Below are 144,179 nucleotides of genomic sequence, written 5' to 3' on the forward strand. Positions count from 1 at the left end.
CACCAACAACATAGTGCAACATTGCTTGTCGCAGTTTAATTGTACGCAGAATACCTTGCGCTTTTGCTCGCACTTGCCTTTCTTTGGTGGGGAGTCCTTAACATGGTGGCGTTTTAGCTCCTGCGTGGTGGCCGCTTGCTCGACGCCCTTGAAGGCCAGTTATTCTGGTGAACCATCTTCATCTCGGATCGGACATCTCTGCCGGGTCGATGTCTCCAATGCTCTCCATTTCTTGAGGGGGCGAATATCCTCGAGCTGATGCGTCGACGAAGCCGGCGGCAGAGGCGTCGTAGCGGCGATGACTGGCGAGGCTTAGCTCACCCGTCGGTGTGGCGCAGTCTTCTCGTGGCAATAAATGACATTTCGATGGCCTAAAACGTTCCCTGCTAATGTCCAGTGAGTCCTTGCACCTTGCCCGTTCACCGAGAACACTCATTACTGTTTGAAAAACGATGTTCCTTCATTTAAAACGTAGAAACACGGAGCGGATGAAAAACGCGTCCCCGTCGTTCGGCTCCCTAACGGCTTTTTCTGCCCCCAGGAAAAAACTAGTCGGTCTCCTTCCAAACACGTCTTTGCATGAATTCTCGGCGCCCAGGCGCGTGCCGTTGTTCGGCTGTATGCCGTTTGCCGAAAAAACGACGTATAACCAGATACCTTACGTAGGACGGTCTCCTCTTGAACACCGGTTGCCATATATTCGGTGGCCATTCGCTTGCCGTAATTCGACCGAGGACAGCTAACCGAATGAAAAACGTATATTGTGGGGCCGTACGTCGGCCGGTATCCTTCATAACACTGGTTGCCCGAAGAAAACGAATATTCTACCGCCGGACGCGCGGTTCACCGTTGAAACAACGAATGCACGGCAGCCGCGCTCCGGCCGGTGTCCTTTCGAACACCAACTGCCGCAAGAATACGCATATTCTGTGGCCGGTCGCTAGCCGTGCTTCGGCCTGTTACCGCTTCCCGAAAAAAAAAACGGATGCCCTAGGGCCGTACTTCGGCCGTTCTCTTTCTCAACATCGGCAGCCGTAAGAGAACTGAATATCTGGCAGCCGGTTAGGTGCCGTTGTGCGTCCGGACACGGGCGGACGGAAAAATACCGAAGCGCTGGTTGCCGAATGTTGGCCGTTCAACGCATGATCAGTGGCTGCCAGAACCTGGATGCTGGCCGGACATGCCAGAAAGCGGCCATAGACGGGCCGGTCTTGGGGCACACTTTCTGTGCCTCCTGGGTCGGTCAAACCGTTGGTGTGGGCAACGTACGCCATTGTGCGGTGGTGATGCGTATATGTTAACGTAAAGAGTTCTTCAGTAAGCGAGGATGTGAACGCGCTTCACTTGTCGGGGATCATTACAGCTGGGGCACTATGTCGAAGAATGTTACTGTGCAGGAAAAAATCCGCAATTTATTCTGGTGTTCCTCGTGGTAGTGGTTCTGCCTCGTAGTATCGCGCGAGGTAGACAACACAGGAAATGCGTGGAGTAAAGTGATCCTGATCTTGCTGAAACGGCCGCTTTGGTGGCTGTATGGGCTGCAAGAAGCCCGCTGGCCTAGCAGGTGGTGTTTTACGGCGCTGGCAATTACGGCACGTTGTAAAGTAGTTCCTGACATGCGGGACTACCTTTCCCCAGTAATATTTTTGGCTAACTCGTGCCGTATGTGCGAATGAAGATGAGTTTTCCTGATGAGGCCGCGTCGTGCAAGCACATGAAATGTCGTCGCAGAGGCACTTTGGCACCACCGCGCTGCTGAGCACGAGGTTGCGGGTTCGATTCCCGGCCGCGCCGGCTGCTTTTCTGATGGAGGCGAAAAGCAAAAACGCTCGTGTGTACGAGATTTCGGCGCACGATAAAGATCCCCAGGTGGTCAAAATTAATCCGGATCCCTCCACTACGGCGCGCCTCATCGCCTGCGTTGCGTCGGCGCGTTAAACCCTACAATCAATCAAACTTTGGCACCACCAAAAGGTGTGCAGCTCCTGCAGAGTCAAACCAGTTTTTGTACCGCACCCCGAACTAGAAAAAGAATGACGGAAGGGAACGCCAGAGAGTCTAGGAAGAGGCGAGTTACGTCCCTCGACACACTTGATGAGTGGCTGAAGCTCGGAGTCGTCTCGCTGTTTCTGAGCAAAGTCTGAGTCTTCCATGGCACCGAGGAACGCACTGTCCTCTTCGCAGTCACCAAGAGTCCTGTCGAGAGGAGCACGCGACAAACAGTGGGCGTAGCTGTGCCGATTCCCGCATTTCTACATGATGGTAACGTCGACCTTCTCCAGCATCAGGTTCTACCATGCAACGCGGCCGGGAGGGCCTTCAAGACTTCCAAGCCAGCAAAAGCAGTGGTGCTCACTTACAACATGAGATTTCCGACCATACAAGGAGGTTATGAACTTTGTGACCGCCAAGCACCCCTTTTCTGTCGTCGGTAGTGTCTCTGACCCTTACAAAGTGCGACTTGCGTAGGCAGTCACCCGCTCGGCTCCATCTTGCCACTCTACCAGTACGGCTCCAAGGCCCAAAGTTGCTGGCATCTGTCTGTAGCTCCATCTGGGAATCTTCGTCAATGTGCCCGAGTACTGGGGTCATTTGCAAGCGCATCTTCGGCTCCTCAAAAGACGTGCGCGGCTCCTCTTTACCAACAAAATGTACGTCGTCTTTCGTCAGACGAGTTAACAGCTCGGCGATTTAAAAAAAAATTGTCACAAACCGTCGATAATAGGCCCAAAGACACAAGAAGCGACTGATGGCACGTTTTTTCGTATGCGCAGGGAAAGACTTCACTGCGCCAGTCTTCTCAGGGTAAATTTCCACCATTTTCACGATTTTGGGGTCACTTTCTATCAGAAGACACTTTCCATTATTCGTTGAAATCTGGGTCGCGCAGAGAAAAGGCCAAACGGGAGCACTTTAAACTCATCAGATGCCGTCGGGAGTAATAAAGGCAGTTTGCGGTCGCTCCTGTTCCTAAAGTTGGATTTGCCAGTATCCGACTACGTAAGTCAATGGAAGAGAAAAAAGCTGGCATGGCGTAGTAGGTCGAGGGAGTCGGCCATGCGAAATAGGTGTTAAAGATCCTTTTTCGTAGTTTTGTTTAGCCTTGGGTATCTACGCAATAGCGGAGGGTACCGTTTTTCTGATTTGTAGTGTATTAGCCCTCAGAATTTCTGACTTGGCGGCGAATACCCTCTGGGTATTTCAAGGAGACCCTATAGGGTCGTTGACGAATGGGTTGCTCTCTTTCTTCAGTGAAAATACAATGTTTCGTGAGGCCCGTTCATTTCACCTTGGGCGAGATGGCAAATTAGTCAATGTAATAGTTGATGACGTACTGTAGTACTTGTTTTTGCCAACATAATTAATTGGGACTGATTTATACCTAAACGGTCAGTTCGGGAGTGGCTGTGGCAGTAGAAACGTCCACAGCTTCCTGCCGATTGCACGTACGGGTTCCAGCTGATGCACGATATACGGCATTTACTTCGACGTCGACTATTTTGTCAAGATAAGCCACAGCCGTTTTAGGTACTAGCCGGTGGGGCACGTAACTGAACCTCGTTAGGAGAATGTCAGTCCGATTCTTCTGGATTTCGACAGCACCATAGACGCCGGCGATTGGCCGTTCAAATCACAGTGGCATGTTACCCTCGGATATTCCGCTTGGGATGTCAGTGTCGCATTTTACCGAAACAAAGATATTTGCGTGTGGTGACAGCGTCCCGTGACCATCGAAAGGCGTAGCGTCATCGTGGATGGTTCGGTTTCGCCTTAGACAGCTCGTTTGGACAAGGAAGTAGCTAGCTTGTCGCTGAGATCAATGATAGCCCCATACTCATAAAGCAAGTGGCATTTAAAAGAGTCGCTTGGAGCACCCTGGCAGGACGAGAAAACAAGCCGGGAAATACGTGTCTCAGATCGTAACTCTGGCCGTCTACACACCGATCGGTGTCAGAAGATGACCCCTGCCGAGTAAATATGTGGGTCATGCCATGACGTTATTACCTTGCGCAATTCGCTAGCAAGCTGCCTGCTCACGACATAAAAATTCGCACCTGTGTCCACCAGAGCTGTGTGGGAACAGTCATCGAGAGAAATCAGAATTTCAGGAGAAACTATACCAGGATTTTTATGAATCGTCCAACCTGGCGTTAAATCATAGGTTCAAGTCCTCAAATAAAAATCGTCTCCATGGTCAGGTCGCTAATCGGTAGGGCCGTGTTGCCATAGCATACACGTGTCATCATAGGGTACATGTCATAGGGTAAGCCCCTAAAAGGTGATGTCGAATGATTATAACTTCTAAAAAAATGAAACAAGGTCACCCTTGTAGCTACAATGCTGGGGTAATTGTCATCGCAGAAGCGAGGGAGAAGCAAATCGGCTGCAGTCACGCACTTAAACCTTCGTCATGGTATTGAAGGTTCTCCACAGCTTCGCTACGTTCAAGTCGTGCACATTAGGGTGAGCTTCACTTATTTTTATAATTCAATACCTTGCGGGTCTATGTTTTTTTATTTCTTTGTCTGCTCGCAGAAGCATTAGTAATCATTCTTCACTCGGTAGAATGAGGTTGAATATTACTACTAATAAATACAATCAGCGCCGCACCGCAAAAAAAGAGGACTACAGTGACTTTTGTACTGCACAGAGTTTCATAACGCGCGATGGTTCAAGGCCCTGTATATTTGCGTATCATCCGCAGATTTATACATCACGAAATTCATAGTTTCTGTGTTCAAAAGGACTGGTGTCGCTCTGTCATAATTTTAAGCGGTCGGGAAGTTTTATGCTTGCAACCGTACCGTCTCTATCCTCAGGCAACACAACGAGGGGAGTTGATTATAATCATCGAGCGGATTCTTCTTGTATGATGTGATTCATTTCGATATGGTTGTTTATGAAGATCGAAGCCAAATCCAGACGACACTCTTTATCTTAGGTGACGCTTGAGACCACAACCTAACAGGAACTTTTTTGCGCAGTGGAAATAAATCTTGCACACAAAGATATTGAAAAATTGCTGTTACCGTGTTGCAGAACGACAGCCTTGAAACATACTGCTCATACCCTACAAGCCTCCAGAAAATTGTCTGCCTTTCAGTGATGCATACGTAATGCTCGTGCTTTGTACGACCGTACTAACTCGCTCAAATTCAGCTTATTCCGCGCATGGTCCAACTTTGGATGAATTAACATGATCATATACCTTATTTGCCTTTGAATCGATTCTTCTTAGCCATGAATACCCTTTGAAGGTTTTCGTTTCTTTTGTTTTGGATTTTGTCATATTTCCTTTGTTTTATTCCTTTCCGACCATGTCCTTTGGTTTTACTCATTGTATAATTTATCGCTGACGTATTTTACATGACATCATATTAGCATAAGTGTGTACTATCCTCTCCCCACTCTTGCCATTGTACTGAATTCCGCTGCAGTGTGTAGAAGTAAATGGAGAAATATACATGTACACAATACGTACGATTTTTCAAAGACAGGTTTAATATCATTTAGAGCCTTTTGTTTGTGGCGTTATTTCAAAAGCACGTTATTTAGTGGACGCAAGCAAGACACAGCAGGGGCTAAAACAATGGGACTGCCTAGAGCACGTTGTTGCGTGTTGAATGTTGATTGTGGCCTTATACGGTGCACGTGTGAAAAAGCGGGATCTATACAAAGCCAGGTGTTGCGTTCGTGTTTCCAAGGGTACCTTTCACCACGTGAATAAACGCGCTTGCCAAGGCCTTCAACAGACAGGAGACGGAAAGCCCGTTACCTGATGTCATGGACGAACAGCAGCACATAATAAACTGTGGGTTGAGTGTTATTGCGTGCAGGGTCGCTTTCACACGTGCTTGCCACGATTAGCTGTTGTGAATCCCCGCATCTAATTGAGCTATTGCGCGTATGAACGGTTTTTGCTTGTTCCCTCAGGTGCATGCGCGTCAGCGCGAGGAAACCGTATGCTTCACCGATTAGGCCGGCATTCATCAGGAAACACATCCGTAAACTGCTAAAATTGGCTAAAATGAACGTTGAACGTAACCAATTGAAATAAATCAAACGTTTTTTTCATTTACCCACGAACAATACGCCACTGCCAATGAATGTAACTGTGCTTATACACCTCTTACTTCAGGTGTCTCGCAGGGATGAGTTTTGGGTACCTTTCTTTTTTAACATATATCATTACCAACCTGGTAACATACCCTTTTACTTAGGTTTATTGCCGTTGATTGCGTAATTTACTGCGTGAATTGATGCTCTAATGACAGTGGTGTCCTGCCAACTATCCCGGAAAATATTTTTTTGTGGTGCACTACCTTGTCTAATAGCACTTAGCGTAACCAGTTTTGCATCGATGAGCATCACTTGTAATCCATGAAAAGCTAACCTGCACGTACCGACTTAACAACTCCCATCTAAAGAACGTTTCTTCCTAAGCGCAACGGGGGTTTGCGATCTCTAACAACCTTTTGTGGAGAGTTAACGTTAATTACATAACTTGCAGCGCTAACCGCAACGTGGCTATTTAGGTCAGTTTTTTCCCGTGCAGCAATAAACCGGAAACTTCTCCACAGATAATTATTGCGCTAAGACTTTTGTGCGTAATCTATGGGACATAATTTACCTAATACGCCATTCAGAATAGCTCCGCACGTTTTATGGTGTTTAAATTGTTTTAAACTGCCAGTTTCACGTCAAATAAGAAACATATAGTCCTGTGCATTCTTTCATTACGACGCAAATGTTCACATCTGTTACTTGCACACGATCTGCATTACTATACTCGTTCACCATACTCATTGCTATACTAGACTACTATACTATACTATACTCGTTGCAATACTGTACTCGTTCATGTCTGTCACTCCATACGATCTGCAATACTATAGTATACTATCCGACCTACACACGCGTTGTTTGGACCGTAAACATTATTATAATCACGCAGTCATAACGAATGCCATGTTGGTATTCCTTTTGAACCACACGAACCGATATTGAAACTTCTCCGTTTCACCAGACACGGCTGCTTAGACGCTAAGGCGTTGTTCTGCAGAGCCCAAGGACGCAGGTTTGACTGCCGGCCGCTCCTGAGCTTTTCTTAAGAAATAAAAAAAATACTTGCGGTGATGGGAACCACCTTCCCGCATCCGTCGCTTCGATCACGGACGACGACTTCATAACGTTCACTTGTAAGCCTGAATTGTAATGTACGGTAACGCTGTGCTTTTACTGTACGTTTTTTTGTTAATCTATTCGTCTCAGTGCTACACAGTCCTGTGTAAGTAAATAAATGAAATAAAATAAAGAAACGAGCTCGTTGATTCTATTGTGGTATATGGCTTCTGATGTTAATTGTGGGACTATTTTCTATGCTTTTTTGTCAGCAAATGAAACTATCTATTACTGTTACAACCGTTTGTTGTATATTGCAATTCATAACGAAACTTCCAAAAAACTGCAATAAAGTGCAGATTTTTTGAGTTCCCCACATTTTGTGGCGTGGTATAAAAAAATTCACGTTACTGTCGCTGGTCCAGGTAATTAAAAACTACATAATTCATTAAAAAAACTCGACATCGTCGATCACCATTTATCTTAATAAACCCATGAGAGAAACAGACAATTTTTCTAATCAACAAAAGGGTCAGATGAATTTAGGGGAAATATTTCCCTGTTGCCTTACTTCTAGTCAGTTTGCCAATTTTGTTCATGGCCTTGCTGCGTACCCAAAAATTAGGTGAGAAAGATTCCCATATAAGAGTTATTGCATGCAGAAATATCAACTGAAGTTTATTTACAGCGCCTATATGAACCAATCCTACTACAGAGCCCCTTCACGTGAAAGGCACAAAAAAAGAATGTTTCGTTTTCCTACTGAGATGATGTTGCTTCTCTAGCAAAATGTTTTTGAAAATCTCAGTAAAGAACGTGCTCAGCCTGTAGGTTTGCTCAAAAATAGCCGCTTAAGATTGCGTACGGTAATATTATTTGATATTTATTCGGGAGCAACGTATGTGTACTAGGATGTAAAAATGATCAAAAAGTTTATTTACAGGTTAGCGGAATCGAACCATTTAGGCGGCATCTGTTATCGTAAATATTATTGGCCTCAGAGAAATTTTCAGCTGTGATCCTTCTTACCATACATCTGAAAGAGTGAGTATATGAGAAGGCATACTCATGCTGAAATAATCACAAACATATGAAGAACCATTATCAACTTTTTTTTTTCAGAGCAAGAATCTTCCCAACGTAGTCGTAATTACACTTGAATGCAACATAAACAGTTTTACAGGATCCGGTGACAGGTAACCTAGGTAACATTTCGTGTGAATTTAATAGTTTTCCTGTTTACAAGCGGCCACAAGCTTCAGATTTTTTATACCCAGGTAAAATGTTAAGGCTAACCATTTTGCACCTTGATAAATTTCCTCTACTACATACTTACAGTGGCTAAGAAAAAAAGCGGTGAGTAGCACACAGCACAGCTCGCTGAATAGGTTGGTTGAATGCATAAATAACCGTCGGTGATTTTTCAGAGACTAATAACCAAATAAACGAAGGCTCATGCCGCATCAGAAACACACTGCGAGAGAGCAAACTTTATTTGATGATGTAGATGATTGTCGGTGAAGGGAAAGAAAAAATATTTCAGCGCACTTCCACTCTGTGAAAAAGCTTGACCACACATCTGGGGTGCGTTTCACCAACTTGAGCGACAACATGTTGGGAATGGGTCATAGTCGAAGGGTTGCGCGAAGTAACGCGTGTTTGTTTGCAATTTGCGAGTGAGAATCGTTCCTGGTTATAAACCTGAATAAAACTCCGACGAACAAGGGCTTTGTTCCAGTATACAGACATGGGGCTGTCCTTTTTCCTCCCGTAGATGACATCGTATTGACGGCAAATGGAATGCCACAATATTATCAACTTCCCCGCGAACTATAAAAACTTGAAAAGAAAATAAAACTCCTCCCAATGTCATATTCCTGTTAGAGGCTGATTTTTATATAATTTGTTTCCGGACAGTGCAATAAAACAAGAGTTACGGCCACTTTCTGGCTTTCTCCATGCATACTCCCTCCGGGGATGGCCGGCTTCACTCTGCCACACTGAATTTGGATAGCCGTCTTACCAACCTAAAGCTTACAATGATCCCCTTAAAGGGACACTGAAGTGAATTTGTCAAGCTCCCGTTTTTGCTTGCACTGCGTAGACTGGCTCAAATTAGCACACTTTTCATCGTTTATCCGGTTGACAAATCGGTAATTATTTTACAAAGCGCGAAAGAAGAAAAACTACCATGCGCGGTTTGCGGCGGCCGCACCAACTAAGGCTGTGACGTTGAGAGGAGGGGCGCCGTGATTGGACGATGCCCAAGGTTAGCAATCACACAAGTTTCGGTTTCGGTTCTGTAAAACATAACCAATGGCGTTGTTGGATGGGCATTCTCAATATCTCAGTAATCATCGTACCGCGCTTCTGCCATGTTGTCGGCTGTAAAATGCACAAGATAAGCCTCCCAGGATGGCTTGTAGTCGTAGCATTCACTAGCCGAGACCTACGCAGTGCATGAACGCCCTCCGCGTACCCGCAGACGCCCAAATGTCATGCGCTTTTCCCCCATATTTGGAGCTTGCCTCCCTCATGCCTGTATCGTAAAAAGCGTGTTCGCACCAGGCCAAGGGTCTGTTCATTCTGGACTGTGCCCACTGCCTGCAAGCAGTCGGTGCTTATGGCAACAGCACGCCAACGAGAACTCGCTAGCGCGCCAGTGCCAGCCTGCGCGCGTTTTGTGAACTAGTTCGTGTAGCCATGAACTTTGCGGCCCAAAAAAAGGTGAACTCAATATGGAAAACATCGGTGGAAAACAAAAAAAGGTAACTTACAAAAAAAAAAAAGCACGTAACCGCGGGGATTCGAACTCGTGACTTGCAAAACATTCGCGGTGACATACCTAGCGCCCCTAACCACTGAGCCACGGAGCGAGACGCGAAAGCCTTCCTAATATAGGGTATATATTGTACAACCGGTTTACACTTTTATTTAGTTTTGGCATTTCAAGCAGCTTAGGTGACTATTTGTTGTACTGCGATCGTGCAGTAAGCGTCGCCCGAGTTTCCACAGTAGCTCACGTCTAGCAATTGCATTTCGTAGACGGAAAAGCGTTCGCAGATGCGTAGTCGTGCTGCTGACCGCTGTGCTTCTTCGCCCAGCGCAAAAAAGTTCTTCCCGCGCCCTAGTTTTACGCTGTACGGTAAAAATATCAGTTGATTTTATTTCCTTAGTACCTATATTGACTTCGCTGACTCTTCACCCGCCTTCAAGAGGCCTTATATTTTCCTACTGGCGTACCAGTCAGCGAAGCGTCGCATGTGCGCTTGTGCAGCGCTTGTGTGAAGCGACCTTGACTTGGAGCTAGATACAGTGTACAAACAAACCAAGTAAAGAAAGGCACATTCTTCCATTCACAAACGTGTCCTGGCTTCGCTTCAACTAAGCGAACGAATTGCGACCAAGCAATTTTTTTTAACCTCCTTGATTGCGACGACCCGCCGGCAGCCGGCGGACGAAACGCTGGGCCGACTGACTCTGTCGGCCGGGGAGCCGTGCAGTAGCGCAGCCGTGGCTCATCCCCTCCTGACGTCACACGAAAACGCCACAGAAAATGGGCGAGCGTAAAGAGAGGAGGACAGCATTTTCGAATTAGTTTTTCTACTAAATAAAATCGCGTAAACGCGCCTAGAGTGGTCGAAACATGGCCTGGGGACTCCGGATTACAATTTGCGCTAGTAATCCCGCAATGTTTACATATCACTTCAGTGTCCCTTTAAAGTCGGCTTTACCTCTAAACACAAATACATTTCTTGGAGGCATATATTTAGGGAAGTATAAGCCACCCTATAATAAAATATGAAGACCCTAAGCTTCTTTATTTAATTTTTTAACACTTTTTATCCACTGAAGTAGTGGCACCCACAGTTGTACGATCGTGGCCTCCGCGATCGGCTGAAGCAGCGCGCCGTCGCTCCGGCCGTCATTGCGCCGCTCCTGCCAGGCGCAGAGGTGTGATTTTGTCAACTCCTGTTCACGCCGCGAGGTGGCGGCCTTAGTCTAAGGATGAAGAGACGCATGTCTGGACGACGCTGCTTGCGCTTTCACTTGTAAATCAGCCTTCGTTGTCACGTTTTCATGTCAGAAAAGCTCTCAATATGTGGTCAGTGTGCTTTACCTTGATCCCGCAATGTGCGCTTGTACAAAGTTGTCTAACGTACGTTGTTTAACAGCCACGATTGCCTTTGCGGCAGCTTTAGTGGTCGTTTATTTGAAAGCAGAATGTCATAGCTCAGGGTTCTGTCCCATTTTGGTCAGACTGAATGCCAGCGTGCTGAATTCTTTTTTTCGCTGCTAAAGCATTTTCGCGCAGCCAAAATACGTATTTTTGCCTTTAAAATTCTCTCGAAAACTCTGTTTATTTATTGTGCGTGTGTGCGTGTGCGCGTACATGTGTGGGTGTGTTTGTTCGTGCGTGTGTGTGTGAGAGCGTGTGTACGTGTGTGTGTGTGTCTGTGCGTGTGTGTGTGTGTGTGTGTGTGCGTGCGTGCACAAAAACACTGTATTACCGATAGCTCTCCTGTATTGTTTATAGGCAGGCGACTACAATTGTCAAAGGTCTACGTTAGGCTTCCAGGGGTACAAATCAATCATTTCTTGTGTGTTTTTTAATATGCTTAGGGGTCTCAAGTGCTACTGCAATCTCGCTACGTAATTATTTGCTGTGAGTAAAAATGTCGCGGTTTTCGCCATGCGTTTCACACCGCTATCGGCTGTACACGTGTTTTTTTTTTCAGACGAATGTTTCTGAATTTATACATTTGCTGGGGTAATATTCTGCACATAATTTGCTGGAATGGCTTTCTTATATGTTTCAGTGAGCAGTTTACATCATGTTTATCTTTAATATCTATGCACAACAGCAGCCGTGAGTTGTTTGGAGTATTAGTAATAAACACATGAAGTAGAGAACTACCAGTCGTAACTTGTATAAAGATATCTATTACATTACTTATACCACGTCTATTTATGGTAGACTGGAAGTATGTTTGTGTGTTGGTATCTGCAAGCATACATGTCAAGAAACGGCAGCACCACGTTTACCGTGCTAATGCGGGAAAAATACTGATAGCCGTTTGGCCATCCCCACTTGTCCCCACTTCTGATGCTGAATTATACCACGTCTCTGTAAATAGTATCGCGGTAAAAGTTGTGCCAAACGTTTCAAGTAGTGTTACCATGTCGTATACCTTATTCGTCAAAGACCGCACGTTTAATTGATAAAAAAAGAAAACGACATAGGTGGAGTTTTTGTGTTTACGAACAGTTGGATTTCCGTCGGATCAATTTCCATAACGTGATTCTTGCTCTGAATGCACGGAATATGCGTTCCGTGCGCTCCAAATAACGTGTACCGGATTTTCAGAAATAAAACCAGCGAACATCTTGTGTTTAAAAACCATGCGTGACTACAAAAAAGAATAGTGCTGTGCAACGAATTCCGTTATGCTTCACCCCGGGCATAGTCTATGTCAAAATTTAAAACGCACCAGTAACTACCATAATGGCACCCATAACTACTTCTACCTTTCTTCTGCATTGGTGTGTGTAATTTTTTTAATTATTTAACGTCGCGCACAGGCTGCGACACCCGAGTTTTCGTCCTCTACACCCGTCCTCGACAGGGAAAGCGACCTTGGGCTGCGCCACGGTGCGGCGAAAGGCTTGGCCACGCCCTCTTTTCAACTTACGCTCTCTCTGGGCGATTGGGACGGCCGGAGCAACGGCGCGCCGCCAGCAGCCGATCGCGGAGGCCATGGTACGATAACCCGGATTTGAGTGGGCGCCGCAGCGTGGCGGTACGGTCATGTGCGATTCCTGCCTACACCACTTTGTATTTGGAGAGAATCCACTGCATCCTAGCCATAGACAGCTTTGCAGTAAAAAAACGCTTCCAATTATCGGAATGAAGCCTGGGTTTTACTTGTTATAAAGCCTAAGTCTATCCGACTGCGCCATTTCGAGACGGTCGAAGCAGTTTGCATCTGGACACTGGGGCATAAACGTGAAAATTAGAGAACTCCAGTCCCCTTCGTCTAATGACGACGGTAGTTGAAAATAATTTTCATCTGAAATAGAATGGTGAATAGTCAAAGCCCAAGCTGCTGCTGTCAAAGGTGTAAACTGCGGGCGACCAGAGCCAAAGCTCAGCGACTAAAAGCTCAAAGTGTGTGCGAGTGAAAGTAGGAGCTGAGGTGACATTTGATGAGTTTCCAACGACGAACCTTCCCGTACAACCATTGCCATCGTTACACCGAGCAGTGCATAATTTTTAGAATGCATTTTTGAAATGCAGCACTTAACATCAAAGGTACAGAAGTATCATAAAAAGCTTTTCTGAAAAGATTTTCTTTTGTTTCAATAGCAGCATGCTAGTTCTTTCGATACTGTTAACTGTAACATTTTTTGTAGTTTGGTCATTTTAATAATTTCTTCCAGAATTTTAGCCGAACCATTCATCCCAAGTTTGAACCCTTTCGTCAATGCAAAAAAGACATTTTAACCTAAAATGGACTGCATACTCATATGTTTTGAGTTCAGCGGTTCTTTTACTAGTCACAACACTGTGCTACCAATGCCGACTTGTGTAAACATAAGCGGATACTCCATTGAGTGAAAAATGCTCTAGCTTATGCAGAGGTGCGAACTTGTTTAGGTTTTAAAAAGAAACAATTTTTAATGTGTTAAAAAGCCCGTCCAAGTAGCGTTGTTTTCATATTTGGCTTTTCTGTCTCACCTTCCTACATTTATATTTGGTAGTTACGAACGCTGTCACTTAAAAAAAGTAACTGTTATAATATTTCGGGATGCTCCATACTGTGAGCTTGTCAGTCTGCATCAATTTTCACTTTGTTTGAATGCCTGAGATATGTTCGCCTATACGCACATATTGGGGAACGAATACCATGCAAGTGACGCTCACAGATTCCTATCTCCGAATATACAAACAAAAAACTGGCAGACAGGTTGCGGTAATAGATTTCCTAGTGCCGTGATCAAAAGGGGTCAATGACAACAGGAAGTTACGATCCCCCTTCCGAACGACCCTGACGAGGTCGACGCATCTGCCTTCGGCACACTTTCCTTTTTGTCCCGGAAGACGCGGCGATGCAGAACGGTGTCGACTGAAGGTCGGCTCGCTGAAACCATCTCACCCTTGAACGAGAGGCGTATCGAGTGGCTTTTAGACCGAGGCACAGAGCTACGCGCTTGAAAAACGTGTGAATGTCCATTCGCGCACCATCGCGGGTGTGTAAGCTACGGTCTTTAGCGCTCGGCGAATGCCCTGTAGATTATAAGCTGTAACTGGTTGGATGGTATTGCTGCATCATACCAAAAAATTCCCATAGTTTTATGTCCCTAAAAGAAGATCGTGTCCTTCTTTCGTTTGCCGATTCCTAAGTGTGAACCGTAAGAGTGAGATACCCAGCCGGCATACCAGAAAAAAATTTGGCACGCTACATTGAAGAAAGCAAAGAGTGTCGTTATACCTCTTAAATTAAATCACCTGAAGAAAGCTTGTTGCTCCGCATCGCTTCCAAAAGTATAGTAATATGCGCCTGCAGAGTATGTAGTTTTGAACGGTAATTTTGAGAACACCTTTGTTCACGCATAACCGCGCCTGTTGGTCTACACGGTAACGTTATCAACGTGAACGAATTTTGAACAAGGACTATTGTTGGCCAATACAAACCGTCAAGGAGAGTCAGCGTCTGCCATAATGGTGGCAATTGGGCAATGGCTACCAAGATTTGTGTTGAGCAGCTTTGGCTTGGCGCTCAACTTAACCTCAAGGCTCATCCCGAGAAGTGACAGAACTCCAGCTGGATGTCCAACAATTGTGAGTTTCCCGTTTATTTTGTTTTCATTTGGATTTGAATTTGCTTCATCCAAAGATGATTAAATTTAGGCACTTATTAGTGGTTTTGCTCAGGTCAAATGGAAAAGAAGCCCTGTTTAAAGATGTGTTCGTTTTAATTGGAAACAGAAAAGTGGAAATATTGCACCTCGCTTGTACGAGAACACATAATGGTTAATTTGGCCATGTGGGACTATATTTACCCGAAACTAGTTGGGGTGTTCTCCATAAAGGCATTCTGAAGTGACGCCACACATACAACACGCCTTTTTGGGAGTAGCTATACGCTCTACGCTTGGTCTACTACCTTGCTGGTGCCTTTGACCTACATAGCAGTGGATGTGGTTTTTAGTACAAACAAGTTGTCAGCAAACAATTTCCAATGTTTTATGTCAGCAAACACCAACCCGTGTTTCCGCAACCTTAGCGTGTCAGTTATACTATGCCTCTGTGTTGCCTCGATCGGCCGCATTTCGCATGTGGTTGATTATTGAATTGCACGCGCCGAAGCTACGCATGGGCAATGGGGCGCGGCGCAGTGGAGGGCTCCGGATGAATTTTGACCAAGTGGGCGGATTTAACATGCCGCGAAATATGGACACACGATATGTTTTGCTTCGCAAGAAAAGTGGCTGTCACGGCTGGGTACTGAACCTGAGTCTCCGGGTCCTATCACGACAGCGCCTTAGCCACTGAGCCAGCGCGCCGGGTGCATTGCGGAGGTAATGACAGGTACAAATTTTTTAGGGTCTTCAACAACAGCTGTAGAGCCATATGAACGACGTTTGCTGCTCATCTGTGTTAAAGTAATTTTTTTATTTTCACTAGCAGTCCCAGCTAGCAATGTCCCCCCACGCCAACCCCTATTCTTTAAATAATATTTGCACCGCAAACTTTTGGCGCATTGCTAAATTATGGGCAGTGAGCGCCGCGGCCGCCGCAATTACCATGTCATTGCAGCTATTGGGATGCTACTCCCATTAGGCACGAAGTTACACGATCAACTGCTTGTAAAATGACATTGCCAGTTGTGCGCATTTCTCGAATTAACGAACTATTTCGGGGTTCCCGGTGACTTCGTTACATAAAGCTACAACTCTAGTTCACAAGATGCAATTAATGCCAAGTTTTATACGCTCTGGTGAGATGTAATAAGCGATAGTTATTAGGAATATGAAACGTAATGGGAGATGGCGAATAAATAACAGCCTGCGAAATATGACCTATGGAAATTCCTGGTGAATATTAAAAACAATTAAGAAACGACAACAGGCTGCAACTAAACTATAATGACTTATTCGCCGAACTTTCACCTGAGAGCAGTGTGAATACACACGTAGACTACACAAAGAAATAATTATCTGGTCGTACATTCGGTGTTTTTCCGACTTTGTTGAGAAAACAAACATACAAAAACTACCAAGAAAAAATGTGATGGAAAGCGGACAAACCCGAATTGACGCCTCTGAGTCAAATGAAGCTTTTTAGAGAAATCTCGAGGTTTAAATCAAGCTTATATAGTTATCGAGATTGAAGTGCCAGACAAATAATTGGCCGCACTACTGAGAGCCAGCCAATCGAATAGGGTGACGTAAAGTAAACCAGTATTCCTGGCCCATCTCGAGAGCTTCCAGAAAGACTTCATTGTTTTTCAATCATGCTCGGCTAGGTTCAATTAGCAAAGCGCACTTCCAAACCCGATACAGTATTGATAAAAAAGGCGAATCGCAGGGCGTGCCATAGCGCTAGTGGGAATATGTGGACAGGTAGACGCTCGTGCACGTAAAAAATATTCGATATGGCGCATGATATTCAGAAGTGAGAGGGTTGCAATAGCAATGAAGCATAAACCAGCGACTACAAGACTTATATCATGGGAAAACTTCGTGAGCAAATTCTCTCGCCAGAGCACCAGTAAATTATAACAAGAAATACTAATATACAGATAGTGTTATACTTTTGCTTGCGATCTTAAGTTTTAATGCGATGATTTGCTGCATGTCGCTTGAGGGACAGGTGTGATTACATGGAAACCCTAGAAAAATGGTTGAGTGAAGCATATTTTTCTATTGCAACAAATAAAACCGGCAAATGTCTAGATATTAGGGTGCATACAGGGTTTGCCTATACGAACATACATCCTATACATATTCTTCAGTGCCCCGCAAGATACCCTGAGTAACTTGCGTGTTTATCCTCTGTAAAACAAATTCAGTAGAACTTGCCTGTAAGTTTAAGAAGAAACTCTTTGAAAGAAATGACGTGTTTGTGATAATTGCAGCGGATTTAAACATTCGTTTACATATTATGACCATAAATGTGGCTGAATATTACGTTAAAAGCCAACCATCCAGCATTTGTTTCTGCATCCCAGGTTCACGTGCCTAAAATATTGGTCGTTGGCTTGCTTGGGGCGCCTTTTTTCGTAGTTTGTAACAAAAACTTTTATACGCACTATCTCGCAAATAAAAACCTGGGTTTGTTACTGCTACAAGCACATCGTTGCAGCTTTTTTTTCAAAGACTGACCCTCCCCTCATTGAGCTAAGTCCAAAATCCCGAATTGCCATTTCCCAATACGGGCTTCAAATAGTTACCGAAGTGTGCAGATGCTTTCCGAGTAGATGCAGTGTGCTCAAGGGGCATGGACATAAATGTCAAATTTCTAATCTTTAAACTTGTCTTTACTACGTTGAAGTAATGAAAACTATTCGGCCAAGCCGGCATGATAACATGAATTACAGAAAGTATGCCTAACACTCACTGTCGAAAAAGTTTGAATTGGCTGGCTTTTCTGTCGATGAAAATAAATGGTTAGGTTTGAACTGAAATGTATAAGTTACAGCTATAGGCTAAAGATTTTTACAGAATGAAGAGAATTAAAGTAGGAAACGTTTTGTTAAAATCGTCGTTATGTTATAGAAAATTAAATTTGTGAAGAAATAAAAAAATCTGGCTTGGGCGGCTGCGCACGCATTTTATTGCATATTGCGGCGTTCTTTTTTTTTCGGAGGTTTCTTTTCGGAATTATTCTGTCTAATATTTTTCTATAAAGACGTAAAAAAAGTTATAGAGACGTAAAAAAAGACATAAAAAATGCCCGCAATGTTACCTTTATTTAGGTTCATAAATAAAAATGAAAAAAAAATAAAGCGTTTGTTGTGACACACCAGTGTAAACCATAAGAGAGAATTGGCTTGGAAACAGTTGCTCACTGTGTTTTCCCTGTAAAAACAGTTGCACGCCTTCCCCCGAGAATTTTTATATCGTTACTGAGACCATAGTATAACCCGTACACAACATTAAGATATAAGATATTGAGTACACGGGTTGTATACGTTCAAAAGTCCATCACTAATTCACACTTTCTCGTATATATACTGCTACAGTCTCTGAAATTTTATTTCAAATATACGGCTTAAAAATTGTGGTAATGTGGTTGAATGTAGGGCAACGATAGTATACATGCTAAGAGGGTCAATTAGTTTAGTGAGTTGGTATGGTGACATCCTAGAAACGATGCAAAAATGACGAGCTTAATGGAGTGTACAAAATAGGCGGCATTGACGTTAAAACTAGTTTTTCGCTAGACAGAAGCTCTGTTGTTTGTATATTCTAATGTTATGTTCAACACCAATCTGATAAACATCAGATGATTCAGTGTGGAGCAGGCGCTTCTCTTAATTACCAAGCCACCATTGAAATTTCTCAGCCGGCGGAAGACATTTTTACAAAGCGACAGTTAGCGAAGTGACACCTAAAACATTCAACTGCATACGGCCTTTCGCTAAATTACCTTTGGGTATAGCTGCATACAGCGTTCCAGAGTGCTCCAGAATTTGAACAGCCCAGATTAAAACTTTTTCTTACACTCCTACATTGCTAACCAATAAAATTTGGCCAGCTTTAGCGACAAAGCTATTTACCAAAACATTTTGAGCATACACTTTGTACAATTTGTGATTTGCCTTATTAGAAATGCATTACAATATAAACGTTTTGGCGTGTAATTATTGTTGTACTGTTTAGAGAAAACCAACGTTCAGCTGCGCCAATATGTAACTTTGAATACGCTGTGGGGCACTAAAACTTACAAAATATTTATTGCAGTCTCAAAAAGTTATAGATAAGCTAGGACCTAAGATTTCCAAATCCAAACAAAAATAACTGGCCTTTTTTTTGTAAAAATTTAGTTTCCCAAGGTTTAACAGTTACATAGATATTCTACACGAATACGTAAATATGTTCAGTGTCTGTCTGTTACGGTGATCTCCATTTGATGTGACTATGAGAACTCGTTGGGCCTGTTCAATTTAAGACATTTACGTGGTCCTTGCGTACATAAACATTTCCTTGGTCTAAAGATAAAAATATTGAGAAGAATTTAAACTCCCGAGTAATTTTAATGTATGTGTAAAGCTGGGACAGAACACGTGTGGGTTGAGGCATGTAGGACACCCGTAACGAACATTGTTTATGACCCACATGAATGCCTAACAAGATCAAAAACTTATTACTGTTTATTTTCCCGATATGTGCAGGAATCTCTGATCCGAGAAAAGGGCTACCCATTCGAGACCCACGAAGTGACAACAGAGGATGGTTACCTGATTGACGTTCATCGAATACCGTACGGAAGGAACAAAGCCTGCGGTTATGGGAATGAATCCGGAATGGTAGAATGCGGCAGTCTTGGCCCTATATTTGTCATGACGGGCCTTCTGGCGGACTCAGCGTCTCTTGTCCTTGACTTCCCGGGCCAGTCACTAGGTAAGAAGTTTAGTGTTTGAAAATTGCAATGGACCATTATAGAAGTACAGCACCTAAACCAATCAGGTTGCTTTGTTGTAATGTGGTCTAAGTTATTTGGGTTGTGAGAGCGGAAGCTCTGTGAATGCACCTTTTGGTTAATAATAAAACTCCAGGTGTCAATGTTCGCCCTAAAGTATGTACACACTTCTCTTTAAACTTTGGCATAATGGTTGAATTCTTAATTTGGGCTGTCCGATGGGCGATGGTGAGCTCACTGACAATGCTGGTATCATTCTCCAAAAAAAAGAAAAAGAAAAGTTTGGGCTACAGTTTTCTGTATGTTGGCGTATGCAGCGTATAGCCAAGGTACTGCAAGCAAAAACAGTACTTTATTGTTTGAGATTTTCACTCTACACTGAATAATTGTTTACGACAGAACAGTGACCTGAAACTGAGCATTGCGTCTCCTGGCCTGTGTAAACAAAACCGGAACTGGTAGACCCATTACGCTAGGTGAGGCACCTATGTATTCACAGTATTAGAATGCACTATCTTCACGGTAACTATGCACGTTTACAAAAAAAATAATTTTAGCCCTACACTGTCCCTTATTTGTCCCTAAGGCGAGTTTACCCGTTGCCTTCATCCTTGGACCAGTTGCAAAAATTAAGGGCAGAGATGGTGTAGCAGATTTTTTGAGATTAAGAGCGGGATAAGTTACAATTTGCGTTGATTGATACGATAAAACTCCATTTTAGTTATCGTATTCAGTTGCCACACAAATTATTCTAATGCGGTTTGTTCAAAGATAGTAATATTATAGCAGAACTTGCCTCAGTCTTCTCATCCCAAGCTTTCTAAGTCAAAAGTTCATATTCACACTTGAAACATTTACAAGAACGCAGTATTTAGTCAGGATCAGGCAGTCGAATTGGACATGAGTGCTGTTAAGATAATTTACGTAAGTCTAAATAGATTTTGCGTTACTCGCTGTCAAAAGGTACCGCCCATACATTTATCAGCGATAGTGTCCTCGGCTATGAAACGCGACTGATTTAGGCGAAAAACTTAAAACTCGGAACAATCCAAACTTTTGACCTCTGTATTACTAGTGCCAACATTCTTTAAAGCACCCTAAATAACTCTAGAGTAATTACTTCTGAAAAATTGCAATGAGCCGGAAAGCTCCTTCTGTCGAAACAAAAATTACGTATGCACTGAATGATCACAATAATGTATATGATTTTACATTATTCCGCAGAAAAGGGTGCGTATATTACAACAAATCTTCAGAACTGTGAAAAAGTTTAATTATCCTTTCATGTTACTTCACTTTTATGTGGTGTAGAAGCAGGTTCTTGCGATCCCTTATGGTGCCATTTTGGACTTTGAGGTTTATGCAGTGTCATTGCCTTTCAGTAGCAATGAAAACCTCAAGCCTCATTATGATCTAATCCATAGTTCACCCAAAACCCACTGCAGAAAGCAAACCTTCTCTGAGGATGGTGACAATCGGGATGAAGTAAAGAAACAAGTAAACCGCTTCGCGTGAACGCAATCGGACCTTGGTTTATCCCGTTCTGAAGGCGATGCCTATGCCATTACAAAATTGTGCCGCCATCGAAACAGTTTTAATGAACCTCTACCTCTATGTATACGCCGTGATGGCACGAAATACACGTGCGTGACGGCGGCGCCCATTTGAGGCCGCGATATAGTCGGATGATTGGAAAAATCTGCGTCCACTCGAACGGATGGAGGATCAGAAAAGCAACCATTTTCCATTACCTGGCGCTGTCGCTGGTCGCCAAGATTTAGGGGGGATGGGTCGGGCAAACGAGGATTTTCTAGGCATCTGTATCCTCGACAACACCGCCGCGTACTCTGCGGTAAACCGGCGACCGGTAATATACATTATCGGATAATAGCAACACTGTGCGCAGTTTCTGATGGTTGGTGCGGTTGTGACGCGTACCACGAATACATTGAGGACGACACCAGAGAAAACCTATACGACGGCGCTAACTCGCCAAGGTTTCCCCTGCGTACAGCACAAATATATACTCAGAACGAACATTGAGACATTTGCCTGACTGGCCATTATAAACGTTATCACATGGGAATGTCAATCAGTAGTCTATTCCCGTGTAGCACGGGACAAATGGAGAAGTATGGTTAACATTACAAAGACTTCTGTCTATACAAGTTCTTTTCTACCAACGTACAAAGCTTGCCAAGCTTAATCAGAGCAGAAAAAGTATTCTAATCTTTTTACGTCCGGCAACATTGTTCAAGCCATGCAATTTTTTTCTGCTCTGAATAAGCTTGGCCATATTTTTTATTAGGCGTAAGGGAAGTTCTCTCGACAGAAGTCTTTGTAATGGTAATCATGCTTCTCCACTTGTCCCGTGGAACACGTGAATTGTGCACTCAGCGCCATTGTCATCTGGTAACATTTATATTGGTCAGTCAAGCAAGTGCATCCATATTCCACTCATCGAACACCGGAGGTCAATACAGAATAATCCTCATGTGCACATACCTCGTAATACGCGACCGCAGAGACAAGAGCAGAGTGCAATGTTATCAATGTTCGAGAACACCTCCTCGTTGTGGCGGCACAGTCACGAATTGAAAAAAAAGGATATATACGCATTTTACAGAAGAAATAATGATGAAAAGTGTCGCAGCCACGCGTCCGTGGCATGCATGAAAACAAACTTATTTTCCTATCAAATGCAGTAACTCAGGTGTTTTTTGGTTTGATTGTTGTATGTGAACATTGTAATGCCGTGTTTAGCAAATCGTAATACTGTAACCATTGTAATCTTGTGTTTTTCTCAACGCACTATCGAGAGGTGGAGCTGGAAACGTGTTCATTTGGACTATATATTTGTGTTTTTGCGTAATAAAAACACTTGTGAGTTAACGCCTTAGCGTCTGTTTCTCAGGTTTTGTCGTGTTTCGAGCCAGTCTTAACAATATATCAACACTAAATAGCCCAAATGGCGACTTTATTACATCAAGAATGTTTTGAGGGCGTTTTTGTGTGGGCTGTATACCCATATAGCCTGATTCGGTTTTCTTTTCGAGGTCCGTCTACGCAAACAGCTGAATCAGGTGGCAGGTACACTACCTGAACGCTTGTCTCGTTATCTGTTTTTCGTGCTCGAATTGTAGTACTGTTCTATTTGGCCGGCAATTTCTGAGCCGGCTCACACTAAACTAGTTCAGCGCAGGTGCGGCCTGTGCAGAACTGGTCCTGCACTCTTTGTGTATGCTTCTGCTCCTCTTTCCTTGCGAGTGCAGGGAAGGTCGTGAACTCATCCGGCAGTCCCTCTACCGTCACCAAACCGAACCGAAAAGTGTAGTGGCCGGGTGCTCAGCTCAAATATCAAGGAGTTCAGTGCTGCACTGCCTGAACAAGTTTAGCGAGTGCAGGCAAACCGAAGACACTATTTAAAGCAAAGCTTTCTACCTGTACGAGCCAACAGTCCTTTCCCGGCATGCGGGACAAGAAACTCACGAAGCGGCTGCGGAGGGAAGGGCCGCTTAACTCACAGAGACAGTGTAGATGGCATGGTGAATTTACCCAGCGTTCCCCGCGCGCTCACGCTGACGGGCGCATCTGCGCGACCTGGCTTCGTGGTCTGCTTCAACGACGCCTATTTTGGGCCTGTTTAGGCACAGTTTCACGTCCATTGCGTGCTTCGTTCACACTGCTCGATTAAGTTGTTCGACAGCACCCCCTGGGTAACACGGGTACGACGGAATTAAGTGGTCGTACGGGGAAAGATACGTTAAAGTTTGGTTTTTCAGGGCACCAAAACAAACTGTAGAGAACCGCATACATATTTCTGGCCGCTAAACAAGCACTACCGTTGGCGCACTGCTTGCCACGAATGGGACTCCGTTTCATAAATTGGTGAATACCGAGTCGGTTGTGCTTTAAGAGGTATTAAAACACGAAAGGAGCAACAGGTTCTGAAAAATATTGATTTTATGAGTTCACTCAGCTTTCTAGAAATTCTCAAACAAAACTAACTAGTTTAAATCAGTATAAATGAGAATCAATACGCTCAAGTGCGCAAATATTTCGATGTCCCCGCTTGTGTCGCGCGGTAATGGGGTTTATATCACGAGAAAATAAAGTTTTCTGAACCACCCATCGAAGAAACTGGTTGCCCCTGCTTTTTGAACAGCTGTTCTCAATGGGGGTCCAGGACGACAGGGGGTCCGGAAAACCATTTCTGGGGTACGCAAAGCCCTGTTTGAAATTTTTGCCCCCTCCCCTTCAGCGCTTTTTCTCCTTTTTGTCAAACCTCACTGCAATGCGACAAGGAGGCTTCGCTGCATGACATGTACGTAAGTGTTTTCGCGTAGCACAAGTTTTACGTTGCCTTTTTTAGGTGCGGAGCACCTTAAGATTGCACAATATTCGTCCGCGTCCGTGCGCGTAGCATTTACAATCGCAAAAATAACACATGCACTGGCGGGATTCGAGCGGGTGTCTGGTAGACAAGACAGTGTCAGTCGTCTTACCAATTCGGCTACGACCGTGAGTTAGCACCGTAGAGTCAAATGGCTTACTCCCTAATCTGTAACGATGCGGAGTACCTTAGGACCTCCCAATGTCCGGACGCGTCCATCCGTGCGCAAACAACCACCAAGCAAAAATCAAGCAAAATTAGATGTGAGCAGTGACTTGCAGTTTCATTGAGGGAATAATCAAGGTGCAACTGACAGCTAAAATTAAATGACGGTTGGCCGACAAATCGGATGTCGCTCGGGGCGCAACTTCTATGTCATTTCGAGTCCCCATACTCCGCACCCTCGCCATCATCCTCGGATTGAAGAGGCTGCCTCGTATTGAACCTCCTCGGATTGAAGAGGCTGCCAGTTTTCATCCACAACACCAGAGGAATGGGGAAAAGGCAGACGCACAAAATGCAGCATGTGGGCGTTTCGGTGACTTTATGCTGTAAGAGTTAATTATTTAATAATTCCGCACACATCCACATAAAATTCAGACATGAATGGGGGTCATTGATAAGCATGTAGGGGAATTTAGCTGCATGTGCAAACTATTTGACTTTATGACACAGAGAAACATAGTTCATCGTGGGGTACCGCATAGCTTTTGCAAGGCCAAAAGGGGCACTGAACTCACTCATGCTTGGGAACCACTGACTTAGATAACGGAAGCATGCTACCACCAGGACAACAAGTTTGTTAGCAAAGGACAAGTCAATTTCTAGAGCAAATACATGACAGATATACTAGACGGGCGAGTTTTGGTGTGGAATTCTTATAATCGCCACAATAATGTTCTCATAGAAATTTGTTGAGTGCACTTTTAATTTGAACACGTAACGAGTTAGACGAAATATTTATGTGGCCATACACACTGGTCCTCTCCTAATTATCCCTTCTTATGTCACGGCTAAATTAGTTGTAGTACTAAGCATAGGGTCTTCAGCGAACTGTTGACAGGTATGCCTAATATTAACAGGTAACAGAAATGTTGTATAAAAATTTCTGTCTTTGTTTTTAGGTTTTGTTTTAGCAGACAGTGGATACGACGTGTGGCTCGGAAATACCCGTGGAAACACATTCGGCAGGAAGCACCAAACACTAAGTGTTGGTTCAAGGCAGTTCTGGAACTTTTCGTAAGTATCAAATTTCACTGCTAATATTATTAACAAATTTTATGAAGAACCGTTGCAGCGCGTACGTAAAGAATTACTTTCATGTATGTTTAAACCATCCTAATTATTTCAGAGCTTCCATGGGTGTAATTATGCAAGCGCGTAGTACGTATATGTGTAGCAAGTTTGGTGTGCGTATGCATGGGTATATCTGTATCGGTAAGAAACTGGCCGATATAACTTCCCCTTCGGTATTAATTTAAATGCGGAAAATTATTAGCGCGGTGAACTTTCGTCAAAGGCTTTCCTAAGGAGTGTGCACAAACGGGGCACTTTATGTATATATATATATATATATATATATATTGTTACAGCGCAGTTTCTACGAAGGACATTGTCTTTGGGGTTTCTAATGGAAAGGGATTGGCCAAGCCCCGTGTGGTTTTGGGTAGAAGAGGAGGTTGAGGTGGTGACTGTGCCGGCCGCTTCCCGATCTGTTCGCTTGGCCCTTCCCGGTCCACACAACTGTAAATAAACCCATTCCATCTATCAAGACCGTGTCACGTGGTAGAGGTGCGGGGTAGCAACGTCCTGGACCCTGCGGACTCAGCGGAATCCTGCGTTCTCCGTCGGAGTAGGCGAATCGCCGGCTTGCCCGTGGACCCGGCTGACATGGCGCCGCCCCGGAATGGTGAAAACTCTTCCCCAGTTGTGGTCAACGGTTGGCACCACAAGGAACCACGCTCGTTCTCTGGGAACGATGACGATGAGGTCGAGGATTGGCTCAAACACTACGAAAGGGTGAGCAAATACAATCGCTGGGACACAGCCGCGCAACTAGCCTATGTAGTGGTGTATCTCGTCGAAACAGCTTTGACCTGGTTTGAAAACAATGAAGCAAAGCTCACGACATGGGCGAGCTTCGTCGAGGAGCTGAGGAAATCTTTTGGCGACCCCATTTCCCGCCGCAAAAAGGCCGAGCAGACGCTGGCACAGCGAGCACAGGTACTGGGCGAGACTGGTACGGCATACATGCAAGAGGTCCTTAAACTCTGCTCTCTTGTAAACCCGAACATGACTGAGGAGGACAAGGTGGGCCATTTGCTAAAAGGTATAGCGGAAGACGTATACCACTTCTTGATTGCAAAGGAAAACCTAGCCTCTGCAGCAGACGTGGCCAGCTACTGCCGCACATTTGAAGCTCTCAAGCTTCGGCGGATTTGCCCCAAATTTGGCCGTCTTCCAAACGTTCCCACTGTCGCTAGCGTGGACACTGGTCCATCTGAGGATATCGCATCCTTGGTTCGCCGTATTATACGGGAAGAACTAGGGTATCAAGTTCAAGCGTACACCGCCAGTCCGCCTGCCTATTCGGGGCCTCCTGCAAATTGCGTGTTCCACCAGTGCGCCGTTCACGAGCCTTGCCTTCAAGTACCGGCACCCAGACCACAACTCCGCTACACAGAGCCCTGCGGTACGTTTCCACAAGATGGCGTCAATGTTCAGAGCTTCCGAGCGCCATCCCGGCGACTGGGCTACGAGAACGAATCCCGTAGAGTAGTCGCTGGCTACCCACGACAACAAGTCGAACCAGCCCGCTACCGGCAACAAGGCGACCAAGACCGCTATCGGGAACCACCTGTTTGCTATTTCTGTGGCGTCAGTGGGCGTCGCTTCTGTCGCCGTCGTCAGCAGCAAGCTCCGCGGCTCTTTGCCCCTTCTTCACCCAACCGACGGGATGGCGCAATCCACCAGGATCCCGTTTTCCACTACCCGACTCCGCTCACCAACCGCAATGCGTCTCCCGCCGTCTCTGACCGTAGCATCACACCACCGCTTCGCCAGGGCCGGTCGCCGTCGCCTCGCCGCCGGTCCGTGCCCCCGCCGCTGGGAAACTAGCTGGTGCGGCCGACAGGGGTGAGGTCGCGGAACGGTCGGTTTTACCAAATCCCCTGTCAGTAGTGATGGTAGAGAACAAGGTGTGTATTTGTGTCGACGGTGTGAACGCAACTGCTTTGGTGGATACTGGTGCTAGTGTGTCAGTGATGAGCTCGTCATTTAAAGATCGCCTTGGACATAAAGTTATGTTTGAGTGGGATGGAACTAGACATTTCCGTGGGGTTGGTGGTGAGCCTTTGCGGGTAGTTGGAATTATCTCGGCGGACGTTGTGCTTGGCGGAAACACCTTCAGAACTGAGTTTACCGTATTGGAGTACGCAACGCACGATGTCATTCTCGGTATCGACTTTTTGAAGGAATGCGGGGCAAAGTTAGATTGCGGTGCTGGAGAGATTTCATTGCGGAGTGTATTGCCTGTCTGTATCGAGCAAGCCACCGAACCCGGCCGAGGAGTGTTCGCTGTTGCCGATGATACGCTATTGCCTTCTATGGCAGCCATGTTCGTTCCCGTGAAGTGCAGCCAAATGAGCAAGGGTAGCCCCTGTGTGGCGTTAGTTGAGCCCGAACTGAACACAGCGCTGAAGAAAAATGTGTTCGTACCTCGGGCTTTGGTTCATGCGGAGGGTGGCTTTACTCACCTGTGGACAGTGAACGCAAGCTCAGAATCCGTACTTCTTCCTCAGGGCCTCACGCTCGCCAGTTATGCCAATCATTCAGATACTTCACTGGACGCTATTTCTATGGCTTGCGCTGCGACTAATGTGGAACCGAACTATACAGCCAATTTCGTCAAAATGGTTAACAAATCGTTGCCGTCTGAGCAACGACACGCATTGCAAAAATTGCTGGCTCGGCACGCTTCAGTGTTTCATTTTGCGCAGGGTAAATACCCTCCTGCGCCGCCAGAGTCTCGGACGCAACATCGAATTTACACCGGCGATGCACCACCCATCCGGCAGAAACCTTACCGCGTGTCTCCTGCTGAGCGCAGCGCTATAAATGAGCAGACTGAGGAAATGCTCCGGAACGGTGTAATTCAGGAATCTACCAGCCCATGGGCCGCTCCTGTAATACTGTCAGAAAGAAGGACAACACGTGGCGATTTTGCGTTGACTACCGTAGACTTAATAATGTGACGAAGAAGGACGTCTACCCACTTCCGCGAATTGACGACGCCATTGATTGTCTGCATTCTGCCTCCTACTTTTCGTCGGTCGATCTTCGATCGGGCTACTGGCAGATTCCTATGCACCCGGACGACAAGGAAAAGACAGCATTCGTCACACCAGATGGCTTGTTCGAATTTAATGTTATGCCATTCGGCCTGTGCAACGCGCCCGCAACATTCGAAAGATTCATGGACTTTGTCCTTCGGGGCCTGAAGTGGGAAGTCTGCATGTGTTATCTCGATGGCGTCATAATTTTCGGCCGGACGTTCAACGAGCATAACTAGCGGCTTGATGTTGTTCTCCAGCGCATCGCGCAGGCTGGCCTGGTCCTGAACTCGAAGAAGTGCCATTTCGGAGAGCGCCAGGCGCTTGTGCTCGGCTTCCTTGTTGACAACGATGGTATCAGGCCTGACCCACAAAAGATTGCTGCGGTTCGTGACATTCAAAAACCCCGATCACTTAAGGACCTGCGGAGCTTCCTTGGACTGTGCTCCTACTTTCGTCGATTTATCAAAGACTTCGCCAAGATCGCCTGTCCCCTCACAGCTCTTCTTCGTAAAGACACCCCCTTTGTGTGGACTCCCGAATGTGATTCGTCTTTCACGGAGTTGAAGCGTTTGTTGACATCTGGTCCTGTGTTGCGCCACTTCGACCCCTCGGCCCCCATTGAGATCCACTCAGACGCCAGCGCCATTGGTGTTGGGGCTGTGCTGGTCCAACCGCATGGAGGTGCGCATAGCGCTGTCGCCTACGCAAGTCGTACCCTCTCGAAAGCAGAGCGCAACTACACGGTGACAGAACTAGAATGCCTTGCGATGATTTTCGCCATTCAGAAGTTCAGACCCTACATTTATGGACGTCATTTCACCATCGTAACCGACCATCACTCCCTGTGCTGGCTTGTCGGACTACGTGACCCCTCGGGTCGACTTGCTCGCTGGTCTTTACGGCTTCAGGAATTCGATTTCGCTGTTGTCTACAAGAGCGGGCGCCGCCACACCGACGCTGACTGTTTGTCACGCCTGCCTCAACAAGCGCAGCTATTTGAGGAAGAACACAATGCCGATTCCTTAGCTTCCATCTCGACCACGCTCCCCGATGCACTCGTGTTTCAGGAAGAGCAACAAAAAGATAGCAGCTTGCAGCCATTTTTTGTATCCGCACAGGCGTCTCAAGCGTCGACTTCACCGTTCGTCGTCCGAGATGGCTTGCTCTGGAGACGGAATTATTCGTCCGATGGTGCTCGCTTTCTGCTTGTCGTGCCTGAGAGCCTCCGGCCTGTCGTCCTGCATGCTATGCACGACGACGTCACCTCAGGACATCTTGGTTTTGCCCGCACGCTTTACCGACTCCGTTAACGTTTCTACTGGCCTCGCCTCCGAAAGACGACGAAGCAGTACGTCGCCGGATGTCAGGTGTGCCAGCGCTACAAGCATCCCACAGTTCCTCCTTCCGGGCCTTTGCATCCGGTGCGTCCACCAACGTCAGCTTTTGAAAAAGTAGGAATTGACTTGCTCGGCCCGTTTCCCAAGTCAGTGGCAGGGAATCGATGGATACTTGTCTGTGTCGATTACCTGACAAGATATGTGGAAACGACTGCTCTGCCATCCGCTACAGCTTCCGAAGTCGCACACTTTTTTCTGCACTTCATCATACTGCGGCATGGTGCCCCCCGGGTGGTTATAAGTGATCGCGGACGACAATTCACAGCGGATATCGTCGAAGAGCTCCTTCGTGTTTGTGGGTCACAGTACAGACACAGCACGCCATATCACCCACAAACTAATGGCCTTACTGAGCGCACAAATCGTACACTGACAAACCTGTTGGCCATGTACGTATCCTCAGATCACAAAAACTGGGACGATGTGTTACCCTTTATCACATACGCTTACAATACCGCTAAGCACGAGGTCACGGGATACGCACCTTTCTTTCTTTTATACATGCGACTGCCAAGTAGTTTCCTCGACACTATCCCGCCCTTTTCTTACCATGAAGATGTTTCTATAGCGCAGACTCTCTGTCGTGCTGAAGAGGCGCGCCGCCTTGCCCGACTACGGACTTTGACGTCCAAGGCGAAGACTAAGGCGCGATATGACCGACGACACGCACCAGCTTCGTACTTTACTGGTGACCTTGTCTGGCTCTGGACGCCGCTACGCAAACGTGGTTTGTGTCAGAAGTTTTTATCAAGCTATACCGGCCCGTTTGTAGTTGTGCGAAAATTAAGCGACCTGAATTATGAAATCGCTAAAGTGATGTCCCAAGATTGTCGGTCCCGCAAAACTCAAGTTGTTCACGTCGCCCGCCTGAAGCCTTGCCAACCCCGACAACTTCAACTCGCTGAGTGAGCTTCGTCTCGCCCCGGGGAAGTGTTACAGCGCAGTTTCTACGAAGGACATTGTCTTTGGGGTTTCTAATGGAAAGGGATTGACCAAGCCCCGTGTGGTTTTGGGTAGAAGAGGAGGTTGAGGTGGTGGGTGGTGACTGTGCCGGCCGCTTCCCGATCTGTTCGCTTGGCCCTTCCCGGTCCACACAACTGTAAATAAACCCATTCCATCTATCAAGACCGTGTCAATATATATATATATATATATATATATATATATATATATATATATATATATATATATATATATATATATATATATATATATATATATATATATATATATATAGTCTACAAACCTAAAGAAGGCATAGGGGAACGGTTAGACTAAGCGTCACTAACAATAACAAAAAGTCTAACCGTTCCCCTATGCCATCTTTGGGTTTGTAGACTGCCAGCATTTCTTTCTGTATTTCCTAACGAGCCCCTAATTTCCAAACCCTATTATCGTGCGAAAGCTTAGCGAGGGTCTCGGTTCTGGCAGCCCTGATGCCAAGGTAGCATAAGCGGGTTTCCCGCCAGTTACCAGCTTATGACAGGCTGTAGACGTTCGTGTCAGGCCCCGAAGTTTGAAAAGAAGGTCCCCTTCTCCCCGTGTAGTCTAAGTGGCGCTGGCTACCACCCTCAAGCGTCAGATACAGTTGTAGTAACTATAAATACCCCAGAAAGTGAATGAGAAAACAGTCGCCCAGATAGCCGAACTGGTAAGGTATTCGAGATTTATCGGAAGACGTGGATTGGGTCCCCACTCTGGGAACGTGTTTTTCTTTGTTTCTTTCTCACGTAATAATTAAAAAATAATGTAACGTCACTAACGGTGAGAAATAGTCTAACCGTTCCCCTATGCCTTCTTTGGGGTTGTAGACTGCCGGCATTTCTTTCTGTATTTCCTAACGAGCCCCTTATTTCCAAACCCTATTATCGTGCGAAAGCTTAGCGAGGACCTTGGTTCTGGCAGCCTTGATGCCAAGGTACCATAAGAGGGTTTCCCTCCAGTTACCCGCTTATGAGAGGCTGTAGACGTTCGCGTCACGCCCCCGGGGTTGAAAAGAAGGTCCCCTTCCCCCGTGTAGTCTAAGTGACGCTGGCTACCTCCCTCAAGCGTCAGATACAGTTGTAGTAACTATAAATACCCCAGAAAGTGAAGGACAACACAGTCGCCCAGATAGCCGAATTGGTAAGGCATTCGAGATCTTATCGAAAGACGTGGGTTCGGTCCGCACTCTGGGCGCGTGTTTTTCTTTCTTTCTTTCTCATGTAATAATTAAAAAAAATATTGTAACATCACTAATGGTAAAAAATAGTCTAACCGTCCCCCTATGCCTTCTTTGGCGTTGTAGACTGCCGGTGTGTCTTTCTGTATTTCCTAACGAGCCCTCATTTCCAAACCCTATTATCGTGCGAAAGCTTAGCGAAGGCATCACTTCTGGCAGCCTTGATGCCAAGGTAGCACAAGAGGGTTTCCCGCAAGTTACCCGCTTATGAGAGGCTGTATACGTTCGCGTCACGCCGGGGGTGGGGGTTGAAAAGAAGGTCCCCTTCTCCCCATGTAGTCTAATTGGCGTTGGCTACCACCCTGAAGCGTCAGATAGAGTTGTAGTAACTATAAATACCCCAGAAAGTGAAAGAGAACACAGTCGCCCAGATAACCGAATTCGTAAGTTATTCGAGATCTTATCGAAGGACGTGGGTTCGGTCCCCACTCTGGGTGCGTGTTTTTCTTTCTTTCTATCTCACGTAATAATTAAAAAAAATATTGTAACGTCACTAACTGTAAAAAATAGTCTAACCGTTCCCCTATGCCTTCTTTGGCGTTGTAGACAGCCGGCATTTCTTTCTGTTTTTCCTAACGAGCCCCTCATTTCCAAACCCTATATATATATATATATATATATATATATATATATATATATATATATCCGGCTCCCGGACAAACGGCGGATTTATTCTCGACTTATATTTTCGCCTACTCATCCGTGTATCAAAGAAACATGACAAACACACGTTATTCGGCACTATTAAATATTTCAGAAACAGCCGAATAGCACTGGCAATGACGACTGCAACCTTATTAAATATATATATATATATATATATAAATATATATATATATATATCTATATATATATATATATATATATATATATATATATATAGAAATACGCGTTGGCAGCCAAGAAAACCTCGGAAAGGAAAGAGGAGGTTGTGGTAGGTCATTGAAACAGATAAAGAATTTGGAAAGAAATAAAGAAAAGCGGAGAAAGAATGCCCGCCAGGTGGGATCCGATCCCACCACCTCAAGAATACCGGTCTGGTGTGATAGCCACTACGCTACCGCCGGGGCGATTTTCCTCCCCGCTTTCTGGGGTATTTATGTCAATCTAATTTTTTCCTGTGCTTGGGGGTAAAAAATTACATTGACATAAATACCCCAGAAAGCGGGGGGGAAAATCGCCCCGCCGGTAGCGTAGTGGTTATCGCACCAGACCGGTATTCTGGAGGTCGTGGGTTCGGATCCCACCTGGCGGGAATTTTTTCTCCGCTTTCTTTCTTTCTGTCCAAATTCTTTATCTGTTTCAATGACCTACGACAACGTCCCGTTTGGTTTCCGACGTTTTCTTGGCTGCTAACGCTTATTTCAGTGTTACTTCTACGAGCCCCTCATTTCCTATTCTGATTCGTATATATATATATATATATATATATATAAATATATATATATATATAAATATAAGAGGTATAATTGAGAAAATGGTTGGCTCAAGATGAAAAAAAACAGTGGTTTACTGATCTGAGATGACGACTGGTTACTCAGATAAAGACTGATCCTCCCGTCCAAACGTCAGTAAACCACTGTTTTTGTAATATTTTCGCAATTATTGCTTCTGGCTCCTCAATAAGTTTTTCTACTATATATATAGAAACGATTTCAAAGATTTAAACTCTTTAAAAAGAGGAGTTTAAAGAATTGTCGATGCGTTCAAAGACGACGCCACCAAATGAATGCTTCTTACTTAGTTTCTCGCATGATTGGTTGCATTTTGCCTAATTATACGTTTAGTCAATTTCAATCACCGTGCTTACAAATCAACCTAGCAATGCAAAATACTTGTCAATGGGTAACCTTCAAGTGAATAGTGTTGTGCATTTAGCGTTGAACTCTCTCCTGCTTGGGCCATATTTTCGGCCTGCAGTATTGTCAAATAAATAAATAAATAAATAAATAAATAAATAAATATATAAATACATAAATAAAAAATAAATAAATAAATAAAAATATTAAATAAAGAATTATAATAATTAATTGAAAACAAAAAAATAAAAAGCCCCAATGAAAAAGTTGTAGACCAGTTTTCAAAACTTCACAATAAACAGTTTCTTTCTATCCATAAAAATTACTGTTTTTCAGCCTATTGAGGATGCCCAGGCAATACAACAATGGCCACGTGACATGCTGGCTTGCGCGCCTTGATTGCGGTGCTCCCAAACGTTTCCCGCATCAATTGCCACACGCGCCCGTCTGCTGCTGAGGTGAAAGGGGAGAAACGTAGGCGTTGGCTGTGCGATTTGAGCCAGCGATGTGCTTCTCTAGCGTCTAATCGCCAATAGCGATAAGCAGACGCAGCGTTTATCGCTTGTCCTGCCGGAATCAACTGGTTCTTCATCTGCCCTGGCACGTTTTAGGCGGAAGCACGCCTATACCAGTTTGCGCCCCTAACGTTTGGGAGCACTGCAATCAAGACGCGCGAGGCCGAACGTCATGTGTTATTTGTTGTATTTCGCTGGCATCTTATATACACTGAAAACCCTCTTACGTAACGGATAGAAATACAGAAAATGTTTATTCTGAGGCTTTGAATACAACTCTGCAAGTTTTTATTGGTATTTTGGACTAGCGTCATTGCTTGTAAAGTTGGCTAATTAAAATTGACTAATTATCTAGTTAAGGATCGTACAAAAAAATAGCGTGAGAAACAACACCGAAAATTTAGCAGTACGCTTCTTGTTGCGTCGTGTTAGGGTGCATCAAAATATTTTAAAACTCTGGCTTAAGTTACGTAAAACACCACATATATATATATATATATATATATATATATATATATATATATATATATATATATATATATATATGTATATATATATATATATATATATATATATATATATATATATATATATATATATATATATATATATATATATATATATACAGAAAGACAGAAAGATAGGTCAGCAGTCTACGACGCGAAAGGAGGCATAGGGGTGTGGTTAGGCTCTTTTCTTTTTTACTACGGTTAATGAAGTGAACATGTTTTTTAAATATACAGAAGAAAGAAAAAAAAACACGCGCCCAGAGTGGGGACCGAACCCACGCCTTTCGATAACTTTCGATATATATATATATATATATATATAAACATATATATATATATATATATATATATATATATATATATATATATATATATATATATATATATATATATATATATATATCGAATCAGAATAGGAAATGAGGGGCTCGTTGAAAATAAGACAGAAGTAAGAATTGGCAGTCAAGACAACCTCGGAAAGCAAAGGGGAGGATGTAGTACATCAATATAAAGAATTTGGAAAATAAGAAAGTGGAGAAAAATTGCCCGCCAGGTGGGATAGCAGCACCAGTACTGCTATAGGTTTTCTTGAATGACAACACATATTTGTGTCTGATTTCAACGAGCCCCTTATGTCCTATTGCGATTCGCTACGTATATAGCGGGGGCCTCTGTTCTGGCAGTCTTGGTGCCATAGGGAGCTTAAAGGGAAGGTGAAGCGGTTTGAGAATTAAAAGAAAAGTTGACTAGCAGCAAGTACACATTGAATATTTCATGTGTACGAAATATTTTCGCAATACATGCAATAGAAGCGGCGCAATGAGCAAACAAAAGTGGCCCGATGCCCCGCCCCCATCTCGCCGCGCGATGCCGGAAGACCGAAGAGCGCGGGCGAAAACCGGCTGAAAAACGTCATACCTGGACTTCCGGCCGGATCGGCCGCCTCGGCCATGCTCTTTTCGCCGTGGTTCTTTGTGAATGATACTTGTTGTTGTGGTTGATAGCACTCATTTGTACAATTTTCGTGTTCAAAAAGTATGCACGAACGCCAAACGAGGCATACGTTATCATGCCGTATTCCTAAGTAGAATAATGCCACGCCGGGATGCTTGATAACTTACGGAAGCGACAGCCGAGGTGGCTGTGCTTGATGACAGAGAATATACTACATTACATTAATTACTTTGTAAACCGCTTCAATGCGTTTTTTTTTTTTTTTGAGGCGACGGACGTGAATGTTCACATTAGATTCAGGAAGGATGGGGAATACTGCTGTACTTTGGCCGGGGATGTTTCATTCCGTTCCAGAAACCAAGTCACATTTGTTCAGGAAATACTTGTTTCGTTAAAGGCGTCGGTGTTCTTTCCCTATGGGCTCAGGACAGTGTTAAAAAAAAAACAATTTTTTTGCGAAACTAAAACAAGGGGCCAATCCTGATAGAAGTTCTCTCCCGGCTAAGAGGTGAACAGTATTCCTACAAAGTAAAAGAACCAAGACAACCAGATTACTTATTTTGCAAGTATACATGTCACGATAAGGTGATGTTTGTCTGGAATTAAAAAAAAAATGCCACTCCGAACCACCACCGTGCCATAATTTGTGTTGACTGCGGGGGCCTAATTTTTTGCCCAAGATTCCGTGTGGCTGCATATTATAACCTGGCAAGCACTTGTTGTCACTGAACCTCAAGTGTGCTCCAGTGATAGTCGGTGATATATATTATGATGATACTAAAAAAAATGGGAGCGAAGAGTAAATACACGGCCTCTGTCCGACTAGCGCGGTAAATGCTTAAATCTAGAAATGCTGAAACAGGACAACGATTCATTATCACAAACGTTTGGTGATTGTTACCTAAAGTAACGTAACTACAACGTAACTGCCTTGTCCGACTGGTCTGTTAATTATAACGAGGTGGCCGTAATATTGTAGCAGAATGCGCAACGCACAAGCGAATATCAAGCCCTACTACAGCCAATAATGCTGAGCAGGCACTAGTATGCTGCAGTGCTTTCAGACTAAATGCATGTGAAGCCGTAAGACGCCACTCATCGAAGTGCAGCTAGCAATCGCGGAGGCGCCGTAGCGCCGCTGCCGAAATGGCGCGCGCGTGTGGGTCTGTGTACGGGGATGAGTAACGGGGCTGGGGTGGGCGACAACGAACAAAGGAAATGCGGAAGCAGAGTCTGCTTGTTGGTTTATGCGTGTACCGGCAAGATTTGTCTCGCATATACGTTTACAGCGCATGAACGCTATTTTTTCGCGCAGTGCACGTACGTGCTTTTCGCTGGTAGATTGTTTATATAAAACGCCCATTAATCTTCGGCATAAATGGTTTTGTGTATAATAAGAAACAGTTAAGGCAGTACCTAACATTAACATAAGGTATGAAATCCCCCTATGCTGGTTGCCTAATTCAAAAATATTTTGATGGAACCCACTAGTCGACGTCACAGTCACTGCTTTGTGGTTCTCTGTCGTGTAAAGCAAATTTAAGCTCCAAGATAATTGAACCAACTGCACGGGAAATTATAAAACAAACTTCCAGTCATGTGCGAAAATTAAACTGCAAGCTAAATTGCCGCAAAGGCAACCGTGCGATCGTTCGCAATGCTTCCGACAACCCGCGCAGCCGAAGGGTGTCCTCCTTTGACGTCATGACGGGCGCAACCAATCAGGGGCGTCAAAAGACGAAAAGCGCGCGTCTTTCAAACGGGACCGCGCTTTTTGCAAGATAAATGCCACTTGGACTCACGTACGATAAATTTCAATGTGATATTCGGAATCAGCGCGCAAGAAACTATATAACTGTTAATCTAACTCAATTTTTTTGGAAAGCGCTTCAGCTTCCCTTTAAGAGGGTTCAACGCTGGTCGTCCACTTTTGTCATGTCGTAGACACTCTAGTCACGCCCGAGGACTAAAACGGAGGCCCCCTTCACTCCGAGTATTCCGAGTTGCGCTAGCTACCACCCCCAAGCGCCGGAAACAACAACGCCTTAAGATAAATACCCCAGAAAGTGGAGGGGAAAATAGCCCTGACGGTGGCGTAGTGGTCATCACACCCGACACGTACTTTGGAGGTCGTGGGTTTGGATCCCACCCTGGTGGCACTTTTTTCTCCGTTTGATTTCTGTCTTTTCAAATATGTTATCTGTTTCAATGACCTACCCCATTCTACCGTTTGCTTTCTGAGGTTTCCTTGAGTCGCATCACGCATCTATATATAAATATAAAGATATATATATATATGTATATATATATATGTATACATATATATATGTATATATATATATGTATATATATATATAAATATATAAATATATAAATATATAAATACATATATATAAATATATATATAAATATATATATATAAATATATATATATATATATATATATATATATATATATATATATATATATATATATATATATATATATATATATATATATATATATAGATAGATACATAGATTTATATATATACATATTGTCAAGAAGACAGCCGACACGCTGGTAGCCGGTTGAAGTTGTTTAATTGAAGGAGTGAATCCGATGGATAACGCAGGTCTGAGCGTTGCGATCACCAAGCGCGTTTCTGGCGCATGCACGTCCTGGGGTTCATCGTCTTCCCTGACACTTCTTTGGAGCATATCCCCGTGTGGGGATTTGGCATAATCCTATATGGGCTCTGCTGCTGAGGCACATACCCCGATGTCTGGATGGCATGTTGCATCTATAGCATTTGTTGATTACCCTCGTTACAATCGCCCCCGGTGAAAAGGAGCCAACCTGGCGACTTAGGGTGATGTCGACACGAGCGGGTCGTAATAAGGCTTGAGCATATCAACGTGGACTGTTTCACGGCCACGGCGGCGAAGATCCCAGGACGGAGTAACGGGCTCAACAAGGTAGTTCACTGGCGAAGTGCGGGCAATGACCTTGTATGGACCGTGATATTTGGCTACCAATTTTTGGGAGAGACCGGGTGTTGGGCAGCGCACCCAAAGCCACACATGCGAACCAGTATCAAACGTCTTAGGACCGGTAGAGTCGTCACGACGATGCTTCTGGCGCTGTTGAACAGCAGTTGTAAAAGAACAGGCTAGTTGACGACATTCTTCGGCGTGCTGCGCCATTTGTGATACCGGTGTGTATTCTGTGGCATCGTGGTTGTAAGGGAGTATGGTATACAGGGCGCATGTCGGCTCACGTCCGTAAAGCAAGAAAAACGGGGAAAATCCCGTCGTCGCCAGTGTGGCCGTGTTGTAGGCGTACGTTATAAATGGGAGCACGAGGTCCCTATTGGAGTGGTCAGATGACAAATACATTGAAAGTATATCGCCCAGAGTGCGGTTGAATCGCTCCGTGAGCCCATTCGTCTGTGGATGGTATGATGAGCTTGTCCGATGAATCACGTGACATTCGACGAGTAGGGCTTTCATGACTTCCGATAAGAAGACCCTTCCTCGATCGCTCAGCAGCTCCCGAGGCGCCCCGTGCCGAAGTATAAAATGATGTAGTAGAAAAGTGGCGACGTCACTAGCCGTGGATGCTTGCAGTGCAGCTGTTTCAGCATACCTTGTCAGGTGGTCAACGGCAACAATTATGCATCTGTTACCGGAAGCTGTAGGAGGCAGTGGCCCGTATAAATCGATCCCAACGCAGTCAAAGGGTTTTTCCGGGCAGGGTAGTGGTTGCAGTGGCGTAGTCGAGCGAGCAGGTGGCGACTTGCGGCGTTGGCATGTCGGGCACGAGCGAAAGTACTTCTGTACAAAGTTGTACATTCCACGCGAATAATAACGGAGGCGGAGTCGCTCGTATGTCTTGCTGATGCCAGCATGGGCGCAGCTCGGGTCGTCATGAAAGGAAACGCATATATCTGCGGGCAAATGGCGTGGAATAACCAGATGCCACTTGCGACCATCCGAGAAATAATTTCGGCGGTAAAGCCACTCGTCGCGCAGTTGAAAGTGAGGAGCTTGCCGTCGCAGGACCCTTGATACACGGGCAGTTGACGCACCGGAGATGAAGCTGATCATGGAAGCTATCCATGGGGCCTTCCGCTGCTCAGCGCACATGTCAGTAGCACTGAGAGACGACAAGCTGCAGTCGGTAGTGGCGAGGTGAGACACGTCAGCCGGCAGCGAGGAGCGCGAGAGGGCATCCGCGTCTGAGTGCTTCCTGCCTGAAGGGTAGACGACGTAATATCGTACTCTTGGAGCCGAAGAGCCCATCGACCAAGATGACCACAAGGATCTCTGAGGGAGGCCAGCCAGCACAGTGCGTGGTGGTCGGTGACGACATCAAATCGGCGGCCATACCAGTATGGACGAAACTTTCCCAATGCCCAATATTATGGCCAAACACTCCTTTTCAGTGACTGAGTAGTTGGACTCCGCCTTTTTCAGCGTCCGGCTGGCGCATGCAACGACGTGCTCCGCAAAGTCAGATTTTCGCTGCGCGAGCACGGCACCAAGACCACTACCACTAGCATCTGTATGGACTTCTGTTGGAGCAGACGGGTCAAAATGTCGAAGTATGGGCGGCGATGTGAGCAGACGACGGAGTGTCGCAAACAGGACGCTGACCAATCCAAAATGCCGTTGTCGCTGCTGAGAAGCTTTGTTAGTGGTGAAATGATGGACGCAAAGTTGCGAATAAACCGCCGAAAATACGAACACAGCCTAATAAAGCTCCTAAGTGCCTTTAGGGTGGTCGGTTTCGGGAACTCCGCGACGGCACGAAGCTTGATCTCGTCCGGACGAACGCCCTCCTTGCAAACAACATGACCCAGGATAGTCAATTTGCGCGCGGCAAAGTGACACTTCTTCAGATTGAGCTGCAGTCCAGCCGCGGCGATGCACGTCAAAACTTGATCTAGGCGAACCAGGTGCGTCTCAAAATCTGGAGCTAAAACGACTACATCGTCCAAGTAACAAAGGCACGTCCTCCATTTTAGGCTGCGCACAAGACTGTCCATCATTCTTTCGAACGTGGCTGGGGCATTGCATAGCCCGAATGGCATAACGTTAAATTCGTAGAGGCCATCAGGGGTGACAAATGCCGTCTTTGGGCGATCAGCCTCCGCCATTGGGACCTGCCAGTACCCGGATCGTCAGTCGAGGGATGAGAAAAATTCGGCTCCCTGCAAACAATCAAGCGCATCATCGATGCGAGGGAGGGGGTAGACGTCTTTGCATGTAATGGTGTTCAAGCGTCAATAATATACGCAGAACCAAATGGAGCCGTCTTTCTTCCGAACAAGTACCACAGGCGAAGCCCATGGACTCTTGGAAGGGCGAATGACACCTCGCTTAAGCATATCCGTCACGTTGTCTTCAATGGCTTGGCGCTCAGTCGGTGACACACGATATGGGCGCTCTCGAAGCGGGGCGTGCGAACCAGTATGAATGAAGTGCGTGACAACGGACGTGCGACCCAGCGAGCTTTGCGCGTGATCAAACGACGAACAGAACTTCCGAAGCAATGCAGCAAGTCGTGCTCGTTGAGTTGCGTCTAGGTCTGCGTCCACGCACTGGTGGAAAGCAGCAGATGGCAATTGTTCTGGTACGCCGGAACTAACGCTCAGTCCGTCAATCTGAAGATGGTGCAAATGGTCAGGTACGTCGACGACTAGCCGGGCATCAACAATCTCGATAAACCCAAGTGTTTCTCCGCTAAAAAAGGGAACATGGAGTCACCGACGGATTCGTGAATAACATAGTGCTTGCGCCATCACGAGTTGTTAAAATGGCACAGGGCAAAGGGAGACATTTCCGACGTAGGAAAATGGCTGAGGGCGTAAAGAGAACAGTTGCGTCTGGCACAGTGGTGCAACACAATGGAACGACGACCGAGGAGCCTGGCGGAGTGTCAGTGTCTTCAGAAATTAGTAGCTTGGTAGTAGGGGCATCATCGGAATCCTCTAAGACATCAGTAGAAAATTCAACTTCAGCCCGAGCACAGTCAATAATAGCGTCGTGGCGGGAAAGAAAATCCCAACCCAGGAGGACGTCATGGGAGCAGGATGGCAGGACGATGAACTCAATGATGTACGAGATATTCTTGATGACGACCCGGGCAGTGCAGGCAGCAAGCGGCTGAATGGGTTGCGAATTGGCGGCTCGTAATGAAAGTCCAGAAAAGGGCGTCATCACTTTTCGTAGAGAGCGGCAGAGACGGGCATGGATAACAAAAACAGCGGCTCCTGTATCGATTAGCGCAACGGTAGGGGCACCTTCTACAAGTACGTCAATAACATTTTTTGGTGAAAATTGAGGGCTTGTACAGTTCCACGGTGACGCAGCTCTTGCCTAAGGAACTGCGGCTGTTAGTTTTCCTCCCCGTCACTGGTCGGGCGGCGACGCATGGGAGAAACTGAGTGGCGACGTAGGGAAGACGATCGGCGGCTGGTGAACGGCGGCTGTTCAGAAGTCTCGGTGGGCAAATTCTGTGGAGTTTGCGGCGGAACATAAGACGGAATGTGGGGGCTAGCGTAAAAAGGTGCTTGAAAAATGTTGGCGGCCGGCACCACACGACGACGACAGTAGCGGGCGACATGTCCGGGTGTCCGACACACGAAACAGATGGGTCGATTGTCCGGTGTGCGCCACGCATTTGCATCGTAAGGAATGGTGATAGGGCTTGGAAGTGGTCGTGATGGTACGTGAGTCGGCGTAATGCGCACCGCAGGCTGGAACGACACGGCTGGTTGCGGCGCTGGTGACTGGAAGAATGGAGCAGGCGGTGGTGGCGGCCTGGCTGTCGCTCCAGCGTAGCTGAGAGGGGCATAGGTGAGAGGGGAGAGGGGAGTAGGGGCAGCTACTGGTGCGGTGTGTTCGGCTGGTGGCAATGCGTTAGCTACCTGGTCCCGTATTATATTCCGGAGTGTAGGCGCCAGTGGAGAAGGCGGCTCTGCGGTGCAGGGGAGCAGGGAAACTTGGCGGGCCACCTCTTCTCGGATAAAATCTTTGATGCGGAAAAACAGAGCGGAATCCTCGTCATACGTAGCCGCCACGCTCGCCACGGACTCCCCGCGAGCACAGGCTTGTCGAGTCAGAGCTCGATGCTTGCGTAGGTCGTCAAAACTCTGACACAAGCGGACGACATCCGCAACAGTTTTGGGGTCTCTAGCCAAGAGCATCTGGAAAGCATCGTCGTCAACGCCTTTTAAGATGTTCTGGACCTTATCAGCTTCCATCATGGAGGGGTAGACGCGTTTGCATAGGTCAATGACGTCTTCGATATAGCTGGTGAACGTCTCGCCAGCCTTCTGTCCGCGTGCACGTAAGCACTGTTCGGCACGAAGTTTTCGTACAGCAGGGCGGCTGCAAATTCTAATAAATTCACTACAGAAATGAGACCAAGGCCGGAGATCGGATTCATTATTGTTGTACCATGTTTCCGCGACTTTCGTTAGAGAGAACGCGACGTTGCTAAGCTTGGCATTGTCGTCCCACTTATTATACGCACTCACGCGTTCGAAGGAAGCAAGCCAGTACTCCGCGTCGCTGTCGTCTGTGCCGCTGAACTTGGCCGGATCCCGCTCGCGCAAGGAGCCGCGACAGCCCACAGGCTGACTGGTTTCTCTGGACATTGGGGGTGGCAGCGTCCGGGAACGAAGCTCCAGGGCGTGATCGAAACTCCTGACCTCCACCACTTGTCAAGAAGACAGCCGACACGCCGGTAGCCGGTTGAGGTTGTTTAATTGCAGGAGAGAAGCCGACGGATAACGCAGATCTGAGCGTTGCGATCACCAAACGCATTTCTGGCGCATGCACGTCCTGGGGTTCATCGTCTTCCCTGACACCTCTTTGGAGCATATCCCCGTGTGGGGATTTGGCATAATCCTATATGGGCTCTGCTGGTGAGGCACATACCCCGATGTCTGGATGGCATGTTGCGTCTATTGCCTTTGTTCATTACCCTCGTTACAATATTTATATATATATATATATATATATATATATAGTTGCAAGAAACAGTGTCTTGGGCACCGATCAAATTTATGAAAAAAAGGGGACACACGTCGAAAAAAGGAATGGTGTAACTCTTGGGCCGGAGGGCCGGCCTTCGTCCGAATAACAGTGATGGCTGTTGTCAAATTGCATATAAGGGTGTTCACTGAAGCACCACATGAGGGCGGAAATGAAAACATCCACATAACACAATGCAAATACAATGTATCAGGGCTTTGTGCGACAATCTGTTTGCTGAAGTACAACATGAATAAAAGTGCGACGCGTGCAATATTGGAAGTCATGGAAATGCAAATATTGGAAATTTTTATTTCCATGACTGCAATTATTGGAAATGCAATATTTGCAGCCATGCAAAGATTGGAAATATTTGCATTGTGTTACTTGGATGTTGATTTTCCCGCTCTCATGTGATGCTTCATTGAACACCCTTATATGCTATTTGACAACAGCCACCGTTGTTATTCTGACGAAGGGCGGTCCTCCGGCCGAAAGGTTAAAAACCATTCCATTTTCGACGTCTGTCCCCTTTTCACACACACACACACACACACACACACACACACACACACACACACACACACGCACACACACACATACACACACACACACACACACACACACACACACACACACACACACCCACACACATATATATATATATATAGAAAATGAGGGGCTCGTTGAAAATAAGACAGAAATAAGAATTGGCAGTCAAGAAGACCTCGGAAAGCAAAGGGGAGGATGTAGGGGCTCAAGATAAAGAATTTGGAAAATAAGAAAGTGGAGAAAAAATGCCCGCCAGGTGGGATCCCAACCCACGACCTCCAGAATACCGGTCTGGTGCGATAATTTTAAATTCTTTATTTTGAGCCACTACATCCTCCCCTTTGCTTTCCGAGGTCTTCTAGACTGCCAATTCTTATTTCTGTCTTATATATATATATAAATAAATAAATATATATATATATATATATATATCATTATATATATATATATATATATATATATATATATATATATATATATATATATATATATATATATATATATATATTGGCCGCCAATGCAATCGGCCAGAGGCCGCCAATGGAGTATGAACCTGGCAACGTTTAACACGCAAACCTTATCTAGCGAAGCAAGTCTCGAGGTGTTGTTCGAGGAATTAGAGGGCATAAATGGGATGTAATAGTGCTTAGCGAGGTTAGGAGGGCAGGCGAAGCCTTTATGCTGCTGAAAAATGGACACGTCCTATGTTACCGTGGTCTAGAGGACAGAAGAGAACTGGGAGTGGGATTTCTAGTCAATAAAAGCATAGCTGGCAACATAGACGAATACTATAGCATTAACGAAAGGGCAGCAGGTCTTGTAATTAGGCTCAATAAGAGGTACAAGCTCAAGGTGGTGCAGGGCTACGCTTCCACATCCAGCCACGACGACCAAGTAGTGGAACGCTTCTATCAAGATGTGGAATCGGCAATGGCTAAAGTAAAAACACAGTATACCCTAGTTATGGGAGACGTCAATGGTAAAGTAGGCAAGAATCAGGCTGGAGACAAGGCAGTTGGGAACTATAGTCTGAGCTGTAGGAATAGCAGGGGGACCTACTAGTTGAGTTTGCAGAACGGAATAAGCTACGCATAATGAATACCTTCTTCTGTAAACGGGAGAGTCGGAAGTGGACCTGGAGGAGCCCGAATGGGGAGCACAAAAATGAAATAGACTTCGTATTATGCGATAACCCAGGCGTCGTGCAGGATGTGGAAGTGCTCGGAAGGGTAAGGTGTAGTGACCGCCGTATGGTAAGATCTCGAATTAGGCAAGATTTGAGGAGGGACAGCAACAAGCTAGTACGAAAGAAGCCGTCAAATGAGCTAACAGTAAGACGTCAAGTAGAACAATTCAGGATCGTGCTGCAGAACCAATATTTCGCTCTTAACGAGGAAGCAAAGCTTACGACACAGGAAGCCAGTGACAACCTTACACGCATTATCACGGAGTGTGCAGTAGAAGTCGGGGGCACTATGGCTAGACAGGATACTGGTAAACTTTCACAGGAGACGAAAGATCTAATCAGAAAACGGCAAACTATGACAATCTCTACCGAAGCTGACAATATAGAACTAGCGGAGCTTTCGAAGTTAATCAATAGGCGTAAGACAGCTGACATACGGAAGTATAATATGGAGAGGATCGAATACGCTGTAAAGAACGGAGGTAGCCTGAAAGCAGTGAAGAGACGTCTTGGCGTTGGGTAAAATTAGATGTATGCACTTAAGGATAAGCAAGGCAATGTCATCACAAATAGGGATAAAATAGTCACAGTGGCCGAGGAGTTCTATAGGGGTCTGTACAGTAGCCGGGACATCCAGGATAATGCCGAACGAGAGAGTAGTTCAGAGGAGATAGACATCCCACCAGTAATGACAGAAGTAAGGAAGGCTTTGAAAGAAATGAAAGGGGGCAAAGCACCTGGTGAGGATCAGATAACAGCAGACGTCTTGAAGGATGGCAGAGAAATTGTACTTGAAAAAGTGGCAAACCTGTATACGCAATGCCTAATGACCGCAATGGTACCGGAATATTGGAAGAACGCGAACACCATCCTAATCCATAATAAAGGCCACATGAAGGACTTGAAAAATTACAGGCCGATCAGCTTACAGTCAGTCGTGTACAAGGTATTTACCAAGGTAATTGCTAACCGAATTTCTGCAACCTTAGATTTCAGTCAACCTAAAGAACAAGCAGGGTTCCGTAAAGGTTATTCAACAATGGACCATATTCACACGATCAATCAGGTGATAGAAAAGTGCGCTGAGTATACTGAACCCCTATATATAGCCTTCATAGATTATGAGAAAGCATTTGACTCGGTCGAAACCCTAGCAGTCATTCAGGCATTACGGAACCACGGGGTAGATGAGCATGGTGTAAGAATACTAGAGGATATCTACAATGGGTGTACAGCTACCATCATCATCTATAGGGAGAGCAGTAAAATACCTATAAGGAAGGGTGTCAGACAAGGAGACACAATCTCTCCAATGTTATTCACAGCATGTTTACAAGAAGTATTCAGAACATTGGATTGGGAACAGGTGGGAGCAAGGGTTAATGGAGAATACTACAGTAACCTCAGATTTGCTGATGACGTTGCCTTGCTAAGTAACTCGGGGGACGAATTGCAAAGCATGCTTTCCGCACTGGGCGAACCGAGTAGAACCGTGGGCCTGAAATATAATATGCAGAAAACTAAAGTAATGATCAATAACCTCGGGACAGCACAGCGGTTTGAGATAGGTGGCGACGAAGTGGAAGTGGTAAGCGCATATATCTACTGAGGCCAAGTTGTGACCCCAGATCCGAACCATGAGGCAGATATAATTAGAGGGATCAGAATTGGGTGGGGTGCATATGGCAGGCATTCTCAGATAATGAATAGCAGACTAGCATTGTCGCTGAAGAAGAAAGTGTACGACAGGTGCATCTTACCAGTACTCACCTACGGGGGGGAGAAACTTGGAGGCTCACTAAGAGGGTACAACTAAAATTGAGAACGACTCAGCGGGCAATGGAGCGGAAAAGGATAGGTGTAACATTAAGGGACAAGAAGAGAGCGGAGTGGGTCAGGGAGTGTTAAAGACATATTAGTAGAAATTAATAAGAAGAAATTAACGTGGGCAGGGCATGTAATGCGAAGGCAGGATAACCGCTGCTCATTAAGGGTAACAGAGTGCGAGGATTAATATCAGAGCGCCTTAAGCCCACCGAGCGCTGAGGACGGCGCTCGGAAAGAAAGAAAGTGAAGAAAAAATGCCCCCCAGGTGAGATCCGAACCCACGACCTCCAGAATACCGGTCTGGTGCGATAACCACTATGCTGCCGGCGGGGCGATTTTCCCCTTCCCTTTCTGGGGTATTTATGTTTAGGTGTTTTTGTTTCCTGTGCTTGGGGGTGGTAGCCAGCGCCACTGGACTACTCGGGGTGAACGGGACCTTCTTTTTAACCCCCGGGCCGTGACTTCAATGTCTACGACATGCTGAGAGTGGTCGACCAGCGTTGAACCTTCTTATGCTTCCTATTGCACCAAGACTGCCAGAACAGAGGCCCTCGCTATGTGGCGCTGGCTACCACCCCTAAGCACAGGAAGCAAAAATACCTAAACATAAATACCCCAGAAAGTGGAGGGGAAAATCGCCGCACCGGTAGCGCAGTGGTTATCACACGAGACCGGTATTTTGGAGGTAGTGGGTTCGGATCCATCCTGGCGGGCACTTTTTCTCCACTTTCTTTCTTTCTTTCTTTCCAAATTCTTTATCTGTTTCAATGACCTACCACATCCTCCCCTTTGCTTACCGAGGTTTTCTTGACTGCCAACCGTTATTTCTGTGTTATATATATATATACATATATATATATATTGCAGCAAGTATGTATGTAGCGGACATGGAAGAGTAACTGTGACCAGCATCGATCATAACGGGCAAATCTCCATATGTGGGTACGCGCCAGATGCCGATGAAGCGGAGGGCGCTCTTGTTCAAGCTCAGCCTCGCGATAAGCTGGTCGTCTCGGCTCGCCGCTGCTGCGCTGACGCCTCGTTCACGAATAAAGGGGCACATCCTTCTACAGGAACGTCGAGTATGTCCTTTACATATATATATATATATATATATATATATATATATATATATATATATATATATATATATATATATATATATATATAGATATATATATATATAGGGTTTGGAAATGAGGGGCTCGTTAGAAAATACAGAAAGAAATGCCGGCAGTCTACAACGCCAAAGAAGGCATAGGGGATGGTTAGACTATTTTTTACCGTTAGTGACGTTACATTATTTTTTTATTAATAATTACGTGAGAAAGAAAGAAAGAAAAACACGCGCCCAGAGTGGGGACCGAACCCACGCCTTTCGGCGTTGTAGACTGCCGGCATTTCTTTCTGTATATATATATATATATATATATATATATATATATATATATATATATATATATATGTATGTAACAGTAGCCTTTGACGCAAGTCTCAAAAAACCAAAACGCGAAGGTTTACCAACATTTCCACTGGAGGCGCAGTCTTCAACGTAGTAACTATTTCGATGAAGACTGTTCATAATTTATTTATTTATTTATTTATTTATTTACAGAATACTGCAGGCCCATTTAAGGGCCCCAGCAGGAGGGGCTAGAATATAACACTGCACACAACTGTAATTATGATCTAATATCTGTTTGCAAAAAGCAAAAGTTTGAAGTTTAGTTTTGCTGTCAGAATAAACGATTTATAGTTGTTCACGGGGTGGTTATATTGCAGCATTCCTAAATTTCAGTTCACCATTTTCTAAAAAGATAGATCACGCCTATAATACCTTCCAATAATAGCTATCAGGATTTTTCACTGTTGCTCTCCGGCCTGTTTCCCGGCTTTTTCACAGATTTACTTCTGCATCAATGTTCAATAGCATGCATAAGTTTTTTGCATGCGAGCATAAACGCTCCACGGTTTTGTAGTGGAGTTTTACTAGGTGTTTTTTTGTATTTTGTTCGCCCTTTGCTTTATGCAATTTGTTATTGTTATCGGAGTTTTGGGTGTTTTAAAAAAACAGGTGATTTATGTTTCCAGATTTGAGGAACATGCCTTCTATGACCTGCCAGCACAGATCGACTATATACTGAACGAAACCGCAAACCGAGACCTTTTCTTCATCGGTATTTCCCAAGGCACCCTGTCACCCGTTTCCTTAATTTAGGGTGCACTGTCAGAAGATATGGGGAGTCGACTCCAGAGAGCCAACAAACCCCACCGAATCTACAGGGCACAGGTGACAAAGGGGGTGGCCGTCTGATGTGCGGCTTTCGCCGACTAGAGCGGCAAGAATGAACAAGAGCCTTGAACGAAAAAAACAACACAGACTTATATTTACACAGGCAAATCACAAATACAAGCACAAGGTAACGGATCGATAATTTCTGACAACTTAGATGGAATTCGAATACAAGAAACAGTCCAATTAGACAAGATGATACAAACAGGAGCGTACGTTAACAAATGAATATTACGAATCGGAGCAGTTAACTAAAAGAAAATGAACAGTTCGATGCATATGAGAGACAGAGTCCCAGCATATTCACCGACCGGGCCGGACGATGCACCGCTGTCGGAGGCGAGTCGGCTACCTGGGAAGCGTGGCTTCGCTGTAGGCCAGGCCGTCCGAGGCGATCACGGTCATTCGAGGCCCGGGAGCACGTTGGAGTCCTCCAGGGTGCGGGTCACCGATGGTGTGATGTACAAACTGGCAGGTGCAGTTGTCAATCACGACGTCCAAACGTAGCTCGTTTGCTTAGGCGCGGCTTCTCTTTTTATAGGCGCGCCGGTGCGGAGAGGGAGAGCACAACACACAACGCGCCCGCCGCCGTGAGCGCATAACTTCCCTCTTCTCCATTCTAGAATGATCGACGCTCTTTAGAACTGGCAAGGCCACCCGTGCCTCCTCGAAAGTACTGGAAGCTTCGACGAAACCCGAGCGGCGGAGGTTTTATTTTTGTTGTTTTCTTGCCGGCGAGCCGGCGGGTGATCATGTTACCGTCTCTTCGTTCGAGAAACTTCCAGCCTTGTCTCGGGCGAATAGAACCGAATGGAATGAATCGAACGACTGAAGAAGAGTTAGGCGCTGTACAATAAAATGAAAAATTTATAAGGTACTTTTAGACGTCGTACGCTCGAGTTTGTGACACAGCCCCCCAGTTTCAGAATATTATGCAATAATATTCTCAAAACTCACAAAGTCGTGCGTTCGCGTCGTTCACACTTAGTGAACAAAAAAGGCTGTGCCTACTAACACAAAATCAAGTACAGCCCAATTTTCTTCATAAGAATAATGACAGGTACAGAATTCGCGTACAGAACAGCGGTTTGGCGCAGATTTCTCAACAAATACACATCCTAGGGACAACTCATAAGTTTAAGAACAATACAGTTCTAGCGTTCGAATTGAGCCAGTGCCCATAATAAATGTCTGGCCAGTAGTCATTACAAGTGCGAAACTCATGAAAATACATCGTGCGCTCCAGTGCGAAGGTCTCGTACAATGAGTGTACATAAGTACTCAGAAATACATACAATGTACTGGTACAATGAAACTGATAAGAAACATAACTAATATGTTGTTCACAAACAATAACATGCACCCGCAAAGTTCACGAATGTCACCACTAGTACCGCCAACAATACATGGCATGTGCACTGTATAATAGTGAAAGTAAAATTTACGCAGAACGCAACTAGTACGTGAATATACACTGTACAGCCAGAGTGACAAAATAAGTACAAGTTTCGCATACAGTACGACAGAGAAACAATGAATACAACGTTCGAGTATAGAGTACTCGACGGGAAAATACAACTTACACAATTCCACTCATATCCCACGTGCATACCTAAATTTGCATTCTTCATGTTTAGCCCGTGTCTATCGGGCGCTCGCGTAACTGCGCCTGCGGAAATTTTCTCTTCGGAGAAGTTACTTTCCAAATGTCGCACGGAGCGACAAACTCTTTCGTGACAGCCGTGATACCGGGCTCGCGAAAATGTTTCACTGCCTGGGTCTTCACCTGGTGAACGATCGAGTGGCTAATAACGGCTTGGCGCTTCTTCCCACCTGTCCGTCGGGACAAATGGCAGTAGAGATGTTCTCTCTTACTCTTGAGCCCAAACCTGCACTCTTTGTTTCGGCAGCTCAGCTGCTTGCCGAGTTTCTGAAGGCGTGCTTTCAAACGTTTTTTCTTTCGACGACCTTCGGCACTTATTTTCCTTCTGTGCGGCTCCGTCGCAGGGGGCGCAGACTTTGGGCGCCGGAAATGTGCCAGCTTCGCTTTTTCCGGTGCTCCAGTTGCGACAGGCACGGCTTCGCCTCGATCCGAGGTATCGAATCGGGGTTCTTCTTTCGAAACAGCGGGTGGTTTCTCTCCCACCGCTGAAGTCACAGGATCGTCGCCGACGCTTATGTACGGCGAGTTCCCTCGGCGGAGTGTGGCTCCGCTTCGCACGGGGGTTTCAAACTTGACCTTAGAGTCGGTCTCTTTGCTCCTCGAGCTGTCAGTTACGCACGCGGCGCTAGTCTTTCCAGAGAGTTCGCAGTCTCGAACTGGGTCTTCCTGCACAATGAGCGAGCAATTACCCGTGTCATTCGGAAAGACAATGGTTTCCTCGGGCACTCTCCCCGCAATATCGGGTACCCCTTCGTCTAGAGGGTTCGGCCCCGACGTCGTGATGGCATCCACAACCGGGATGTTATCTCCATCCTCAAGCTCCGCATCCCCTGTAGGATCATCGTCCTTCCAGGTCTGAAGTGATGCGCTTTCGCACAATTCTAGAGGCGTTTCTTTCTTGCTGATTGCCGATATTTCCTCCTTGCGGATCTCGGATGAATCCGCCTCTTCCCCTCCGGAGCTATCCTGGCATTCCTTTGCCTTCTCACGGTTAGTACTTTGGCCACTATTCTCATCTCTCGAATTTTCATCATTGAGTTCATCTTTCCGATGGAACTCATTTCGCACAATCTCTGTGCTCCTATCCATGTCTTGAGATGCGGCAGCCACAGCTGCCTCTCCAGCCGACTCATCGGGGTGTGGCTCCTCAATAAGTGGCTCTTCCACCTCCACGGGTGGCGGTTCTTCTGGGGCAGTTAAAGTTATCGGGTCGTCGGGATCCCTGACTCCGTCGATGTTGCCGAGGATGAGGTCATACATGGACCTCTCCATGCAAAGGGCGGTTACGCTTCCCGTATAGTAGGGAGTCTCCACCTCGATCTGAGCTACCGGCAACTCTCGCATTGAGCCATCCATAAAGAACACTGGGTTTGTTTCCCCAGAGAACTCCTGCTCTCGGACTAAGTCCGTTCGCACAATAACTGTGCTGGTGCCGGTGGAGCGCAAAACGGTAATGGTTTTGCCTGACAATTTTCCCTCAGCCACCGGCACTGTCTTCGACCCGAATGCCGTAATGGCACCGACGACGTGAATTTTCGTGCCCCTTTTACGCTCCTCAGAGCCATCAGTAACATCGTACTGTCTGGATGCCTTGGGAGGTGCGCATTTGCGCAAATCTTGGCGCCTTTCATCGTTGCTGCTCCTGCATGTCGCAGCCTGATGTCCAGCCCGCCCGCACTTAAAACATCTGGAAGCACTACTTCTCTTAAAGCTGCTCCAGCAGTCCTTGGCAATGTGCCCAAACTTGTTACAAGAGTAACATTTCAGCGGGGGTTTTTGGCTGGTCCTACTTCGGTCCGCTAGCGCGTTTCCGAAATTTACCTTAACCTTTTCAAGGTTGGTACTGAGACACAGGCGCCTATTCTCTCCTCTTATGCTCCGATCTGCTGATGAGCAGTCGAGCTTCAAACGTTGAGCATCCTCATGTGCTCCTGTTCTCTCTAGCTCCTCTTTGCTTGCTTTCTCCTCTCGCTCCAACTGAAGTTGTCTCCGAAATTCTTTCTCTCTTTTCCTCTGAGCTTCTGTTCGTGCTGCCTGTCTTGCTCTCTTAACTTTCTCGTTTTCTTCTTTTCCTTTCTGAGCTACCCACTTCCGCAGTTCGGCCCCTGAGAGGCCCAGCTTGCAGCCCAACGCTACGATTTTCTCTAAATCCATGATTGCAAATGTATCGCAATCTAGCCACAATACTCTAGCCTCTAGCTAGGTATATCTACGCAGAGAAAGTTTACAAGAGCACCAACTTATAAAGATAGTAGCAACCTATGCCAAAAAAAGTTCCAGGCTCTCTCTCCTCCCTACCGCTCACATCAGACGTCCTGTCGCGGACGCCAGAAATTGTCACCCGTTTCCTTAATTTAGGGTGCACTGTCAGAAGATATGGGGAGTCGACTCCAGAGAGCCAACAAACCCCACCGAATCTACAGGGCACAGGTGACAAAGGGGGTGGCCGTCTGATGTGCGGCTTTCGCCGACTAGAGCGGCAAGAATGAACAAGAGCCTTGAACGAAAAAAACAACACAGACTTATATTTACACAGGCAAATCACAAATACAAGCACAAGGTAACGGATCGATAATTTCTGACAACTTAGATGGAATTCGAATACAAGAAACAGTCCAATTAGACAAGATGATACAAACAGGAGCGTACGTTAACAAATGAATATTACGAATCGGAGCAGTTAACTAAAAGAAAATGAACAGTTCGATGCATATGAGAGACAGAGTCCCAGCATATTCACCGACCGGGCCGGACGATGCACCGCTGTCGGAGGCGAGTCGGCTACCTGGGAAGCGTGGCTTCGCTGTAGGCCAGGCCGTCCGAGGCGATCACGGTCATTCGAGGCCCGGGAGCACGTTGGAGTCCTCCAGGGTGCGGGTCACCGATGGTGTGATGTACAAACTGGCAGGTGCAGTTGTCAATCACGACGTCCAAACGTAGCTCGTTTGCTTAGGCGCGGCTTCTCTTTTTATAGGCGCGCCGGTGCGGAGAGGGAGAGCACAACACACAACGCGCCCGCCGCCGTGAGCGCATAACTTCCCTCTTCTCCATTCTAGAATGATCGACGCTCTTTAGAACTGGCAAGGCCACCCGTGCCTCCTCGAAAGTACTGGAAGCTTCGACGAAACCCGAGCGGCGGAGGTTTTATTTTTGTTGTTTTCTTGCCGGCGAGCCGGCGGGTGATCATGTTACCGTCTCTTCGTTCGAGAAACTTCCAGCCTTGTCTCGGGCGAATAGAACCGAATGGAATGAATCGAACGACTGAAGAAGAGTTAGGCGCTGTACAATAAAATGAAAAATTTATAAGGTACTTTTAGACGTCGTACGCTCGAGTTTGTGACACACCCTTACCTTCTTTGCCATGGTGTCTGAGAAGCCTGAATACAATGCCAAGGTATTATTGAAGTATTCAACCTTTCGATCCCGTGATGAACAGAGCAGTGAACAGTGGTGTGGTTATCTCAATCGACCTACATATTCGAAAAATGGATACTTTTAGTAATATGTTGTTAGGAAAACTTTCGTATTAATAGGCTGAATGAGACACGGAATGGTTTGCGACCTTTTTGAAAGAGCAAAAATGGAGGTGTTTTTTTCACCAGTAAAACCTAATGTATTTACCTAAGAAGTAAAGAATGGAATATTCTCAACTTCACTGTAACTACGTATTGATGAAAAGTAGATTGCTTTTGGCGTATTATTACAGTCACCTGAGCAGCTGATTTTTATAATACGTATTTCGGCATAGTTTAAAAAAAAGGTTACATCTGATTTCTGTTATTATTTTAACAAGCATTGCGGACGGGATTTATGTTGCCACTGCAGCCATGCGAACTGTAAATAACAAGTATTATAACTCACAGTAATATTAGATTCGCCTTATTCACTACTTTCGGTACATCATTTTTGTGAGAGCTCTAGTACATAGGATTCTTTTCAATCGGTTTATTTCCCAGAAATACCTCTGGAGGGGTCCATGAGGTAAAAGCAGACCTAACAGCTTGACTGGGCTTATAAACTTATACCCGACAGTCGCAGTATGGCGCAGAAGCATTTTGTACAAACTCCAACATTTCAAATGAAACATATGGATAGAAAACTGCCTTTTACACAATGTAAAACATTGGACGTAACAGTTTCAGTACATAATTTCGCAAAAATGGAATTTCACAGGTACAAACAAGGTGCAAATATAACACGTCAGAATGCTCTCAAGTATAAAAACTTTAAAATGTGTAAAATGTATAAGTATATAGAAATGTATTAAGAGTATCTATACATTTTAATGAGAACGAAATGTATAAAAGAAGAAATAACTAAAGAATTAGGGTAGCAGCAAAACTATTTTCGCGGCAAGGAGTATTGTTTACGTTTAGCAATCAACAAATGGTGTTTTCCAGTTAACTCTTTGGTGGCTAAAAACAATTTATCTGTAATAAAAAAATTAGCCGCAAACTCGTATCTACTCCGAATTACTGGCTAGTTGTGCTCTTGAGATTTCAACTTGTAGTTATTGCGTAATTTCCGCAGGTGCCAATTGTTTGTGATACGGGTATTTATAGAGTGAGTTCGGGCCTGGAGTCATTCCGAATGTATGAGAAAGTTTTTTTATTGGTATCGAGGAAAAGTAGAAGGCGCGCGGAATTCGGAAGACCTGCATGTAATTTGCCTTGAATATGTTGTAACGTGGGAAGGAAGTGCAAGTGGAAAAAGAATAATCAAGGTTTCGATATTGCGAACGAATTTCCTTTGTAAGGTGAGTAGTTTATTGATGTTTTGTTTAGTTTTGTTAGTTCAAACTAAGCTGCAGTAATTTATATAAGAGTTAAATAAAGCATTGTAGATGTTCAGTTTTACTTTCCAGCGAAGAACCGTCGCGGGCGCCGTATCCCGCCGGCTACAGAAAAGAGTTTATTACAGGTGTTATCTTTATGTTCTCACCAAAGCTGGGATTGGAACGTAACACCGAGGATCTTGTAATCATTTACTAATTCTACATCATGTTTGGCATATTTGAGCTGATATCTCAGTTCAACTCATCTGTTATTAGCTCAAAATATGTCTTTTGTTTTCGTCAGATTGACCTAAATTCGGTTTCAACTTGATCAATGTAATAATTTATCCAAATCCACGTTACGTCTGAGCATTATGCTATTTTTTATCAGGACCAGAAAGAAGTATAGTGCGGCCGTCGGCATATACTTCAAATGTTGCTTTTAGGCCAATGTTCGCAATATAATTTATATATAAATTACAAAGCAGGGGACCTAGCACGCTGCCATTAGGAACACCATTTAAAATCTGTAGAAAAATAGACTGTTCACTAGAAATATGCGCTGACTGCCCACTGTTTTCTAAATATGATTTCATAAGTCTTAGGTACTTCACAAACTGCTGATTGCGTTACCTTTTCAGCTAAAATAATATGGTTTAGACAGTGGAAGGGTTTACTAAAATCAATAGGAAATGCTGAAGTAAACTTATTGTTTTCTATAATTGTGAATATGTGCTCTTTAATAGCAAGGCTGTTTCTGTGGACCTTACTTTCTGAAAACCGAATTCTGCGTCCGTAATGATATTTTTTTTCTTTCAAGATAATTAAACCTATGCGAAAAGATTACTTTTTCTACATATTTCGAGAAGACTGGTATGACAGATATAGGGCTGTGATTTTTAGGATCATTTTTATCTCCGTCCTTAGAAACTACCGTTACTCTCTTCATTTTGACCAGAAACGCAGCATTCTGAAGAGTTAAATTGCAAATATTAGTTAATATGCGGGTAATAAATTCCAGGACAAACCTAACATGTTTAACGTAAATGTTGTCTATGTGTAATGCTTTGTTATTATTTATGCTCCTGAAAGTTCTGTATACTTCGAAATCATCAGTAGACACCAAAAAGCGCTTCCAGCAGGACCACTATTACGTATTTGGAGAGCAGTAGTTTCCTCTGTTCGTACTTCAATATTTGTAAAGTACCTTGAGAGCCATCTATTGATTTCCAGACAACGTCTGGTTGTTTTGAACAAACGTCTTAAAACAACTGCTGGTGATATGTTGCATTAGCTAGTCTTAGCAGATTATTTATTTTGTTTCGTGCTTTCTTGAAAGCTTTCAGTGTCTACATATTGCATCTTAAGAAAGAGATGATTTTTGCTGTTTTTTTTTCATTTTCTTATTTTTAAAAATTTATTTCTTTTATTTGTTCACAGTAATTTATGGTTTCCTTGTTTTCTTATTACGCGAGAAAGGCTTAAAAGGGCTGCATACATTTTAACGAATGCTGCAAGAAAACTGAAATAAGAAAGATTCTGATCTGTTATTCGAAGAGGGGAGTCCAGTTATAAGGGATAACATCTAAGTTAAAGGATTCGAGCCTTTTGGGCGATATATGTTGTACAAGGAATGGTTTACGTTTAAAGTTTCTGGTTTGATTTTTACTATGATTGAACATAAATATTAGAGAATGATCACTATATCTGATGTATTCACTCCGTGGTCGCTCAGAAGCGTATCGGCATTGGTTATTAAGAGATCAAGGCAACTTGAAGTGGCCTGAGTAATGAACGTTGGGGTATTAATCAAATTTACGAAACCAGTGGGTTGTAACGTCATCAGTAAAATACCACCCATGACACTGTCATCCAGTACATTTACGTTCTATTACGTTCACCGATTAGAAAAAAGTCGTTTTTACTAACATAATCCAAGAAGTTCTCAATAAACTGCAGAAAATATGGTATGTTCCAATTTATCGGGCTGTATCTTGCCCATATAATTGCTTTATACATTTTAATGTCAGCATTTTGTAAGCCTTACTTGTAAAACTCGGAAAATAATTCGGAAGATCTGGAACAGTGTACGTAGATAGCAACACCGCCTCCTGGTATACTATTATATTCATAATAGTATATTCGTGATTTTAGTAGGAATTATGAATCGAACATAATGCCCCAGCAAACAAAGGGAAGCGTTTTTACTGAAAACTTATTATGGCGGTAATAGCAGCATCTTTTTGACGATTTATACACACGCCGATTTACACGCCTTTTACTAGGAAAGACTTTTGGAAAAGCATACGGCGCACTTACTTAAGGAGGAAGATAAATATTTAATAAAACTAAAGGAAAGCACATTTGAAGTGGTAAACAATATCACTTGCAATACAAAGTCCCTTATCATGTTCATGTAAGACAAATGATTGTGTTTTCCATGTTCAATAGGTTGTGATTTTTGTAGCAAGCGCATATTTTGTCCAACTCGACTTTGGAAATACGAAGTAAGTGCTGCCAGTGCTGCGGGGAAAATTCATTCAAATCACACTTTTTCTGAAATGAATGCAGATTGAGTTAGGTTATGGTGTTCAAATTATTTTACTTTAATTTCAATCAATTTCAATTCCCTATCGGCTTTTGCTGCCCAAGACCAAAGTCGCGACCTTCCATCTCCCCTGTTTTTGTTTCATTTTTTCTTGAACAGTGGCAAGTTGCACTTTGTCCAGCCGTCTCGTCGTCCTATTTGTGTTACTATACCCAGCGCGATTCAATATAATGCAGTTCAAACTAGTTTCATTCTACATATGTTTCAACATTAGTTCGAATAAAATGGCGTTTAAAAATTGTGCACGATGTGATGCCGTTATCAATAGCGAAGGTATTATGAAAAGTACAATTTGATGCAGTAAAACCTAGCCGTGGTAACAAAATCCCACGCGAAAGAAGATGTTTTCACAAACTGGAGTATTCGGTTGTATACAAAATAGTCATAAAATAGTACACACCAAAAAGTCGAGAAAGTGCACAAAAGAAGTTTGTATACTCTAAAGATAAAACGCTTTCTTGTTCCTTCGTCCCCGAAACGCTTACTCCAAAGAATGATTTTTTTTTCGGTATGAAGTAAAAACCATTACATGTGCAGACAATTGCAGTGTATATATAGCATGGGTATCGCCCCAGTAAAATTGCGCTCCTTTTTACCTAGGTGAAGGCGTTTGCTGGGCTAGCACCATTCTACAAGTTGGCTAACATTGCAGTTCCACCTTTGGCAATATTTGGCCCGTACATGGAGAGACCATTGGTAGGTATACTTTTATATTATACATTTCGGTAGTTTCTTGCTATCTCCCCACATAAGCAGTAAACGCAAGCTGTTCTAGGCAGTTTGTTGGCATAAAACTTTTGCTATAATAAAGTATACTAGTGACAGGTATATTTAAAAAATGCATAAGTGAATACGTAAAATTTACCTGACGAGGAAGAATTACTGCTTGAGTAAGGTAGGAGTGCGGAAATGGTGATCGCAGAAACACTTGGAACATATACTGAACTGCATGAGAATATATTGATATTGTTAGAGAATATATCGGTTTGCCTTCTCGATTACCAAGACATTGTCAATGCCATGGAGTAGGAAGATGGAAAACAAAAACGTTTCTTCAGACAAGGTATTAACTCATAGTAGGGCATTTATTATCGGTACTACCATGAATGTGGCACCCATCACAAGTGAAGGGTTGTTTTAGGCCATATTTTTACCTTAACACAGCAACAACAAACAATCCTCATAATGTCTCGGTAGCACAGTACGTGTTTTCTGGTTATTTTTTTAGTGTGCTCTTTGCAACTGATTCGGAATGTTGTACACCGAAAATGTTTTTTTGCGTGTGCGCATAGGCTCCCCGTTTTATATCGTGCCTTTTCTTTTGTGCCTACTCCGAACTATAGCAACGTTTTGGTGAGCGCCGAGTTCGTATTGTTGGTTATCTTTGGATGCTGCCTTCTTTATTTACTAACCTAATTGTATTCGGTTCACTTTGTAATTCTTGTGCGCAAATTTTGTGTGTCCACTATACAATCGACTTTTCTTTCTTTCTTTTTATTGTCTTCCGACTTGAACTTTTATTGCAAACATCGGCGCTAGTAGTTGTTCTGCTATGTTTTGTAACACGTGAAATAATATTGTAAGATGTGTAACAGCTCCCTTTTTTACACCCCTTGCCTAATGCCCTGTAAAGGGCTTGTAAGCTATTTTAAACAAATAAATAAATAAATAAATAAATAAATAAATAAATAAATAAATAAATAAATAAATAAATAAACAAATAAATAAATAAATGAATGAATACAAAATAAATAAATAAATAAATAAATAAATAAACTTTTTAGGGAAAGGGCTGGCTCAGAGGCCTATAAGAATGGTAGGGAGGAAACGGAGGGGGTAAAATTAAGTCAGGCTCAGAATGTCAGCCTCGCGTGCGAAATCCCAGAGGGAACGCAGGACTCGGGCTGCGTGCGTGTGCTGTGCTGGCGAGATCCAGTATTCGTACTTGGTAACTTGGTGGCGACGGCACGCGCGAATAGCCTCAAGTTCAGGACACTCCCATACAAGATGCCGCATAGTGGGGCGGACCCCCAGGTCGCATGTTCGACAGGTGACGTCGGGATGGGAGGGCTGAACGTCCTCAGGTTGCTGGCGTACAGGACGAGGGATATAGGCTCGCCATTTAGCAATGACCTCATCGGTGAGTGCCGCTCCAGCTCGAGCCTTATGGATAAAAACCTCATCAGCACGCGGCAGTCCGCTCGGCAATGGATGGGTGTCAAGAGGTTCCGATGCGAGGAGCACTTGCCGTCCGCGTTGCTTTAGGAAGTCACGCTGGTCGTCGGGTTAGTGGAGTAAACTGGTGGTAGTGAACCCGTGTTCCAGCGACGGCGAGCGAGAGTTCAGAAGCGCGCTCCCCAAAGCGTGAGCGGCCTCATTTCCGAAGCCGCCCACGTGTCCGGGAACCTAGGTCACATGTACGTCCACATTGCTTTGTACGGAAAGTGCAGGGCAACTGCTCTTAATTTGATGAGTTATGCAGCCGTGCTGTGGAATGTGCTGTAGTTTTTTGATGGCCTGAAGGGAATCTGTGTAAATGGTAAGGCGCTTCCCTGCGGGAAAGGCGCCTTGAGACTCTTGTTGCGATAACAAGTCCAGGGCCATGTGAATAGCGCGCAACTTCAGTTCACAAGACGTGGGGCGCTCCTGATCATTGTACTGGAGCACCAGGTCACGGCGCACATCACATTGAGGGTGGTAGAAAGCAATGCCTGCGCGGTGGGTAGTAGAATCCCAGGAGGCGTCTGTGAAAACGGCTGCAGGATCGGCATCAGCACGGGCAGCCTGAGCGGATCGCTGGAAAGCATGGGACGCTTTGGTAATCTTTCGGGTAGTAGGATTGAGCCGGCAGACATTTTGATCCTCCCATGGTGGAATCATTGGAGGAATGTTTTGCAAGTCGGTATGGTGCACGGGGGAGTCCAGCAAAAGTAAACGTTGACCAGAAAGAGTCCAGTGCGACGCCTTGAGTGATTCCGCCTCCACTCTTTGATAGTCGCAGCTATTGCAGGAAGACGAGAGAAACGATGGAGCTCTTCTACTCGCGCGTGCCGAGGAAGGCCCGTGATAACACGCATGGATGCTCGGTGCAACACCTCTAGTTGTTTGGTTTGAGCCTGAGTGAGGTCAAAACACGAGGCTCCGTAGCAGACTGGGGGAAAAACGTAGACGCAGCCAAATCTTCAAATTCTGCACTGGTGATGCCTTCCTTAAGAAGTATTGTTTGCACGGGGTTTCCATGTTTGCGCTCACCGTTGATGGCTCGAAACGTTTGCCAGAGTTTTCGAAGGTCGGTTCTTTCTCCAAAGGAGGCGCAGTGGTCGAGCCGTCGTTCGCGAGGAAGTTGATTTGCGTAACGTCGAGCTTGCGCCGTCTTGTCTCGTACCTTGAGAAGGTCCACGTACCGCCTTCCACCGGTGAGGTAAGCATGGTGCAGCTGCTGCCTAGTATTCCACAGGTTCAGTAGATGTTGATCGCGCGTGGGCAGGTTCCCATTGACAGATATATGCCGGGTTGAGTCTTCCGCTACACGCAAAATTTTGACGTGGAATGGCATGTTCATTTCGTAACGCTTAAAGTTGGCGCAAAATTCGTCCCAATTGACAGAATTTGTGTGGCGCGTATGCTTTTTTGCGTTTGCAATATTAGGCTCCAACCAAATTGCATAATGGTCGCTACCCATGGTATCGAGCCCGCATCGCCACTCACGCACAAGACCAGGTCTGCTCCACGTTAAGTCAGGGGATGTGTCCTGCTGGCCCGCGTGAAGCCCATGTCGAGTTGGATAAGCGGTGTCGTTCGCCAGTACAAGGCCAGCAGCCTCAGTTTCGTCTCTAAGGCGCTTCGCACGAACGGAGTCCCGAGCATACCAGTCACGATTCTGGGCATTGAAGTCCCAATACATGAGTATGGCGTCACGCGGATATTGCGCACGAAGATCCTGCAGCCACGCGAAATTTGCTCGTCTGCGCACACTTGTGCCTGGACGTATGTACACCGATATTGCTAGCACTGTCTTGCGTGGTGTCAGTTTACATCTTACTGCTACCACCTCCTGGTAATCTGTACAAAATGCCGCTGTGTTCAGCGGCGCGTGAGGTACGTCATGACGAACAAACACTGCGGCTTGTGCCTGAACCAATCTTTCCGAACTGTCGTGTCTCGCGGTGTGCACAATAGCAGGTTGAAAGTAACCCTCGAAGCCTCTAATTCCCGGTTGAGTACCGCTTGTCTCTTGCAGTAGAAAGAGAGCGGGGTGCCCGATATGGCCAAACAGCAGGTTCAGTTCATTGGAGCATGTCCCCAGGCTGCGGCAGTTCCGATGGAGGGCGTCCGGACATCTTGAAATAGTGGTTGAATCCAGATCAGAGGTAGAGGTGTTGTTGAGGTCGATGTTTCGGCTCATTTAGACTACGGTTGAGTGGCTGAAGCGAGCTGTGGCAACCGATCAAGTATCTGCTGCATGAATTGCTGCATTGTGTGCTGTTGTTGCTCCATAGGCTGCTGTATTGTTAGTTGTTGTTGACTCTGCATGGCGGCGAGGAATTGCTCCAAGTGTATGGTGGAATGAAAACTTTCTTCTTTGGCGGTGCTGGATACCCTGTCCAGACGGTTTTGCTTTTTGGCAGAATTTTCAGCAAGGGGGAGGGGGGTGGTACTGTCAGGGGATCGTGGCTGAAGTTGGTCATGCGCCTCTATGTGGTCCAGCTCTTTCCGCAATTGTTCCTCTCTGCTTTGCCACACCAGGCGGTGCTCTTTACGTTCCTTGGCTTGGTTGGCAAACTGGGACTTCACAGTTTCAAGAGATTTTTGGAGTTCTGAAATTTGTTTTTGCAAGTGCCTGATCGCCGACGCACAGTCCCGCTCAGCTTGAGTTTCTTCTAGTGCCAATTCCTGCAATGCCTGGTCAATCTCACCTTGGCACGGCGTGATAGTGTTAGAAAGCATGTGTGAAATCGTTGCTTTGCGAGCGGCCGAGGCGTATGTCCCATCTTGTGAGACCTCAGTAGTTTCTTTTAACGACGCCGACCTGGCAAGTGAGGATGATGTGGCAAGAACTCTTGCCAGTCCTCTGGTGCGACTTTATTGCTGTGAGCCGCCATTCAGAGTGGCGGATACGGGACCTACCCTTGCTGGTGGCGTTTTCTTGCCGGTTAAAGGCTTCTCGTTTCGTGCACTTTGGGTCCGTGGAGAGGTGTCCTCCTTCATTGCAGTATGCGCAGAAGGGCTTTCCTTTGTTGGGACACTCATCTGGACTTTCAGGGTGAACAGTGCCACAGGTGGTACTGTTAATAAATAAATAAATAGATAGATAAATGAATAAATAAATAAGTAAATAAATAAATAAATATACATAAAGAATCAATAAATCATTCTGCTTACATTTATGAAGGTTATTCGACACCTATCAGGAACGTTTAGCGGCTACGTCGTTTCGCCATATTTGTTTACTTTTATTGTTTACTTGTTTACTTGTTTACTGTATCTTGCGAAATAAACAAACTGGGCCCAGAGAATAACTGTCTCCTTTCATAACCAAATGTTTCGAATAAAATGCGCGGTCAATTAACAACAAGCACGATGGTTAGGGTTTGTGGATATCTTGATATTTGCGTATAATAAAATATTGATATAAAAAAACGTGGTTGTATTCTGGTACTGGTTTTCTGCTTCCTTGATTACCTTCTTTTACTCTCAATATGAGTGTATGCCGAGGTGGCATTGTGTATATTGTCGTTAGCAATAAGTTTTAATTTGGCTGATTAGGAGAGTTTCGTTTAATAATGCCAATTTTGTAATCCGATTGGTAGTAAGAAGTACTAATGTGATTTCTGTGTTTTACACACCCATGTGGCTGATATACCTTCTATCTTGGAGTTCATGGAATCCTATTTTAGTTACATTACTAAGCACAAATATCAAGCCATCATAAGTGTTTACTTTAACATAGACATTATTGCGTTGTGCCCAAATTACTGCAGATTTTTATGTGTTATCGCAATGATTGGGTTTTCTTGTTATGACCAGGCGGCCCACTTTCATCACTTTGGCAAAAGAAACATTGATTGATTCATGTATTGCAACCATTGACTCCTTGCTAGTACAGTTGGGAATTACATGCTGCTATTTCACCGACCACCTAGGCCATTACCTTTCATGCAGTAAATCTATTTTTAAGCGTAAAGCAGTTCACGTGTACTCAACTGACTGTGTTACACAAGAAAGAGACTTGAGAACTTTCTCGCAGAACTTTACTACCAGTACAAGAGTAACGTGTACCCGGAATTGGACGTTAAGAAATTTTATGAAATATTTACGTCAAATTTCAGCAGCATGTTCTGGAAGCACTTTGTCAAAAAAACTTAGAAATCTGAATCATAGTCTGAAAATCATAATTTTTACGAGATTTAGGTAGCTGCATCAAGCCAAAAACCAGGCTATACCAAAAGTTCCCTAAATTAAGAAATCCAAATACCCTAATTCAAGAATCGATAAAGAAAGTAACGAACATCACAATGCACGACATCATTGTTTAAAAAACAATTTCAATCACATGGTCGACCTGATCACCTGGGGAGGAAGATTCGCTCGGTGAATGCGAATTTACTCATAAAATACTTGTGGAAAACAATTCATGCAGTGGGGCCGAGTACATTGCCTTTAAGCTTGCTGATTCTTTAAAAAACATTCTTCACTCCTGAGTCTAACCCCGGCACCGAACAGGGGAATTTTACCTTACAAAGGTTCTCTAACCATACATCTCTAGTAAGGTTTGCGAAAGCACATCAGGTCTTTGTTTTCAGATATTAATTATAGTTGCGGTTGTGATGCCCACAATATTTACGTTCGGCCTGTTAAACACGTTATTGACACAATTGAGATTCTGCGTACGTGTTTATTTAATTGTATGTATAAAGGCAGCCACCGTTCTTCCGAGTATGTAACTAGCAAATGTAACGGTTCTTCATAAAAAAGAATGGAAATGAATTTCGGAAGTATAGACTTATTAGCATTGAACCAGTGTATTCAAAAGGCTTCCAGATGACAATCCTTAAGTGATATTTCGCATTTCCCAACTCCCACCGCGAGATGACAAATTATGAATACGAATTTAGCAAGGACAGGTGCCGTTACGGATTTAGGAACTCTATTGCCGTCTGTATACGGCGCGAGTGAAACGTGCGTGCAGTGGACATTATTGAATCTGAACGAATCTTACAATTCTTTGCCCAAATTGTAAAACACAGGGTCACCAAAAGCCTAAAACTCTCTTAAGCTTCCAATGAATTCTACCTAGCGCATGTAATCATAAAAGTCAAAACGAGAGGGATGCTGCGGATGTATATATTGGACTATTGTGAGCATATTTTGATTGTGGTGGGCAGAAACGCGGGCGGCTGGAAAACCCATGTTTCAGGTGATATCTATGACGCGTTGGTAAAATATTGCCCCTGGCTAAAACCTGCATTTAACAACAGCTGCTTTCTCAAGAGTATTGAAAATCGTCAAAATTCCACTAGACTCAACCCAATTTCATGCAAGCAAGGGCAACTCAACGCTTGCATGCACCTTCTATGCGAGGCTCGCTCGAATTTCCTCTATTCCTACAACTCATAAAAAATAAACATGAAAGAAGTTTGACCAGCACAGCAACGTTCTTTGTACTGCCAACAATTCATCTCTACACAAGTCCCGCTATTGAAACGGGGGGTAACGGCTAGTGTCTGCCAGTCAGGCGCTGCATCTGCATTGTCATTACGAGTCGGTAGATCCGGGCGCGACCGTCAACGTTGCCATGGAGAGGTCGGCTTTTTTCTTTCTACATTTATGCTGCATAAAGAAACGCTAACGCAGGAGTGGGATTTTAAAAGCGAAACTTCATGGTGCACGTGGTTGATAAAGCCCCCGCTTCTAGCCATCAGCCTGATTGCTGAACCCGGTTCAGCTTGATGCACGCACCATACGGCGCCAGCATACATCACCTTACTGTTTTAATACATGCAATAGAGGTTACATTTTATTTGTGGTGCTTTTGTACATAGTTGCAGTCTAACAGTGGGCATCTGTGTGCTATGCAGAGCCTTGTGGAAAGAGTAACGGGCTACAATGAGATTCTTCCCAAGGATTTTGTACTGATGGGCCTCATCAGGTTCCTGTGCTCATCGTTGACCATACGAACTTGCGCGTTTTTGGGAGATACGTTCAACAACCTTGGAAGCAAGTACATTAACAAGGTAGGTACAATGTTTAGCACGTGATTTGTAAATAAAAAAAATGGCGCAATAAAAATATGTTGCTTTGCAAACATGGTTCTAAAATGACCAAGTTTCTGAAAAATATTTTAATGCGTGCTCACTTGACATTAAGAATGTTTATGAAGGTAGGTTTAGCGTATTAGAAAAAAACAAAAATGAGTATGCATTGCACAATCCACACACGAAACGCCTCAGAATTAAAAAAAATGTACAAGATTAATTAGCAATGCTGTGGTCAAGATTTAGACAGAGTGTTCACTTTTTGTTAGAAAACCTTTGTTGCGGAAAAATGATACCAAGGAATTTGGAAAAATTCAGTGAAGAAAAGGAAGTATGATAGAATCATAATGAAGTACCATACTACGGGCCCTTTAAAATAATTTTGTGTCGTCCTAACTGGCAGTCGTTGCTTGCAAAGTAGTAGAATCAACATTTAGATATATATCATCCCACTCGGTGTATAAAGAATTTTCTGTTGCCTAGGCCAGCAAGGGTTCGGCTTGCTCAAAGGAGAAAAAGTGGACGCGGCAAAATTTGAATCTTTCAGAGGGTCATTCAGCTAATGGGCTAGGAAATATGCTCCATCGCAAATTACGGCAAACATGTTTTGCTTCGTGCGCTCCGTGGACTGCGTCCAGCTTTCCACGTCATGCTTCTTCACAGAGTGGAAAGGCACTAATTCTGCTTGTCTTGCAGATACCTACGAATCCTGCGAATCTTGCCTACGAATCCATTACATAGTGCGCGACGTATTAATCGCGTGATGAAACCAACATGCAAGCGTGCTTAGATAAGAAACGTCCCCTTACATGTCCTAGTAAAACGCAGTGGTCACCAAAGTTGCAATACATGCAAAACAAGATATGAACACCAAGGTCCTGTCTAATGTCTTGGACAAGAGATATGATGTGGATTTGTTATCAATATGGGCACGCTATTCAAGAGCAGTATAGTCAGCATAAAGATGCGTCCCTGTACGTATATGTATTATTAGGAATGAGCGCAGTCAGCAAACAAGAGCAAGAAAAATTTCATAATACAGTCAAGGTTCGTGCTGTCTCCTTCATGTTGTGTGGTAAACAGCGTCACGGAACATTCGTTTTTAGAGGCCGGGAAGGCGGCCTAATTTTTTAGCCCTATAACAATAAAGTGGCCCTCACACAGCTCATTTATTGAGTGGCTGGAAAATCAGCTACCATAAAAAAACGCACCTATTATTATCTCAATTTTTGCACAAATTCCCATTATATGCCGCACGGGAAAATGTGAGAAAGTAGTTCTGCCCTTTTATGGTTTCGTTTCTGAACCTTTCACCAATCAGATTTTTTTTTGCAACAAAGCCTTCGCCCGCAGTGTTTTAAAAAACGAGGAAAGAAGTAAAAAATTTCAATAAAATTCCCGTTCTAGTTTCGTCAATGGCAAAATCAAACGGATTCCTTGAGGTTGGTGTAAGCCAGCAGGGTGCCTTTAGTGTTCCGAAAAGCCAATCACCATCTTTTCCGCAGTCACAACAGAGGTTCTGCGGCTGTTCGCGTTATTGCGAAATTTTTAGTTTACCGCAGGGCTCGCTTAGCGACAGTTCTCGCAAAAACTAAATTACAACACTGTTCCTAAAATTGAGATCCTTGTTTCTAGATGAGAGAATAGTATTTATGGCCAGAACCATGCAAGAAATATAGCAGTAATTCATGCAGAATCTTAAAAGAGTCTGTACAATACACCTGATGACGATGTTGTTGCAGAAACGATTGTATGAACGGAATAAAATAAAATAAACCAATGTGGGCAGCCCCTTCGAGTACTGAAAACTAGGCTTCGATGGACGGCCGTGTGGTCTGCAATGCTCATATAAGACATAAAAAAGGCACCAACCACAGAAAGAAAATAAAAGAATGACGTTTCGCTTCCCCCCTGAACGGGAGCCTTAATAGCAAGCACGTGACCTAAAAACTTTGCATAGGCGTAGGGACGATTGCCGTTTGTGCGGTTCAGACTGCTTTTTTGTTTTCCGTGTTGCTATAGATTTGAGATACAGCCTACAGGTGAAGTCCTTCTCGGTGGCGACAATACGTGCCATGCCCCAGTTTATCGCATGCTTAGACAATTATGCTTGGTCCTCGAGGGCATTAGCGGTTATGTTTCCCTTGTTTACATCATTACAATGATCTTTTAGCTGTTTTTCGGAATTTACAGATACCCCTATGTATACTCTATCGCAATTCGCGCATGGCACTTTATACGAAACTTCGGGAAATCGGTTTTTTGGTAATCTCTCTTTCTCCGTCACATGAGAGTTCTTTAGCTTCTGGTTAGGAACATCGGCAACGTGCACGTCATACGTGCGCAGAACACGGGCCAAAGTCTTACTAACTCAAGGCACGCACGGTATGCTGCTGCAGAAGGGCGATCCAGCCTTTGTTTTACCGAATTCACGAAGGAATCCGGGTAACCGCTTGCAGACAGGTCGCGACATCATGTTGGACGTCAGCCGTGTGGTCAGAAGCTGTGGAGCAGATAGTGCGGGTGCGTTTCATCGAAGAACATTGATTTCATTGATTGATTGATTCATTCATAGATTGATTGATTGATTGATTGATTGATTGATTGATTGATTGATTGATTGATTGATTGATTGATTGATTGATTGATTGATTGTAGGGTTTAACGTGCCGACGCAACGCAGGCGATGAGGCGCGCCGTAGTGGAGGGATCCGGATTAATTTTGACCACCTGGGGATCTTTAAGCTGCACCGAAATCTCGTAGATACGGGCGTTTTTGCTTTTTGTATCCATCAGAAAAACGGCCGCCGCGGCCGGGAATCGAACGGGCCGCCTTGTGTTGAGCAGCCCAACGCCTTAGCCACTGAGCCATCACGGCGGGTTTCATTAAAGAAGACATCACGGTCCTCTAAGGTAGCTCCCCGTATGTGTGCTTTTTGTAAATAAATACAGTAGAAGATGATAAATTACCACCACGATTTAATAGAGCGTCCAGGAAGGGCAAGTTCCCGTTGTTTACTTTTTCTACTGTAAACTAAATTATTATTTCAATGGAGTTTAAGTGATGCGTAAACGAGTACAAACCTTCTGTTTCAATTATCAAAAAAGCAGTTTTCTACGTAAAGCGCGAAAATCCTCGGGGATGGAGTAAAGGACAAAAGCTCTTGCCCTTGTCAAAATGCCGTCTATGACCGAAATTGAAGCCCCCATGGCTGTACCATGAACTTGTTTGTAGAAAACACCCTTAAACACGAAGAACGTGTCAGAGAAACAGAAGCATAAAAGCAATACAAGGTCCGGCATGTCGATGGGCGTTCTTTCCTGGAGAACGGGGCAAAATCGAGTGCGTCTTTGCCTACTTGCCTGTAAGGAGGGACCGGATGAATTCCACGACGTGTTGTAACGGGGTACCGGCCTTGTAAATTTAGGGAACACCTTAAAAAGCCGAAGCCGATTCGTTGTGGGTCCAGAGCTTAGGAAAAAATGGCTGATTTTGGTCTGAAATGACCCGCAAGACGTCAGGAAGCAGCTTCTGAAAATCCTTTTGTAGCGTTGACGTCGGGTCTTTGTCAAAGCGAGTATCTGTGTCTCCGTCAGAAAGCAGCACCTGAACTTTTAGTCGTAGTCGCTCCTGTTCAGTAGGACAGTCGCATTGCCTTTATCTGCAATTGGAACAGCGACGCCCGTATTATCGCGGAAGCTCTTGATAGCACTGCGTTGATCTCCAGGGGCCGAGATTTACGAGCACGGGGGCGCAGTTCAGAGAGAACACCTAATGCTCGGGTGCGGGCTCCGTCACATCGGTACGGTTCCACACGGGTGACAGTTCTGAAAGGCAAGAGCGATCGCTGCTACTTCGCACAGGATATGAGGGGTAACACATAGGTCTTGATTGATTTTAGGGTTTAACGCGCCGACGCAACGCAGGCGATGAGGCGCGCCGTAGTGGAGGGCTCCGGATTAATTTTGACCACCTAGGGATCTTTAACGTGCGCCGAAATCTCGTACACACGGGCGTTTTTGCTTTTCGCCTCCATCAGAAAAGCGGCCGCCGCGGCCGGGAATCGAAACCGCGACCTCGTGCTCAGCAGCGCAACGCCGTAGCCACTGAGCCACCTCGGCGGGTAACACATAAGTCTAAAGAAGACACCTGGTCAACCCGCACTCTCTTTTTTCCGGGTGGAAAAGGATGTTAGGTGGGTCTAGGTGTATCTGCGAAACCGGTGGTACATCGTATAGGGAGAATAGAAAGTTAGACAGCCGTAAGTGTATCTAGTTGGAAATATATGATGAAGGGAAAGGGTGTTGCATATGTTTGTGTGTGGAGACTGTGCGAAACGCGGTTGTCACAGGAGCGGAGAGAGGAATGAGGCGTTGGTACCTGAGGTAGCTGTGACGGCAGTGGTGGTGTATATCGGTGTAGCGAATGTGAATGGGATGGTTGGGGCGGTGGTTGCTTCCATTCACCCATAAAGGTCTTTGAAGCTGACAGCGATAGGCTACCTCTGAGGGGTTGCAAGTTTTATTGGAAAGACATCAAGCTGTTCAGTTCTTGCGTAATACCCTCAGACGGCTGATATTGAGTCATTTTAGCTTTTGGTTAAGAAAGCGAAAGAAAATTGAAAATGTCCATTTGCAAATGACCTGTTTTGTTCAAAACCCTCAGACCCGGATGCGGATCTACTTGTGCCACAACCCAGCAGGAACATCCATGAAAAATGTGATACACTTTGGTCAGGTCTGTATAAATGGCTTCTAAACGTTCATTTTTTCTGCATGCAAACGAGATGCTTTTATTTACCTAACACTATTAGTCAGCCATAAAAATATAGTGTCTGAGCAACCCCCTGCACTGAGATCCCGTCGGCAGTGAACTAAAAAATGCCCGGATTTTTGTATCTACAGATTTTCTGGTTGGAGAGAATTTTATTGATTTTGTTAAGAACGTTTTGTATTTAGCGACTTTAAAATATTAAAATATTTATATCTTCATATGTAAACGTGTGAACTGGAAGGTAGCTGTTTTGCAGGGTATTTCAGCTACAGGTTACTTATATTCCTCGTATTTAGACCTATGATACCGAAGCAGCATCCTCATGAACAAAGTAGGACTCAGTCAGTACTAGAGAAATTTTCAGACTACAATTTTTTTTAATTAAGAAAGTCAGCGATTTAACATCAGCACGCAGTAGAGTCAATATATTTTCCGTCGTGATTACCAAGAGGGGCACACGATTTTGAAACAGGATAATAGGCTGGCTATCTACGTTTCTGAGTCATCGAGGAAGGTGGAGACATGACAAGGAGTGGTGTACGGAGTATGGTTGCATTTCTTCTTTTGTGAAATGCTGCTTTGGAAGTTGGGAGTTGCACTAGTAGCCTTTGTTGTGCAGTTTTTTTTTTGTAGCTGAGAGATCGGTCATCATTCTTATTCTATTTGGTACTTTTGACTATATTCCTCTTTTTTTTAATATTAACTGGCAATGTGAAAAATTTCCAGTCTATCGTCTTTTGTTCAGACACATTTATTGACGAGAAATTGTAAAGGCGAAGCCGGGTTAAACAGGTACAGCAGTGTAAGGCAGATGCCGTACGTAGGTCAGTTATAGCGGTAATGACCACTCCCAAAAAGTTCCCCGCATTCTCCAACGTAGTGCATGCCCCGCGTTGTTCTCAGCGCGCTCACGTCTTTGGCAAAGTACGCTAATATTTTGTGCAGTATGATTGGGGCTTGTTACATGGTTGTGATCGAGAAGACGTAACAAAAAATGACGTTTTTTTTTGTGCCGGCGGTTTTATACGGAGCATCACTGTAAGAGTGCCAATAAATATGCAGCAGTTTTAACACGCTGTTTATATTACAGCTCGTAAAATCAAAAAGATCTCAAAAGTTTGATTATGGGGCAGCAAGAAACATGAAGGTGTACGGACAGGTAAGAAAATTTGTTCATCAACTGCTCTTTGATACAGGCGTCTCCAAAGCTTTCCAGTTTTGTTGGTTGCTTCAAGAAAAGTATAATGCATTTCAGCGTAATCAAACAAAAAAATTTATGTATTTGTTTTTTTAGTTTTAACGACACACCTCTGTTTTAGCGCAAGATTAGGGTAAAAGGTTGCACTCGGCATTCCCACCACACCATCCTTTTCCACCTAAAAACGATAATAACAATCCGCCAAAATAAATGGATAACTTTCAATTACCTCCCAAGTAGTAAAAGAAACATTAACCGGGAAATACAGGAAACAGGAGGGCACAAAACGCAGGGCGCTCAAAGTTGCAACAAAGCAATCATTAAAGAAAATTTACGAAATCTTATAGACGCTTCATAATAAGAAGCTCTATAATAAAAAAAAAACAATGAACACGTACAAAACTAACATTTAGGGCTAAAGAGCACGTCACAATAAAACACATCTTTGAGGCAAAAATTGCTCTCTGTGAGAGGAAACAAAGTGCTGCAGCAACGGGATAGTACGCGCGTTAACATCACATTTACTGAAAATTAGGCAATATACAGATTCGGTGGTTTATAGCCGTTCACCGGCAGATTAGAATAGGTTTGGTTGCAGAAAGCAAGTTCTGTGGTGGCCATGCAATCTGGTGGGTTGCTGGAAGACAGGCTGACATCTGTTATACCAGCAAATCTCGCATATTTTTGTAGGTATGGACTGACGTGAGACAGAAAGCTGATAAAAAAGTTTGTTGTTCTGTTTTTAACTACGCAAACTACAACTGACCTCGGCATAATTTGTCATTGTTCAATCTTCGAGACAGGTCGTTTGTAAACCTTTCAGTTGTTTTTGGGGCAACATTGGTTCTCTCGATGAAAAATCATCTAAGGCGAACCCTGCAAAATGCAATATACAAATTAGGCTGTTCAAATTCGTTTCAATACGTCTGTGTATCATTTTGTTCACAAAGATTTTTGCATCTTTTCCATTGCTGTATCACTGCTTGAATTTATTTTCTATACCTCAATAATTAAAAAGACATAATCTTACCCAAAATTTTAGGTGAACTGTTTGATAAACATTTTGCTTTATTGACAAATATTCTCATCACTTGACCGTTTTTAACGCAGGTGGTTCCTCCTGAATACAACCTTTCAAGGGTGGCTACGAACATTGGACTGTTTTCTAGTCAAGGAGACCAGTTTGTGACTCCAAAAGAAGTCGCCGACTTGAGAGCTCAGCTTGGTAATAACGTGAAAAAAGATGTATTTATTCGGGACCCAAACTACACCCACGTTCACTTTGCAATAGGGCTCCTCAATCAAAAATATTTGTTTAACGATCTTTTGGGATTCCTTGGTTCGTATAGGTTAATTAATGTGCGTTCAGACGTCACCGATGAACCGACCACCCTTTCTGAGACTGCATCATCACTGGGACCTATATTGTCCACAGTGTAAAAACGTGGAAATAAATGTTTGTACACTTATAAGTGCGCATGTCTTGGTAATCTATACATTAGATTTTAATAAAAATTAGTGCATCTCAGCGCGAATTTATTGTATTCACAGATAGTATTCGGAGTATATTTTCACCATATCAAAAATGGTGTTACACAGCTGCATCACGCCCGCAAGCTCTAAGGTTTGCAAGCCCTCAAACACTGTTCGCAGTGTATTAGACCGCTATCAATGCCACTATAGTTGCCACAATATCTTTTTGCCAACGTCGCCATTATGGCAACTAATGGTTCTATCAGTTTCATGGTTGCAAGCGCACTATGCATGTGCGTATTTGAGTATAGTGTAGATGAGGGTGTTGTCATTTCCACCATGTTTGCGAAACACAGTCCCGTAAATCAAAGTGATAGGGCATAAATCTATATATTTCGAAGTAGAAATAATGGGTTGTTACCCGCCGCGGTGGCTCAGTGGCCAAAGCGTTACGCTGCTGACCCTAACAACATTGATTTTTTTCCCGGGCATGGCGTCCGCTTCTCTTAAGAAGGCGAAAAGCGAAACCGCCCTTGTGCTCGTGATTTAGGTGCACGTCAAAGATCCCCAGGCGGACAAATTTAAACCGGCGTTTTTTCTGCGGTGGTACTCAACGCCGCTGTGGCGTCGGCACGTTAAACCTCATATTCCATAAATAATTTAAAATGGCTAACAAAAAGCAACTCCTTCACAAATAACCAAAGCAATCTTACTCCCCTGGGCGCTTCTTTTACTATAAAGCTGCGCAATATGCTTACGTAGGAGCACTAACAAACGGAAATAATAACTTTCTACACAGCACATTACCACGCCGACTATCAACGAAAACGAAAAGGTTTGGTGCACTATCAATTCGTGTAGTAACTACCACTTAAAAATACCAATGTGCCGCAGCTTTTGATGCCGCATATACAAGCAACGTCTGCCAAAACACAAACCCTTCATTTCATGCCACCCCTTTCTATGACTTTGTTTACAATGCCAGCTGTCATTATTCACGAGGGGGGGGGGGCGGGGGCGCTTACAGAACTCATCATATTGCTGAAACTGTCCCCGGCTTTCTGTTGCTACGCAATATCTCGAAAGGTTTTAAATACCACGCGTACCTACTCGACAATTACGCTAACAGAACATTTACAGCAAAAACACGACGAAATCAATTTAAAATCGGGAGGGTGGTTCCCCTACTTAAGTCCACTAACAGGCATTCTCCGCTCATTTACAACCCACTTTACTTAACAGCATTCTATGCAAAATCACTGAGCACATCCTCTTTTCGAATCTGAGTAAACAACGTGAGACAAATTCATTTTTTATAAATCGCAGCATGGCTTCTGAAAGTTGTACTTGCGTGAAAGCAGCTAATTCTTTTTACACATAAGCTTAAGCTCATTTTATACAACAATCGCAATTCTGACGGATTTATTTTTCAAACTTTTCCAGAACTTCGATGAATTTGGTCCCAAATTACTTATATGTAGAGTATGCCCGCTTCCCTTGGACGACAAGCTATTACATATCTAAAAATGTTCCTTCCTATACTCTAACAGTTTGTTTCAGTTAAAAATTGTGACTCCGAGCCGAGTGGTGCTCACTCAGGTGTTACCCAGGGCTTAGTATTGGTTACTCTTCTCTTCTTAAATTATATTAACGAGTGTTTTGATTTTCGTACGTCATCGGTTTGTTCGCGGGCGATTGTGTAATTTACAGAGAAATAATCTGTCAGAGTGACGGCACATTATTACCTGTATATCTAAAAGCTGTGTCACCTTGGTGCAAAACCTGGTGCATGAAACCAAACACTAAAAACTGCATATATATGCGTGTGACCCGAAGTATTCAAGAAATGCCATGGTACTCGATTAACACCTCCCTTTTAAAAAACTCGTCAAGTTGTAAATATCTTGGTGCGCACCGGGGAGCTGATCTTACCTGGAACATTCAAGCGGAATATGATGTCAATAAGACTAACCCAACATTAGGTACCTTCGAAGTAATTTTTAAAAGCACCTTCTACACTAAAACTACTACTTTTCAAGACGGTGGTTCGGCCAAAATTGAATATGCAGCATCACTCTGGTATTCAAGGAAACTTATCCTGACCCAACAGCGAGACATAGTTGAGAATAACATGGCCCGTTACATACTATGTGATTACACCCGCAGCGACAATGTCACGCACATGAAGTAGAGCCTTAAAATACCTATCCTAGCATCTCGTGGGAAACTTCTTCGCCTGCGCGTTTTCTTTAAAATGTTGTATCATCCCGACATATGCAGCAAATTTATCCTAGCGCCACTGTACACTTATTCTCGCTTTGACCACTCAAATAAAGACAGGATACCTCATGCACGGATGAACGCCTTATCAGAGTCATTTTTCCCCCAGACGGCAATAGATTCGAACCACCTTCCACAGCCCAATACCTGAATGAAAAATCACGTATTGTTCAATACCACCTTCGCTAACAATGTGTACGGAAATTATTTAGGTATTTACGCACGTCTCATTACTGCTTCATATATTTATTTCAATTTTTACGCTATAGTTTAGAGCAAACGTTGAATAATTAGAAAATAAGTTTACCTTCCTATTGTCAATTTCACTCACTGTTGTTATTCGTTCATTTGTGTATTACCCACTGCCGTCTGTAATGCTGTGGGTCGTTGAGGGCAACTAAAAATAAATAAATAAATAAATAAATAAATAAATAAATAAATAAATAAATAAATAAATAAATAAATAAATAAATAAATAAATAAATAAAAAATAAATAAATAAATAAATAAATAAACAAATAAATAAATAAATAAACAACTAAACAAATAAATAAATAAATAACATAAGAAAACTTTATTTCAGAAGGTGGACGCGCCGGTCAGCATGGGGAAGAAAGGGTGGGGGGGGGTGGGTGGAAGTTTAAATGTTTCATTCTGCGGTCGACGCCTGAAGAGCGCGCGAACTCCCACAGAGAAAGCAGCGTCTGCCTTGCAGTGGCGGGTTGCAGCGGGGTTGTACATTCCACAAGCCGCTGGACGCCGGGCGGGAGATACTGTAAACGGAGCGTTTCAAGGCCGGGACAGTCCCACAACATGTGGTGTGCAGTGGGCGTGGCTCCTGTGGAGCAAGAGGTGCAGGCAACTGTGGCCACAGATTGCGCAACCTCGACGGCATGGTGGTGACGTTTTGGCACATACGCACGCCACTTGGCCAACACATCATCGGTTAGCGCGGCACCAGCCCGTGCCTTGTGCAGAAGTACTTGTGCGCCACGGGGCAATCCAGCGGGCAGGGGGGCGGGGTCTGGTGGAACCAAGTTCCGCAACGACTGTTTGGACGCGTAACGTGCTGCCGCTTTTGCTTCTGAGGGGTCGGGGTCATATTGTGCAAATGGGACGGGCAACGCCGGGTTGGAGCGGAGTTCAAAGTACTCGCTCGCGCACGCGTAAGCGGTCTCGCTGCCGATTCCGCCTGCGTGTCCCGGGACCCAGTCTACCCGAACGACTATATTGCGTGTGTCTCGCAGTCTGCGACAAATGGTCTTGATGAGGTCGCAGGTGGTTCCGACGTCTGGGGTTTTGCCAAGTCGATCGAGGGCTTGGGGGCTGTCCGTAAATATATTTACGGACAGCCCCCAAGCCCTCGATCGACCAAGCCGGTGACAACCACCACTTCACAATATATTGTGAAGCGGTGGTTGTCACCGGCGCCGTAAGTTGCCTCAATGTGCTCCGCAGCGAGAAGAAATGCCGCAAGACGGGTCTGACATGGGCTTGGAGGGTGAAGAAATTGAATTGTGCGGGAAATGCGCATTTGGCCGTCAATACAGGAAAGTGAAGCGCGAGATGTTGTTTCATTTAGGACTGCTGTTGTAAAGATGGCGCCGGCTCGGCGGTCTGCGCGTGCAGCAATAGCGGTGCGCTCATGGTGGTTATGATTTCAGCCACGCAGGCGAGATAGAGGCTTCGACACACGAACCAAGACATCTTCCCAAGGGGCTCGAACTGCCGGCAGTTGCGGGAAAGTCGAATCGCTCTGACCGGAAGCCAATTTTTGGACAAGCTGCCCCGCGCGGGTTGCGGCGCGTCTCCTGTTGTGGCCTTCGACCCTCTCCGTTATGATAGCGCGGAGGGGTGGCAGCTGGGAATAGCGGTAGAGTTCTTCAACGCGGGTGTGCCGAGGTAAACCAGTAACTACTCTGAGGCTTTCGCGGTGTAATGTCTCCAGTCGGTCATATTGTGTTTTCGTAAGGGCAAAGCATGGAGCACCATAGCACGCCTTGGAAGTCAGGACGGCCTGTGTAAGTGTGCGGAGGACCTGCGTTGTTGCCCGCCGAAGCGGCCTCCAATTCTCTTGATGATATGAAGCTGCTGCTTCCAAACACTTATGATTTGCCGGATCCATTCACTGGCCCCTCCGTCTTCGTGGAGTGGTACGCCAAGTATCCGGAGCCACCTGTCGGCAGCACGCTCGATGGATTGACCATTCAGCGTGAAATGTATTTGTGCCTGCAGATGGTCGAGCCCTCCAATGACGAGGTATTTTGTCTTTTCTGGAGACGGACTCATTCCAGTCGGAGGCAGGCACCTGTCAATGGTATCAAGTCCGAGCTGAATTGTGTCGATGACTTACTGCGTGTAGAGCGTAGTGCATCGAGGGTCAACCCAGATGGTGATATCATCAGCGTACATAGTGTGCTGCAGGTGTGGAATGTTGCGAAGTTGTTTTGCAATCTTCCGCATCACTACGTTAAACAGCGTGGGCGAGAGGATGGCTCCTTGCGGTACACCAGTTGTATTGGTGAAGACGCGGGGATGGTTTAGCTCCGTTCTAATTTCAAACGTGCGGCCATTTAAAAAGCTTTTAACAAAATTTATTACGCGCGTACCCGCACCACAGTCCTGGAGATATAAATAAATAAATAAAAACAAATAAATAAATGAGGCAAAAACACTCCGAACAAAACCACCGTACGTAAACTTCAGTAGCAGCAAGGAAACAGCAGACATGTTTAAGGCAACATATCAGTGCATGCTTTAGAGCTTCCGCGTTGGCGCCACCATGAAGATCGGCTTGCGGTAAAAGCAAACCAGTACACGCGCAACACCACCCTGATATAATTTTCAGAAAACCACTACAGGTGTTCTGAAGAGAAAAAAGAGCGCATGTCCGAGAAATCAGTGGTCATTTACCCAATGGTCTTTCCTGAAGCGTGATTGGAGCTGTTTCCGAACCGATTCGGCTTGGTGACTCGCTGGGAAAAAGGATACTTTAATTAAATTTAAAGCTTTCGTTCGCCGAGAAATAATAGTGTTGGGGAATTTTTATGTTGACCGAAATAAATATATTAATATTGCGAACTCGGTCCCGCTCCATTTTTATGGCCAGCCTGAAAAATATCAGCAGGAGTTCTGAAATGAATTGCGGTAAAAACGACGAGTAATGTAAGGGTTAATTTCGAAGTAATAAACCTAGGCATGAAAACATGACGGTGGGTTTGGGAATGTACGAAACCTTAAACAAGACAAAATTTGCCTTCTGAAATAAGAACAGTGTAAAAAACACATTAAACGTTCATTTCCGACTCTCATTAGGTGCTCTTTATCCTCTGTAAACGGCCCATTTTATATAGCAGGGAGAACGGGGCGTTGCCCATAAAGATTGCTAGCCATTCTATCGAACCCTTTGTATTTTAAGGGCTGAAGTTTCACTGATTACTATTTCATCGAACGCCCTCTCGTCACACTGCTAATGGCCTGTTTATAGAATGTATTTAAACTATGCTGTCAACAAATTAAAATAATTAAACAGAGCTCAACATTACAGGTCCCGCTTTGCTTTGCCGTTCTTCTGGTTCCTTCGACGTCTCCGGTATTATTAAACAAGGCTTTCCTTATCTCGTTCAACCCTTTCGCTGTCTCGGGAAATGGGACCTGCATTTTACCGCAGCTGCACAATATGCTTGGCCGTGCATCGCGTGACGTGCCGTGCTGAACTCCGCTGGCGGCCGCGTTCACATGCCGCCGCCGACGCCGCTTCCGGCTTAGCGTTTGCTCTCTCCACAGCCAGGACGCCACCTGACTACGTTACTCACGACGAGAATTTCAGCATGGCCATGAATGAGAGCGAGAATGCGCCGTCTTATCTGAGCGTAGCGCGGTAGCTGGCACCTTTGAGCCGTCGTCGGCAAGCTGTGTCTGATCACACCGCGGATGTCGCACGGCGAGCTTTTCGGCTTTGAAAACGCCGGAAGCGAGATCAAAACCGTTGACTACGCGGGAGTTAGAGTAGTATTGTAATTAAAACTAAACGAAAGGTTGAGCAAGTGAAACCAAGACAAAAGAAGGGTAAGCCGAGCAATTGCTTTCTATATTCAAAGTTAGCCGAGCTACGCCACTGCCATTTTTTTAGTATTGCGCAAGAGTGGATAATATAATAAAATCCGGGAACAGCACTGGCGCTTATGCTTATAATTGTAGTAGTTTTCTGTTGCTTCTGTCCTAACATTTGCTGTACTTCCTCTAAACTCGTGCATACTGTAGGGTGGTAGTCACTCCCCGATATCCTTGGCGATACAAGTAAAATATTCTACGCATTAAAACCATAAGCCAATATTTGGCACAAAATCGTACCAGGTCTCAAGAGTATTCCTTCACACGTCGCAGGCACTCGAGGAACCCGCGTCGATAAATGGTGTTCGATGAAACACCCACAGAAAAAAATGGCTTTGATAAAACCATGTTCATTAAATAGGGATTCGATAGAACGGGATTCCATAAAATGCGTTTGAGCATTAGGTGTTCGATGGAATATTCCGGTTGCCTAATTAACAAGCCCGGCTGCCTTGACGCACCTCCACTGGCGCCGTCTGATTGTCAGTTTGGAACATTCCCTCTATCCTGCTAAGTAACTGCCAAAGAGCAACGACTGTTCGGTTCCAATAGCAACTGCCAAGAGCAACCAAAGCAACCGCGTTTCGGCCTCCATTTCCAAGTCGGCGAGATGAAAATTTTTAAGCTAACGGCCTTGGTTGGATCGCCAGTGGCTCGAATTTTTAATACGTAGCAGTTTTTATAGGTCACCCCGGCAGCCAGGACCATGTAACGGCCAGCATTTGCACACAAAAACGGAGAATTAGCGGAAGTAACACTTTTAAATGCTATGATAACTCAAGTGGAGATAATAAGCCAAAAGGAATGTTGCAAAAACAAGCTCACACCATAATGGGAAAACAAACTCTAAAGATATAAACAAACAAATTATGTATCTCATCCATCTGCTTCAGAAGAACAGAGAATAAACAGGAAAAAAACATTGAGAAGAACGTTGAAAATAAGAATGCAAATATTGAAAATGAAGAAACCGTATAACACCCTGCCTTTCTAGAACAACGCAAAATTCGCGGAAGTAACACACTTTATTCCCTCGAGATGCTTAAACGAATATAATCCGCCTTTTCGTGAAACCTGCTGCGCACATACGTGGCCCTGGCGGAGGAGGCAAAAAAAAGGGATTTGACTGTGTAGTATGTTTGTCAGAACGGGTAGAACGCAAACCCTTCGAGCCCGGTGGGCCTTTGTTGTCCTGGCGGCCATGCGAGACCTGATCAATCCAGCAGTGTCACATTATCGTCCCGGTCAGGCGGGCACCGATAACAAACGAGGGGGACTCGAGTAAGTGCGTCGCATAGGGGGTGGGTGTATTGCGTTAACGTTTAGTGTTTGGGGAGTTGGTGGTAGTGAATGCGTTGTATCAGCAGCTTCTTGACGTAGTTTGAATGAGTCAAGGAAATTTCGTCATTCTTGCGGGTGTCGCTTTGTTTACAAAGCAAGAAACGCAAATGATTGCGGAGTTGTTATCTAACTAACTAACTAACTAAGTAACTGACTGACTGTCTGACTGACTGACTGACTGACTGACTGACTGACTGACTGACTGACTGACTGACTGACTGACTGACTGACTGACTGCGACGGCTTACTTGAACAAATGCTTTGCTCTGTGGACAGCCAATGCACTCGCCATTTGTACAAGTGCAGCACGCACACACACAGCTGGCTGGCGCCGCATCTTTCCAAAGTGCTACGAGTTGTGCCGCGCCTCCGCCAGATGGTGCCACGCGTCCCGCGACCGAGAGAAGACGCAGTAAAACATCCCCCTCGCGAGGGGCACGATCAAATGCAGAGCATTTTCGGGGGCGCACAACGTTAAGTAGTTTGCGTTACGTTAATGTTGTTGCACTTGTGGCAACTGCTGACGAGAGAGCGCTCGTCAGCAGTAATTTGAATGAGTCAACGATATAAGGCGCGTTCGTAGCGTCCCATTCTGTGTCGGCTTTGTGGCGCAGTGGGTAGAGCACCATGTACATTGCGTTCCGCCCGCAGAGTGGAGGCATCGAAACCGGGCGCCGGATAGTATTTTTTTTATATAGTAGGCACAACGACGGTGTGGAATACGGACGTCAACGCGGGTGACATCGTGAGTTACTGAAATGCTCTGCTTTTAAAACAATTCTGGCCGAGATTTTCCGGTGTCACCTGGTGCTATAGCCGAGCCTGTATAGTAAAAGCACGTTACCGCCTTGGGCTCCTATCGAAAAATGGAAATGCAGTATGTTTTATGAATGCAACTGTGGGGCAATCTATAACATAAAGAAAGAAATTCTTGTTTTGGTCGACACACGCTAGCGTGAAAAGGGAGTGAACAAATCAGGGGCTTTCGTCAGGGCACCTTTCATAAACTCCCCGTTCTGAGTTTCGTAGCAGCCACACAAGTTATTCATAGAACCGGGGACGACCACCGGCTGGTATGCCAAATCCGCATATCGCCTTGCCATTCTACGCCCAAAACGATACGAACACACCGGAAGACCGAAATCCGCCGTAGTATGAAGGGCTTGCCCACGAAGGCGAATTCAGCTCAAGTTTGTAAGCTTGTTGAAGTTTGTAAACGTCGAACGGTCTACGAAGACAAGGTGCCTTCACAAAACCAATGCGATCCTCATTTTGGCACTGGACATTTAACTGATTTTGCTTCAGAATGGCGTGCACGGCTGGCATGCTCGTAGCAAATGTATGGTATGCTAATTCCAGAAGAAGAGATCTTCAAGCAATTTAAGACACAAGGAATCAAGCTTAACCGAAGCTCCTACCATAACGCGCAAAACCAAGATAGGAGGAGCACTTTGTTTTGGACGAGTGGACTCGTGATGTCTTCGCGAGCAAAAATTTGCGAACGCATTCGCTAGCTGAATAGGTAATGCCGCCTTTGGGTTATCAGGAATAGTAATGCAAAGCTTTGTACCTACATCTGCCTACGGTTCTTTCATGGCGTGCGGCACAAGAATCTCCCAACGCGGCTGAGCATGGGCAGGGCGCATATTCTCATGGAGCACAGTGTAGATGGCGCGTTGATAGGGCGCTATTACCCAGCGTTCCTCGCATGCACGTGACTGCTAGCACTGGCGGGCGGGTCGGCGAGACGGCTTTGTCGTGTGCTTTAGCGACAGTTGTTTTGGGCCTGTTTTGGCGCTGCTTCGCGGTTATTCCACGCCTTCTTCGCACAGCTTGATTAACTTTTTGGACAGCACGTGCTGGTTAACCCGGACCAAACTAAATGAAGTGAGCGCGCCGGAAAAGATACGATAAGGATTTCTATGCAGGGTGGGAAAACAAAATGAACAGACAACATACCGGCATCAGGACGCTAGCGAAACGCTGCCTTTTGCGAAGTGCTTGCAACAAATGGGACTCCGTTTTCTGAATCGGTGAATACCAATTCGGTTGCGTTTTAAATGTATTATAAAGTGCGAAAGCAGGAACCGGATATGATAAATAGTGATTATAAAAGTTCCCTCAGCTTTCTCGCAATTCTGAAACTTACTAAACTAACTAGTTTAAATCGGTATAAATGGAAATCACTGAGCTCACATGCCAAACTATTTCGGTGTCTGTGCATGTGTCGCGCGGTGGTGTAGCCCCGAACTAGCACATCAGGATGCCTATCTCACCTTTTGGAAGAGGCTGTTCCTCGCTTTCTTCGCTTCGCTGTAGCCCGGCAGACGCACGGGCGGGCTATAGCGGCGGCGTCCGCCACTATAGCCCCGGCGTGGCCGACGTTGCTGCTTTAGGCACGCCACTCTCGCGATTTCCTGGAAACGGCTGACAGTATCTCTGGTTTCAGTCTTTGTACAATCACGTGTTTCAATTCAGTTGGTGTGTCTTGGGCAATTCTTCAGGGTGTCGTTTAGAGCTTTGTTTTCCAACCGCCTTCACAGGGTGGATTGGAGCCAATTTTTGGGGCGTATCAGGAATTTCGGGAAAGTTTAGTGGACAATCAATATTCCAATAAAACAGTTTGTGTTCCAGAAATACTATAAATAATATTTTTGGAGAGGTGCGAATGGCCAGACGTCAGTGAATCTCACCAGAAAGCCAGCGTGTCAGCTTATTCCTTCTGAAGCGTGCGTAACGAAAGCAACACCGAGAAAGGCTGGCTCAATATCCCTACAGGCGGGCGCGGAAACATCGTTGGCGGAAAACGCCTCTAGATATCGGGTTTTATCATCTTGCTGTATGTGCCTAGCCATGCTGTTATGGCAGCCTGCCAGCTCCCGAAGTAAGATTCATCCGAATACCTACGGGGATACAGACGAAAGGTTCAAGCATGCTGAAAGCTCTTAAGAACATGAACAGTAGTCCCTCACGAAAGAAGGATCTGGCCACGCTGCTGTAGTAGTTGGCCGCCGCCTCCCATGACCGACCAAATCAACTCTCGGCTCACAGCCCCAAGCAGCAGTAGAGCACATGTACGCGTCGCGGGTCAGAACAACGTTAATAAAGAATGTGCTAAAAATCTCTGGTTGCGCACAGGCCGCATTTGGAAATCTACCTTAGAAAGGTTCAACGCACGCACCTTGTATAGTGAGAGATGGTTACCTGTACACAATAGCAGAGCTCTCGGACATATAGCGGGATATTCTAGGGTTATGTGAGGTTAGAAGAATAGGGCAAGGCTTAATGGAGCTCACTAGCGGTCATATTCTATATAATGGTCTATAACTTTAACTTCTATAGCTATGGTTGCAGCTTCGTGTCACTTAATTTGTTTTTTTACGTTCACCAGAAATAACCTTCAGCCTCATTCTGCTGGCTGGTATTAAGTAACCCCAGATTTGCTGATTACATTGCCTTGCTAAGTAACTCGGGGGACGAAATGGAAAGCATGCTTTCCGCACTAGTAGGACTGTGGGCCTGAAAATATTATGCAGAAACCCAAAGTTATGATCGATAACCTCGGGAAGGGACAGCGGTTGGAGACAGGTGGCGAGGCAGTGAAAGTGGTAAGCGAATATATCTCCTTAGCCGAAGTTGTGACCAAGGATCCCAACCATGAGGCAGGGATAATTAGAAGGATAAGAATGCGGTGGAGTGCATGCGGCAGGCATTCTCAGATAATGAATGGCAGCCCACCATTGTACCTGAACAAGAAAGACTATGAGAGCTGCACCTTTCCGGTACTCGCCTACGGGGCAGAAAATTAGAGGCTCACTAAGAGGGTTCAACCTAAATTGAGAATGACTCAGCGCGCAATGGAACGGAAGATGATAGGTGTAACATTAAGGGACAAGAAGAGAGCGGGGTGGGTCAGGGAACAAACGCGTGTTAAGGACATATTACAGGTCTTAAGAAGAAGCAATGGACGTGGGGAGGGCATCTAATGCAAAGGCAAGATAACCTTTGGTCATTAAGGGTAACAGAGTAGATCCCTTTTGAAGGCACGCGTTGCAGGGGACGGCCGAAAGTTGCGTGGGCAGATGAAATCTAGATGTTTGCGGAGATAAATTGGTTGCACTTAGCACAGGATTGCAATAATTGGAGAATAATGGGAGAGGCCTTTTGCATGCAGTGAGCGTAGATAGGCTGGTTATGATGATGATTATTATGATGATGTTGATGATAACCCCAAGAGAAGAAAGAATACGGGGTGGGATTGTTTATCTGTAAAGAAGTAGCAGGGAACATGGATGAGATTTTCAGCATTAGGGAGAGAGTCGCGCTTGTTGTGACCAACCTGAACAAGTGATAGAGGTTAATAATAGTAGACGCTTAAGCGCCAAAAGCTGTTATAATGACGAAGCTGTAGATAGCTTCTTCGAAGACCTCGAATCAGCAACGAAAGCGGCAACAACGCTGTTCACTATTGTTATGAAAAATTATAAACGCGACGATCGGTAACAAGCAAGTGGGCGAAAGATCAGTCGCGAAACTTCTGAATAGACAATCGCAATAGCCGAGGAAATACACTGGTGGTATTTGCAGGGAGAAATAACCTGAACGCATTCTTCTATAAACGAAAGAATGGGAAATTGACAAGGAAATGTCCCGATGGTACAACCAAAAACGAAATTCACTTCGTTTATTTGCTTGGCATAGTTGCGGAGGAACGTGTACATTTTGTGGCGACAGCAGCTAAAAAATTGGGGTGTTCGATTGTATGGGGCGACATCATTCGTGAACCAGAATGCTTCCTTTCGGTTCATGTAACTTCTCTAGTCATCTCCATACCCTTCAAGGGCTCGAGCTTGCCGAAAGTATGCATGGACACAGAAAGCTGAAGCGGGACCGCTCACTTGACTTACGTGATCGCTTTTTTCCAATCGTCGCCAGTTTGTATATTCGGGATGGGCTCGCGGTAACATCGGAATGGCCATCTGGAGTCCGGATAGGTGAACGAAGTCAGGAATTCTTAGCGTAAGTTACCGCGTAATGAAGACCATTAGGCCTACTATGAAAGCCAGTAGGCCACTAAGAAAGAAAGAACGAAGTCATACTATCCGACTCGATTCGCTTGTTCAGAACAAACTTTATTTCCTTTTGCTCGCTGTAGCCAACTGTGGCTGCGCCAGGCCTGTGCAACACTATCGTATCAGCACCGTGTGGAGCCGCAGAATTTTGGTTAACATTGTAACAGATGGTATCCCGAAATTTATATATTACATGGCCTGCTCAATCTACTAGGGTTCGAAAAGGGCATCGCTGATTCTTTAATGTCACCGCGCTTTCAATAGAACCGTGCGAGCGTGGATTCTGTGGCCAAACACTTCATCACCGTCCTTTTTTGCCGTCACACATTACGAGCACCATAGAAGGCCGTCTCTAGCGAGGGAATGGTGCGACGGTGATGACAAGTGGGGAGGGAAACGTTGGTTGGGTAGCGCACATGACGTAGAGGGGACTACCATGGAAAGGGCATGCAGCGGCGAGCGTGGCGATGGAGTCAGACTAGAAGTACACAATATTTAGGTGGCCCACGGAAACCGTAGTAGTTGCTAAGAGAGAAGTTGCTAAGGAAAATAGAGCTTCTACGAATGAGCTCTCCGAGCAGCAATTTGAATGTCCACAGAGGAACACCCAACATTATGTAAGTGCGAGGAAAATGCGTAAACGTAAGCGCAAATTTAAAAAGAACAAAGAGCTTTATTTGAACAGGGATGAGAGAAACCTGAAGATCCTGTAGTCACACAGGAGCCACAAACTCGCGAGAACGAATTGCTTACCTTGCTTCTAGAAGCGGAGGTGGCTCCAGTTTAAAGCAAATATCCAGACGCTGCGGGAAATTCGCTCCGCATTGCCACAGAAGCAGGCGTGTCCAACACAATTCTTCATTTCACCTGGACTGATGAACGTTCCCATGCATTCAAACGGTCGTTCCTACTCATGGACCCGTATAGCGAGAGCGGACCAGAAAGAAGCCAAGAACTGTTGCGCACTACACCAATTTCTTCATGCCCAGACAGATGCCAGAGACTGCGGGAAAAAAAGACTAGTTGGTTTTAGATGAGCCTTACTTACGGTCTGCGCTGCTGGAAATACAGAAAGAAAGAGAAGGGGCAGAACTGATCGGCTTCTCACGGTATGAAAAGTCCAAGAACTGAAGGACTTCACAAAAACGAGTGCTAAATAACGAGTCCAAACCACAATAATAAAAAGCTTCGACTTGCCACCGTCTGTTTATGCCAGTCATCTCCAACTGCATGACCTGACATTTCGGCGCTGTGTGCATAAGTCTGATTTCTCATCTTATGGTGGGATTTTTTCGAAAGTGCGTTGTGTGTCTCCAACAACGTTCTTAGGTGGGGAGCCCTGTGATAAGATAGAGGACAACGGTGGGAGACATTTAGGCTCCGCATCAAGTGCGGCACCTCATGTGAGACGTTTTTTTATTAGCGGTTTCTTAACTGCAATTGCACGCGTTAGTTTTCTGATTTTTGCCAAACTTTGTGCCCGTAGTATAGAGGCGAATATAGCATTCTGTCTGTCTGACGAGCTAACGATATGAAGGTACAGTACCTTCATATCGCTAGCTCGTCTCGTCGGGATAAATGTTTGTGTCCGTGGGCATGAAGTTTCTCAAGCACCTTCCTCGCGTGTTCGATGCAAGGCTCAAGTGCTAGCCACTAATACCATCACAATAGGTCTCATTCTCGCTGCATATAAAGCCTTTTTTCTACATTGGCCGGGGTATTTCGCGCCTACTTATGCTCCCATCGCGGTTGCCTGTTTCTGCGTGCACGGGTTAAGGGGTGGAGGGAGTGGACATGTGGACATGCACACACATCAGGACCTAATGCCGGTACCGATGACATACCAGTTGGGGTGGGGTGGATTTGAACATCAGAGGTTCATGGCTCAATGCGCCCTGCTAGCTCTCCTCCGTAATCGGGCGGTTCTGGTATGGGTTTAGCGTTGCAGAGACAATAAGATGCCTACGACTGGGCAGCGAAAGGGAAACGCATGTGTGTGCCCACCAGAAGAGAGGTCGGAGTGTTCGAGGTGCTAACTAGCAAATGGACGGACGCATGTCGTTCCCATAGAGGAAGAGCACAAATGGAAGAAGCGTCAACCCGAACAGAAGCGCGGATGGGTACAAAAGCAATAAAAAGCTGCTGCCGCCACAGTCGCCACCTCAAGCTCCAGCTGGTCGAGTAGCTGCAAATCCCTCCGGGATAAACAGCAACTGGCGGCTTGGAATGATGACGTGGGTAGATATCACTTGTTCAGTTTTAATGGCTTTCAAGGCGGTTTAGTCTTTCACTTCGAAGCACCCGCTCATCACGGTTTGCCAGTTTTTGCGTGCACGGATTAAGAGGGGATGGAGTTGAGGGGGCAGGCTCAGCTAAAGGTTTTATGCCCTTACGGATGAGATGCCTGTTGCTTTGGTGTGAGGTTTACACGTGGTTATCAAACGGCGCAACGCGACTGGTCAGGTGTACTCAGAGTTTTAGTGAATTGGATTGGTGGGTTATACAATCGGTAAGGTGTCTACGTTGCGGGACACAATAAGACAACTCTACGTTTGTCGGCTAGGATAAAGCTCGGGTCGTTCCAAATCTTATTAATGCAATTGGCCATGGAGTATGCTTACTTGTATAATAAAAACGAACGCGTTTTGTCTCATACACTCCGTGAAAGGCGTGCGGCTTGGCAGGTCATCCATTTTCACAAAGTGTAAGCGCACAAATTTTGTTGATTCCTTTTTACATAAATTAATTCAAACGTGCTTGAGTAGTCCCAGAAAAGCACAAGTTTTACTTGGACTACTTTATTTACGAGTTAAGTTTTAGGAGTTACAGTTGCCAGCAGGGCGGTGTAGTACTGCGGCTTTTGCCCCGGTTTTTCCGCGGCTACACGGGTTTGTACCATATCTGAACAGCTTCCACTTCAAGCATAGGCGCGAGTTAGGTTCGTAGGAACACACTGCACATAAGAACATAGTGATACTGGGGAAGTGTGGAGCTGTGCAGATCAAGATGATGTGTTTTGTTGAGATTGCTCTAATGTGAACTCGCACATCGTTAAATTCACTGCCGTAACAACCTAATTGTTGTGGCCTCACAGGAGGATCACAGTGCTGTCGGAAATCAGATATGCCTTGGCGATTGCACCCTGAGAGCTCTAAAGGCTGCAGTGGAGTGTGACCTTGACCTCCAGAACACACATTCGGCATTGAAGGAGGCTTTGCTTATTTACCACTCCTAAGGTTTCTCCAGTACTCGGAATTCTTGCGTTGCATGACTGACCGGTTATGCTTCCCAGATATATTTTCATTACGTTCACTGACTGTGAGGAAAGATGCTTTTTTTACTTTATCAGCTGTTATTATCAATAAACGTGAGTAGGGTAATGGCTTCCGAAAAGTTACGGTTGGCAGGGGTAGAAATAACCTTTCTGTGCCCCCATTTTAGTTGGCTGAGCAATGAGCTAACAAAAATTGAGATACACCCTACGCCACGACCAAAATATGAGGGAACGAGTAGTGCATGGTCAACTAGGAATACCCTAATAACATGCAAATTCACAGAGCCCTCTGCCTGATAAACATACAAGGAGCCTATCGGCTGGTCTTTTACCTGGGCTATGAAAGCCAACTTTGCAAGCTTCTTCCCTACACCTTTGCACATCGTCTCTGCTGGTAACAGCTTAAGTAGTGGTCCAGGGGACCGTGTTGTATTTGGAACATCGTGATGGTAGGGGCCTTACACGCGTACACACAGAAAAACGTCCCTTTTTAGTGTCCCTTTGTAAGTGGGCTACCATCTAGATGTTCCAAACCATTACTAGTCCCCGTGCTTCGTGCAGGGTTTATAACGAACTGAGCTCTATTCGCAGCAAAATATGCATTTAGTCCATTGAACTTTATTTCCGGCATACCTAAATCGCTGTGACGCTTTCAAGTGATGAACAACCACCTTTATTTTACTGGACGGGTGAATGAACAACCGGAGTAGGGCGATTAGGATTGCGTTGTCCTATCTCTGTAAAGCGCTTTCCACCTTCGATGAAATATACGGCTCTCGCTTAGGTGAATTCAAGTGGCGAATGTACATCTCCTATCGTTTTGTCGTTTTCTCGCCAACACTATACACACCTGCCCAGTATGTCGGGCATTTTCTTGCTCTTTCGCCGCAACGGTATTCATGGTTAACCCTTCAAGTGTCTATTAGGTGACCAACGAGTAGTTATCTTCGAACATACTTTCGCTGCTCCTTGTGTATGGACTCATACAGATAATGCATCCACCTTCAAAAAAATTCCTAGTCCTCCGTGGGAGAGTATACGTTTGCAGCCTTATCGGGAAGGCTCTTACCTTTGCCGCTTATTGAAGATATCAAACATAGCCCACGTGCAAAAAGATCTTCCCAATTCCACGATCTAGTTCTCGTACGTCTTACGTAAAGGACTTTTTCCCAGATTTACCACCAGATGTATTGTGCAATATCCACCCACTTTAGCAATTCAGCTTCAACCAAAATTTGCACAGACGCGGGTGGTGAGGTTACAAAGTCAATATGCACGAGGAAGAGGGAGAGAGGATTGATACTTTATCTCAGCCAGGTCTGCTTTCCTTCACAACAAAACTATTCTATTAAACAACGGGAACACCTCCAAATTCTATACCCTGCGAGCCACAACCGTCGATATTTGCCGAGGAAACCATTAGCTGTAGTTGCGGAACATGTTGCGTTATGCAGAGATTCTTTGCAAACACCCATCTTTAATATAAGAATACTACTAATGGGTCGTCTGACACTATGATCCAATTCACGGGGATGAAGAATGCTTGCTTCGTCACACCGTTGACCGGACTGCGTCTGCTGAGTGCGAAAGAGTCACGCGGACTGTGTCTGTCGGAATTGTTGGACACTGCAGAACACAGGTGGCTTCATCCTTTGTTTCAGTTGATCATCAAACGTCTGAGCCTCAAACGACCAGAATCTTCAATAAATTAGTTTATATTATGCAAAGGTGTCTTGTTTAGCCTAAACGTCCGCGCGGAAGTCTCGAATTGTTTTTTTCTGTGCCACAGCACCTTCGCTCACCATATTCCTGCTGACTTAAAGACGTGCTGAAAGATTGTCACTTTGGAGTCTCTTGGACGCACGATTATTGCCAAGGGCGCAGTCACTTTTGTGCCCTCTGCTACTCTGTACGACCGTACGCCACAGCGGGTGACATTTGCCGGTTCTAATGATGACTCGTACATTTTCAGCAGACGATTTGACCTACTAAAGGTTCCACCAAAACCTCCTTAAGGTGTAAGATTGGACCTTTATGGTTGTTGTAGCTTTCGGAAACAGTACTTTTGCTATCTATGGTACGACGCTCTGCGACGTTACAGCAAACGTTCCAGAATTGGTGACAGGGACTTCGCCAACCGCTTATGATGTTGTCGAGGAGCACGGGTTAATGTGGCACACCAGAAGAATGCGCGGGGAGCATTAAAAGGAGGGAATTGTGGTGAAATCCTCAGGAAACACTGAACGGAAAAGGGTAGAGCTAAAATTACTTCTCTGAGTGGTTTGTAGTAGCTCAGGAGTTCCCGTTTCTTACGCGAGCAGCTGATGTCGCTAAGCATTGCCTGTCGCGTAACAGTACGTTAGTCCACTGAAGGAAGTTCTTGATACAATCGTCACTACCTTCGGCGCCCCGAACTCTGCGTCCTTGACGTATGTATTTAGTGGGAGCAAATTAGGCCGATTTAAAAGCACAAAAATAACCTGGCAACATTATACAGAATTTCCTAAAGACCCATTGCTTGATGTTTTTTGCCTCCAGGTTAACATTAGGAAGGTAAATATGAATGTGGTTGTAAGAAGTACATAGAAAGTATTTTGCAGTAAATATTTCTCGAATAAAGTGCATAGTGTTGACCGTATTTTTGTCATTTCGAGAGATGTGTGTAATTTTTATTTTGAGCGTAACTCCTAGCGTTACAACTCCTTACATTTCGAAGGAGCGAGCTATTCGGCGTTGCTACTCTACATGGTAAAAGCTGCAGTTCTCATCTCCATGTGGGAGGAGGAATGCCGTTCACAAAAAAGTGGAACCCTCCCGTTGATGGCACTTTTGTCTTTGGCAATTGGTTGTCTTTTGTCGTTTGATTAGTGAATAAAAACGGCCTTTTTAAACTTGGTGTTTGAATTTTATCCTTTTTGCGATGTTAAGCTTCTGTTGCATATTGTGGTATATAATTACAAATATCACAAATTGTTTATTGATTTTAGTTTCGAAAATTATGTTGATGCCTTCATTATTTTCTCATTAAAACTCTTTATTTTGACTAGACAAAACCCCCTACTTCTGCCGATGATTGGCATCGGTACCACTTACAATATATTTTGCGTGTGCACAGGCGTGTGTGAGTGGTTATTTGAACCGCCCATAATACCCTACGCAGTAGTGGTACTCTAGCGTTATGGGCTCCGATTTCAGCCCTCAGCAACAAGAAAACCCTGCGTCGAGTCCTAAAAAAGGCATGATTTAAAAGTTGAAGGTGCACTCATCTATTTTATTTCGAGCAGGCTTTTGTATATATTTGGTAGGTATTTCGGCCACACAGTGCATTGAACACACCAAAACAAGCCGGAGTGTAGTAAGGGCCTTGACGATTTCCCTTCATTCGAATCTCACAAATGATCCACCTTTCATATTTCCCTGAAAAAAAAAAACGGTTTTGCACATGAGATGTAATTTGACACCCTACCTACTTAAATAATAAACCGCACAAAATAAGCACTTATATTAAATAAAACTTAGCATTCGCTACTCCCGCAACTTCGCACAGGTGATGTCTTCCCAGGGTAGAGATTTTTTACGTTGAAGAGGTAGTATTACAATTCACTAAAACACCGTAGAGAGCTAAGGCCGTGTTGGTTTTCCCCCTAACATTCGGACAATTACTAGAGTTTTAGGTGCTTAAAATTTGTCGAAATTTCTGATAATGCAGAAAAACATTCGATGTCTCTTTAGGTGTTATTTTCGTGTGAGTTTGCGACGTCATAATATCGTCAGAAATATATTCTGCGAGATACGTTCTTCTCCCTCATCAAAAGAAAGTGGGAGGCACCGGCACATTCGAGGCCACTGCGGCCGCAATAGCTACGTTTAGGAGCCGGTTTCTTCCCGGCCGACGTTATAAGACCACTACAGCCTATATCAGTGAGTCTGGGAACCTATTCGTATTCCTGCGTGGCGCAAATCCTAGTAAAGACTTACAAAAAGCCTCAGCCCACACCTTCCGCTGTTAAAATGAAGAGTACAACTCATTGTGTGGCGATTCGTTTACCTTGCGCGCTCTCCAACAAGGCGTAAATTTCTACCTTTTATAACGTCGCCGCATACCAGCTCTGCCTCGCACTTTTTCGTCGCAATAGCTCAGCCGACCCTATATATATAAAAAAAGACTTTTCGCCTTCTTTAGAATTTTGTTATTTTGAAAGTATCGGTGTCTGCTGAAGTACACACGGCGATCCCAACCCACCAAAACAGTGCCAAGTGGGACTAATCAGCAAAAATGTAGGGCTAATTATTGGGCTCTTTGCGACAAATAATTACCTGTGCCTAAGCCTGAGCACTGCTGTGGCCTACGGAGTAAAGCTAGGCTAGATGACGTTATTCAAAAGCGTGTAGACAAAGTCTTTCTAAAACGTTGGCTAATAACCGCTCGAAATATCAATGTCCTTACGTCATTCTATCTCTTCTTGCGTAGGAATGTGCCCAAGATATGGCGGTTTACTCAGGGCATATTTCTGAGATTTTAGCATATTCAGAGCATGCTATTGTAAAAATGCCCAGGGCTAAGTCTGACTTCGGTCGCACAAACTTGAATCCTTTTCGCTGAGAACTTCCCTGGGTGGCCTCCATGCGTAGATATACTTTCGGGTGTGCACGTTACTCACAGACCATACTCCTCAAATGCAAAATTGGTATACCCGGTACAACTTAGCACCGCGACGGAAGTTACTCCGCGAGGCCTAAATAGTGCGTAAATGGGAATATTTTGAACATAGCCGGAAGCTTTTCCGTGGTTTTTACTTAATATGCCAATAAATTACTTATTAATTATTTATATTAATTATAATATTATATGTAATAAGAAATATATTATTATAATAATTAATTATAAAATACTTATAAATGAAAAACGCGGCGGCCTGTTGGCATTCGCTTCCGTCGCTTGACGGAGTGATGCCCTACATGAGCTATTGCTGTTATTATCTTGTTCCTGAGCACAGGAGATGAATGATACAAATCGAAATTAAAGAAAAGAGGGTGTATGTATCTGCAAGGCGTTGCTCAGCCGTCAATGCTGCGGTCAATTTAGGGAAAGAGGCCTCCTCCTTAGACCGTATAGCTTTCCTTCTACGGAGGCACCTGCATGCTTAAACGTAAAGCAATAGAGCTCAGCGAAATATTTGTGATGTCTCCTCACATATATTCAGACTGAAGTTATTCTGACGCTGTTTCCAATGGCAAAACACTTTAGCATGTGGCGACTACCTTTCATTTTTAGAATATGCGGGGTGCGAGAGGGAAAGCAAGAACAATAGGGGTTACCTTTAGCGGTCCTGTTTTCAGACATCTGTTGGCTGCCCTTGTTACATGCATGGTTACGTATTTGCTGCCGCGATTCACACAGACCGTCAATACTTTTTGTAATCGATCGCAAGTGAATATGTGAAGTGAACTAAACAGAACCTGGCGTTCAATCGTAGGTGATGGTCTCGCGGAGTTTTTTGCCAGTCAAAGAATTACCATGGCTATTTTTTCATTAACTAGCTTCAATTTGGTGAAGAAGATAAAGCTTGGGAAGTTTAGGTAGGATCCCATGATACAGAAATCGCAGAGGGCGCTATACTACTACTTTTATTCATATGCTTCCTTCTCGTCCTTGTCACATCCTTGGTTTATGCGCTGCTTTTCATTACACGGGGTTGAAAGGCACACTGAGTAGTCAGCGGCGTCTTTATTTAAGCTTTTAAATCACAATTGCTGACAAATATTTTTGATAAGGTGGAAAAAGTCCGACAGGTTATATGGACAGGTTTTCTTACCCTTTAGATAAAGATTACTTTGTTTAGACCTATAATTGCACAATTATTACACCCATCAATCCAAAATTTACATTCCTCAAGGACACGATAAGGCCTCTGTTCCTGAACCAAAAAGGCGCTCGAACACTAAATGGAAGAGGATTTCCTATCGTCGAAAATTTCTCTTAGCTACCAGAATATAAAACACAACAGTACAAATTTTTCAAATATGCCAGAATATACCAAGTTGGGCATCTGGGTCCTGCAGCTGCGGCGCGATGCTCAGAAAGTGGAGCAACATGTTTTCATGGAATGCAGCCTTAATGGAATCTACAAAAAAACCGGGCTCGAGCCGGCACAGCCACGATAGTGTGTGACAGCTCGTGTGAAGCAGAATGAAATGATGGTGACTGACGTCGTCTGCCACAATGGTGGTGAGGTGGAAGTGACGACAGTCTCCCCCGCCGACAGATGGCGCCAGGTAGCTTCCACAGTGTAGAGTATATCGGCACGGAACTGTTGACGCAGGACTAACGTACTATGCTGGACCTGATGATGCTATTGTGTTAACCGATGAAATTTTAAATAGTTGTCTTGGACGCTCAGTTCTACCGAGCAGCTTACTGTCTTTCTTGGATAAGTGATAAGTGTGCGTTTTTCTTGGTTCCAGATGAAAGTTCTAAGAATCAACGCTATAGCATTAACAGAGCACTTTCTCCGCTATCGGTGTTTATAGGGTCGGACTTGTTGCACCTTAGAAACAGTCCTCAGCATTTTGAAAGCCAGGCTCACCTCGTGGAGTTCGGAGCGGCAGGGGTTTCAAGACCAAGGAAGTTCATTGTAAACGCAAACTTTTGTTTGGAGGTGTCGAATCTCCAGTAAATGCGGCATTGTTCAGCCTGCTTTTTGGGTTTTTCTGCGCGAAGAGTTTTGCGTTTCAACTTTTGTTCTGGTGTTCTGCGTGTGGAGGCCCAACATTTCCTCTTGACACTTCATGCCGGGCTCGTTAGGGTGAATGCTTGGTTTTGCTGTCTTCGTTTTGCGTTTGTGTCTTTTAGACTCAATTGGTTTTATAAACGTTCGCTCACAAAGGTTTCTTGTTTTCTTTGACTCTTCAAGGGAGTGCCTGAGATTCTGGGGCTTGGACGACAAGGTCATGAAGCGAGGCCTAGCACTCTTATGGTTCCGGAAGGCGAACAGAAGGTTTTTTTCGGCAACGTCATTCTTTGTTCTAAGGTGGCAACTACAACAGGCTCGTTGCTGGCCCGTTTACAAAAGTTCGTTCACGCTTCTTCGACGACGTCTGTTTCCTTGTTCTGTATCGGTTCTTTATTAGTGTCGGCTCCTATGTGCGGTTCGTGCGTACATATCGACTATTGCGTAGCTTGGTCTGCCAGTGGGCAGCGGATTCCGCCGTGTTGAAAGTGGTGCTTCAAAGTCGCCGTCATGAGGACCGGGGTCCAAGTAGCTCCAAAGGGCATCCGAGTCATTTTTCTTGCGCGGAAGTCGGGAAGTGGACGGTCTGCTTATGGGGATGTCCACTTGTCTTTCATGTGCAGTTTTGTTCGGAATTCGGCAGCACCAAATCGCTGCTAGTCACTCGTCTGTCTTGGGTCTTGACTCCAATGCTTTCAACGTCCAAAAAAGGAGAGAAAAGTTTTGTGACAACTCCATCTTCGTTTGAGCAGCGCAGAACAACAGCACTGGCCCACTGAATGACGTCGGCTGCAGCAGGCAGTGGACCTTGAATAGTCCATCCTAGTTTGGTCACTAAAGCCTTTGGTGACTAGTTTAGTACCTAAAGCCAAAACAACTGAAGCATTATGAAGGAGGCAGTTCAAGATAGGATGGTCTGATAAATGTCTGGTTATTAGGAATACTACTGAAGCATAACCGAACAATGTGCTCTCCCAAGCGAAACTACTGAAGCATTATGAATGAGGCCGTTCAAAATTGGACAGTCCAATAAATGTCTGGTAACTGCAATTACTACTGAAGAATAATCCAACCTTAAGAGCAATATTACTTTAAGCACTAACCACTTGCCGCGACATTTTTAAGCTGCTTTAATAAATGCTTTAACATCACCCAAATAAACACATTTCTGTTGAAGGACGCACATATCCACCAAACAGATTATTCAACCGACCTAATTTCTTGCGCATGTACGGGTAGACAAATTCTTTTAGGACATGCTAATTGTTTCGGGCCATCAGTTTGCGTAACGCTCTTCCCCATAAACTGCCGTGTCACAGCGATTCACGTTTTTACTGTAACAAAATACGCTTTTATTTCAAGTGATAAGTTTGGGTTTCCATATTTGTACTTGTATGTATCTGGCATATTTAGCGCCCTGACACGAATAATCAATGGTTTTGATTTGTGGGGTTCATTTTTTGCGGTTCATTTTATTTGGTTTTACCCCATCTGAAAACTGTTCGGAATTTCTGCAAGCCCTCTGATGAGATCGGCTGTTAATTATGCCCGCCCTTGTTGCCATTTTTTGTGACAGTTACTGTACACTTTTCAAACTTTTCTGCTACTGTGAAATGCTTCTTTTCGGTGTTCCGTCAAGAAGTGTGAAGCTCGCTCATATTTAGTTTTTAATGCTACGCCAGTTACGTTAGCGCCAGCTTTTGTTACGATTTTCACACATTGCGTATTGTACTCGCTAAAACGTGTGGTTGTGCCTTGTTAACCACCCTACTGAACGCCCTATACAAAGTCCTGTAAGGTACTCCAAATAATAAAAATAAACAGCCACAGTGTAGAGTTATGAAAGGCCAATTTAAGAACAAAGGGTTTCGCACACAAGGCACTGCACAAAATTTTCTTGTGGCAGCCCTGTAGAAGCCTAAACGCACAATCAAATACGAAGCTTTGCATGTGGAAAACAAATATGGCGATTTTTTCCGTATGTTCAAAAGGGTTTCAGGACTGATCACACCGCCATGTTCAATAACATAAAGTCGCATTTGATATGAATTTTCGGCATTACGAAGGTGTTTTTCTAACAAGGGACGCTCGCGTTATTGAAAAAGTTTAAAAGTGCAAAAAAAGAAACAATTCACAAAAAATAATAAAAGATCACAAATAAGAAAATAGTTAACTTACAATGCTTATATTCCTGGGAGAGTGGGGCATCGTTAAAAGTCAGAAAGACGCCACACAACTGCTGGTCGTCTTCGTAGACCACTTGCTCTGTAAATTCATTTTGCCGTGCTGCAACAGAACAAAATGGTAACATTTGAAGAACCAAATTCGAGGAGCCTGTTTCTGAACACAAGTGTGCCATGTTTCTGTGAAGCACCCGTGGCGTTAGTTCATAAGTTTATCGGAGGATAACGCCTTTGCAAAAAAAGCGAGGGATTGGGTCATGCGGGCTACAGTGATGGGCTGCAATGGCGGTGTGCGGGGTCTACACAAAAGTATTTTGAGGCGTATAAAGAGTAATGAAAAGCAACAAGCCTCAGGCTGCACCACGAACAAATAACAGGCTTAATCCAAGTGGTAAAATAAATGAAATGGCTTGAGCAAGAGGTAAGTTTATCGCCAGATGGCAAAAAGGTAAAAATACAGAGCGGGCACGCACAACCATACAGCGCAGCCGTTAGTTTTCATTACCACTGCAATGGTCCGTAAATGGAAGTAACGCGTGTACACCGCCACTGAAAAATGGCATTTCTTTAAGTTTGAGATCTTTGCAGGGGTTGGCCCGTCCTCGAAGAGTGATAAAATTTTCAGGAGTAGAGGAAACCACGTTAGCAAAAAAGCACAATCAACCATCAAATAGAACAAGTCTTGCGTAAAAGAAACGCCACTTCTTGACTTCAACATCTCTGGATTTCTTATACCAAACACGTGTTCTAGGTTCACATTTTTTTGCAGGAATATATTGAGTTTTATATACACCCGAGACGCCCTTTAAGTTTTGCTACTATCACGTCCCAGCGCGAGCTTTTTCTCACAAAGATCCTCGCAATTTCAACTATACAGTCAGCAGAGCGTAAACCCTAATGTTTGTGGAAACCTCGCATTCATACGAAACAACACTTTCCAAACATCTACTCAACGTTTGCTTAGAGAAGTAGAGAATAGCGTATAGTAATGTTATTTTCAGATTGATTTAGGACAACGTATTTAAACTTCGCGCCTGCACCTACACTTGCCAAAACAAATAAACTGGCGAAGTAAAAAGGTATTTTTCCCAATTCGGAAGGTCATTTTTGAATATACATTACCTGAACCGCTTATTTGCATAATTGTAGGTCCATAAGGATATGATGTTGAAAAGCGTCCCGAGTCGGTGTCTACAAACGTGCCTTTCAGCATTTGTTGCCTTTGTGGAAGAAAAAAACAAACCTTAAAAGTTTTCTCCGAATCACTACTGCTACATAATAAATTATGGACAACTTACCCTAGCCCGGATACGTTTCTGGTGAACATCACCTCTTTGTATACCTCGTAAAGTGGGTGATCAACTTTGCAGAAGGTGTTAGGAGCTGTTCCAACGTATGTCCATATGTACCGAGTGAAATTGTAAAACTGCAAAAAAGGAACATCTGCTATTACTACGGATGACTGTGTTATTTTGAAAACTAGCATATAATGCTCAAAACATTTTTTTTATATTTTGTTTGCTCTTTGAACTGCAAAAAAGGCGTAACGCCTACGATTTTGACACTCTAGAAAGGAGTTTTCTTGTCTACGTCCTTTGAACGTTATCGTTGCGAAAGCTTCGACAATGTTGAGAGTACTTTACGGGTTACAACGTAGAATTATCGATTGTCGCGAAAGTTTTGAAAAATCGCAGGTGATGCGCGTACTCTGAAGATCCTAACCGCTTCTCTTGAAAAACATGGTAATACCAGGATTTTTACGTACTTTTGGAAGTAACAAGCTGTCCCGGCTCCTTTTATTTTTTTGTAGTTTAGAGAAGTTTTCTTCCTCAAAGAGAAGTTATATAATATATATAATAATATATTATATAAGTTATATAATAATATATGTTCCGAAAATATATTCCTTTGAACAAAAAACTGTTTCAGTTTAATATTTTGAGCCGTTTAGAAGCTTCGATAGATATAGATGTCGATAAGAATTTGCTGGAAAATGCGAAACGAATTTTCAACATATTGGACGCCACCTAATCTGAAGCAAGCAAATGTTTACCAATTTTTACTGCCGATCATGTCTGGGGTCTTACTGTCTGGGCACAGCAAGCCTTCTGTGAAGTTGTTTATGTAGCGGTAAAATATCGTAAAGACCTCATAAATATCGGTAGAGCTATCGTAAAGCTGATGGCCTCAAAAATGTTCGCCGACTATTTTGAGATTTTGTTTTGGCAATTTAAGCTTTGGTCACCACATAGTATACAATGACGGGCTAGAAAAACGGCACAAAGAATTTGAAATGGCACAGAAGCGTGCACGAATGGTCAGTTCGTAACGTAAAGCATTCGCAAATACCTCCCGCAGGTCCACGATAGGAAAGAAGTCGTATCCAGCGAGTGCATCGTGAGGGAAAACAGTGACAGCGAAAAAGATTCGTACTATCATTGAAAGCTTCATGTTTGTGACAAGAAAAGCGTTTGTCCAAGACAGCTTATACCCCTTCAGTCTCACAAAATAAAAAGATCCAAGTCGTCCTTGTGAACCTAACAAAAGCGTCGTTTTCGAATTGAGTCTGCGTCAAGCCATTGCCTACGCTGCAGCAGACACCGAATTACTGCGCTTATGTGGCCTTCCGTGGTGGGGAAAGGCCACATTCACTTCTCCAGAAAAAGACATGAAATGGACTGGTAGCAGCGGCTGGTGTATAAAATGGTATAGAAGAATGCTCTTACGGAACGTAGGTATGACTAAAAAATATATCATTTGGGATCGTAGCGAAAACGCCTTTACACAGCAGTATTCAGTGTGGATGGCGTGCGTGCTACCAAAACTCACAAAGAAGCCACTCAACCTCGTAGCGTGGACTGTTGTATGTATAGTTGGTCGCCCAAAAAGGTTTTGAGAAAATATAGCAATAAATGTATAGACAAATATTCGAAGCGGCAAGACCTACATGAACACTTCGTTCAAATAAACCTACAATGAGTAACCCAGACGGTAATCGAGTCCCACCTACGTGGTTTTTTTAGCCACAGCATGCCAAGAAAACTGCTTACTTTTTGTGAGAAGTGAACATTTTTTTTACATAATACGATTACTGACTACAATAGCCACAACCGAAAGTACAACCATGCTATGCACAGGCCGCTTCAAAGTTATATATACAACGTACAAATATGCCGCATGGAGTACGAAACATTACCAACATGACTATTTAGAGCACAATTAATCTCACGCATTGAAATTGGAAGAGCGAGGCACGGGTAAATAGCACTGTTGGGAAACTGTTTTATTGGCAGTTATATATATATTAGGACTTACGTGTTTCTATAGTGGTGTATTTGGTATTTTTGTAATATTTTATTGCATATGATAAAGCCGGGAAGGGCACTCTTTTAAAAGGGTTCTGAATTATATACGTATTAGCAAATGGCCTTCAGAGCCCCTCGTGGCAGATTGTTGGGGTTGAGAAAGCCGGAGATATAATTATGGTTATCAAGGCTGTAAACGTGCAAATGCCGCCCATTTTGAATACTGCCTTCTATATATAAATGATGGCAAAACTTGGGGTAGCGTCGCAAGCGTCACATAGGCATCAAACAACGTAGAGAGCTGTAACATTTTGTACTAAAGGAATGAGCACTGAAAGCGAGAAAACGTGCCTTACAGTATTAAAGAGATCAGCGGTTCCCGAGTTGGTACTGGTTATGCATTTTCAATGGCGGCGTTATACCAGAGGGAAGGAAGCCCACAGGACGACACTGTACTCACAACTAATTTTGTTAGAAACGCAGCACACCATACCTAGTACAACCAACCCACGGGCTCAGACCTGATGACATACAACTATATTACGACAAGCAGATGTTACACAAGGAATTATACAATAAACAAATCACTTATCGTGGACTTTATAGTTGGCTCACTAATACGTACTTCCCCCTTTATCCAACATGATATTTCTCAACAATTTCTATAGTGAGTTGACGACCGTACACTCAAAGGATGGTGGCTTTATAAAAAAGCGGAGCGTAGCCGTGTTCAGAACTATGCATGGTGACGTGTGAATATGTTGTGTTTGAATGAGTTACTCTGTTTCAACAATTTCTTATTGATATGTACACCTAACACGTGCAGATGTTTATATGTACTATGGTGGTCACACTTAGTGGGAACATGGAAACGTGTGGCTCGAGCCATACTAGAGCATCGTAACGGCGCTTCGCGGAAAGAGCACGCATGCGCGTTGCGTGGATAAGGAGAGTACAGATCTCGTAGCGCGCATCCTGTCATCAGGTGGCAGCGCGTCATCTGCTTCTGGCAAGCTGCCGTCGCTCAAGAAGCCGTCGACGTTGCCAGTGGCTGCCGTGAACAGCAAAAATAAATGCTGTGGCGCTGGAAAAAAAGTTCAGAGATTTTTTTACGCGCAAGAAAAACGGTTGATGCAGGGATGCAAGAACAAATCGCGCTCTTTTTCCACGACATGCAACGCTATTCTGCAGCCGAGAAGATCGCTAGGACGAGCCGTCCCTGCGAGCTGTGGAATGTTTACAATGCTCCATCAACCTGACGATACGCGACGCATTGTCTGCAGCGGGCGTCACAGTTTACACAACTTTCATCTGTGTGGGCATAAAAAAGACGAATCTCAGCTGGTTAGGGACCTCGTTTGAAACCAAAAAAGCGAGTGTCGGATTTGCGATGCTTCGTTTCCTTATTTTCTTGTATCTTCGCGCGTTTTGTGCACTATTGTCAATAACAGTAGCTTATACTTTGGTTCTTAATTTGTGTGATTTCTGTCATCTGCTAGCTATGCCTGGCAGCATATCTAGCTTTACTGCAGGTTGAGGAGGACCTTTTTTCAACTGGAGAAGCTAGCTAATCTGGGAGAATATGCTGTGTAGTGAAGCCCCCAGCCCGGGGGCACTACGAGGAAGCCAGCTTCTCGATTTCAATAAATTTTTATTTCATGGGCTAGCACAGCTTACATCGGTAAACAACCACGACGATGTTTAAGTGTGCCGTTCTTGGTTTTCTGGCAAAATACACACGCAACTTCCTCGTCTGGGTTTCAGTGAAAGTATCATAACTTGTGGAGTGAAGCCGCCCGAACGCTTTCCGCTATCATCCGCGAAATTTGTTAAGGGAGGTCGCATGGCGACTAAGAATACATCGTAAGTTTTTTGCGGAACTCCAAATTTAAGTATTTTTACAGTGTTTATGTGCACCGGGGTTGGCAGCAGGGCTCTATAATAACAACAATGACCTATTGCCGCAGGCGATATACCGCAAGTGAACTGGTACCAACATCCGGCCCACGGGCAGCGCGCATCTGCCTAAAATGAAAGAATACAGCAAATGTATGGGCGCAGTTTCAAATCTCGGGTGAGGATACACAAGTCTACACTAGCCCGATAGGCCCGGTCGTCATTCCATTCGCGATTTGCGGAAACTACTAGTACAAGTCATGGTGCACTTCAGCCACCGACGCCTGCTTTAGTGGGGTTTTTTTTAGCTTACAAATGGACACACTGAAAAACTGCGCTGTAGTTTCTTCAACCACGTTGGTTTAACGTATTGCTACGCCTATGCGGGTACAACTTGTCTCGCAGCTTGCAGTCATGGCTCGTGCTAGCGATGTTCACCGCTGCAGAATGACGATGCGCGTCGTAGAAAAAGACCAGGATTCGTTCTTGCTTCCAAGCACCAAAAGTTTTCTTTGCGCGTGAAAAAATCTCCGAACTTTATTCGAGCGCCGAAGTTTTTGTTTTTGCCGTTCACGGCGGCCACGGCAGCCACTGGCCACTGCTTCTTGAGCGCCGGCAGTTGGCAAGTAGCAGACGACATTCTGCCGCCTGATGACGTGATGCGGGGGACGGGATCTCAACTCTCCTTGCCGACGCAAAGCGCGTGAGCGTTGTTTCCCCGAAGCGTCGTTAGGATGCTCTAGTAGTAGGTCGCCCCACGCGCTCCCGTGTTCCCACTAAATACACAGTTTTAGCTTGGCGTTTTTACGCTCCGCTCCGCTTCGGGTAGCAACGCTAAGCTGCAGCGGAGCAGCGAGCTATTTTGTCGTTTTAGTTGCGCGTAATGCGCAGCGGAACGGACCTATCGCACTAGCAGCGCCGTCTGGCCAAGTTTGGTGTAATGAAACAGAACCGAAAATCATTTCACCAATTTAACAAAGTAGAACCAGTACGTATACCTTATTTTTTTATTAAGTATTGACATGTGCCGTCGTATTGCGTTACAAGTCAATTGCAATGGATGAAAATAAATTTTCGACTTGATGATAGCCACGCAATAGGCAACAAAGTTGCGTTCCCGATCCATTCGAGTCCCTCTAGACGGGAACGATCCAACGTGGCGTTTAGTTACAGTGAACTAGAATAGTTCTGTATAGTTTTTAAATGGGTTCGCAGTCACCACTTATCGCAGCAAGCACAAGCCCTCGTCGATGCAGAACCCTTTTCGCGGCTTGCGAGTCAAACAACAGCCTGAAGCAGCGGCGTTCGCGGCGGGCGTGGCAGCCATCTTAGAACACGGCCGGACTAGAGGAGCGGCGAACGCGCACTTTCATGAAGTGCGCGTTCGCCGCTCCTCTACTCCGGCCGTGCTTAGAATAAGCAAAGACGTCGCAAGCGCGCGAGATGGCGCCCCAATCGCCCCGCTGGGCTAGCGAAGACGGCCGCGACGGTCCTCTCAGGCTGCGTTTCAGCGGACCATGCTTTTCGCTCCGCTAGCCCGCTTAGCCGCCAAGCGGAGAGCTCATACGCAGTCCCACTCCTGCTCCGCTTAGCTGCTGAGCGGAGCATAAAAACGCCAAACTAAAACTATCTAGTGTGACCGCTATAGTATAGAGAATCGTATATCTACTTGGGACCAACTGGTCGCTGTATAAATACAAGATTGGTGGAATACAAGAACTCACTGCAACACAAGAGTTATTCAGACGACCCCAAGTGCAGTTCTGAACACGGCTGCATTGTTTTTTTGTGAAACCGCTATCCTTTTGTTGTACGGCAATCAAATCACTAGAGAAATTATTGATTCACATCATGTTTTATAAAAAGAGGGCAGGTGTGTATTAGCGAGCCGACATTAACGTTTCACAATAAAGAAGTATGTTGTCGATTGGTCCGTGTGCTAATATCGGATTGTTGTAATCTAGTTTTATGTCGTAATGTTATAGCGCAAGACTAGTTGTGGTACTTATGTTTGTGTTGTGCTTTCAATAGTTAGTTGTGCGTACAGTGTCATCCTGCCTTCTTCCTTCCCGCGTATCCCTGTCTATGACGATGCGGCTAAAGACGCGTATTTTATCAAGGCTCAACCTGTTGCCTTTGAGGGATGACAAATCCAGCAGGCGTTTAAATTGTGTACGAGAGGTGCGGAACATAAAAACAAAGTTTCGTTAACATTAATTCATAGACAGGCCGCAACAGCAATATATTTGACACTGTATTTCCAAGTTTGACATTGATAAAACCATGTATGGTAAACCAAGAAGGATAGTTTTAACGGCTTTTTCCTTACCAACAATAACTTTAGGCAATATCGAATGAAATAAACCTAAATTGAATGGGTTGAGGTGAACTTGCTCGCTTAATTAAAATTGAAGAAACAGATCTCCAGGGAATCTGACGAAGAAGTATTGATAGTGGCTGAAACATTTAAGGAACAACAGGGTAAGGAAAGCATGATGGCCGCAGTTTTCCGTGTTGGAGAGTAAAGATCTCTTAGTGAGAAAACCGTGGCCACTAGTGAAAATTTATCGATTTAAGAACAATAATACCCAGAGGAACGAATTACCCTTTGGGGTGTTGTGCTGTAAATATAGTGCGAAACAAGAGGGGCAAAATTGTTTTATCACAGAAGTCAAACTGCTCCTATATGATAACGTTTGACCAAACAGTTCGCAAATTTGAACCTGTATTTTCAGGTTTGTTCATAGTTTACACTTCAAGCGTTATCTTACTTTACCAACTTCACCGATAGTATTATTACCTTACAATTGGAGTTATTGTACTTTTTTCTCAAAGTACAGGGGTGTATCGCAGACATAGGAGCTCCAAGTTTGGTCAACAATAAAACGGAGGTCACTGATATTCCAAAAAGCAGTTTGACACCGAAATTTGGGAGACGTATCCTGGTTATAGCTAGAGCACCGTGTCTTCAAAATTTATTTCTCACAATATTTTGAGTATGTTTTTAGGACCTCTCGGTCTTATTCGCTCACTAGTAGGCTCTGGCGTGTCGTTAGTACAAACAAATTAGAGAAACTCAGAACCCTGGCAGTGACCTACACAATGGGTGTCCGTAATTTTGTAAGAACAGGTCCTCCCTTCTCAGATCCCTACATCTGTGCTACTGAGTTCGTTTCACATTGTGCGCTCTCATTTGCGAGAATTCCCAAGGAAAACTAGAACAAAAAAGTATCAGCCTTTTGTCGCAAAAAATACAATATTTGAACTCGTTAACAATTTTTTCTAACATGATTATTTCTTTTTATCATTGGGGAGACAGCGCTGACGTAAGCGGCTGCGTTTTACAGCTGTTTTTCAGCTATACCGATGTAGGTAAGCCTTACGTGAAGAATACGCCATGTACAGTTTTGTTCCGCTACAATCCGAATAGGTTTCAAAAAGTCGTGAGCGGATCATATTAAAAAATTCTGATACCATAACAAGATTCGTGTGAGAAAGCTTTCTTTTTAGCTTCGGTCAAGCAAGAAAGTGCCTAATGTACGACGTGCGTGAGTGGCTCAGCTACGCGTGCGAAGTGCTTCGCAGAGGCAATAGTATGCACACAGTGTGTGCTAGCTTCGCACACCACTCTTCTTTTAATAGCAGAATGTTTGATTTTGATTCGCTGAGGTGTTTTTGGAGCTCGGCTGGATGTCTCCCGCATTCGCCACATGGCCAAGAAACTTCATTTCTTCATACGCGTAGATTCATTTTTCAGCGTCAACTTTAACAGCGAAGTTGTAATGGCCCTGGGTAGCTACAGTTACATATAACGCTGTAGTATCTGCTCTGGATGATTTCGACATGTCTTTCAAGGAAGATGCCGCAAGTTTGGTTATATGTAGTGACCTGTGCAGCGTTCATTCCCACTTAGACGCTTTGAGCGTTTCACACAACCCCAACAGTATAAATTTGAACTGTACTGGTCGGCCACGTTTTAACCATAGCCTTTTATTGGCTGGATAGGCCGCTTTCAATTTTAGGCAGGCGTTTTAAGGATTGGTTAGGAAAAGTACTTTGACCCTATTTTTGGAAACAAACCTATAATCCCTCTTTTGTAGCAGTGGTTTTTTGTGGTGTTCTTCTGTCATTATTACAGAACGCAGAACCAGAAAGCACCAGCTTTTCTCATCACCAGAAGTGTGCAGCCTGGGATCTTTTCCTTCGTTGTTCGGTGTCACTACCAAATGTGCCTTAAATTTGCGACAAGAAATATTTGCACTGGCAGTCCGCGTCGTAAAGTGACTATACGAACCATCCTTTGCTATGTTTTTGATAATGTGGGGTTTTAATAAGGACTTGTGTAACGCAGGTGTACGCTGCCGAAAAAATTCAATTTAGAGGTTGAGCAGAGAGCTTTTCTATTTTCTGCCTTTATGCGAAAACTCAACAGTTCTATAAAAACGGCTTACCCTGACTGCCAACAATAGAATATTTTAAAGCTACTGACAGTGATCGCTGCTTTGGCTTCGTCATTCGCTTTGACAAATTCTGCAAGTGTGCCCAAGGTCGACCATTGTTGTTTCTTAAGCAATTTCCTCACATAGTTTCCGATCGTCTTCGCTGAAGACAATGTACTTGTTTTCACGAATGCATCCTGATATAGAAGCAAGCTTCTCTCTGCTTTCACAACGACGTTGCTGCCATGCAGAGCATATTCACAGGAGACTACTAGTAGCAGGCTTTCCATGAGAGACGGGGGTACACAGCCATCATGAACCGTTTCAGCTGTGTGTTGATTAGGCTTTTTTTTTGTTTGGTTATCCTGATCTGACCATGCAAAACAACTTGAATTGGCCTGCCGGAATATTTGGAGTCGTGCCTACAACAGTACATTTCTTTATTTGAGTAATTAGGGCACATGGTACCGATAGTGAAGCAGAAGGATTTCTGGTTCGTGTGTGCTGACACGGGAGTATCATTCCTTACTCTACAAGGACGTGGGCTCGTTCTTCGCCTATGTGCTGAAACTAGCAGCTTGCCGTAAAGTTCTCAATTGACATGCGAAAGCATGGACAGGTGATGTTTCTTTAACAGCGCTAACGTAAATATCGTCTGTAAATATCTGCACGTCGGATGTAGTTATCTCTCGGTTCCCGCTTCGAGCGTGTGGCCAGTTAACATTGGTTCAAGTTTATCGTTCGTCTAGTTTCTCATCAAACAGATCATGAAAAATTTCGTCACGTGTAATGCGCGTCATGCCGTATGGTCATTATGGTTTTCATGTATGGGATGGGACTCCGCTGCGCGCTTGGGCTTTAGGTGTGACCAGTAATGTTCAACGCGGTTTTTACGCTGTGTCATTGAGACATTTCCCGTCGTTTTTAAAGAGAACTCTGCCTTATAACGCTTCCGCTTCATTTGTGATCCATCACACTGTGTACTTTACAAACTAGAAGTGCGTAGCATTGTACTTGATGCGGAGTCCTGCACGGTATTTTGTCTTAGAGAACAAAATATGTGGCCGGTCTCCAGCTGCTTCCAGACAAGTAAGTGTCGATCTCACTAGGCAACTTACCTTGCAAGGACTGTGGTTTTTGATAGGAAATCTTCAATGCCTAGTGTACTGTTTGTAATAAAAGTGATGAAATGTACGGGCTTCTCCGCAGTGTACCAGGGACGACGGTGATGAAGTGGCTTCTCCCTGGTCTTCCTGAAGGTGGGGTTTTGCAACGTAAGTATTTGGACCGGCGACAACGACGCTATTGTGGAGCTTCAAGGTGAACAGTTGAAAGTGGCGCAGAGTGACACGCAGCACGAGTAGAAGCTGGTGCTTCCGGCTTACTGTGTAATGCAGCCACTCAGAGGAATTTAGTCTTCTACTTCGTCCTTATGCTTACGGTTTTGGAGGCAACATGAACTTGTTTTGTCGCTGCGTGTTCTTTTTACATGTTTGAGAAAAAATATCCCGACTGGTTTTTTGTAGCCGTATGTTGCTTATGAATTATCGCCGAGGTGATTTGACAAGACCAAGGTACGTTAGATCTGACATGTTTCCTCTGTCATGGCTCAGAAAAGCAGGAACTAATTGATGGTATTTGCAGGCTTTTTTGAGGTCACAGGGTGGGGTTTGGCGCATTGTGTACATAAAAATGCATTGCTTATTTTCTGTCATATCTAAGTTAGCGATGTAACACACTGTTCGTCTGCTCAACGAATACATGGGCAAGTTTTTAGCATGTTCAGCGCGACTAGGCAGCAACAGGTCAGCACATTTATTCTCCACGTTTATAGTGATTGTGTAAGAGCACAAGTTCTAACGTTGTTTGGGGGAAAGTGTACCTATCGTCACCCTGTTCTCTCAACAAAAACAACAGACGCTGTTAGCAGTTCTTTTTTCGTGTTTTAAAGTATATTGAAACTGAACCAGCACTCAAAAGTTTATTCTTATTGTAAACAAAATAGATGCACAAAATATTGACATAATTTTTCTGATACTTTTTCTTGGATTGATACATGGCACAGGAGGATCAAGAGTACAAATAAAAATCTGTCTTTCTATAACTTGAAGCGGCATTTTTTACTTGCTTTTAGGCCAGCCACCGAAATGGCTGTTTTTATGCCATCTTTTTGATTGTCTCGTGCGCCTATTTATTAAAAACACTTTTTACCTTATGATATAAAGCGCAACATCCAGTGTGTGCTTTTTCTTAAAGAATTTTGGCAATTTATTTGTGACTGCATTAGCGCTTTGAATAGGTACAGAATTCTCTACGTGATTTGAAGGAATAGGCCTGTCAGTATTAAAAATGCTGGTTAGAACAATAGCGGCTCACACAGAAGCACCGAATTTTCTCATGAAGCTGTGTGTTGGGGCTTTGAAAGACACCAATAATTTAGGCCAATTACATGTGATATCAAATACAGTATGGAAACCTTTGTCGGGTAATATATAAAATTTTGACAAAAACTGAAGTTTGTGAAACTTCTTTGTGTGTACACAATTTGAAGTTCAAATCCATGAGAAGCGCATTAAAATTGCTCTGAATTCTTTATTATGAATTTCCCAATGCGTACGACGACAGTTTTTCTGAAACATAAGATAATTATGGCTCTTCAACGGGCTCGAACCGCAAACAGTAGGTATAAAATACTGCGCTATTGATATTCACATGGGACATTTCCCCTCGTGTGCGTATAGGCAAAATCAAAATAATATATTTTCTAATAAAGAGCGGTTTATGCCAGAAAACCGTTATATTTGAGAAATTCCTGTAACGTGTCGAAAGTGTGCATCTTAAATTAAAAATCATAAGATAAAATGTTTTTTACTCTTTGGAATTGCTGATACTAAAATTACAAACCCGCTCTATATCGGCTTTCAAGTTTCACTCACATTATTTTCAGACAAATGAAGGTGTTATGAACTAGTAGTATATACTTTTTCGCATGTATACGACTAGTCCTTCTTTGAAATGGTAATTAAAAGCTACTCTGCTGCCGCAATAATTATATCGGAGCCTTTCTATAAAAAGAAATGCAAGTATTGCAACACAGCCCGTCCAAAAGTTGTTGTAGTCACTGAACAAAGTTAGCCATTTCTAGTGCGTAACTAGAAATTGTTTTAAATAGTGCTTCCCATCAAAACCGCTAGACAGAAAGCAAACTCCCCAATTTGCAGAAACATACTACTTTATTTTAGGATATTATTATTATTATTATTATGGCGGTTCCAAAATGCAATGTTAGAATAAACCTCTGCCAACTGTGCTTTTCTTTCTGAACATCGTTTAATGAAGATTTTCTGTGTGTTTGTGGCGCTCTAGGAAGTCTCACAATCGTACACTGAGGAGGTACTTCCTAATAATAAGTACAATCAAAAAGTACCCCTTATGGTGTAACAGCAGTACAATTCCTAAAAACGCAAACGAAGAACATGTTTACACACACAACTCAAATCTTTGTAATATTCAATATAATTACACAAAACCGGTATATGAAGGGTATATTCGCCCCCGTAGTGCCTATAAAAGTAAATAATACTCATGCCAAAATCATCCAGGGAAGCTAGGCCCTAAAAATGAGCTTAAGGGGATGAATTAGTGGTAGGGGTTACCGATTTCCAGAACGATGTCACTAAAAAGTTCGCTGTCAGTTTTCCGTAGTTTGTAGAAAGTTTTGATAAACGTTAAGTAATTTGGTGCGAGAATCAAGTTGCAGCAAAATACGGGGTTTGGTTTTTAGATATTACAAAATTAAATTTACCTCAAAGAATTTATATTTTCGCATGCAAAGAAAATGTTTGTTTAACTGACCAACTGACAAAATAACAAATCTGCGCAGCTATAGCAACGGAATTGATTACAAATGGCAGTAATTTATTATTCTTAAACCTTTCTTTTGAATGTCCTGAAAAGGGTCCAAGTGAGTTATATATGTTTTGCCTCATAAATAAACGCAACTTGGGAAGTGGCTCCGAAGAAGTGCGTAGTAAAGGCAAGTTAATACGCGTTCATTATTACGGTGTCGGACTGTCGGGCCATAATCCACTTTAGGGTTCACTAAAATTATGTGATTTGGAATTTTCAAATGTTTGTGGAGTTAGACGCCGCGAACTGTAGCATGGATTATAGCGTAAGCAAATACGGAAAGGAATACGGATGGCTTTCCCGCAACAGTTTTAAGCGGGATAAAAAATCAAACAGTGTGCGCGAATTTTATTGAGCATAATGTCACTGAATGAAATAACTATTTTAGCGGCATCAGGATTTAGGTGAGATACTACCTAAAGCAAACATGTCTCCCAAGAAAAATCACGCGTCTTTAGCGTGTAAAATACATCTAGAATGTTAAATTTTGTCTGGAAGGTCGTTAGTGCACATGAGAAATAAAATGGGTTCAATTAGTGGGCCTTTTAATACTTTAATGATGGTGAGGGACAAGAATGAATACCGAAAAAATAGACCAGATGGTTTTCATCACACTAGTAACTGCGATTTAGAAAAGTGTAGGGCCAGATTTACATAGAGCATTAGGTTTTGCAAAACATATGTCGTGATTTATTGTAGTGATTGCTTTAAAAAGTAAATAAACAGGACACCGGTAACTATTTCTTCGTCAACCGCTGTTTTAAGATGAACAGTTGAATAATGTGAGCGTATTCAGTTGAGTTACCAGGTTGATAGTCAAATGGATTAGCTGGCGGAATACTAAATTTTCAGGAATAACAGACTAAACGTAAAACAAACCTATGTTTCAATAATTTACCAATTTAAGGCAAACAAGCAATGGGCGGTAGTTCATTAACGAAGTTTAGCTACTCTTTCTGAAGACAAAAATAGTTTTGGAAACATCACTCAACTAGGAAAGACCCCAGTTTTGAAAACTAGGTTTTACTATGTGTAAAAGTGTGTCCGTGATGAGGTGAGCTATGATCTTCACATGAGAAGAACGAAAGCTTTCTAAATTACCACCCTTGCTTTCTAGACTCATAGTGATCATGCTCACTTGTGTGGAAACGGGACCGAGAAACTGCTTGGCATTCAGTAATAACCACTGTCAGTTGAAAGTTGAGAGATCGTACTTATCAGGATAGAAGGAATCATCGTTAGCATTAGCTATGGCTGACGGATTATTTTCTATTTGTTCACCACTTCAATAGCAGTAATAGGGGAGATTGACGATGCTTTATTCAAAAATTTGTCACCTATTTTTCCCGAGTAAATAACAACTCAGCTATCTCGAGGGAGATTCATGATATGCTGGATACGTACCCCTGACCTCTGCGGCAACCGTGGTTCCGGCTGAATGCGCTCCCTGCTCACATTGCGGTGGACAGTGCCTGCCACACTGCATTTGTTCCACGACCATTGCCTTTACTGACACTAGATACCCCCGTACAGCTTCTCCAAAGAAAACAAGGTCTTGGTCGCGCAACACCAGCTCTTCTTCTACCGTGTGGAACGGACCTCACTAGCAGACTGGCTCGCTGGAAGGAGGTCTTGCACGAAGACTGCGTGTTGGTGTAGCCTTTTCTCCCATGGTTACCCGGTTGTAGCCACCACGCTACCATGTCCCGTTCGCACAGTACTGCCCCTCTTGCAAGGCTCCTGCCGAAGATGCGGGCACAGAACGTTTGCTATTGACGTGCCCTTCATTGAAACCGGCCCGAACACGACACCTTAAAGGCACAGGCCTCCACCCTGGCAGACCAGCTTACCTTTACTGGTAGATATGGGGACCCCATGATCGCTCCCTCCTTGCGTTTCTTCGCGAAATGGGAGTTCACCTACACTTGCAACATAGTATTTATGCCAACGAGTTTGATATCGCAATAAAAAAAATACTTCTTATTGTGCTCTTGAATTGTTGCCAGCAGGCAAACTTCTCTTTCATGATATATCGTCTGAGGTTTTTTTAAGAAGCCTAATCAAAACAATCCATTAGCACTTGCAACGCGCCAACAGAGTAAGATTGAACGGCTTTTTTGTGTTTTATTTTTAAGATTATCTTTCCTGTGGACGCATTCGTTGGTCATTTGTAAAATAAATATACAGGGTGTCCCAGCTATCATGCACCAAGTTAAAAAAAAGAGTAATGGCGTAACTCAAAGAAAACCTAGTGGATAATGTTTGCAGTACTGTGAAGAAGCGGTGACTAATTTTTTCGTTAATGAGACTTAAATAATTATTTGTAATTAATTATCTAACTTGATAATTACTGTCCTAATCACTGAAGTGTCAATGAGGCATTTGTAGGTATCACCGAGGGGCATCTAACTGCGGTATTTTCAGCGACGAAATAATTGCGTACTCATTTATTCTGACTGATAAAGAAAACCCGCGAAATATAAAAAATACCACGTGACGGCGCATCCGCGCGCATTGTAAAGCAGCGTCCCCAAATAAGCTGATTGAAAGCAACTGCTTTGCGTGTTACCCGCCCGAAAAGACAGCGCATCACCTTGATAAGGCGCGTGTGCAGATAAGGCACAAACTCGGTGGGGATTTCTTCTTTCTTTCTTTTGTTTCTTTCATTATGGCAAACTCAGAGGCAGCCTGTTTGAGGGCGTTGCTTTACGATGCGCGCGGACGCGCCATCACGTGGTCTTTTTCATATTTCGCGGGTTTTCTTTATCGGTCAGAATAAATGTGTACGCAATTAGTTCGTCGCTAAAAATACCGCAGTTAGATGCCCCTCGTGGGTACCTACAAGTGCCTCATTGATACGTTAGTGATTAGAGCAGTACTTCGCGAGTTAGATAATTGATTAAAATTAATTAATTAGGTCTCATTAACGAAAAAAATACTGCCAGCTTCTCCACAGTACTGCAAACATTATCCACTAGGTTTTCTGCGAGTTACGCCATTACTCTTTTTTAAAATCTTGGTGCATGATAGCTGGGACACCCTGTATATGCCAGGGGTTCCAAATAATTGAAGTGTTCTGTCAGTTTTCCTATGTGGACATCACTGGCTTGGCACTGAGAGTTGAGCCGACACAATGTTTGCAGAAAATTAAGCTAACAGAGCTTGATGCAGCCTCTTGTACCTGACGTGAATTTTTCCGTTGACAGTTGTCCATTAAAGTTTTCATGTGAATGGACTTTTCACTCTTTGGAGTATTATTGCGGGATGGGTTTTTACCGCAAGACTTGCGCAGGTATTAGGAAAACAAGAAGACACCGTACAGTTCTCGCGAAAAACTAGAAAAAAAAACATCTCACAGATAGAAATTTCAACGTGAACAATACGGTCGGTGTCAGCAAGAGCAAGAAATAGACAGAACGAACGACTTCACACTAAAGGAAAATAACACTAAACTATCAGGTCCTAAAGTAAATAACTGCGCTCGAGTACACGACAATGTCAATACTTGGAGAAAAAGAAACTACTAGCCTGCAGTTATCATGAGTGACATCAGGCACAGTCATCGTGATCAGGTCGGGATTTATCCAGAAAGTTTGTCGCGATCATGATACTGAGACCGGGTAGCCGCAGTCAGTGTTCGAGGTACTCATGTGTCGGTACAAAAGCGCCGCAGCGGTGCTTCCTTGACTGGCAGGAGTTTGCGCAGGCTGAGGCTCCGCAGCGCCTAATACGTGTGCCTCGCGGTATTGGTTGCGTGCTCTTCCTGACAGCGTATAGCCCGTTGAAGTATTAAACAATGGTCAGTCAAACCGGCCCAAAGCTACAGAGCCTGAATATCAAGCATAAACAGCTGGTCTGACTTACTACGCAAGCAATACCTTGCCGGGAGTAGGTGTCGGCTTCTTGGTTTTTTGCATGCTCGCCTGGGCATTCGTGCTGGCAGTTATTGCGCCAGGGTACAGTCGAAGTCGCCCAATTTCGTCCTTCCAGCAAGCGTTTGGACGTGCACGACTTTCCTCCCCTTACGCGCTCGATAAGGTGCACACCCATATGCGGGTGAATGTCAAGTGCGCCCGTATCTGCGACTGCTCCATTGTCTGTATTCCAGCTTTTTCTGGTATGATTACAAACTTTCTTTATTTAAGATGGCGACACTAGAAGATAATGGTTCAATAAAGGTCTGAATAAGTCCTCGCATTGTAAAGTATAGTTCATGTCGTTCGTCTGCCTAAGGCCTACAACGTCAGAATACCATACTATCAGTTATGGCAGTACTGCACTACAATTCGGGAACATTTTTTAACAATTATTGCACAATTACCATTCCTATGATTTCATTGATCTTAGTAGTTTACGAAGGAAGAGCTCCACTTGATTTTTATATAGTAATAATTTCCTATTACTAAAATTTCGCACTAATTACGGTGAATAAGCATATTGCATCGCAGCTGTTACATTATGGAATATATTGCCTGTTACGGTCGAATTATCGTCGGCTATTTCATGCTCTAAAAAATCTGAGTTTCTTCTGGTTAATTGCGATGCTCCTTTTATTCGTATTTATATTTAGTATTCTTTTTTGCTTGCGCCGTTATTTCCTTTGTGTTACTTCACATTGTTTGTATAACTGCTTGTATATGTATACTAGGCTTACTGTTAGGTGCATGTAAATTGCAGATCAACTTCACTTATCTTTTTACCATTATGATAAGATGTCACGCACAAGTGCTGCTTTCACAAATTTGTTTACGTATTCATAATCGAGGGCTCCCTGAAGTCAGTCGACTATGGTACCCTCGTCTGTATAATAATATGTTTGTATTCTTGTTTATGAAATATACTTTGACTTTCAAAAAAATATCCTTGCATATTCTACGCCTTTCCGGCAATACCGCATATATTTAAAATATAAATAGAAGCGCCTATCAGACATTTAAAAATAAACTATTTTGCGTAGTCTTGAAGGAGTTTGTTCAAATATATGTTGAGTGACGTTTCGTAACTTTATCGTTGACGGTTTTTGTATAGTAATTGCAATGTTATTACCCTTAGTGCTTGTCTCTAAAGAATGAGGCGCGTACACCTCAGCAGTGACTTGAAGCTTTCCGTCATTTCTCCAGAAAATTGAACCTGCAGTGTTAATTAAGCGTTGAACCTTAAAATATATGCTGCTCCATTTTTTTAATCTCCTTTCTCGTTGTAATCGTAGGTATCTTCGTAAATATTGACGCAATTCCTTGCAGTACTTTTTTTATGGTGGTTTTTAACTTTTAATAGAGAAATTGTATGTGCCCTATTTCCGCCTTAAAGCGCGCGTGAAGAAATCACTGTGATGCTAAAAAAAATTGTACCCATGAGCTAGTATTTACTGCTTTATTTATGTTAAAAAGTTTCGCAGCGACATTGCCCGCGTTCAGTTTCAAGTCAAAGCCCGCTGACATCTCCGGTTGCGGTTGTGCCTGGAGGACTCGGAATGAGCAGTAAATCAGGCATGCACGCATAGCCGTTTGGGTTGTGATTGATTTAAATGTGAATGTGCATTTCAGGGGTCATTACGGTAAGGGCCATTACGGTAGAGCCGTTAGGGTTGTCGTGTCACAGAATATTAGATGCCTACGTTGGCGGAGGGGCATGAGCAATCTCATGTTCGTCTGCTACAGTAAAACTGTAGTTCTTCCTAGTTTTATGAGACGATTTGCAGTTAATATGTTAAAGCTTACACCACAAAGAATTTTTTAATGCCCTAATGAACTTTCTGGTGCTTTTTTCATCATCCTTCTTCAAAGTGTGGAAGGTCAGACAATAGTTTTTACATGCGGATCATCTCATGCTCGGTGCTGAGTCTCTCCCTTTCTTGTTGTCGTTGTGGTCCGCCGTCCGCTCTCTACTGCGCATGCGCATCTCTTCAGCCCCGTCAGCCTTTGGCCTGATGCCAGCGCCGTCCACTATAAAAAGAAATAGTTAGGCGGCGCCCGGGTTCGACCTCACGGCACTCTGGCCGCAACGGTAGGTACGTGGTTCTCTTCCCACTGCGCTAAAAACGGAGACGGGAGCATGTGCTACCAACGCGCCTCATGTCCTTCACTCATTCAAACTACGTCACGAAGCTACTGATACAACGAAGACATGCGAAGCTTAACCCCAACGAAAACGACGAACTGAAAACTTTAGAGGAGGATGCTGAATTTCGTGCTGGAAAGCTGTGGCGGGAAGCGCCACTCACCTTGCAGCTCAACCAGAGAAGAGAACGAAGAAGGTGGGCAGCGGGGTAGCAGCGTAAACACGCAATAAAAAAAGGGGAGAACCATGAGGTGTTCGATCAGGTAACTCGGGTGTCGGTCTCTTTGCTGTCTCTACATTTCTCTAGATTTCTCTACATTCCGCTGTCTCTACATGGGGGTTCACTCTACGTTCCCATTCGTGCTAAGATAAATGAAACAACATAACGACAACACAATGGAACCTACACGGAACCCCTATGATGTTTCGCATCCTCCTCATGGTTCCCCACAGGAAGATGGTGTAATTTTTTATATCATGCTGTATGCGCACACTTTGTACAGAAATTCAGAGCTCGTCAATACAAATTGTTTAGAGAAAGAAGTTTGGCCTGCCTACACCAGAAGGTGCAAGCACCAAACTCGTCACTACGGGCCATTGACAGTTTCGGTTTCCGCGTAGAGTGCCTTTGTTTAACATGACTTTGACTCGAGTACAGAGTTGTAGAAAACTGGTGCCTTAAACTACAGCGAAGACGATTTATTATAATTCAGTGTTTCATTTTGTTCTGCTGTAGGGGCCTGACAGCAGCGGTGCGGCGGCCAGCCGTGTAACATTTTCTTCAGTGAAAAGAGAGGCGATATAAGTTTTCCGTGGAATTCGGCAGCGACCGCGGCGGGTGCAGTCATGTGCTGTTTCTTGGCACTCCTCCCTGCGCAGCTTCTGCTTCTGCCTGCTCCGGAACTCTGCCGTTGGCGCCAAGGGTATCGATTGAGTGTGGTTCCGACACCCAACGCTTTCCCCATTGTATAAGACGTAAGAACTGAGTGCAGAGGTAGACACCAATATTTTAAATTTCTTCTGCATCACTGCCACCCAACTTCTTTGTCATCCAGTAGATCAACCTGATCCCGGACAGAGAGACGATTGTTGTATCTTTTTTGTTTGTTCTGTAGGCATGCTACTTCGCAATTCCCGATTGCTTGGGCGTCGGGCGTTGGAGAAAGTTGCGCTCTTGTTGCTTGAGATAGCTTCGACCGCAAGTGCGACCCATGAGAAACAAGTGAGACCCAAGCAAAACAGCGCTGTGTACATTCTTTAATGGTGTTGTCCTGCATGCCACAAACGTAGTATATTCGTTCTCTGTGTTAAGCCTAGCAGTACTGATTATCTAGACTTGAGCGTCTACCATTTTAATATTCTCGGTGTAGTGGGGCCTAGAGGTAACGTGTTTAAAATCAGTCTCGTGCAAAGGCTGCAAACTCGGATTCTTTGATCTGAAAAACATCGCGCCATTGGCCGACACAAATACCCCAAGAATCAAATGGCGTGTAAACACTTACTTGGAAAAGATGATCATCCCAGCTCAGTGAACTTGCCCAACGTGGCGATTTTGAGGTATCTGGCGCAGTAGTCGATGATTCTCAACTACCACTTCTTGCTATAATAAAATAGCTCCGTAACGACACGCTACCAGGGCCTTTCCAGGAAAGTTGCACGGTGAAGCAGCCTCTACCTGTTTATCGCGGTTTCTACACATTTTCTACAACTGAGAACCGTTGCTTCGACGCATGCTGATAGTCCCGGGCACGCAATCGTACAATCGGACTTAGCAGTATTTCTAAAATTTTGAAGTTCGCTTCACGCAGTAGGTGCAAGACGTGCGGATTGTAGACGCCTAGATTTTTACTTTTGTTCCGTGCAATAAGTGGCCGTTTTCAACGATTTGTTAATAGCGGCACTGGTATAATTGCCTTCCCTCGTGGCGTAGGTCTTGGTTTAGAAGGCCAAAAATATTATCACGCCAGACGCGTGGCAAGCTTTTAGGAGAAATCCCGTGCCAACGAGGTCTTGAGAGGTATCTTGGCATCCACACACGAGTGCAAGTTCCTCTCAGTCTGTCTGTGCGGAGCACGTTTTCGTTCTTTCAGACTCGTGCATGCGCAAATAATTTCTGGGAAAGTTCTTAGTTATTTTCTGCTTGGCAAGAATTGTGTTAAGCCAGAAAGAGGAACCATTTATAGTGTATATTGAATGTATTGCGCTGTTGTAGACAGCAAGAAGTGGCGAAATAGACCGAACAGTCTTGCACTTGTTGCACGCTTATTATTGCGGCAGCCTATTAACAAATGTTTTTTGACAGCAGCACTATAAAGGGCTGCATGATGTAGGCGGGGGTAGGAGTAACCAAACCAGATATTTAAAAATACAAAGTATGCTTTGCAGCACCATTATGTTGGAGGGTTGTGTCAATTATCAGAAAGCCGTTGTATATATTACGGTAATTCTCGCAAGTATAACAATTCTACCACACAGGACGTGTATTTGCTCTGCTTAAAAGCGGCTCTGGTTTCCAAGATTCTGTGCAGAAGGTGATGAACCTACTTAGGTGCTCCTCTGGTCTGCCACACCATTCAAGGGTGGCGTCTTTATGACATATCACTCTGCTCCTTCTGTGCCGGATGGTGGACATGTGGTTCTGGAGGACTTCTGTAGATGTGGCTATACCAAATGGGGGTCGGTTAAACCTAAATATTCTAAACGGATTACTGAACGATGCAAACTCCCTGCTCTTTTCTGCAAGCTAAATATGCCAAAACGTTGAGTTTTCGTCTAGCTTTGAGAACAGTTTCATCGGAGAGAGAAGGCCGAGTGTTGTTAACTAGTGTTGTTAACTAAAGACTGAGTTGTTAACTAAAGACTGGCCGAGTGTTGTTAACTAAAGACTGGCCCTACCAAACACCGCGGAGAGAATCAGGTTCTCAAGAACTAACCAATAGAATATACCGTCTGGCGTAATTGCATGACGTTGCACCTGAAGATCTCGAGAAAGTGCTGACGCTGCCGAAAACGTGTCAGGATTGCTACGACATGCACCTACTTAGTGCCGATAAAGGGATGCGCAGCGCACAGCGGATAGGACTAAGAGCTACAAAATTTGCCACTTATCTCCCAGCATGCACCACAGAAGGCGACGTGAACTTTTACAATATTTTTTTCTAATAAACTTTTCCCACTACACTTTTTCTAGCGCCTACCCCTGGACTATTTTTTACATTTTCAAACAGAATAAACACAAAAAAATCCTGGCCAATCCCCCAAGTGGGTATGCGCCACAAACTGCGCAGGAGGTACCTGGTTCTTGCTGCGGTAGGAAACTATACATCCCCCTCGCGAAAGGCACGATCAAAAGCAGAGCATTTCCGCGGGCGCACGAAGTTAAGTAGTTTGCGTTACGTTAACGTTGCTGCACTTGTTGCTGTTGGTTGTTGAATTGTAAGTAAATGAAGAGACGTAATTATGTGGTCACGTGACATCATTTATTAGCAGGTGGGTATGACATCATTTATTAGCAGGTGGGTATGAATATTGTGGCGCAGTGGGAAGAGCAGCATGTACCTCGCGTTCCGCCCACAGGTAGTGAATGCGTTGTATCAGCAGCTTCTTGATGTAGTTTGAATGAGTGAAGGATATAAGGCGCGTTCGTAGCCCTTCATTCTGTGTCGGCTTTTTGGCGCAGTGGGTAGAGCACCATGTGCCTTGCGTTCCGCCCGCAGGGTCGTGGGATCGAAACCTGCGCTGGTAAGTATTATTTTTTTTATATAGTGTAGGGGGACGGAAGCAGACGACGATGGACAACTAGAACGGGTGACATCGTGAGTTAAAAAAATGCTCTGCATTTAAAAGTGAGTGATCCACAAGGCATATTAAAGAAGTAGTTTTGCCAAACGTGTCCATAAGTTACCCGATCTAAATACAGTTTTAATTTTAAAGCTTTTCACAGGGTTCGGGCAATTTCAATAATGCTCTGAGATAGACGTTACAGCAACAGTGAGGACGATTTGGTAAATGTGATAAGTTTCAAAAGCATTTTTTTATCACCCTTGATGGTTTGTATACAAAGTGTCCCTTTTACGTTGCACTGTCAAAATGTGTGCAGAAGGAGGGATTTCCCATTCATTTACATGAAAAAAACTTTTGCAAGGAAACCTAAGGCATGGAGGGGTCTTGCTTGAATAAAAAATGGACTGAATTAAAAAAAAAACTTGAAGCTCTTATTACGGTACATTAAGGCACTCATAGACAAAAATTCCAAAAAACTGCAATAAATCACAACTCTATTATAAATACACAGCCGTTAACTTTTTTTCTATGTTGTTATATCTATAAGAGAAAGATGGTGATTGGTTGTCTTAAGTGTATTTCTTAATATAATGACTTTTCAGGCAAGTCAGTGAACTTGAAGAAAACGCTAAAAGATGCCCACATGGAAAAATTCGAAAACATGAAAGAACTGTGTAGCTTTGGGATTTCACGTCTGAAATTATGTTTCAAGAATGTAAGTTTTGGTGTGAGAATTGCTTTTTTTTCTAATAGTAATTTGCCAATTGTATGAGCATCTAGCCGCTATGTTTGCCGTAATAAACGATTGTAATAGTTTTACCTCCAATAATCAGGTAAAACCAGCACAGGTCAACAAACTTGTGGCGTTCGTTTTTTATGGTGAATTGGCGGTGTTTTCTGATATACAATTAGTAATATGAATATTTTTTAGCATGTGAACCAGGTTGATTAAAAATTACTGATGGGTCAAAGTTGGGGTGTCAATTTACTATACAGTCGATCAAAGACTCTGCCTGGACGCCATTTTCTGACACAGCACTGAAAACACGGTCAGAACGCATCAGGTTGGTATGGGTAACAGCTATTTTTGACACAACGTTTAACCACCTGCACACATTTTGATTATGGTTATCTTATGATATTTTCAAACATACGTTTTTAATAATGATAATAGCAGATAGGTGCGTCTATGTGAAAAAATTAGGTCAAAACGTAGGTCCACATTTACTTTTTTATGCACATACTTAACATCTGGATGGACGCCTAAGTGGCGAGCCAAAAACTCAGAACTTTTTTGTTACTTATGTGTTTTAACCACAAAGTCAGCTTGCACATAACACGTATATCGGGTTAAAAAATGAGTTGCCAGCAACGAAACAAACGATATTTGTGGCAAGAGTTCTGTTTTCTGTCTCTGAACACACAAAAATTTTCCTTTGGCGTGGCGCACATTTAAAGGGAAGTAAAGATACCTCTGCTGCATACTTTCGCCCATCATCAGTTATTTTTTATAATAATTATCACATCGCCTAGGATAGAAAGACAAATTTTTAGGATCTATAATACTTCGGCATAATTTATTATTGGAAATGCTTTGTGCTCTATCGGAGAAAAGCTGAATACCATTTATTCACAACCTAATGGGGGCGAAAATTGGACTAAATGTTCTCGAGTGCTGAAATTCAGAAATAAACATTTTAGAATTTCTCTCTGTGCACGTTTTCTTCAGCAGACTTTTAGAGGGTAAAAATTTGAAGAAGAATTATGATTCAGTGCCGGAACTTCGTTGTAAAGGTTTTGTGCAACAAGCATTATCGTTGACGAAATGTTCACTATCATTCACAAGGGCATATTTTCATACGGTGAATGCATTTTGCGCCGAAAGAAACCTCTTTTCACTTTCGTTCATAAATCTGCACTGATGTTTGTGTGAAGGCGAGGTGATTTAGGTACCTATAGAATTACAAATTTACGGCAGCTGCAGTTAATTAAATAAAAAATCAAAATATGAAACCCGCAACAAAAGCGTTTTTATGGAAAAGATTTAAGGTGCTACACGACTTAGGTGGGAAACACTAACTCTATATTTTACGTAATTTCTAGGTTTCTTACAAATGTGTATCAAAATGTGATTATCCTTCTGATTTTACTGGGTGATTTTGATAGAGGAGACAGTTTTCATGAAAAGAGAAACGGTTCTAAAAATCATTTCGTCAAAATCCAAAGCAGGTTATTAAAAAATTTAAACGTATTCCGGAACTCCTTTATGCATGCAGAATGACGACAAAATATAAAATATGATTTTATGATTTTATTATAAACAGCGCTTTGTAAAGATTTGATACGAGTTTTTGCCACATAGTTGGTTGAAGGTTTTAAAGCAGTCGGGAGTGTAGTAAGGGCCTTTGAAGTCCCCCTTCATTCGCACCTCACAACCGGTCCACCTTTCATACTTATCTAGTGGGAAAAAAACATTTGGCTTGTTTTAATTCCAGCGCCAAACATCCTATACACTGAAAAACACCCAGAGTGCTTGCCACCTGTATGACAATATTCTTGTTTTTTTTATAAGCTTTAACGAACTCTTGTGGATGGCGAAATGTCAGCCTTACTTTTACTAACTGATTTTTTAATCTAACAATAAACTCCGTTGACTACAATAACACAGCTTCCACAATTAAAAGATTGATTTTTAAATTTCTATGCAAACTGCAAAGGTTTCGCAATTCGGCAAGAATAGAGTAGAAATCTACTTAGGCGCACCACTTCACACAACGCACACCAGATTAACCCAAATGAACAATGTTGCATGCAAAATACCGACGCCTGATTGGCTACGGCAGGTTTATTGGAACCTCATACTATGCCTCATCGGGAACCCCACGGAAATACCAACTGACCATACTGAGCACTATTTTAGGGCGACCTAAAAACGACGGTGTGTTAAGTGCGTGGCGAGGCCACATACACCAATTTCTATCCAACAACAGTATCTGTTCTTTAGAAAAGGTCCTTTAGAACTCACTTGAATGACTCACCTAGTTTTCACTTTGCTATATCCTATTGTCGTTTATCAAATACTCCTGGTTTTAAAATAATATTTAGGAACCCTACGTTCTAACTTGTACGATCACTCAAGGAAAGGGTATGTTCATAGATTTGATGTTTGAGCTGAATTCCAGCGCACATTTTTTAGTTAAACGCATTCAGTTAGCACAAAAGCATTGTGGAATAATTGATGTGATGTTTTTTGTGCAATTTGGGGTTTTTTATTGAAAAGGAGATTAAAATATTTATGTAGTTTTGCAGGCACGTTGTACAAGAGGAAATTTCAAATTTTGTGTTGTCTGTTGTTAATATACAATGCAGGACACATGGCGAAGCCACACCTCTCCTTACTAGACCATCAGAACGGTTTGAATTCGACCATTTTTGGTACATTGCGCCATTCGTTAAGATATGGGTCATAATGCTGATATTCAGAAACGAACAATAAATCTGCGCCCATGAATGACTATAGGGACATTAAATAGCCAATATAACATTGTATGTCTGAAGCCGTCATCAGCGGTTACAAGAAAATTCGGGCAGATGCATTGGTGTAATGTTCTTACTTCATGTGGTTCACATAATATATAATACGCTTTTGTGATAAGGTGGGAGCCGGCAATTTTGTTGCTTAGAACGCTTGAGGCCGTCGATATTTTAAATTCAGCAACAGGTAATCTTGACTGCCTTTGTACGGCTTGAAGCATGGGGTATGTGCGCCTGCCAGGCAATGTTGTGATATGCAACTACGTGTTTTGATATCTCAATTTTACATGGCTCTTTTGCGTAAAACCTAGTACAGTTATTTTAAGGAAATTCCGAGAAAGGACAAACGACTGGTAAGATTAATCAGATGCGCTACTGTTGTGAGGTGTGGTTTGCTGCACCACCAGTTTCGAGTAGCTGCCTGCTTCGGGGAACCACTTTTGCTCGCTACTGAAGCCTCTGTATTGTAGGTATTCATCTAAAACATGAATGTTCAGTTAATGTGGAATGGTTATTGTTTACTAAGGAAGTCCGTAATTATGTTCTTCCGTCCGATTCTTGCGCTGACTCTGTAAACATGTGTGCTAACTTGGCTTCATTGCCCAACTTCAAATAATGGAAACTATAAGGTTGGGGCAAAAACACTTGGTGGTATGCCACTGTACACTGATGCTACGTTAAGAGATACTTGCAAGAGACACTTACAAAGACACACTTACAGAGACACTTACTTCTACTTAGAGCAGAAATTCGCCAAAATAATACATGTAGCCCACAATTACGTTCAAAAGACAAAACGTATATGTAAATGGGGTATCCCGAAATGTCTTTTGGGAAAATCCTTTTGTAGGTGGATAGTTTGCAATACAATAATTTTTACGTAAAGTATTTTTTGATGCTGAGGATCGGTAGGACCATATTGTAGGACCATAGTGTTTCCTCCTAGTGCTAAATGTTATCTTAGTTTTTTGGGAAAGCTGTACACCTCTGGCCCCAACGTTTCATCGCCGTAGGCGTAAACGCCTAGGCAACAACGCATATAACGCCGAGCGCGTGGGTCAGGCTAAACAACGTTAGAGCATAGGGTTCAGAATTCGTTTAAAAAAACCGCAAACTGAGCTAGACACCGCCTTAAGGCTGATAAGGCGCCTGTGAACGACCAGTCCCCTCCCCCCGTTTGTTCCTGGTAACGATTGCGTTTGAAAAATATATTTAAAGATTAGGCAAGGCTAGCGTAAATAAGTAGAGGACTTCTTACGGGAGACGCCGAGAGCATGCGTCAGGCTAGGAAGGACCCAGAACTTGCTGCATCTTTGGACCCACTTCTGCTGAAATGTTGTTACGTGCGTTATATTTGAAAATCACATTCAGAATGACGTCGGTAGCGCTGCCGTAGAGCATAGAGGTCAAGCTAAGCCTTCAGGAGTTGGCTGACAAAAACACATAAACAACAAACTGTGGCGCTGATGAGCGGTCGCAGTGCGAAGGAATGCCCCGTAATGCGAACAGACCATTGATCATTGTGGCGGAACCGACAGATAGGAGTAAGGAGTGCCGCTGCTCTACACACTTGTCTAGTGACAATAGGAAAGCGCAAGCGACAAGCCCACCAAAACGACGAGCCACATGTTATACCGTCGTGTATACCCATTTGTATTGTTTTGCTGGGAATTCGCTACAGGAGAATGCCATGACAGCCAAGTTTTATTACAGGCATTTAAAAAGATTTGCTTCACTTATCGAGATCTGTGTGAGTAGCAAAACGAATTTATTTTGGAATGAAGTCCTTTTTATATCACCAATTAAAGTCATAAGTAGAGAATAATTGATCAGATAAAAGACTTTCTCAGGAATTGCCTATGTACCAACGTATTCGTTCTGTGTCATTTTCTCGATGCCAGCATTTTAATTCTAATTTACAAAAAAATGTATGGTTAACTGGAGCGAGCCATGAAAATGCAAATAATCAGCTGCTTTGCGGTTGGTTTGTTGCTAAAAGAGTTGATATTTTAAAGAGGTATTGTAAAAAAAAAAGGTTTCTCTCACTATGCTTATACTTCACTGAGAGTGGAGCATCCGGAAAGGCAAAAAAAAACCCCGCACAGGGTCCGCTCATCCTGGAAAATTATTTGTTCCATAAATTCCCCCTGCTCAGCTGCAAGAGACAAGCAACATAAGAAAACCAAAGAACATCACAACAAACACACTCAATATGCCTCCATATTGTTTAGCTGTGGATTAAATTGCTCTTTATTAAATATTTCACAGAATATTCCGTTCTCCTACTCCAAAATTCTATTCCGAATAGCTTGTTTCAAGCATTAGATGTCAAGTTGTAGTGTAAGCAGTTCCCAATTAATAACATAAGCCGCATTAGCTTCGGCTTGCCAATAATGGTAGCAGCGCTATCCTTTTGGTTGTTTCCGTTTGGGTGTCCGTATTACGAACAGAGGTAAAGGAAGTGTCCTTTTTAACCAACATAATACTCTACATTTTTTTGCAATAAATGTTCGGGCTATCACTGTAAACAAACCCATTTCTTTTTCAAAACTGGTTTCTCGATACTGAACATGACTCCAACTTGAGCGCACAAAAAACGAGACAGAACAAAAAAGACACGAAGATCAGAGCAGCAAATTCAGGCCATCTACTTAAAACAACTACTTAGCACAGATGATCAGATCATCATCGTCAGCCTATCTACGCCCACTGCACTACAAAGTCATCTCCCATTGATCTACAAATACCCCGCTCCTGCTCTAACTGCGACCACTTTATTCCCGCAAACATGTTCATCTCATCGTTCCATCTAACTTTCTGCCGCCACCTGCCACGCTTGCCTTCTCTAAGAATCCACTCGGTTACCCTTAATGACCAACGGTTATCTTGCCTTCGTATTACATGTCCTGCACACGTTCATTTCTTCCTAATTTTCACTTATAAGTCCTTAACACGCGTTTGTTCCATGGCCCACTCTTCTCTTCTTGTCCCTTAACGTTACAGCTATCATCTTCCGTTACATTGCGCGCTGTGTCCTCCTCAATTTGAGTTGAACCTCATAGTGAGCCTCCAAGTTTCAGCCGCTTAGGTGAGTACCGGTAAGGAGCAGCTGTTATACACTTTCTTATTAAGGGAGAATAGTAGGCTGCCATTCATTATCTGAGAATGCGTGCCGAATGCACTCCACCCCATTCTTATTATCTCTGCCGCATTATCTCTGCCGAATTATCTCTGCCGCATGGTTGGTTTCGGGGTCACAACTTCGACAAAGTAAATATATCCGCTTACCGCTTGCACGGCCTCGCCACCTATCTGAAACCGCTGTCCTGTCCCGAGGTTATTGATCATTATTTTACTTTTCTGCAAATTATTTTCAGGCCCACGGTTCGACTCTGTTTGTCCAGTGCGGTAAGCATGCTTTGGAATTCCTCCCCCGAATTACTTAACAAGGCAACGTCATAAGCAAATCTGAGGTAACTGAGGTATTCTGAATCAACCCTTACTCCCACCTGTTCCCAATCAAATGTTCTCAAAACTTCTTGTAATTATTTCTGTGAATAACATTGGATAGATGGCGTCTTCTTGCCTGACGCCCTTCCCTAAAGGTACTTTACCGCTCTCCTTATGGAAGATCATGGTAGCTGTGGACCCACCCTGAATATCCCCTAGTATTATTACATATTACTCGTCTACACCCTCGTTTCGTAACGCCTGAATGACTGCTGAGGTTTCAACCGAGGCAAATGCTTTCTCATATTCTATGAAGGCTAACTATACAGGTTCATTATACTGTGCGCACTTCTTTATCACCTGGATGACCGAGTGATTACGGTCCATTGTTCAATAGCCTGTAAAAAACCCTGCTTGCTGTTTAGGTGGGCTAAAATATAAGGTGGCAGAAGTTCTGTTAGCAATTACCTTGGCGAGTACCTTGTCGACGACTGACCGCAAGCTCATCGGCCTGTAATTTTTCAAGTCCTTCATGTCACCTTTCTTATAGATTAGTATGATGTTCGCGTTCTTCTAAATTCCGGTGCACTCGCGGTCCTTAGGTGATGCATGTTCAGGTTTTCCCCTTTTACTAGTACAATGTGCCCACCATCCCTAAAGAGGTCTGCAGTTACCCTGTCTTCACGAGGGGCTTTGCGCCCTTTCATTTCATTTAAAGGCTTCCTTGATTTCTCCATCGTTACGGGTGGGATTCTATCTTTTCTGAAATATTTTCTCTTTCGTCATTATTCTGGATGTCCTGGCGGCTCTACAGATCTCTACAGAACTCCTCCGCTACTTTGACTATTTTGTCCCTTTTAGTGATGACATTGCCCTGCTTGTCTTTAACGGCAAGCATCTGATTTCTCCCCACACCTAAACACCTCTTCACTGCATTAGGGCTGCCTCTGTTCTTTACAGCATACTCGATCTTCTCCTTATTATACTTTCGCATGTCAGCTGTCTTGCGGCTCTTGATTTACTTCGAAAGCTCCGCTAGTTCAATTCTGTTAGCTGGGGTGGAGATCTTCAGAATTTTCTATTTCATAATTAGATCTTTGGTCACCTGGAAGAGTTTGCAAGTATCCTGTCCAACCATAGTGCCCCGACTTCTACTGCACACTCCAGGATAATGCGAGTAGGTTTGTCGCTGGCTTCCTGTATCGTAACCTCTGCTTTCTCAGTAAGAGCTGAATATCGGTTCTGCAGCGCGATCCCGAATTTTTCAACCTTACGTATTACGGTTAGCTCATAGATCGGCTTCTTTCGTACTAGCTTGTTGCGGTCCATTATGAGATCTTGCCTTATCGGAGACCTACCATACGGTGGTCACTACACCTTACCCTTCCGAGCACTTCCACATCCTGCACCACGCCAGGGTTGTCGCCTATTATGAGGTCTATTTCATTTTTGTGCTCCCCATTCGGGCTCCTCCGCGTCCACTTCCATCTCTCGTTTGCAGAAGGAGGTAGCTATGATGAGTAGAATATTCCGTTCTGCGAACTCGACTAGTAGGTCCGCCCTGCTCTTTCTACAGCCCAGACCATAGTTCCAAACTGCCGTGTCACCAGCATGATTCTTGCCTACTTTAGAGTTTGTCTCCCATAACTGCGGTATACTGGGTGTTTGCTCATTGCCGATTGCACATCTTCACATACGCTTTCAACTACCTGGTCGGCACGGCTGTATGTAGGCGTGTATCCCTCTACAACCTTGAGTTTGTACCTTTCATTAGGCGAAATCAAAGGACCGGCTGCCCTTTTGTAATGCTATAAGTATTCGTTTATGTTGCCAGCCATGCTTTTATTGACTAGAAATCCCACTCCCAGTTCTCTTCTGTCCACTAGACCACGATAACAAAGGAGGTGCCCATTTTTCAGCACCGTAAGGGCTTCACCTGTCCTCCTAACCTCACTAAGCCCTAAGACATCGTATTTATTGCACTTTAGTTCTATGAACAACACCTCTAGACTCACTTCACTAAATAAGGTTCTCGTATTAGACATTGCAGGTTGAGATTTTAATGGCGGCCTGTCCGGGACCAGTATTCTTAGCACCCTCTGCAGCGTCACAGGTCTGACCATCGCCGTGGTCACTTTCTTTGCAGCCACCGGAGACGGAGGGGGGTGGTTTAAATGTTAATTCATGGCAGGTTGTGGCCAATACTACACGAGGGTGGCCAATCCTGCTCTGGTGAGGCGGTGTGGTACCGGCAAGGCACGCCGGTGTTAGGCCGCAAGCCAGGTCTCATTTTGAAATTCGCTTAACACGGGGATTTCTTTTTCCAGCAGGAATTGTCCGGCACCGCGATTCGAGCCACGGTCTTCCTGAACGCGAGGTGGATGCTCTACCACTGCGCCACCGCTGCAATAAGCTGCTTGAATGCTTACGATCTAACATGTTTTTTTTGTTTTGCTGGGATGCGGTTTTGTAATTCATAGAGGTAATTATTGCTTTTTAGTTTACAAAATGTTTGTGCCTTAGAAAATAAAAAAATAAAAACGGTTCTTTGCAGTTGCAGCCATAGTTGATAAGATTCATGGATTTACTCCTCATGCCTCATGTTACTCAAAGTGCGTGTTTCCAGGGGCTGGTGTGCTATACTATAGCAATAAATGTTCAGTTTCAACATTCTTTTGAAATGCGGAATTTACGGCAAAGACAATATAATCGGTGACTACGGCTGCATATCTTTGTTGCTCTAACTAAAAAATAAGAGCGTCGTGAAGCAATGCTTATGTGCATGTCGTAAATCGAGCAAATTTTTTACTCTTTCAAAAGATAACAGTCACAAATATAAGGTGCACCGAAGTAAGATGCACCAAGGTGAGGGCATACCCAATGAATTTTGGAAGGGCGTTTCGTAGATATAAAAGATATTAACCAAATTCAAGTAGAAAAAACCCTAATACAAGAACAATGCTTTACAAAGTTTTTTGTCCAACAAGACAGACAAAAGTGGCCCGACTACAGCAAGAACAATCAGATGGCCTATACTTGTTTAGGTAATATAAAAGTTCCCAACTAAATGCAGGACACACTAATAATAAATGGTTGGCTATAGTATGGGGTAGTCGCATATGTGTTTTCTTTCTGTCAACAATTCCAAAATCATTGAATTTGAAGAGTTCTCTAAAGCTTTGGTGAACCCAACCACAAGAGAGAAATCAGGCAACGAATTGGTATAGGCTGGGGAAAACTCGGCAAGCACTCCCAAATAATAAAAGGTAAGCTAGCTCTATCACTAAAAATGAAAACAATCCCGTGCGATCTCCGCTAACGTAAAAACTGGTGAAGGGCGAACCATGCAGGGTATATGTGTATTTTGGCGCCTTGGAGTTTTTGGAAACGGGGATAAGATCCCTAGGGGGGTGGTGGGGGCAACTTTGGTGCAAAAGTCTGTTTTCTTTGAAGCACGAACTGTCTAGCGTGAGGCGTAAACGTGCGTCCCGGGTTTTTAGTACGCGTTACGCTCCATGACTACAGCAGACGGATGACAATTACGACGACGGCAAAAGTAGACGGCAATACCGCAGCCCCTATACAGCATCGACCCAAAAGTCTACAACAGGACATACAGACGCTCAAACCTAGACCCATACAAAACAGCTAGAAAGCTGGCTTAGTTTTGCTCAACGGGCCATAGAAAGAATAATGCTAGGAATAACTCACAGGGACATGAAACGAGCTGCCTGGAGCGTCGGGAAAGTAAAGAAAAAGAAATGGACCTGGGCTGGCCTAAAGGGAGAAAAACCGACAACATGAAGGCGATTATTAGTGTTACAGAGCGAATACCCAGAGGTGGGTTTAGAAGAGGGGGAACGCCATTATTTCGATGAAAGGACGAAATAGGGTATTTCGGTGGTATATTGTGGACTAGAGCAGTGCGGGAGAAGAGCGGCTCAAAGTCTATGGAAGAAGCTTTGTCCTGAAGTTCAAAAAAATAGGCAGATAATAATGGGGGTGATGATCATTATTAAACTAGCTAAGTTTTCCAAAGGTGCTTCAGGACTGCAACAGGTTCAGTAGAAGAACGTCATCTGCACAACAATTTGAACAAAAATTTGTTTCGGTTTTAAATATTGGTAAATCTGTATTGCAAACAAAGTCAATAAGATGGCGAGTTGCTGCAAATTATTATATTTTCGCCCAACTCTCACACGTGTTGGCAATGTACCAGCCACATGAACAAGTAAGGAAAAACCGTTAGATGCGTTTTAGTATGCTTAAACATAAAGGGGTAAACATGTTGTGGGAATAAGCAGAAATCGTGAACTATAATTCACAATTTATACATGCATCTTTACATCTTTACATCTTATACATACATCTTTTCATCTTTACATCTTTACATCTTTATACATACTATATACATCTTTATGCAATATAAACCTGAAATACACCGGTGAATTGTTAATAGGGCGGTGAAGATTGCTTTAGAAACAAGTAGACGTTTAAAGTGGCAAATAGAGGTTGCGTATTATTCTCAAGGCACTGACACACATTACTGTATATCAAAGAATGAACCTAATCGAAAACATTTTTTGGAATTCTTTAGTACTTAAATAAGTGGAAAGTTTTTAAAAAGAAGCATGGCTAAGGTAGGTCATTAATTGTAAATTACCATTTTCGTTCGTTTAAATCTAATATTGAACGACAGTTTAAATATTGTAATGAGGTAACGCGGGCTGCAATAATTAGGAACTGCGGACAATCCCTTGCAATGGCTATGTTGCTAGCAGACTAAAAGCCGCACGTCTGAAAGAAGAAGAGGCTTGGTCTGCGCGGCTTTGGGTGTGATCGTTTGTCGGCTCTCTCGCTCTCGGCGGTTCTGGACCTCTGCTTCCATCTGTATCTACCGGGAAATAAACCCCCTTTCATTTTGGTGGAGGTTGTGGTTCTCCAGCTACGCCCGTCTGAGATCCTGAAGCAATCCCCTCAAGGCTCAAGGATCGCGTCGGTCCGCGTCGGTCGGCGTCCCTGCCCAAGCCTTGGAACTACGCAGCCGCACCATAACAACGGCCATGCCTGGCGGTAAAGACACGCCCAGTGTGCCTCCGAGCCAGCTATCATCTGCGCTGGCGCTCCCCATGAACGTGAACCTGCCAAGTTGAACGGCCCTGAGGAGCAAGACGTTGAGGACTGGTTGGCGTCCTTTGGACGCGTGAGTACGCATAACAGATGGGATGACGCCATGAAAGTCAATAACGTCAGCTTTCCTTTCACTGGGTTCGCCGAAGTGGGGTTCAACAACCACGGATCCGGCATAACCGCGTAGCCAGCCTTCAAGACAGAAATAATTGCAGCCTTTGGCCGTCCCGCTGTGCGGAAACTGCTCGCCGAACAACGCTTGCACGGCCGCGTCCAACGGACAGGCGAGACGTTCACGAGCTACATCGACGATGTTTTGGACCTCTGCAAGTGTGTGAACCCATCTATGACAGAGCCTGAGAAAATCAAGCACGTCATGAAACGCATCGACGAGGGTGCCTTCCAGATGCCCTTGGCGAGAGGCCCGGGCTCCATTGCTGAACTGGTGAACCTTTGCCAGAGTTACGGCGAGCTTCGTCGACAGTGAGTGTGCGCGCGACGCACCTCTGTCCAAGACGACACCATAGCGAGCTTGGTTCGTGACCCCGAGAACTCTTCTCTGTTGTTGCAGAACGAACAGATAGTCCGGGAAGAAGTCGCTCGTCAGCTCTCCCTGCTGACACACACCCCGGAGCCTTCGTCTACTTTGGCGCGAACACTCCGCAGTGTAATTCAAGAGCAAGTTGCTGACGCAATTCCGCCGACTCCCACCGCGCCTCCTCGTCATAACTTGAGCTTTACCACCCCGCTGCCGTATGCCGAAAGCGTCCCAAGGACTCCGGTACCGATCGTCACGTACGCTGATGCCGTGGGTGTCCCCCCTTAGCGGGTCCCCAAGTCCTACTAACACCCTGTACCGATGAGGCCACCGCCCTTGTCTCGGCCTCCACCCCAATCAAGCACTGCCTGGCGAACGTGGGACAACCGCCCCATTTGTTTCAATTGCCGCTTTGCTGGACATGTCGCCCGATACTGCCGCTGACGCCTAACGCCCACCAACGACGATATCAGAGCCCCTACTTATCGCCCTCGCAGCCGATGCCCACGCGAAGTGTCCTACGGGTCCCACTTCACCGCTGCACCTTCTGATTCCCGCACTTTCGCTACCCGTCGCTAGTCCTCCCCTCGTCGTCGGTCTCTTTCTCCCATGCGCCACCAACCAACCGTTACCGAAGAGGAAAACTGGTCGACTCAGTTCAGGAGGCAAGAACTGCATTACCAGCGAACTATTCAAGGCCTCATTTTCTGCCCTGAAATGTTATCGACGCATTTGTGGACGATCGACGTGCATTGGCGCTAGTCGACACGGGCGCTGCCATTTCAGTTCTTTATGCCGACCTTTGCCGTGTCCTCAGAAAAGTGACGACGCCGTTGGATGGCTTTGCGCTACATACCGCAAACGCACAGCACGTCCATGCGTCTGCAGCGTGCAAGGCGCGAGTGACGATCCAGGATGTTTTGTACATTGCAGAGTTTATCGTGCTTCCTACTTTTTCCCATGACCTCATATTGGGTGGGGTTGTCTCGCTCGTCACCACGCCGTCATCGATTGTGCGCATGCGGAAGTTGAATTTGCACCAGATTGCGACGCGCACCATAACGAGGCAACTGCTACTAAATTGGTCGTCAGCGAAGATGCAAAAATGTCGCCGCACTGCTCTGTTTTCGTGCCCCTGTGCTGTGCGTGCACTGCTGACACAACTGTGCTTTTTAGGCCGTCCGACCTCTTCCTCCGACGGAGACGTCTTCCGCTGCCGTCCGCACTGTTACGACCCATGCTGGTACGAGCCGCATGCTTCTTAGTAACTGGTCCTCGGATGAAATTTCGCTGCTACAGGGCGAGACTATCGGGTGGATTGAGCCTGTAGAGCCAAGTGCTGTCATCGATGTGCCCGACGATACTACCATTATCACTCATGTCACAGAATTGAGTGCTACATCCGAAGCAGAGGTTTTACCATCCGATGTTTTCAATCAGGCTATCGATGGACATCTCACGCCCACACAACGAGATGAACTGCTGGCACCCCTCCATCGGTTTCGCTTGTCTTTTGACTGCTTGAGAGCTCCGCTAAGTCAAACATCCACAGTCGAACACACCATAGACACTGGCTCGCACCCGCCGCTACGACAACGACCTAATTGCGTTTGCCACAAGCAACGACGTACTATTGATGGAAACGTAGACGAGATGCTTGAGCGAGGCGTCATTAGGCCCTCCAACAGTCCCTGGCCATCTCCCGTAGTCCTCGTGACCAAGAAGAACGGTTCAATACGTTTTTGCGTCGACTATCGGCGCCTCAATAAGATAACCAGAAACGATATCTACCCTCTCCCGCGTATTGATGACGCCCTCGACTGTTTGCAGGGTGCCGAATATTTCTCGTCGCTCGACTTGCGCTCCGGATACTGGCAGGTACCTATGGCCGAGGCTCATCGCGCAAAGGTGGCTTTCATAACACCTGACGGACTGCATGAGTTCAATGTGATGCCGTTCGGCCTCTGTAATGCGCCTGCCACTTTCGAGCGCACGATGGACAGCATTTTGCGCACATTAAAATGTAAAGCATGCCTGTGCTACCTTGACGACATCGTCGTTTTTTCTCCGGATTTTAGGACACATTTACGCCGATTAGAACAAGTTTTAACTTGTCTTGCCGACGCAAAGCTGCAGCTCAACCTCAAAACTCAGTAATTTGGGCCACGTCGTTTCGAAGGATGCAATTCTACCCGACACGTCTAAGCTTAAGGCAGTTGCGGAGTTCCCGTAGCCGACATCTATGAAGGCCCTCAGGAGCTTGCTCGGGCTCTGCCCTTACTTCAGGCCCTTCGTCCGCAACTTTGCGACCATCGTTGCACCACTGACGCAGCTTCTCTCTGGTACCTCTAAAGACCTGACTTCGTCGTCCCCTGCTTGTGAAAACACGTTTGTGACGTTGCGGAATCTTCTTACGTCACCACCTATCCTGCGGCATTTCGACCCGACGGCCCCACTGAGGTTCATGCTGATGCCAGCGGCGTTGGTCTTGGGGCTGTGCTTGCTCAGCGAAAATCGGGCTTTGACGAGTATGTTGTCGCCTACGCTAGCCGTACCCTTACCAAGGCTGAGGCAAACTACCCCGTCACGGAAAAAGAGTGTTTGGCCATAGATTGGGCACTAGATAAGTTCCGACCTTACTTGTACGGCCGCCCTTTCGAACGTCGTCACAGACCACCATGCGCTATGCTGGTTGTCCACACTAAAAGATCCGTCTGGACGGCTAGCTCACTGGGCTTTACGGCTACAAGAGTACGACATACGTGTCATATATCGGTCTGGCCGCAAACATTCCGACGCTGATGCCTTATCCCGTTCTCCAGTGTCACCAGAGGCTGCCTGCACCCTGCGTGACGACGCTGTTGAGTCCCCTCTCTCTTTCACTGAGAGGCCCTCGGAACAACGCAAGGACCCATGAATTGCTTCGCTCATCTTCTTGCTCTCGGATGTTTCCCATACTGAACAACCTCGTGCCCTGCGCACACTTCACGCTTCGTGACGGGTTGCTCTACCGGAGGAATTACCTCAACGAAGGGCGAAAGTGGCTGCTCGTAATTCCTCGGCACCTTCGCACCGATATATGCGCATCGCTTCATGCCGATCCAACGTGTGCCCACGCTGGCTTGTTAAAAACATACCACCGTGTCCGTCTCCGCTATTACTGGCGCGGCATGTACACCTTTGTGCGCAAGTACGTTAGGTCATGCACTACCTGCCAACGTCGCAAGTCTTCGCCTTCCAGCTCGGTGGGTCCACTGCAGCCACTTCCTTGCCCGGAGAAACTATTCGACCATGTTGGTATAGACCTGTATGGACCTTTGCCCAACACAGTCTCCGGAAACCGATGGGTTATCGTCGCCATCGATCAGCTGACGCGCTATGCCGAAACTGAGGCTCTGCCTGCCGCCACAGCACAAGACGTCGCCTATTTCATCATACGACGCTTCATTCTGTGACATGGGGCTCCTCGTGAGCTCCTCAGCGACAAGAGACGTGTGTTTCTGTCAGACGTTATTCGTGCCCTCCTCGCTGAGTGCCGTGTTTTCCATCGCACAAGTACAGCGTACCATCCGCAGAGAAACGACCTCACTGAGCGCTTCAACCGCACCCTCGGCGACATGCGGTCGATGTATATCCCATCGGATCACGACGACTGGGACCTTGTGCTGCCCTACGTTACTTATGAGTACAATACAGCCTTTCAGACAACAACAGGTTTCTCGCCCTTTTTCCTCCTGTATGGTCGCGAGCCGTCATGCACCCTTGATACGGTTCTCCCCTACCGACCGGATCGCTCCGAGTGCTCCCCAGCTTCTGAAGCTGCCAAGTACGCGGAAGACTGCCGCCAGCTTGCTAGGTCCTTTACGACTGAAGATCAGTTGCAACAAAAATCTCGGCACGACGACACAGCTACCCACCCGACGTATTCTCCAGGATCAATGGTGTGGCTGCGGATTCCCTCCACCACACCAGGATTGTGTAGCAAGCTTCTTTCTCGGTTTCATAGACCCTACCGTGTTCTCGAACGGACGTCGCCGGTGAACTACGTCATAGAGCCCATGACACCTTCCTCAGACCTCCGTCGCCGCGGGAGGGAGGCTGTTCATGTCCAGCGTTTCAAGCCGTAATATGATCCCCTAGTGTCGTGTGCCCCGTGAGGTGCCAGGATGGTGTTTTATTCCCCGCGGGGCAGTTGTAATGAGGTAACGCGGGCTCTAATAACTAGGAAGTGCGGACAATCCCTTGCAATGGCTATGTTGCTAGCAGGCAACCAGCCGCACGTGTGAACGACGAAGAGGCTCGGTCTGCGCGGCTTTGGGTGTGATCGTTTGTCGGCTCCCTCGCTCTCTGTGGTTCTGGATCTCTGCGACCATCTGTATCTATAGGGAAAGAAACTTCCTTTCAATATTTATATATCCGGACAATGTAACATAGCCATTGTAAGGTAATGTGATATCTCAGAAAATATGGGGTGCCCGAATAATACGTTTTTGATCAAAGGGCAGGAGACTGGCTAAGAGCGAGGCGAAAAACTACCCGGTATAAGATATTCTTTCCTTAATCGAAGAAAATTGTGTTGATTTTTAGGACATACGGCATTTTCTGTAACGGGCATGACAAAAAAATTTAGTGGATCATTTTTTTTCTGATTCAGTTTTCTTTGTACATCCAATTGTTCGAATTGCTGTATTATTTCTCTGCATTCTGTTGATGATACTGTTCAATATTTGCTTAGTTGATGAGCGTCGCGCTTCAGAACATACAGTTTAAAAATGCCTAAAAGTGATTGTTTACATAATGAGCCCAGTTAAATGGGTTGTGCGTATTTCCTTAAGACATTTTATAAATCACACCGCCTATCTTTTAGCGTTAATAATAAAATCAAAGATTTCGAACATTTTTTTTCTTCAGAAGTACCAGGAGGCAGGCACGGAATAAGGGCGACCATGCCTGATAGAGGCCCTAGCCCCCTTTGGTACAATACAATCAAGAATCGAAATCAGTCAATCTGGAAATTGTATTGTTTGAGTTATAAAAATACAAGCAACATGTAAATCACCAGACATTATAAAACAATACGGGAAATATACAGTATAGTTTGTTACATCACACAAATATAAAAGAAAATAAAGTACAAGTGGACAGTCTGTGTAGAACAATGGTTGCGTTTTAAAGATAGACAAAACTTAAAAACCAGTGCAATAAAAAAATCTAAAAAACATCGATAGTTATAGTCATTACGCAGATTATCTGATTTAGGACTTATCCTTTAGCCTGTGTTTTAAGTATGTTTCTACTGCATTTGAAATCAATGTGGTTTAGAAATTTGTTGAGTATGTCACTGCGCTGAAACGGAGAAGACTGCCTGCCGTAGTTTGTTCCCAATTTCGGTTTGCACCTCACTCGCGTTTATCAGACTTAATAAAATAGCTTTCGGAAGTCGTGATGGTTTTGTTATATGGTTACTTTTATTTTCATCGATCTCCGCATTGTACACCCATGCTTTGATGAAATTTCGATACATTGCGATTGCCATTTAGGCTGATTCTACCCGTCTATTTTTCCAGCGAGCAATATGGAACTGCGTCCTATTCTTGCGGCCCGTTAGCACACTCACTGTTTCTCATATCTTTTCTGGATCGTTACGTATATCCTCAAAGAGGCGTTCATGGTATCTGAGCTTGGCGTTGTTCAGGTCACTCTGCAGTTTGTTTCTGTATTTTTTGAAATATAGAGGCAGGTTTTGGTCACGGGTTCGCAACAATGGCCATGCATTGGGTTTATACTTTTAACCTGTCGAAGAAGTTATTGATCTTTCCAAGACTTTCGTACTATTTGGAATATTTATTTGTTGTGCCGCTGATTAAAACACTTCATCGTAGCACGCTAGTATGTGACTCAAAATGGGCCACAAGCTTTGTTTGAGTCGTTTTGAGCGAAAATTTTCTTCCAGTCAGAAACTCTGAGAAGGTTCCCAATCTGTTCCAGTCCCCAACCGCATATTCTACACCAAAAACGTTTTTCACAACTATTCTCACTTCAAGAAATTTTTGTGTTGGTATGTGCAAAAACTGGTAAATGATCACTCGGATAAAAGAAAAATAGGCCAGCCTGAATCTCATCGATTTGTTACACAAAAAGACCGGTATCAAGGAGGGAAGCTTTACGGGAATATGCCCTACTGTGTGTTTCTACGAGAATTGTGTATGCATGGCATGCCAATGCGTTTTTTATTTCTAGAGACCACTAATTCACTAAACTCATGTCTATATTGATATCCCCCATAGTAATACAACAGTTGTTCTTCCTGCTGCTACACTGAAGAAGTCGTTTACGAAAACTACTAGTTTTGCCTACCACAATTTAGGGGTCCACAAACCACTGATGCTGTGGTCTTTCCAAACCAAATACCTACGCACTTAACATCATTTTCACTCATGCAAAAAGTTTTAAATGACCTTATACGCTATGGAGTCAATATGGTAAATTGCAAATCCACCCCATCTTCTGGCCTGAATGAAAGGTGTTTCGATCGGTATGTGTTAAAGAATAGAATCGTGTCATTTTTAGTCAACCAAGTTTGGGAAAAACACACCAGATGAAGCTCGGGCTCATATGTTTCAAAAGAATATTGTTATCTATGTTGTTTCTCATGCGCCTGGCATTTATATGTATAAAATCGCGTTTACGACCACCGATAAACTTTTTGAAAAAACTGTCAATGTTATAGTATGATTTACCGTTTTTCATAAGTGTCGCAACAAGAGGCAATTTGTCAACTTGCTTATGATACTGCAGTCCGTACTTTCCCGATCAGAGCCATACACGCTTTTTCCCGCCATCTTTCATGGTTTTTGCTTGTTTCGGTCTTTCATTTTCCATTGTTCAGAGTTCGAAGCTAAATACAGTAGCCATGGCACGCATATATATGCAGAGACTGAAGCTCTTGTATGGCAGTTCAAAAATTTTCTTCTATGAGCCTACTCACACTCTGACAACAGGTGTTCAGCGTCCTCCAAGACGCACCGGAGGTAAATCCGGCAGTCGCTGGAAGAGAAGGCATTGCGCATGGCAATATCCTCGCCCCTGCAGAAAATGTGATTTCTTGCACACCAAGCACGAGGGAGGGGTAGGTAATGGTTGTAGTCGTAGGACCTGGAACACTTTCAGCCTGATGAACTGCAGTATTTCTCCAAGTTGACGTAAACTGAACAATTGCTGGAGCGTTAGAGCAATGTGTTATAAAAAAAAGACTCCGTTTCCTCCAAATGTTCCGATAAGGCTTGCCCAGAAGAGCATTATATGCTTTTTTCTTGATTGGCAGAATGTCTGTCCTGCAATGTTTTTCTTTATACTTTGCATTTATTTTGAAATCATATTCCGAGCAGTCGAGATGGTTTTGCGTGATGAGAGATTGTTTGATAGAGTGTGTATTGATGTCCTCTTCTACGTCGACTATTTTCATTTCTGAGACTTTTGGCTTCACATCTTTTGCCATGAGCTGTTTTTAATGCTGTCATGTCCGTTGATAATTTTGTTAAGCCTGTGTATTTCGGTTTTACTAGTGGAGGAGATGATTACCACTTACCTTGACGGCCTAATATTAACATCCTTGAGGCCTATGGGCGAATGGTATCTATGATTTCTTGAATTACCTTCACAGGAGGGAGATTTGACAGCGCTACAAGTGCAGTTTTTGTTTTGTGCCTTGTTTCAGATTCGTCTGCCTGAGACTCTGGGAATTGCTTCTTTGGCCATATGGGAGCTCTTCAGATAGTGACATACGATTTCTTGAGAACCTTTACCTCACCGTGTGCAACTTTTCGTTCTTGGTTAGCTACAAGCACAATCGTGTTTTAGGTGTGCTCTGAAGGAGATATTACCAGTCTTTGCAGACCTCTAGTTCATGCCAGTTGTTTGAAATTCACATTCGGATTCATTATAAGAATGTCGAAATAATTTCAAAGAATATTAAATAATATAAATACAAATCATTATATTCTCTGATCACAACATAAAAATAATATCAAGTGAATTGTTCTTTTCCTGGTTTTAGGTGCCGATATTTCGCGCCTATTTTTAAACAAGAAATTTCCGCAGAGTGTGACAACATGTTGCTAAATTAGTATTTCTCTAAAAAATGCCCAACGCTCCTCATTACGGCAAAGGGACGAGTAAATATTTCTGCATGTGTCGGAAACTCAACTTGTTGGAAAAGTGGTAATAGCACAAACCCCTGGATTACAGAGTTGCGTGCACAGAACATGAATTTTCCTTAAGTATTTTACTCATATACATCTGTATTTGGACAACAATCACTAAAAACATTGTTCTTTGCTATAAAATGCAGAAGTTACAAAGTTTAAGCGTGGGTGCTAACGGTGAAGAATAATTGTAAGCCATCGCCATATCCAATAAAATAGCTGCTGTGGAAAGCTATATGTGCTGCGAGAGCAGCGCAAGAATAATACTTAGCAATAAATATGTTTGATAAATTCGCCTTTCGTTTTGAGGAATAAGTTACAATTGCGCCACCATATGCGGAAACGGGTACGTTCAAGTACCCTGCAGATCAATAAAGTAAATAAAGCAGCAGACGGCTTGGCACAGCAGCCCGGTC

At 44.3% G+C, this 144,179-nt stretch overlaps 1 protein-coding gene and 2 pseudogenes across 2 annotated transcripts; 1 reads left to right on the plus strand and 2 right to left on the minus strand.

Moving 5' to 3' along the window:
• The first annotated feature begins 14,845 nt into the window (after nucleotides 1-14,845).
• Nucleotides 14,846-67,639, plus strand: LOC144143186 (lysosomal acid lipase/cholesteryl ester hydrolase-like; annotated as a pseudogene).
• A 10,822-nt stretch (nucleotides 67,640-78,461) lies between these two features.
• LOC144143187 (uncharacterized) lies at nucleotides 78,462-85,277 on the minus strand (annotated as a pseudogene).
• Nucleotides 85,278-93,862: 8,585 nt separating this feature from the next.
• On the minus strand, nucleotides 93,863-101,996 carry LOC144141861 (uncharacterized). Of its 2 annotated transcripts, XM_077673345.1 has the most exons (5): nucleotides 101,865-101,996; nucleotides 100,814-100,941; nucleotides 100,638-100,735; nucleotides 99,511-99,618; nucleotides 93,863-94,018 (listed from the first exon to the last, which is right to left on the minus strand). In XM_077673345.1, the coding sequence occupies exons 1-5, from the start codon at nucleotides 101,964-101,966 to the stop codon at nucleotides 93,873-93,875; spliced, it is 582 nt and encodes a 193-aa protein (XP_077529471.1). In that variant the 5' UTR covers nucleotides 101,967-101,996; the 3' UTR covers nucleotides 93,863-93,872. The 2 variants fall into 2 exon arrangements, 1 of the variants encoding a protein (XP_077529471.1); XR_013316721.1 differs by lacking the exon at nucleotides 100,638-100,735.
• Nucleotides 101,997-144,179: the final 42,183 nt, after the last annotated feature.

This window comes from Haemaphysalis longicornis, unplaced genomic scaffold (assembly GCF_048455015.1).
Source record: "Haemaphysalis longicornis isolate Haplotype H1 unplaced genomic scaffold, Haemaphysalis longicornis Haplotype H1 scaffold_6, whole genome shotgun sequence".
In the NCBI taxonomy this organism is placed as follows: domain Eukaryota; kingdom Metazoa; phylum Arthropoda; class Arachnida; order Ixodida; family Ixodidae; genus Haemaphysalis; species Haemaphysalis longicornis.

Coding starts and splice junctions, on each gene's coding strand:
- LOC144141861 (XM_077673345.1), bottom strand. CDS start 101,966: ATGAAGCTTTCAATGATAGTACGAATCTTTTTCGCTGTCACTGTTTTC. Junction 99,619..100,637: donor TATGCAAATAAGCGGTTCAG/GTAATGTATATT, acceptor GTTCTGTTGCAG/CACGGCAAAATGAATTTACA. Junction 94,019..99,510: donor CTCCCAGGAATATAAGCATT/GTAAGTTAACTA, acceptor TTTTTTTTTCAG/GGAAATATGAAAGGTGGATC.